At 36.1% G+C, this 144,179-nt stretch overlaps 1 protein-coding gene and 1 pseudogene across 1 annotated transcript; both read left to right on the top strand.

The window, feature by feature from the left end:
- The first annotated feature begins 38,874 nt into the window (after positions 1-38,874).
- On the top strand, positions 38,875-108,225 carry LOC149807434 (uncharacterized). The gene is made up of 15 exons (XM_089955461.1): positions 38,875-38,948; positions 46,917-47,183; positions 49,962-50,486; positions 51,508-51,614; positions 54,501-54,749; positions 59,472-59,593; positions 60,710-60,870; positions 77,467-77,594; positions 84,689-85,258; positions 86,199-86,301; positions 87,462-87,497; positions 90,455-90,543; positions 97,210-97,867; positions 98,531-98,730; positions 101,594-108,225. The coding sequence occupies exons 1-14, from the start codon at positions 38,900-38,902 to the stop codon at positions 98,578-98,580; spliced, it is 3,114 nt and encodes a 1,037-aa protein (XP_089811587.1). The 5' UTR covers positions 38,875-38,899; the 3' UTR covers positions 98,581-98,730; positions 101,594-108,225.
- A 9,078-nt stretch (positions 108,226-117,303) lies between these two features.
- On the top strand, positions 117,304-123,341 carry LOC149807433 (uncharacterized; annotated as a pseudogene).
- The last annotated feature ends 20,838 nt before the right edge of the window (positions 123,342-144,179 follow it).

The raw sequence follows: 144,179 nt of genomic DNA, 5'->3' as shown, positions 1-144,179 counted from the left end.
CATCCAGGTTTCATCTATACTGATAAATATAGGTTTGATCATGAGCACTCAAAATTTATAAGTTATTGAATTTTTAATATCATAGTGTTTGCATAGGTTTACTATGGGAAGTGAATTAGTACCGTGAGTCCTTTAATGGAAAATGTATACATCTCGTGGTATGTCAGTAATAAAGCGTACACACACAATATATCTCTGTCTCGGTCTGTCTGTCTGTCTGTTTGTCTATGTATGTATGTATGTATGTATGTATGTATGTATGTATGTATGTAAACTGTTATCTTTGATGTACAACGTGATGTATACATTGATCAATGAATGGAAACGAGGCTTGCTTTACTTACTATTGTTAATCACTGTCAGACTACTTTTATCCTCTCTCTCTCTCTGTGTCTGCTGGTGTTTTGTTGGTCAGTTTCATCATCAGAGGTCCACATACATCGTAGCATGCCACGAGCAAAAATCTGCTACGTTCCATTTTATGGATTTTTATTTCTGTGTTTTGCAACTCTCCTCGATCAACCGACCGATCGATCGATCGATCGATCCATCGATCGAGAGAGAACTACTGAATGTAAACGAATGTGTGTATAGACAAATCAAGGGTGGTAGGGTGGTTGGGAACTGACTGTAAGATTGGTTCGTTGTCCATCTCGGTTTCTTTATTGGTGGAATATTTATTTTTACCACCAGAGAGAGAGAGAACAGTACACTAGTATGTGTGTCACAGAACGATAGACTGATTTAAGAGATTGTGTTTGCCTGAAATGAGTGAATACAGGATATATTTCGTCGAGCACAGGTGCTCGACGCCAGCTTGATGTTGAGAAAGAAAACAATAATCTAAAGGAAAAAATCATACAGAGTGACACAAATACCTTAGATTACCCCCATGACCCGTTCTGACATATGACCCTCCCTATCATAATATATAAGAGAAGGAAAAAGGAAATAGCAGAAGGAAATCGAAGGTCATAGGTGAAACGAAGTATTTGGAAGTTCCATACCTTCTCTCTTGGACATTTTTATTTTTATTTGCAATTTAACTTGTTTAAGTTGAAGTTTTGCATTATGTACCCTGAAATATATTGCAAAACTTGACAGTTATACCAATACAGATTGTAATTTGCTGTAACAGTAGTTTGCTCATTTATAAAACTTACCTAGAATGAACAATTCCAGCATAAAGTTTCTTAATCACAGTGTGTGTAGTTTTATGGAATTATTGTCAAACGTTGTGATTTAACTTGAAACAGGGCCATAACCCGTGCGATGAGTATAATAGCGTCTCAATCGGATGATTATGTCTACATGAAATACTGTGTAATATCCACCTGGAATTTCAAAACCCTTATAAATGTCGTTCATAATACTTACGAATTAATATTTATTGTTCTCGCATCTTAAATACGGATATAAATGTTGACGCTTTTTTAAGAGGACGTTTAAAAATGTATACAGTGTAACGTTACTGGAGAACAATCCACTGGGAAAGGGTATTTTGCAACAATCAGGGGTATCTCAAAATTTTCTCTCTCTCTCTCTCTCTCTCTCTCTCTCTCTCTCTCTCTCTCTCTCTCCAAAGAAACTTGCAGACACTGTTCATTTTACTTTTCAAAGAGCTACGGAAAAATATGAAGAAAATGAAGAAAACGAATATAATTGTTGGTAATAAAGTACCCGTCATCAAATACGAACGTTGTTTTGTGAAGAAGAAATAACGTCCTGAAAATTTGTCGCGATGTTTAAATTTAAAAAAACAAAACAATTAATGATAGTTCATTTACTTTCTCTGGCGGCAATCTCTCACATGGACAATTAGGTGATGTCGCATGACTGGACTAAATGTAATAATGATCACATTGCTACACATTTGACATGTAACGGACATTTGTTTATCACTGCTGAGTTTCAAATCGGTTATTAGGATAACTGTAAATTCTTGGCAAAGTATTTTTGTTATTTTTTGCTTAATCGACATCGCTAATTTCATCAGCGTTAGTAATTTTCAGTTTCTGTTTTGAAAAACGATTGGTACGTGACAATGCATCACACTTTGATACAATCTTATTAACGAGAAAGTCTCTTTACAGACGAAAAGTGCAGTTTTCGTGTGGAATTACCTTATTTCACGAAAAAGAGCCCGTAAACGTGGAAGAAAATGTTAATCTGCTTGAACAAGTTGAATTTTCATTCATTCTCATTTCTGCACGAAAAGGTATTAATCTTCTTTACGACCAGTGATTTATTGTCGTGAACATGGCAGACTCATCATAACAAGTTATTCATGAAAATCTTTTATTTTGTACATATACGGCCAGGATGCACACGTTTAAAGTGAACGAAAGGCGATTACTTTCGTCCCAAGATACTCACTTTCTTCGCGAAAAGTTGTCTTCGTGAAGACTCACTACGGCAATAACATGCACGACATTTGCTTAGTTGATTCTTTACTTTTCACTGACATGATAAAATGGTGCTAGACTTTCCTTTATAGAGAAATAAAACTCGACACATATCAATAATTATATATTCAGAGCTCTGATCTTCAAGCTTGCGAAATAGTTTTCATGGAAAAGAATATAAATTGACATAAGACCCACTACATAGAAGGTGATAATCCCAGAGTCATTCAAGGTGTCAAGGTTTACATGTCTTTGCAAATTATTAGTTCGATCGTTTCAAATGTTTACCAGGAGTTTGCACATAACAACGATACAATTTGGTTAAAAGCTGACGATGTATTCATGTTTTATATTCCGAGAGAGTGATGTAGTTGGGGGAGTTTGTGTTATGCAGTTGAAGACGCGCGCTCCTTCAAACCTCGACACAAACTCTGTCAGAATAAATCGCTACCGCTGTTTTGACCCCTGTGTCATGTAAACTTTAATACATCGGGCTTCGCGGATTTGTAAATATGTACGTTTCTCCATGTTGCATCTTTCCGCCAGCGTTCTTGTCAGTGCATTCATCAAAATCCAAGGCAGCTCAATGTGAGAAAATGCAGCAGACAAGTAAATGAATGAAGACATTTACACGGACTTTCATTGAAATACTCAGGGTAGCATATACATATAGGGTAACTACTAAATGTTGGGTATGACAGGGAAATGTTAGATGAATGATTTATTATTATTATTATTATTATTATTATTATTTTCTAAATTTAGTTCACCTGTCCCTCCTCCCCGTTTGCATGACCAACACTAATAATATCGTTAAACAACTTTTCAAAGAATGGGAGAAATTTCATTCATCAGGCTAAATGCTTTATATTTTCGTGAATTTTTCCCCGGTCTTTATTGGAATTTGAATCAAAATTGAAATTTTTAAGTGATACTGTTTTAGTTTTAAATTAGCGAAGTGTTTTTCTAATTTTGTTATGGTTTTGCTAAGAAATATAAGTTAAGTATATCGTGTTTGATTTAGTGTGCGATCATGCTTTATTTATAGTTGTACTCGTTAAAATCGATAGCCATTATTCTGTTTGCAAAGCCGGTAGTCTATCCACCATTTACTAGGTTCGACTAAAATCATGTTTTTTTTTTTTTGTATAAAAATAAATGTATTCCCCCTCATTTTGTTGTATGCCCGTTTTGTTTACAGTTGTTACGCGGTTGTATGATGAAGACATTTACTCTATAGCTTTCAAGAAATGACCCAGAGACTGAGTTACTTAATGTAAGGATGGACCCCATGTCTTAATTTGTCTTGTCCATTTTGGAGGAGTATACGAGTAATACACACGCACGATTGCACGTACGTAACATGATTAAAAAATGAGGGACAATAGCAGTTTCCACACAGAACCTGTTAACACTCTATTGTTGGTATCTTCAGTTTACAAAAATACCGTACAGAACTATAATAGTGTGATTACTGGGTCTATGTGATGTCTGCTGTAAATCTCTCTTGTAATAATAATAAAATGATGACGCCATTACGACGATTGTAATGGTCAGTTATTTAGTGTTTAAATTATCCATGTATAGTAATTTTGTGTAGATGTGTGTCTACGTTTATATTATGCATTATTTTAATGTTTATATCACCTAAATGTACAAGTTATTTTAGTATTTTAATAAGAATATATCTTTGCAAATTTAGTAATATACGAGGACGACAACCGCTACGACCAATGCAAATTTGTGACAGTTAAATTTAGAACAATAGAATAAGTATCATAAATTTAACAGGAATTAATTTTTTAAGTCATAAATATAATTAATTAAATCATTATTAATGTAATAATACCTTCACACTGCAAATATACAAGTTATGTCATATGTTAATACAATTATAGATGTTTAATATTTTTGTGTAGATGTGTATTAATGTTTATATCACTTTATTTCCACAGCCGACAAGACCCCCTGGTACAGCTTTATTGTTGTCTGCCAAGACAAGATAGTCGTCCTAGACAGGAATGCGGATAAAGTCCGGATCCATCGTCTCCAAGACGGAAAATTCCTGGCCATTTCAGGCAGACTGGAGTCAAGACCACGTGACATGTGTATAATGGACGCCATGAGAATTTGTGTCCTTCATGAAGACGGTCTGATAAAAATGATGTCCATTGATTTTACAGACATGTCACCTGTTATTAAAACGACCAGGAGTTTGCGTCTACAGGGAGTATTGGATGTATATCATGGTGTTGTCAGATTCAAGGATAATCTTGTTGTCACTGGTGACAAACATGGCAGGATGTACTGGTGTATCGTGTCACTTGATGACGGACATGTTGATACGATTCATCAAATCTGTAAAGGGGACGAATGGAGTAGAGTGACAACAAAAGACAACATGATTTACATCTCATGTAATGCTGGTGTAAAATCCCCTGATAATACTGGTGTCTATGGATTCGACATTTTAAATCCCAGTCAATGTAAATATACATACAAACATCAACGTCTACAAATCCCGACATCAATCATTATAAATGAAGACTGGAATATTTTCGTATGTAACTTTGGATTCCCTGGATTCCCTGATGATTCCTGTATTCATCAACTTACAGCTTCATGTCAACTTGTCGCCATTTTCACACAGGGAATTCCACGGTATCTCCATGCCATATTCTGGGACAATGGACGTCTGTATGCCACATGCAGATGGAGTAGTGACATTACTGTATTCCCGCCCGTGCATCAAGGTAATTCATATTTCTTACATTTTATTGACATAAATTTTTTAATGGGGTCATAAATATAATTAAAAACTTCATTTATTGACAGTTCTCAAAGATTTCATTTTAAATTTAGAAAACAAAATATCAACATGACAGATTCGTCATGGATAGTTGTCATGCTGGCATGAAGTTAGACATAAATAAATAGTATTTGTTGTTACAAAATTTATGTTAAGTTCACTTTAATATTCTTAAGTGATATACATTTATTTATACTATTTATTTATAATATATTCATTTCTATGTAAATAAAAATAATACAACTTTGATAGACAAAATTTATCAACTGCTGAAGGACGACGAGATTTTTACCGAGTTTATCCACCAGGTGTCGCTTTTATTCCAAGCGCGTGCCATTCATCTAGATTACAAAGATGGCCGTTGTATGTCTTCACTTGTTCTATACACCGTTCTTGTTCTTGGCACGCTTTTAGAATCATTTACCAAGAATATACATATATATTGTTTAACCATGTCTACATGTTTAACAATGTCTACAAACGCTTCCTTATTTTAAAAATGAATTTATTTATATTTTCTATTTATCAAATTTTGTAATTGGAAATTTATAGCACAACAACTGTCAGTGAAAAATACCGTTTTTAAATCCAAGCGGAAAATGTTGCCAACAATCAGACCAATATTCACTCTTCTTTCCGGGTTTCCTTTTTGCAAGAAAAACTTCCAAAATTATGAATTCTTAGTTTTAACATTTGTAACAAGAATTGAGCAAAGAGGAAAAAAGTGTATTTGTATAAACGCTTACTAAAATGATAAAATTCCCAAAGTTACGAAAATAACATTATTTGTCTAAGATGGCTAACAATATCTCATTTGTCTGGTAAAACATGGACTCGCCCATGTACGTATTAGACCTTATTAGTAAGGAAGATCCTGTGTAGTACTATGATGATGTCAGTCAAGTTATAAATTTGAATTTAATAATGAAATGAGCAAATTTTGTACATTTGTTTCTAAGACTATGACGTTTATTCTGCCCTCCTCCCCGTTTTTCTTTAATTAACTGTGTAGTTGGATATAGAGGGAAATCATTTATACTTTTTAAACTTTTTCGTCTTGTTACATTTTTGTCTAAAATAATTTGTTTCTGTGCGCATAGGAAATTGTGAAATAATAATTGACACTGCACACTTGTCACATTACATAAGGAAAATGTAAGCTTCTAATTTACCAAACAAAATGCAATATTTGTTTTTGAGGCAGTTTAGCTTAATGATGCAAAACATAGATTGTTTAATTTTCAAAAAGAACAAGAATAATTGTTTTCAAGCTAGATGACAGCTTTTTTGTTACCCGCCCCCCCCCCCCCCCCAACTGGACAATTATCATAATATTGCAGAGTGGTGGCAAAAAAAAAAAATGTTTGAAAATGTGGGGAATAACTTTATGTAAATAAAACAAACCTAAACAAAATACTGCAAAATCAAGTCTGATTTTCATTAAGGTGATTTTTATGAATTAATTGGGATTGCGTCAAGTAATCTCAAGTCATGTTGAGGAAGACACTAAAGCAATTTGAAAACACACACAGACACACACACTCATTAGGTTGACTGTTTGGTCGTATTATTAAGGAAAATTATGTATATTTGGAATGTACACATGATAACAGTGCTAGAGCCAACTAATGTGCGTCAGGTTAAAAAATTGGAATTGATGCATGAAATGAGCAATTTTTTTGCAGTTTTTATATGATGTTTTTCTGGCTCTTTTTGTGTGTAAAGTTAAGTATGACTGATATTAAGTTGATTTTTGTATTACATGTAATTGGGGTCGAGCCCAGTAGCCTCAAATTTCTTTGAACAAGACATTCAAGATATTCCAAAACACCCCCACCCCACCCCCATGGTCATTCTGAGATGCTTTCAGTACTTGGCAGGATGAACAAGAAAGAACAGTCTTATCTGGAGTTTCTCGAAATACTTTAGGCCAGTAGAGCCCCTGATGTCTTATGAAAATTGAATTGTTCCCAGACATATTTTGCTGTATTCTTTATTTTGTATAGATTTTAATAAATACCTCATTCTTGTTGTATTTCTAATTAGTTGGGAACAAATTTTATTTTGCTGTAGGAAGTCGTAAAGATTCACAAGTCCTAGTGAGTGATGAAAGAAAACAACCTGTCATTGAGGAGACAGCAGTACGGATAGGACAGGGAAATGTAGTAGTAGGTACCTCATACATTCATTTTATATAGTTTACCACACTGTACTGGTGGCTCACTTCCAGTATGAATCTATCACAATACAGAATTTCTGAAGTGTGATATGCATTGATGATACAACTTCAATACTATTCAATCACTTTTACTTTTAAATTAGGGTCTATTGTAAAGTAGAACGAAAGGTTTGGGGGAGAGGTAATTTCCCTCAATATTTGAAAGTCAGGAAAACATTTAATAAATATCACAGGTTGTAAATGAAGACATAAAGATGGAGCTGGAAAATAATGACCTTGCTTGCATTCAGGGCCGTAGAGAGCGATCACAGGCCCTGGGGTGAGAAACATCTAGGCCTCTCATAGTTCTTGTTCAAAAAAAAGTTTCTTTTATAAAATTAAAAAGTGTTGTTTGGCCCGGGCCCCCCTTAAGGGCCCCTGGGATATATCCCCAGTTGTCCCCTTTGTCGGCCTTGCTTGTATTTTATTTGGTCATTTTTTTTTGCATGACTTTTTTATAGCATTCTACTGGTATATTTATAAACCAGACTTTATGGGATGGCCCATTTTCGATCAGTTGATGCTACTCCTAAACTTCATAGAGAATTGCCATGAAAGTTTACTGACACATTCATATATCAGACCGCTCTGGTGGCCTAGTGGTTAGAGCATCCGCCTCAGAAATAGGAGATCGTGGGTTCGAACCCTGGTCAAGTCATACCAGATACTTACAAAAATGGTACTACCAACTGCCTCTCTAGGCGCTCAGCATTAAGAGGTTAGTGTTTGGGCTGGTCGGCCCGGTGTCAGGATAATGTGACTGGGTGGAACATCATGCTACATGTCTGTGGCATGATGCCCCAGTGCTAGACATCACTATAAACTGCCACACTGCAGACATCGTAGTGATATGACTGAAAAATTGTTACAGCTACATTAAAAATCATAATCACACACACACACACAGACACACGCACATGCCAAGATATAACTGTTCGTAGTGATATGAATCGGTCAGAACTTCATAATCGATAATCGGTTCCACTTAACCAACTGGTAATCGATTATAATTGGTTATTAAAAGCAAAATTTACGTTTTGTTTGTTATACAGTTATATCTTTGATCATGGGTTCTAGATGTTAACAAAGGTACAGGAGTAATCTCTTTTAATGACATGTATACTTTAACCTGATAATAATATTACATTTTTTTTTCTATTGTGTTGTGTTTTGTTTTTGTTCTACAACTTTATTAAATGAACGCAACCTTTTATGGTTGATCATTTATATGTAACTTAAATACTGTATCAACTCCCCAAAATCCTTTCATTCATATGAGATGTGATTATAATTTAAAATATAGAAGGACATGGGTTTCTTGTTTGTCATTGTTTACAAATACTACAAGGGATTCTACATTTAAACTGAAACAAATCATCAAAATGTGTTTAAATTTAATAGCTCAACAATTTAACAGCTTGATCATGTAATCATGACTTGATATTCCTAATTATGAAATTTTGCACTTATGGAAGGAATATCCTATGGTTTTAAATTTGTAGTTGTAAAAGGAATTAATAATTCAGATCAACTTTACTGGCTGGGAGTTTTACTAGCCTTAGTACTTTGCATACAACTTAAAAGTAGCCTCCCTTCACACACAATCGATTATGGAGTGTCACGATTATCTTACTGGTTTTCTCAACCAACTGATGATTGAATATAATTGACAATCAGAACAAAACTAGTTGATCTTAAATGAAAATGTTGCCACTTGGACATCGAACGTTGCCATCAGAATTGCCATCTTGAAATTCGGAATGGAAGATCATATTGGCATGAGATTTTCACTAAAACACTTGCTGTGTCAATTTGGTCAGAGATCAAAATGACATCCAATAAACATGTTGCCATTTTGCCAGCCACCATCTAAATCGTTTTGATACTCCTTCTAAACAGAAAGTTAAATTAACTAGTCAGAGTTTCCTCTGATCGCTCCCACCACAAAAATATATATGTTAAGGTATGGGTCAGAATGCATTGTCCATCAAAAAGTTGGAATTAACATACACCACATTGCGGGTAGGTGCATATTAATAAGCCTGGCAAAATTAAATGGCATGACATTCATCCTTATTAGACGGAATCAATTGGAATATAATTCACCTTCTCAAAAGTTACAAATAAAACATTGATCATGTCTTTAATTTATTGACAGAAGAGATGAAACTAGTGTTGACAAAATTTGACCTAGTATACTCTCAAGTTTTCATTGTTGGTTCAGTTGAATCAAGCGGCCTATACATCCATGACAAACAGAGGTCCAATTTTCATGCGACACCAACAGAAGCCTCCTTCCCAATGGTGTTGTACAAAATATCAAAAATATTCAATAAAAGTCATGTTTGTGAAAAACAATAAGATGACACATAATTTTCAGTATTTATTCCAGGAACAACCACAAACCTTCTGCTGTCATATAAAGGTACAAAAGCTAGATTCGACACACAGAGGGAACATTCCAACATGTAGTCACTTAATACTAACTAGAAAAGATATCAAGCATGGCCATCTTGGTAGAATCTTGTCAATCTTCTCGTTACTTCATTTGATGTATTGTTGGTCCTGTTGAAAATGGTTCTAATTTATTATCCAGTCTTCTCGTTACTTATTCTGAGTGATAACTGACACATACATGTGGTTTTATAGCAGAAGACTCATTATGATCTCTAGTTGCTCCTACAAAAATGGTGCTGATCTGACTCTGAATAAGTTGGCCATCTTGAAAATTGTCATCGCTACTGTATCTCTAATAGAAAGTAAATCAAAATGCGGTTTTCCACAAAATACTTTGATATATTGTTGATCCTAATGAAAGTGGTGCTAATCCATTATGATCTCATTGTAGCTACTGTAAAATATTGTTCTTGCTGCTGATGCTAAATAGAAAGTTGTATTGACATAGGGTTTTCAAGAGAAGACATGATGTGTAGTTGGTCCAGATTTGTGTTCTTTTGTGATCCAGATTGGCCCAGATGAAGCTATTATGAAATATTGTTCTTGCTACTCATCCTAACATAAGGTTTTATCGATGTAGGGCTTTGAAGAAAAGACTTATCGTATGTAGCTAGTGCAACATGAAAACTAGGTCAATATGACATCCAATATGGCCACCATGGGTGACATTTGAAATCTATTGCCATTGAAAGGTAAGTCGACTTCAATGATTTAGAAGATTTTTAATGTTTTGTATGTCCCAAATAAATAGACATTAATATAAGCATGAGAATATTTTGGAAAAATTTGTTTGAATTATTTAAAGTTTAAAGCTGTTGAGTAGCATCAGTTAGCAAACAATGTAATGTTATGGGTTTATTTCATATATATATTCTTTATTGATCATATAAATTGAAGTGCTCTATACTGTATTTTACTTGGTTTTGAGAAATGAATGAAGTATATTCATGCTGAGACTTGAAGTGTGCTGCTGAGGTGCTAATGTTTGTAAAATTACTAATAATATTGTTGTTATTCAAAAATATCTTTTTTAAAACTATAAATGGTTATTTTAAATTACTACATGATTATTAGTTCTCAAACATAATGACTTTAAATGTTGAATTTGTCTTTTGAATTTTAAGAGCAGTGCAGGCTTGGAAATATTGCAACAGACATACATTTGTTTTGCCAACAATCTTAACAATGAGTATGTATTCTACTCGAGTTTTGATCATCTCTAATTTTGAAATGACAACAAAAATACTACGAATTATCAAGTTTTGAAAGCAATTGTCCATGAATGTGGTGGTCATAAAAGTAATACAAAAAATCTAGAGGTAGAAACATCTGAGTCGAGTAAATGAATACATACATACTGTGTGGTTATACATATAAATTTTGTGATTTATTAACCTATTTTGGTTTATGGATATGGCCTTTTCTTATTTAGTAACCACATATATGATTTGACTTCATGATATATGACTTGAAATATATTCATTCCATTGCAATTTGACCATTATCACAAGGATTTTATACTGCATATCCATTTGCGGACCAATTTCATTGGACTTGAAATTCATATCTCCTTGTTTGTTATTTCTTGAAGCTGTTTAAATGCTGTAAAGAACATAAGTATCATAAGACATAATCTTTACTCAGTCTAATTGCTATAGAAATATAACTTTCATAAAAAGTGCTCAACAAATTGAAAACTGACATGGCATGGTTGGGACAAACATTTTGGAAAGAAATACTGCGAAATATTTTTGTATATACTTTTCTAAAGAGTGTGACTTGAATTTTGCCTACCAGTATGATTCACTTGTTGATACATAAAAATGTATTATTTTCCCTTTATTGAAAAGTAAATGCATGTTTTATGTTGAATATGTCATTGTTTGTAGTTAGGGAATCACATAATGTATACTGTAGATTGGGTTTGGTTTGCAACAGATTCATTTTTAACCATTTATGCATCAAAATAAAAACCATGCTAATTATATTCAATTTACAGCATGCTTGCTTTTTGCTTTCTTATGCACCCTTTGGCTTTCAATCACCCTCTGTTTCATGCTAACCTGCTTTGTAAAATAGCTGCATGTTGAGTGGTATCTCTTCCATTATCCGTACAACCGATTAGCCAGGAAACCTAGTACAGGACCTGGGGGTTCGGGTTAGAGGAAGACATGATTGGTTTGGTTTGTGGGTTTTAACACTATTTATCAGCAATGAAAGCATATACAGCATATACATGCTGGTCAGTATATTTGGTGGAGGAATAACCTGTGAAGCTACCAGCAAGCTTTTTCACATACCTAAATTGGCTGAGCCGAGACTAATTCATGCAGAGGTGAAATGTGCGAGTGATCTGTAACGGTGAGAGCATTACACCTGACTCAGCTGCCCGTGGCTTCAGGAGAGATGGTAAATTATGCTATACAGAAAATTAAATCAAGATTGATAGCCACAGTTATCTTACTATCACTGTGCATCTTTTGTTTATCATCATGCTTATCATACTGATATCCAAGAAATATCCATTAGCCCAGTCTCTATATCATACTTTTACACCAGGTATACATGCATGTGACAGATATTAACAAGAATAGGGGAACCAGTCATACATGTGTAGCAGACTTGGGTTAAATTACAACGTAATTGGTGTAATCGAGTAATTAATTACAATTACACTGTACATGTATTTGCAACTGTAATCGAAAATCATCGATATTGTGATGTCCCTCGGTAGCATGTGTACAAGTGATATTAGCACTGTAAATGTATGTAGTTATTTGTAATTGTATTGCAGTCAGATGAATTCATGCATGCATACATATCTTAAAATTAATTGAATAACCAAACTCTGATTTTAGGTTCCTCAGTTTTGTTGCAAAAAGAATTTAATCAAACTCAACAATAGCAGATGTAAATATGTAATTAAGCAATATGTTTAAGAATTAAAAATAAATTAAACTATCATCTTATTTGATTCTACTGGCACAAGGTTGAATGTCACAGTAAAACAGAAAAAATATAAGTTGGGTTTACAACTAAAATCTCAATTACACCAGTTGAAAAAATAAATAATGAAAATTTAAAATCACTAAACATTCAAATGGACAGGTAATCTTTGCTATATAAAAATTAAAGCTGTATGCTTATAATGAAGAACAACGTAATTTTTATAGTAATTTAATGAATATTCATTGAACAATAATAACCTCACACGGAACATAATTTCTTTGTGGAAAAATATAAAAACAAAGCCTTCTGCACAACATAAGGAATTTTAGAAAAACGAATCAAAAACTAGATATGACCCGGAAGTGAACCATAGCAAGGTCACTGCATGAGGTCACACACTGCATTAGACTAATCAGTAACAGCAGGAAAACAATTGGCAACTGCAGGCTTAAAACAACAGTAAGAAAAGTATATAACTGATAAAGGTATTTATAATATTAGAGTTGGTTGCATTCACTGCCAAAGAATTTCATTGCTGATCACTCTAAAACATGCTCATCACAAGCAGCAGAGAGGGCAATAGCAGATGCAAATATGTAATTAAGCAATATGTTTAAGAATTAAAAGTAATTTAAACTATCATCTTATTTGATTCTACTGGCACCTCTAAATGGTTCACCCTCAGATTCGCAAAATACGCCTTCCTGAAAAATCGCAAAACATCGCGATATTTTCTAAGTATCCGACATGAGTCGACGTTGTTCAACGAACTTAATAGAATCCAACCCCACTTACTGGTTATCGCGATTACCGGCGAAAAAAATGTAAGGAAAATCAGCGATTGTGTCGGTGACAAGTTGAGAGCCCGCCCTCTCTGCTGCTACAAATGTATCCAAAAATTGTATCAAGTCCGACTCAGTATCGTGTTCGAGGATCATGTAAATTTATTATTATAAATCCGTGTGGAGTAGCTTGCGCTCGTGGGAAGAAGTTTCTAAACTTATTTATATCCATATCACCGCTACACCAGGTCTGATGAATATTTAGTAACGTGTGAGAATTAACTCCGTTAAACACAGTAAGAATAATACAGTTATCCTTGATCACTTTAGGAATTTGTGTATACCGCTGGGTTACATAAATCACATCTGTGTTTTTGTGTCTTCCTCGGGAAAATATCCTAGCTGGATTTGATTGTTTGTCCAGCATTGCATCGTCGTAAACAACTAAATTATTAATAAATCCATCAATATCATCAATACTTGGTGCTTCATTAATTCAGTGATAAATTCAGCAACATCGTCTTCGCGCTCATCCAACGAATTTGCACTTTTATTAAAATCCTTTAGTACATCGTAGCATCGTTGATCATCAGCTGATGGTGCTACCAAATACAACTTATCCCACCTCATCCACTTCATTATTAAATTAAGTAACAACTGCGTCTTACCACTTCCAGATGGACCTATAATAATCATACAAACATAATTTGGTAGCGCTGCATGATGCTTAACTGGTTCTCGTTTCCTTGTTGCAGAAAAGTCAGTGATTTCCATATAGAAAATATATAAAATAATATGGATATATATTGTGTGAAATGCAGGGAGCGTACCCCAACAGGTGATCTAACAACTATTATAACAAAGAATAACAGGTCTGCGGTTACAGGTAAGTGTGAACGATGCGGTACAAAAAAATTAAAATTTATTCCCTCGTGCGATAAGCCAAAGTCAAGTAAAAGAAAGCAATACGGAGGTGATATTGCAGCAAAGTTAGGAAAATTACCTGGAACTCCGTGGGCTAAATATCCAGAAGAAAAACATCTTCCAGGATATAATTACTGCGGGCCTGGAACCCCACTTGATATCAGACTTGACAACCAAGACCAACCAAAGCCAGGCGAGTAACCAATAAAAGCTATTGATAAAGCGTGTCATGCTCATGATGTAGCTTATAAAAGTAAGGATCTGCAGCAGCGACATCTCGCGATGTAAAATTAATTCATGCGCTAAATTCCATCACTGATAAATCTTTCAAGGAAAGGTTAGCTAGTTGGTTAATAAAATCCGCAATGAAAGGTAAATTAGCGCTAGGTGCTGGCAATTAATTATAATGGAATCGATTTATTATTCTCCAAGAGGATATTGGAAAGGTAGAGCAGCGATTAGTTACACGTGCCACTGCTAAAAAAATGGTTATCCCGACAGGCAATATGGCAAATTTATCAACCACCACCTAAACAAAAAATTCACTTTGTACATTTTGATCTTGGAATTCCTAATGAAGTTCATCAGGCTGATATTTTATTTTTACCTCATGATACCGTTAAAATCCAAAAACGTCAAATAACATACAAGTATGCGCTAACTGTAGTTGATGTTGCAAGTAGATACAAAGATGCAGAACCGTTGTCAACAAAGACAGCTGCTGAGGTTGCTTCTGCGTTTAAACGAATTTATCAACGTGGTGGTCAACGATGGCCAAAGCAGTTACAGGTTGATCCTGGCAAGGAATTTGAGGGTGCAGTATCATCGTTGATGAAGCAACATAACGTCACCATCAGACGAGGACATACGGCACTTCATCGTGATCAGGGAATTGTTGAACGATTTAATCGAACACTTGCTGAGCGGTTATTTGGATATCAATACGCGAAAGAATTCATTCAAGACAAGATATGTCGCGAATGGGTTGCAAGATTACCAGGTGTGATAGCTGCGTTAAATAATCAAATAACTCGAACAACCAACATGAAACCTATTAACGCAATTGCCAAAAAAATATACCCGTACAACGACGTGATTTTTCAGCACAGCCAATACTGGGTAATGTCACTGTATGATATTTATATAAACCAGGTGAACTTAAAGGTTGTTAAAAAAAAAGAGCATCTGATCCTATCTGGACCATCACTACACACAAGATATCTAGTATAACTAGATCTACTGGTAGACCCGCAATCTACAAACTGGTTTTAACTGCTCCTCAACGTGGATTTACACGTGAGCAATTACAAGTAATTCCCAAAGAGACACAATTACCGCCCCGATCACTTAACTAGCACCCCAACGTCGATTACATTCAAGACAGGTAAGCATCACATTTTCTCATGTATGACCAAGACGGTTATCTTTTCTGTCTACGGTACATTGTCTTGGGTGTTTACTCGAATACTGCCATAACATTATACAATTTTACAGCTCGCACGGTGATTATTCTGCCGTTGTTTCAGCGTGTAAATAAATTCAACGTCAAGACCAAAATCGCGTTTACTTTTTTTTGTCACTTTGTTTATAACCAGCTAATTTTTTTATTATTATATCGTTGTTAATATCAGCATCGCTGATCACTGATTCGTCCAAGACAACCCTTCGCAGTTGAGATATTCTTCTGACTCTGGACACTGCAAGATAAACTAAGTTTGACCATTCGATACGATCATCAACAATCCAAATGACTGTATCAGTAATAGTCCTTGTGATCAGTGAGTTGTCATTGCGTACCCTAGCGTCCACGGAGATTTATCCAACGATAACGCATCTTCGACAACATTGACATCAACTGCGACAACATCATTTAATACGAGATTCTGTTTCTCGGTCTGTCCTGGTATATCAACGTCAATATTCTGTAACCGCGAATCAGCTGGTCTATAAGACAAAGTACACGTAACGCTGGAAATTTCTTTTTGTGTAACTAAAATAACTGCTGTTGAAATGTGTCTCTAACTATTTTTCTACTTGCCACTATCAAATCGTTTGGTTTCCACGTTTCCCAAAAGTCGTTCAAGGAAGTTTCTGAAATCACCTCGCGCATTATTTCACATTGAATTTTATTAGGTTGTAACCTGATTAATTCTTTTAAGTCCTTTAATTCTGCATCAAAAGATCTGTGCTGATCAGTTATCTCCGAGTAATAATCAACACAATTCTTCAACCAATCGTGTGGAGATAGTCCGACAAAGGGAGGTGGTAGGCCGTGATCGCCGCACATAATCACCAAAATATTTTTTGTTAATAACCAATCGAGAAATGTTTTTAATGTTTCTAACGGTACTGTGCATACCTCATCCCAAATAATAACTTTTGGAATATATTTCTCTCCCATTCGGTCAGGAGTCCACACACCGCCGCTGAATTTGAAAAAGCTGTGATAAGTACAAGAATTGACTCCTCGTTGTTTCATCTCCCTGGTGAGTCTGTGTGTTGGTGTTAGCACAATCATATCTGAATTCTGTCGAAATAATTAGATCACTCGGGTTGTCTTACCAGAACCTCCCGGCCCGTTCAAATAAACGGTTTTGTATCTCGATACTGGATCATACACAGACGGCGCCAACGACAATTCTGATAATTCTGATTTGCAATAACTATCTTTAATCGCAACATCAGCGGATTCACAATAATAATGTAACATTTCTTGTTTTAGTCTCCACGAGCCCATGATTCATTAGTGTTTGTAAAACGAGACAATAATTCTGAATATCTTTTATCGTTATAAAATGAATTCGTAGCAACTCTAACTGCAGTGTCAGGAAATATATTTATCATCGATAGCAAATTTATAGAAAAATAAGCAAGCATCGAAATATTAAATGAGTATTTTATTAGGAGATTCTCCAGTAGTGTAACTAACAATTGTGCCTAACCTTTTTCCGTCGGATAAGTAAACATCTTGTTGATCACAAAATATATCTTTCTCTGCTGCATCAGCAACCACAGATTTATACTCGGCGGGATCCATAGTCAATCTTGCACAATGCCGTTTATGATCATATGCTCCACCTTGAGTAAATTTACCGATTATTCTTCTACCGAGATCCTTTGCGGTTTTTTCACTGTTGCTGAGTTTAAACTTAAGAATATTAGGAGCATCATTAACAAATACTTCAACAGGAGCATTTGGACATTCCTGCTTGTATTCTTCAATGACCGCATCAAGACTAATACGCTCCGGTGTTGGTAACCAAACCGAAGTTTGCGGCCGATATGATATAATTGCTTCACTGACAACCAACGATATCAATATTTTATTGTCGGTCATATATCGTAATAACACTATTGGTGCCCAACATTTTTCTAAAAAAGTGTTTACCAAACCAAATATAACAACACGGATGAAAATTTTTAGCGAATTCAAACGACACTACACGAGCGAATCCTATCAGATCATTAATCACTACTCGTGTCATCTCGTTTGTAGGATGTCCGAATCTTTTAAAATATCCAGCACACTCACCCATCCCGAGAAAACTTCCCGGATAACACGCGAAAATATCCACCGAAATAACATCCTTGTGGTTATATTCGGTATTGCACAAACCGCCATGTCCATATTCAATATAACTTAACTGTACATCTCAAGGAACTCAACGCGTGTTGGTCTCCACGAATTTCTCCCTCTCGCTGCGTGGGCATCAACTGACGGAACTGTAAAACAATTAGTTAATAATTGTTCAGTATTTTCTGAATCTCTCTGTGCGAGTTTTCTTATTTCTTCGTGTAGAGATTCTTGACGGTACAAATCGCCGTTGGGTCTTACAAATTGATCATATTCGCCATCTTCGGAACTTTTAAACAACCACATTGACACGGGATCGTTTTTACTTTTCTGGTTGATATCATCGAACATTCCACCGGTGTAAAATCTGACAACACGATCTCGTGGAAATATTGGTACAGAGCTGGTCCAGGCTGAGCGTTATGAACAGTAATTTCAATTGGTGTTCCTTTTCCTTTATTCGCTGATTCATATAAAACCTCTCCCGCTAATGTTTTTACAGTTATTGAAAATTTTAACTTACTTGATAACTCAGCGACATCATTTATTGACGCTCCTGTATCTTTCACCTAGTCAGCCCACTTTGCTATTTTTTCACGTCGCAGATCACTTAATCCATTTCCACGCTTCGCATTTTTAAAATGTTCTGGTGTTCGCTCGACTATACAATTCAGCTTTGACGAAGTCTAGCAAGAAAATCTTATCGTGGCAAAATCATTAATGTTAGGTTTATCATTTAATTGATAAATTCCATAAATGACCACGGTCACAGGATACGCTCGAGGGTAATATGGTCTGTCAATCCCAGTAAACATTCCTGGTTTTTTTATTGGCAAGGACAGGATCACTTTTGTCACGGATAATCCACGTTTCAAAATCTGCTTGCATAATAAACGTTATTCTGAAAAGATATTTCTGACCGGGGTAATCGATAATCGCTTTCGCTCGAGTATCGTTCATTGTCGCATCAATGACAGAGTCGTCGCGTATAATTTTGAATGTAGACCACACGTGAGATGCTCCATCATCACGAAATTCTTTTTTGGCATCTCTGATAATATCAATCAGATCAGTCAGAGCTCGCCTCAGGGAGTCAATGGCTAGACTGTCAAGAACGAATCTAGAAGCTTTCCATGGCTTGATTGCAGATAATCTCTCAAACTCATCCATATGTAATTAAGACAAACATTTAAATAAAAAATATAATATATACAATGCATCAAACAAGAAATCAGTGTAAATGGCTTATGGTGGGTTCATTAACTACGTGTAATAAATCCTGCGTAAACGAATTCTGCGGCCAACAGTCACAATGTGTTCGTAATGGTAGTTTAGGACCAATGCCTTGTCTGCCATGTGGTGTCAGAGTCCGGAGAAAGACATAGCTATGTGCTCGTTGTGGTGGTAATCGATACACGGAACTTAAAAGATATTATGATAAAGAAAAAATGACCCTGACTCGGTCAGGGCCAGGGGCAGAATGATAAAGTGTGTAGAGGATTATCTAATTAAGTTTTCAGACAAATTATAAATTAGACAAATACATTATTATATAAATGAACCAAGAATTTGTCAGACACCCCACCATCAAAAATTATGAAGCGGCACGTGATGGCGTCGTTAGACGCTACAGGTTGAAAAAAACAGTTAGTGCTGTTAGTAATGCTGGTTATCTTTACTATTGGAAAAAAGAAGTATCTCTGTGATCGATTCGTATTTGAGGTTTATCACGGAGAGATCAAAGACGGTCTTGTGATCGATCATATTGACGGAAATCTTCGGAACAATTCTCTTCAAGATTTACAAGCTATCACACCATGTAAGAACTCTGCACGAGGGAGTACTGGTCGGTTTAAAAGCATTGGGAAGAGAGCGACTAAATCTTTCAATGTAGATACCGGTGAATAGAGAATTTTACAGTCAATGTACGCGGCTGTCAAGTATTTCGGTATTCACCCGCCTTCAATACAAAGAGTCGCAGATACAATAATCAAATCTTCATTTTCATACCCGTTTGGAAGCTGGATTTCGTTTTGCTATGTGGATGCAGATAACGGAGATAAATCTGCAGCGATTGTTTAAAAATCAATTATGGAATTCCCTCCCTTAAGATTGCGCAACCAACGTCATTACCTTTTACAGATAATATATTATCCAGAAAAAGTAGAACTAAATTCAGGTTCTATTATTTTTTTGCACTCTGTTCTGTGTAGCGAACCATCTATTGTATATACACTACAGGTAAACAATTCTCCGTCCTACCTGTATGAATTATAACACGGAAGTAAAACATCTCCAATAACTTCTCGTAGATTTTAGCACGGGCAGGCGTAATCGTTTATTTACAATAAATAATTTTTTTCACAGACAATATACTTGTTTTATTAAATTTGTTTGGTTTCTTGGTTCATCTGTATTTTTTCTGCGATTATATTTAAGAAAAAGAGAAATACAAAACGGCAAATAAACCACGCCCATCGCGTGAGCTATTTTTGAATTCCCAAGTATCAGTCAGTTTATATACTATAGCGTCCGAATCATATACTGGGGTTTCGAAACCCAACAAAGCTGCACACCTTTCCGCCATATCACCATGTGGCGGTGATATTTTTCACCTCACGGGATTGATTTGGGGGAGGGTGTGCAACTTCGTTGAGCGTAGAATATAACCCCTTATCTGTCTGTGATGTCCTTAGTATAAGTTATAGTTAAAAAAGACATGTTGTACTGTCCTTAGTATAAGTTATATGTTGTACTGTCCTTAGTATAAGATTATATGTTGTGCTGTCCTTATATGTGCCTGCTGGTCATGCTAGAATCTTATAAGACAATCTAGGGGACCACATCAGGTTGTACTGTCCTTAGGATAAGATTATATGTTGTGCTGTCCTTATAAGTGCCTGCTGATCCTCCTAGAATGTTTTAAGACAATCTTGGGGACCACATCAGGTTGTACTGTCCTTAGGATAAGATTATATGTTGTGCTGTCCTTATATGTGCCTGCTGATCCTGCTAGAATGTTATAAGACAATCTAGGGACCACATCAGGTTGTGCCGTCCTTATATGTGCCTGCTGATCCTGCTAGAATGTTATAAGGCAATCTAGGGAACCACATCAGGTTGTACTGTCCTTATATGTATTCCTCTGAACCTGCTAGCATATCATTTGGTAAGCTAGGAGTTCAATATGGGGAATGTCTCGTCTTCGAAAACAATCCCTCCTGTACCTTCTAGACCGTTGTTTGACGTGTTAGGGGTTCACACGGGGGTTGTGTTTCCGTGCTCCTGAACCTGCTAGCATATCATATGGTAAGCTAGTAGGTTCATGGAGTTGTGTCGTCCAACTGCTGTTAATATGCTTCAAAACAAAAACGGGTCAGCAATGACCCATTTTTTTTTCTTTTAAATATATAATATTTGTATAATGAATTAGGAAAATATCAATGATGTAATTTCTGCTATTAAAAAATTAGAACATGATGGCATAAATTTATCTGATGAATTAAATCCTGAAAAAATTATTTCTGATTTTGAAACATTGCAGGAAAAAAAAGAATACGGAGCATGCACGCTGCAGGCTCAGTACAGATTTATAAAGAAAATTCAGACGGAGTTGTATCAATCACTGGCTGCAGTAGAAGAAACGCGAATAAAGGAATTTGTTTCGCTGTCTCGTGCAATCGAAAAAATTAGGTCCGAATTATCTCATGAATATGAAACAAAAAAAAAATGATTAATACTCGCGTGAGGCACCTAAGAAAAATTAGGTCAGATCCGATCGAAAACGAAAGTTAGACTCATTGATTTAAGTACGTGGAAATGAAATCAAGTACATGGAAATGAAATCGAAAGTATAAAAACAAATTCTGATACTTACAGATTATTTTTTTTTTGTTTTTCACTGACAGATCTCAGTAAAAAAAAAATTTGTTTTTCACTGAAATGTTGCACGATGTTTACTAGTAAACACACTATCAGAATTAGCAAATCGGACGACTTTCATGATTTTACTAGTAAACACACCTATGAAATTACGAAATCAGTTGATGCGCATGATTTTGACTATCTTTTACTCTAACAAAGTTGAGAAATTCGACATGTTTGAATTATTCAGTAGAGTTAGATAATATTTTCTTAAGTCGATCAAATTTAATGCAAGAGTGTGCATAATTTAGAATCTGATCTTTGTTACATGTGATCATAGAAATATGTTCTCGCTGTAGTTTATCCGACTGCGATTGTATCAATAAAAAATCTTCGTTACCGTATACATCAATAACCAAATCAAATGTGCCGACTAGAGACTGTGTAAACACTTTTTTGATGTAGTTTTCAAGTACTTGCTTTTCGTGTATGAAAACCTTCACGTGTCGGTACATTATATAATACTCGCTTGATTAATTTAAGTTAGAAATCAAGGTCGTGGAAATAAAAGCGAAAGTAGTATGTCAGTAATAAAATAAATTTCTGACAGATTTCAGAAATTATTTTTTTTGCTTGTTACTGAAATGTTAGATTTCCATGAATTTAACTAGTAATTACCCTATCAAAATTAACAAATCAGGCGATTTGCACGATTTTAACTACCTAAATACCCTTCAACGTTGAGAAATCCGTCGAATTGCATGATTGTAACTACCTAAATACCCTTCAGAATTAACAAATCAGTCTGATTTTCAGTGAAAAATAAAAAAAATATAATATTTTACTGAAATCTGTCAGAAATTTATTTTTTTACTGAAATCTGAAGGGTATTTGTCAATCCACCTCGTTGATTTTAGAATTATTATTTTTTTGTGATTTTTTTTTTGAAAATCGATTGTAAATCTTTGAAAATCGTAGATTTTTACGGTGAGATCTTTACGATGGAAATCCTTAGGATTTCACAAGTAAATTAACATTAACTACCGCATTCCTCAAGTCCAACAAGTGGCCAGACTGGTCAGTTAGTTTGAAATTTATTCTTGATAACAACTAATTTTGACTTCGTAGATAGACCGGATTGGTCGGCTCGTGCACAATCAGAAATCCTGGTGGTTCTTTTGATGGGAACGAGTAAAGAACAAATCCTTGCTGGGCTTGATTTGATACTGTCGTGTTCGTGCTTTAGATGTTATCGATTACATCACACACAAGATTGACCGCGACCAACTGGGTTATATTTACAATTTCCGGAGATACATGTCGCCTTGCCCTTGTGGGTCATTGCTGTGTCGGAGAATAGTTGCCGGTGGTAGTGTTTTTCTCCACTCGTCGTATATTTTAGGAAAAAATCATCAATGATATCGTTTAGTGATTTTCTTAACTCGGTTGGGTTATACCCGGGAAATTTCATATTCGGTAGATCAGCTTTGTTATCTTGTATTTGTAAAGAAATTGTTGCTTAAGCTTATCTTCTGAGTCAATTACCGCCTGTATACACATTTGATTTATGTATTTAACATCGGCCATAATTTGATTTAACGTCTCAATCTGCTCAATAATATCTTTTTTGTCTGCGATATCAATAACATATTCTGTAAAATACTGACGTAATTTTCCTAATTCTGTTTTATATGTATTTTCAGGAATATGCTCGATGATATCACTGATCCTCCATTTATCAATTTCTGTGCCTTTAGGGCCCTTCCAAATAAACTTATTATTGGAAATACTAAATGCTGTAATATTTAAATATTTTCCCATAAAGGCGAGTATTCCGCCATGACCAAACCATCTTGACTAGTCTTTAGGAAAATCTATTTTCCCCTCATGATATGAAGCATTATCCGTCGTGAAATCAGACTTTTCGGTTCAGGTGGCAATGGTGGTGCTTCAGGTGGAATTTCAGGCCAACCTAACACTGTTCAGATCGAACTCTGATATATGTCCACGGTGTGGTCAGGAGAGTTTATCTCGACCGTGGAAAACAGTGTTGGTTTATGAACGGTAATTGCTATTTTGGATACTTCCCCGGTAACATTTTTTATTCGACGTTGCAATTCCTTATTGATTTCTTCGATTTGACAAGACCCGGTTGGTAACCCAATGAGGTTCCAGTCGGGAGTACCATCTGGCTTATTTTTATTTGCAAACACAAGCGAATTATTTGCTGGTAATCCACCAAAATATTTTGATTTGATATTTGGTAAGCTGTGGTGTACTCATAATTGTGCAAGCGCAATTTCGCTTACTGGAATCGCAGTTGGAAAATTAATACTAAATTCTGGTTTGGTTGAGCTTACTGTTATCATTGAAGTTTTTACCTGAGTTGTATTTGCGGCTATCTGCTCAAGTAATTCCGTCATTATTTATTTTCGTTGCTTTCAAATTGTGGGACTCGAACTGCTTGCAGTCTGCGTATATCTTAACCATCAGTTCGAATTCGGAATCTGATATTTTTTCATCGTTGAGGCTTGATGATATCATCGACGATAATTTAGAATATGCTGCTGCTGCTGTGTTTAATCTTGTAACCGCGTCATGGTATTTTGTGTTCGTGCACGTGGATATCTTTTTCGCGATAATATTAAAAACACCTGCAACAGCCGCTGATGATGAAACGCATATTGTTACCGCGATTACAGTTGTTACTGGGGTCAGCGCTGATAATTTTACTCCGGTGGATGCAACTAACGCGAATACTGAATAAACTAACGCATCCAAAGTAACTAAACGCCGCTTGTATTTTTTACTTTTGTTGTATAATCGTTGATTATATTTTTTTGATTGACATTCACGAACTTGATCGTATCTATATTGTTGCGCATCTGTTGACTCCGTTTTCGTCAGAGCCATTTACTATTTTACGCAGTAACCGATTGAGGAGTTCAGCTACAAATTCCAAACACCACGAGTAAGATGCTGTGGTTAATTTCTTGTCGGCGGCTTCCAGTATAAATGTTTCTTCGGTTCCGCTATTTGATATGATAGTCACAGCCCCCGAAAACTTGTCAGTGGAATGCCTCCAAGGATATGTTGTAAATATCTCAAATTTTGCAGCACTGAACACAGACAGTCTATATACACCAGTGACTGTTGCGGTGTATCTGATAGTATTATTTTGTTTTGACCATGTTGCGAATCCGGATGATACGGTGTATGCTATGTTGGTAATATGTCCCGGAGTAACTCCGGTTGGAATTTTAATTAGATTAATTTTGTTAACGATCTCAGGAATTCCACTTACGATGTCTTCTTGTGTTTTCTTAATCGTATCAATGTTAGTTTTAATATTAGAAAGTTTTACGTCAACGGTGAGCGGAGTGCCAACAAATTCCTCCGCGGTTTCATTAATTTTTCTAAAGTTTCTGCGGAGATTTGTAAACGCGTTTACGTGAACGTCATACTCGGCTCGCAACGTGGATAATTTATTGTCTACGGTGTCAACATATTGTTTTGATGCGGCATCCTCCGGGGATGTTGGATCCCTCAAAACCACTATTTTGTTTCCGTTCATGTTGAATTCTCCTGTCATTGTGTCATCGGTGGTTTTTAAACGAAACGCTACAGTTTTTTTCATCTCGTCTCTGATGGTTATAAACGATATATTTGAATCTCTGATTCTACCGCCGTCAGTAAACTCGGGAATGTTACTCGAGGTAGCTCCAAGAACCCTGCGAACTATTTCATTCCATCTGATATTGCTGGTTTTCATCTTACCATGCCGGTCCTCAAAAATAACAACCTCATCTGGGTCTACTCCAGATAAGTTTATAAGATTGTCGACGTCATCTTTAGTTGCGTATTTTGATAAATCTATATCACCGCGTTCACTTCTCATCACTTCGAAGAGACATCTTCCGTATATGTCAACCATTATTCTTTAGGAATTGTTTAAACTGGTGGTATACTCATGCACAACTTTGTGAGGTGGTTTGGTTGATCTCGATATCGCGTCAAGAACATTTAATGCTTTACAGCCACGTATCGGAGGATCGGAAAGTGTTTGTGTTGGTAGCGTTGAGTACCAAACTGGAATATGAAATCCATCAACATATTTTAGAAATTCAACTCGAGGTGCTAACCCATAAGAATCGAAACAAATCATTCCAGGTGGATCAATCGCATAAGCAACCCTATGAGTTCCATGACCGTTTTTGTTATCGAGATAAATAATTCCTGTTTCCGGATTATTCGGTTGGCTCGGTAACTGATCTCGCATAAAAACACCTCTGAAATGTTTTATATTTAATTGTTTAGCAGCATTGAGCAAATCAAAATTTGACATCAGCGTGACTAAAACCGTTTTGGGTACCATGAAGGAAGGATTCCTGGAAATCTTAGACCGTATCCGTACCATGAGGGAGTGGTTCCTGGAAGCCTAAGACCCGCTTCCTTTTTTGTATCCGTGTCCAGTTGCTTTCTTTAATGCCATTCCAGCAGCGGTTCCAACAGCACCTAACGCAGCTGCCTTCGCGACAGCTGGGCCGCAGCGGCTATCAGCGCTGGTATTGCTGCGAGAAGTGGAAACATACCACCGGTTTTAATCATGTCTTTAATGGCACTTGGAGAAAGATCAAGTTGAACTCCGGTTTTTTGCTTGCTGCGCTTTATTGAAATGTTTTAGATGAGTTTTAGTTAACGATAACTTGTTTGGGCCACCACTAGCAATTTGATCATCTTTCAATGTTATTTTTGTCCGATATTCGCTTACGTTTCTCGATTGTAATTTTGTCATCTGACCGGGAGTCAGAGTGACATTAACGTAATTGTATGACATTTTTATAATTAATGAGATTGATCTAATTGTCTACATGTTTTCCACTGGCGAATCAATAACTCTTATTCGTCCACCAACACCTTTAAGTAACATTGCGTTATCGCTGAGTATAACACCCAATGCTCTGTAATTATCCATAGCTCCTCTTGCTTCTTAAGATCTGAAGTGTATATCAACGACAGATTGTCTAACTAAATCAAGATGTTCCAGTGAAAAGTAATAAAACGGATAATATGTTGTAAAATCGAATTATGATATTTGCAAACCAGTATCAACATTTAGATCACGTCCTAGATATTTTGTCAAACGATGATATACACGTGCAACATGATTAGTAGTAATATCTAACAGTATATTCTCAGATGGTTCTTGATGTCCGTTTATTCTTAAGGAAACGTCATTAACACCGAGTTTATCAAATATAATATGACTATGTGTATGCGAGTTTAATCGTGCAGTATTTTGAAGAGCAATACTATGATGTGCCTATGCTGGTCCATGTAGTGATGATGTGCCTATGCTGGTCCTTGTAGTGATGATGTGTCTATGCTGGTCCTTTTATTGATGATGTGCCTATGCTGGTCCATGTAGTGATAATGTGCCTATGCTGGTCCATGTAGTGATGATGTGCCTATGCTGTTCCATCTAGTGATGATGTGCCTATGCTGGTCCATGTAGTGATAATGTGCCCATGCTGGTCCATGTAGTGATAATGTATCTATGCTGGTCCATGTAGTGATGATGTGCCTATGCTTTTCCATGTAGTGATGATGTGGCTATGCTGATCAATGTAGTGATGATGTGCCTATGCTGGTCCTTGTAGTGATGATGTGCCTATGCTGGTCCATGTAGTGATAATGTGCCCATGCTGGTCCATGTAGTGATAATGTATCTATGCTGGTCCATGTAGTGATGATGTGCCTATGCTTTTCCATGTAGTGATGATGTGGCTATGCTGATCAATGTAGTGATGATGTGCCTATGCTGGTCCATGTGATGATGTGCCTATGCTGGTCCATGTAGTGATGATATGCCTATGCTGGTCCATGTGATGATGTGTCTATGCTGGTTCATGTAGTGATGATGTGCCTATGCTGGTCCATGTGATGATGTGCCTATGCTGGTCCATGTGATGATGTGCCTATGCTGGTCCATGTAGTGATGATGTTCCTATGCTGGTCCCTGTAGTGATGATGTGCCTATGCTGGTCCACGTACTGATGATGTGCCTATGCTGGTCCATGTAGTGATAATGTGCCTATGCTGGTCCATGTGATGATGTGCCTATGCTGGTCCATGTGATGATGTGCCTATGCTGGTCCACGCACTGATGATGTGCCTATGCTGGTCCATGTAGTGATAATGTGCCCATGCTGGTCCATGTAGTGATGATGTGCCTATGCTTTTCCATGTAGTGATGATGTGGCTATGCTGATCAATGTAGTGATGATGTGCCTACCCTGGTCCATGTAGTGATGATGTGCCTATGCTGGTCCATGTAGTGATAATGTGCCTATGCTGGTCCATGCAGTGATGATGTGCCTATGCTGGTCCATGTAGCGATGATGTGCCTATGCTGGTCCTTGTAGTGATGATGTGCCTATGCTGGTCCATGTAGTGATAATGTGCCCATGCTGGTCCATGTAGTGATGATGTGCCCATGCTGGTCCATGTAGTGATGATGTGTCTATGCTGGTCCATGTGATGATGTGCCTATGATGGTCCATGTAGTGATGATATGCCTATGCTGGTCCATGTGATGATGTGTCTATGCTGGTTCATGTAGTGATGATGTGCCTATGCTGGTCCATGTGATGATGTGCCTATGATGGTCCATGTAGTGATGATGTTCCCATGCTGGTCCTTGCAGTGATGATGTGCCTATGCTGGTCCACGTACTGATGATGTGCCTATGCTGGTCCATGTAGTGATAATGTGCCTATGCTGGTCCATGTGATGATGTGCCTATGCTGGTCCATGTGATGATGTGCCTATGCTGGTCCACGTACTGATGATGTGCCTATGCTGGTCCATGTAGTGATAATGTGCCCATGCTGGTCCATGTAGTGATGATGTGCCTATGCTTTTCCATGGAGTGATGATGTGGCTATGCTGATCAATGTAGTGATGATGTGCCTACCCTGGTCCATGTAGTGATGATGTGCCTATGCTGGTCCATGTAGTGATGATGTGCCTATGCTGGTCCATGTAGTGATGATGTGCCTATGCTGGTCCATGTAGTGATGATGTGTCTATGCTGGTCCTTGTAGTGATGATGTGCCTATGCTGGTCCATGTAGTGATAATGTGCCCATGCTGGTCCATGTAGTGATGATGTGCCCATGCTGGTCCATGTAGTGATGATGTGCCTATGCTGGTCCATGTGATGATGTGCCTATGCTGGTCCATGTAGTGATGATGTGCCTATGCTGGTCCATGTGATGATGTGCCTATGCTGGTTCATGTAGTGATGATGTGCCTATGCTGGTCCATGTGATGATGTGCCTATGCTGGTCCATGTAGTGATGATGTTCCTATGCTGGTCCTTGTAGTGATGATGTGCCTATGCTGGTCCACTTACTGATGATGTGCCTATGCTGGTCCATGTAGTGATAATGTGCCTATGCTGGTCCATGTGATGATGTGCCTATGCTGGTCCACGTACTGATGATGTGCCTATGCTGGTCCATGTAGTGATAACGTGCCCATGCTGGTCCATGTAGTGATGATGTGTCTATGCTGGTCCTTGTAGTGATGATTTGCCTATGCTGGTCCATGTAGTGATAATGTGCCCATGCTGGTCCATGTAGTGATGATGTGCCCATGCTGGTCCATGTAGTGATGATGTGCCTATGCTGGTCCATGTGATGATGTGCCTATGCTGGTCCATGTAGTGATGATGTGCCTATGCTGGTCCATGTGATGATGTGCCTATGCTGGTTCATGTAGTGATGATGTGCCTATGCTGGTCCATGTGATGATGTGCCTATGCTGGTCCATGTAGTGATGATGTTCCTATGCTGGTCCATGTAGTGATGATGTGCCTATGCTGGTCCTTGTAGTGATGATGTGCCTATGCTGGTCCATGTAGTGATAACGTGCCCATGCTGGTCCATGTAGTGATGATGTGCCTATGCTTTTCCATGTAGTGATGATGTGGCTATGCTGATCAATGTAGTGATGATGTGCCTACCCTGCTCCATGTAGTGATGATGTGCCTATGCTGGTCCATGTAGTGATGATGTGCCTACCCTGGTCCATGTAGTGATGATGTGCCTATGCTGGTCCATGTAGTGATGATGTGCCTATGCTGGTCCTTGTAGTGATAATGTGCCTATGCTGGTCCATGTAGTGATGAAGGTGCCTATGCTGGTCCATGTAGTGATGATGTGCCTGTGCTGGTCCATGTAGTGATGATGTGCCTATGCTGGTCCATGTAGTGATAATGTGCCTATGCTGGTCCATGTAGTGATGATGTGCCTATGCTGGTCCATGTAGTGATGATGTGCCTATGCTGGTCCATGTAGTGATAATGTGCCTATGCTGGTCCATGTAGTGATGATGTGCCTATGCTGGTCCATGTAGTGATGATGTGCCTATGCTGGTCCATGTAGTGATAATGTGCCTATGCTGGTCCATGTAGTGATGAAGGTGCCTATGCTGGTCCATGTAGTGATGATGTGCCTGTGCTGGTCCATATAGTGATATTGTGTTTATGCTGGTCCATGTAGTGATGATGTGCCTATGCTGGTCCATGTAGTGATGATGTGCCTATGCTGGTCCATGTAGTGATAATGTGCCTATGCTGGTCCATGTAGTGATGATGTGCCTATGCTGGTCCATGTAGTGATAATGTGCCTATTCTGGTTAATGTAGTGATGACGGTGCCTATGCTGGTCCATGTAGTGATGATGTGCCTGTGCTGATCCATATAGTGATATTGTGTTTATGTTGGTCCATGTAGTGATGCTGTGCCTATGCTGGTCCATGTAGTGATGATGTGCCTATGCTGGTCCTTGTAGTGATAATGTGCCTATGCTGGTCCATGTAGTGATGAAGGTGCCTATGCTGGTCCATGTAGTGATGATGTGCCTGTGCTGGTCCATGTAGTGATGATGTGCCTATGCTGGTCCATGTAGTGATAATGTGCCTATGCTGGTCCATGTAGTGATGATGTGCCTATGCTGGTCCATGTAGTGATGATGTGCCTATGCTGGTCCATGTAGTGATAATGTGCCTATGCTGGTCCATGTAGTGATGATGTGCCTATGCTGGTCCATGTAGTGATGATGTGCCTATGCTGGTCCATGTAGTGATAATGTGCCTATGCTGGTCCATGTAGTGATGAAGGTGCCTATGCTGGTCCATGTAGTGATGATGTGCCTGTGCTGGTCCATATAGTGATATTGTGTTTATGCTGGTCCATGTAGTGATGATGTGCCTATGCTGGTCCATGTAGTGATGATGTGCCTATGCTGGTCCATGTAGTGATAATGTGCCTATGCTGGTCCATGTAGTGATGATGTGCCTATGCTGGTCCATGTAGTGATAATGTGCCTATTCTGGTTAATGTAGTGATGACGGTGCCTATGCTGGTCCATGTAGTGATGATGTGCCTGTGCTGATCCATATAGTGATATTGTGTTTATGTTGGTCCATGTAGTGATGATGTGCCTATGCTGGTCCATGTAGTGATGATGTGCCTATGCTGGTCCTTGTAGTGATGATGTGCCTGTGCTCGTCCATATAGTGATGATGGTCCATATAGTGATGATATGCCAACAGTCTTTTGTTTGATCACAATAATACTTTCCAAGACATTCACTAAAAATTCAAGTCTCTATTTCCAAGAATGTTATATCTGAAGAGCAGTTAGTACTTCCACAGAAGAATCACATGAGTTAAGTAATTTGCGTAAACAAATTCCCCCAAAATGAATTACAGGATACAACATAATACAACTGATTCTGCTAAGATCTAACAGCACAAATGAATAATTTCTAGAAAGCTAAGATAATATAGTCACCTACTTGACCTCGGGTCACAATTAGCATTTTCTAAGATTATTACCTGATGAAAATTAACCCTCTAGAAGCTTCTTAATGTTTACAAAATAAAATCTTAATTATAATTAGAAGGTCTGTTATTAACATTATAATGTGAAATATATCAGGTAGGCCAGGTACATGTATATATAGGGAAATTCCAATAACCTAGACCCAAACTCAAATAAATATGTTTACTTCTGTTAATAATGATCCTAATATTAAACCCATACACATTGAGTATTTTAGGTACGTATTATTTATAAAATTTAAACAAAATCAATAATTCAGGTGAAATAGAAAATGAACTTGATTTTGGACAAGGTCAAGTCAACACACAATGTTACATTATAAATAGCATATATTGAAATAATAAAAAAACCTAACAAACAAACAATGCAAACTAAATATACATAACATCAATATCATATAGTTGATAATTATCAAAATTTTTGAGTTATTTCATTGTAACTTCGCCCTTTAATAAAGAGGGGTGGTTAGTTGGGTTTGGTTGCGTTATCCAGATTATGACCTCTCTCGATATTATAGCCTGGCGGGAGTGAAAGAAGAATGGAATTTCAACAGAGAACTGAGTGAGAATACTGGGAAGAAATAAAACAATACGAGCCCCCTTTGACAAGAAAATAACAAATTTAATCAGAACAAATTAACGGTAATTCAAATTCAAGTTAGATTATATACGTAGTTGTAGTTGTAGTTGTTGTGGGGTTTAACGCCATTTTTCAGCACACGATAGGCTATGCATGGCGGCCAGTATTAATGGTGAAGGAAGAACCCGGGAAAACCCCGGGAAGAACCACCGACCCACGAGAAGCTACTGGCGAGCTTTCTCACATACCCACGTAAGCCGAATCCTAGACTCGAACCCACGAAGACGGAGGTGAGATGGCAGTGATCCGTAACGGAAATCGCTTTAGAATAGGTAGAATTTAACAGGTGTGTCCATTTTGGATTTATCACATCATCATAACGAGCGGTGAAAGAGAGCAATAGCCATGATTGATTGCATCACCTTCATTCACTTTGACAATATATCAACGTCTCCTAGTTCATCCTAACAACTCTAGGTTCTGACCCTTCATAGACTTCCTGGTCCTTTTTCTCTGACCTCGTCCTTCTTTCTTTCTTTTCGCATACTCCGGTCTTCGGACTGTCTTGTCCTTGTCTCCGAAAGCTGTTCCTCGTCGCTGCTTTTCTTTCAGGACTTCCACGTCCTAGCATTAAACATGTCTTTCCTTTTATACAACAACCACTGGTCCCTTTCTTGCTTCACGAGGAAAGCGCTAATCTTTAGGCTTCCACGGAGTCGAGACAAAGTTTCCTCTTGTAGAAAATTTCCAGACTCAAGAATTTACATTAGGGTCATCACTTTAAAGTCAGATTGCTCTAAAGTGCACGCCCTAATTTATCCTACGCAATCGTAGGCAAGGGTCCCTAATCGTTCCCAAAGAAATAATTGCTTTCATCAGATTTAGACAGCTCAGAATCTGTGCACGACAGTGCGTGACAATTTTCCCTTTGAAAATATGATAAGTGGACATAGGTTCCTACCAAGCGGTTAGGATCGGTAGCTCAAATGTTCACTTCTAATGACTATTTAAAATACCCCGGTCAATTTCACTGGTTCGGAAATATTGTTCCTTTGAAGTTTACTCTGACATGGCGAGAGGTGAACGACGAAAGTTCAGAGTGACCCTTCACAAAGACTTTCCTGGCTTAACTGTGATAAGACTTTAATTTCTAAATGCATTCAACTTTATATTTTATGTATTTCAAAATTCGACAGCTCACAATGATATTTAGTCATATAAATACATATTTGTATCCTAAGAGGTTTAAATACCCTTTTTTCCATTTGTGTGTTTTCGAAATTTGAGTACAGTTTTGTAAATTCATTTGTGTGTTTTTGTTATTCCTAATGCTTTTACCTGTTGTTTTTAAAAGTTCTGGTGGGAGTCCAAGGTAAATTCCCTATTTATTTTCCTTGTTGAAAATATTTCTGTCTTAGAATGGTTTATTTGTGATGCTTTAACATTTTCACAGTATTTTTTCATTGTTTCTGAATATGACGATGTGTCTTGTATAAAATTAGTGCAGCAATCTGAATGTTGGATTATTTTATTTTCACATAATGTCAGAGATTTTGATTCCTGTTGTACTAATTTCTTGTTATAAGGTTTATTCATAGTCCCTATCACATACATGAATGCAGGGTGCACACAACCCTCAGCTACTTAACTCATTTTTCTGAAATTTAGGATTTCTCTCTCTACAACCGCTGCTTAGTTCACCCAATTTAAGGTTTGTGCAGCCTCACTGCTGCTGAGTGTTACCATATCAACTGCTAAGAATACTGAGGCTGGTTGCTCAGCTGACTATTAGTGCATCATCATGGTTCAGTACAGAAAAACATGTTTTATATATATATATATATATATATATATATATATATATATATATATATATATATATATATATATATATATATATAATGTTTTGTATTTATTTTATATTTATTTCTATATAAACTTTAGAAAAAATCATTCTCGTTGCTTAGTAGGTCTGAATCAACATTATATTCAAAATAGTGGATCTCTAACAAGGCAATGTCATCCCTCCATTGTGTAATTAACCCTATGTCATCCTCGTTGTCTCATTTAAAATCACTTGTATCTGATGTTGAAACTTGACTAACATCAATAACTGATCCATTTTCTAAGATTGATACATTCCATTCTTCTTTATCGCTAGCATTACCCCCTTCAAACTTGCTCACATCTGAATGGGAATCCATATTTGTTTATCTTAATTTCACACACACACAGTTCAGAAGTTTAAGATTATGAATAGGCAATATAAAAACGCACGTGTTTAAACAGTTCAGAAGTTTAAGATTATGAATAGGCAATGTACAAACACACGTGTTTAAATAGTTCAGTAGTTTAAGGGTATGAATAGGCAATATACAAACACACATGTGTTTAAATAGTTCAGTAGTTTAAGGGTATGAATAGGCAATATACAAACACACACGTGTTTAAACAGTTCAGTAGTTTAAGGGTATGAATAGGCAATATAAAAACACATTGTTTAAATAGTTCAGTAGTTTAAGGGTATGAATAGGCAATATAAAAACACACGTGTTTAAACAGTTCAGTTGTTTAAGAGTATGAATAGGCAATGTACAAACACACATGTGTTTAAATAGTTCAGTAGTTTAAGGGTATGAATAGGCAATATACAAACACACATGTGTTTAAATAGTTCAGTAGTTTAAGGGTATGAATAGGCAATATACAAACACACACGTGTTTAAACAGTTCAGTAGCTTAAGGGTATGAATAGGCAATATACAAACACACATGTGTTTAAACAGTAGTAGTTTAAGGGCATGAATAGGCAATGTAAAATAACATATGCATACAGACAGTTCAAATGATAAGAGTATGAACTGGTGTAAAATGCAAAGAATCACACATACAAACAGTTGCATTCATTCCCACACAGAAATAGAAATGATTCTCACTTACTTTACACTAAACTACAAACGTCATGAGAGGGATGTCTTTTCCAAAAGCTTGATTAGCTTCCAATATTCATTAGCAATATTTGTTTCTCTCTTTAAATATTGGGCAGTAAATATAAACAAGGAATAACAAATAGATTGCAGGACATATAGAAAAGGCATGTCTGCTTTATTTAGTAATATTGTGGTACAATCTAGAATCTGGGTTTGCATAATGTCCCCTTTAGCCACGTGGCCTTGATGCAATGAGCCCTAAATGGTCGATGCGAGAGATGAAGTATAGAAGGAGTGCAAGACTTGGCATTGGTTTTGTATTGCTTATTGATGAGAAATGTTTCTTAGGATGTTGTTAATTTTAGTTTCCGGCCTAGTGGTTAGAGCATCTGCCTCGGATGTGGGAGTTCACTGGTCTGAACCCTGGCCGAGTCATACCAAAGACTAATAAACAATTGTACTAACAGCTGCCTCGCCAGGCGCCCAGTATTAAGAGGTTAGTGTTAGAACTGGATAGTCTGGTGTCAGGATAATGTGACTGGGTGGGACATGATGCTACATGTCTGCGGCATGATGCCCCAGTCCAAGAAATCACTATAAAATGTCACACGGCAGACATCATAGCAATATGACTGAAAATTTTTAAAGCTACTTTAAAAATCCAAATCACACACACACACATACATACACACAATTTAGTTTATCTGGCATCAAAGTAGAAAACTCATTCGTTGTTTATAATTAAACTTTATATAAATGGTTTCTACAACATGCTCTACCAAGATCATGTTTTTAATGATTGTCCAAGTAACTTTATAGCTTCCATAGAAACAAGGATTAAAATGTACTTTTGACCACTCCAAAAGCTAATATGCCCTTTGTGATACAGCCTTATTAGAATATTTCTTAAGAACATGTTTTACCAAGTTCCTTTTTTGTTGTTGGCGTCTTCCTTAACAACCACATACTTCCAGGCAACAAAATGAACATATGCTTATTATGTCTTATCCAAATCAGCTGGTTCAGGTTTTACCAAATTTTATAGGATTCATGTTTCTTAGACCACAAGTCATCAAAATTGCATTTGGTGACCTAATTTAGAATTTTGTTTTGTCAAAATATGCAGATGGAAATACTGGTAGTTGCCTTTTTAACCTTCATCTCAAAGGTGTTAGAAAACTTTTTGAAAACATTTTTACAGCATGTTTTATGACCGTTGTATCAAGGTTGATTTTCTAGACCTCTCAAGCATAGATTTGTTTTATTGCTTGGCAACTAGGTGAGAAATAACACAATTACAGGACCACTTAGTTTTACAAATAATATTGGCTTGTACAAGCCTACACTTGGTTATATAAATAATAATAGCTTGTACAAGCCAACCCTTGGTTATATAAATAATAATGGCTTGTACAAGCCTACACTTGGTTATATAAATAATGTTAGCTTGTACAAGCCTACACTTGGTTATATAAATAATATTGGCTTGCACAAGCCTACACTTGGTTACATAAATAATATTGGCTTGTACAAGCCTACACTTGGTTATAAAAATAATATTGGTTTTAACAAGCCTACACTTGGTTATATAAATAATATTGGCTTGTACAAGCCTACACTTGGTTATAAAAATAATATTGGCTTGTACAAGCCTACACTTGGTTATATAAATAATATTGGCTTGTACAAGCCTACACTTGGTTATATAAATAATATTGGCTTGTACAAGCCTACGCTTGGTTATATAAATAATATTGGCTTGCACAAACCTACGCTTGGTTACATAAATAATATTGGCTTGTACAAGCCTACACTTGGTTATAAAAATAATATTGGTTTTAACAAGCCTACACTTGGTTATATAAATAATATTGGCTTGGCTTTTACAAGCCTACGCTTGGTTATATAAATAATATTGGCTTGTACAAGCCTACACCTGGTTATATAAATAATATTAGCTTTTACAAGCCTACACTTGGTTATATAAATTATATTGGCTTGTACAAGCCTACACTTGGTTATATAAATAATATTGGCTTGCACAAGCCTACACTTGGTTACATAAATAATATTGGCTTGTACAAGCCTACACTTGGTTATGTAAATAATATTGGCTTGTACAAGCCTACACTTGGTTATGTAAATAATATTGGCTTGCACAAGCCTACGCTTGGTTACATAAATAATATTGGCTTGTACAAGCCTACACTTGGTTATAAAAATAATATTGGTTTTAACAAGCCTACACTTGGTTATATAAATAATATTGGCTTGTACAAGCCTACACTTGGTTATATAAATAATATTGGCTTGTACAAGCCTACACTTGGTTATATAAATAATATTGGCTTGTACAAGCCTACACTTGGTTATGTAAATAATATTGGCTTGTATAAGCCTACACTTGGTTATATAAATAATATTGGCTTGCACAAGCCTACGCTTGGTTACATAAATAATATTGGCTTGTACAAGCCTACACTTGGTTATAAAAATAATATTGGTTTTAACAAGCCTACACTTGGTTATATAAATAATATTGGCTTGTACAAGCCTACACTTGGTTATATAAATAATATTGGCTTGTACAAGCCTACACTGGTTATATAAATAATATTGGCTTGTACAAGCCTACACTTGGTTATATAAATAATATTGGCTTGTATAAGCTTACATGTTCCTTATAGTTAATATTTTGTGTGATAAAACGTCAAGCTCTCAGCTTGGCACTACTTAAAACCAAAGTTGAAATGGCACAATCTATCAATTCCTGACTATCAAAGTGTAGGCAGGTAAGTGCAATCCATTCATCATGTATTTGCACAGTGTTATGCTAGTACTGCATTTGAGCTATTGCATCGGAATATCTGGTGAATTGGTATAAATTTGTATTGAACATAAGCAGACATGCAAATATTGTGTATCGCTAATATATATATATATATATATATATATATATATATATATATATATATATATATATATATATATATATATATATATATAATTTGTCTCCACGCAAAAACATAAAACTAACCTGTCTCCTCTAAGTATTTGTCATATGACACTAAATCGCAAATTAAAATATAAGTGACTTTGTAGCATCATTTGTTGGTGATGTGTGGATGGTTGAGGGATAGAAAGGTTCGTGCATACAGGAAAGGCAATGGGTGAACTGATTTGCAATTACAGAACTATGTCAGTTTTCACTGCAAATGAGCCAGTTTAATTTACCGGTAATCCAGTCTTGAAATATGCAGAGAAAAATGTCATGGAATGATTTTGTCAGTTATAAAAGAGTAATGTTGCTTGTGTTCCTCATAAATGTCTGTACCTCAAGTCAGTTATATGAGCAAAATTGAAATTTTTGATGCCGACTGCAGGATTGTATCACAGACCATTGTTCTTTTGTACATTATGTTTTGCCATGGTTTACCAATGATTTCTTCCCTTTGTCTTCTAGTCTGACCAAACACAGTCAAGTGTAGACGTAGAAATGCCTCCATCTGTACCAGTCCCTGAGGACTCTGAAGATGACAAACAAGGTAATGGTAACTATACAGCGTTATTACAGGCACACATACAGGACTCAATGGATTTAGGCTGTAATGAATTATACAGGTTTGCTTATATTAGGTACATTCCTGTGACATTACTGCTGTACAAAAATATTGTTTGTTGCATATGACAGTCATATGAAATTTAACCTGGGAATTCAGCAATTTGTAATATTGACATCCATCATTTCAGTATTTGATATTCTAGTTTGATTAAAAAAACACAGTAATTATCTAAAGCAGATTGTTAATATTGAAAATTTGCATGTTCTCTCACTCCTGCATCCATCCTGTACAATTCCTACATATAGATACTTAAACTGAACTTTCATTATTTGAACATATATGGTAACAAAACTTGTTTATTCTAATGAACAGAATTCTCTCAGAGTTGCTAGCAATCTACGATATGTACTCGTGTATAAGCCCATTGCATAAAAGCATACCCCCCAACAGAATAGATATAAACAGTAAAAGCTGACCCATAATTACAAGACAGCATCACAAGATGCATCCTCTAATTTCTAAATGCATTTAATTAGGCAAACTTATATTACGTTAGCAAAAATTACACATATACCTCTCTCACAGTTGGCATGTATGCTTATTACATGGAAATGGAATAAATTTGTTTAAGAAGTAAAAAAACAATGTTTAATTTTGTGTTTTCTTATTCTTTTTACCTTATTCGGGTTTGTATGTAACTTGATTGGATAACATTAATTTAAGGGTTGCTGTAATACTACCTCTCCCTTTTGACTCCATTATTGTTTGTTTATGCATTATAGTTTTCGCAGTATAATTTTTATCACAGTACACAAGTAATCACATTTTTATTTTGCCTTGAAATTGTAAAAACTGATGAAGTACGTGGTTGCGGTGGGGTGCTCCTAATATTTTATTTAAACTATTATAGAAGTCCTACAAAGGCACTATTTTGGTGGAAGTTAAATTTAGTGAAAGATAGATGTAAAACTCCGAGCCTTCAGTCAGTAATGCTGATGGTTAGATGGTTAAATATACAAGAAAGGTTGAAATTGAATGAATAAAAATTTTATAACAATTCAATAATCGAATGACTAAAATTTCCAATTGCACTACTAATCACTTGATTAGCAGTGTGAGATTGATTTCCACCTGTCCTTGTATTTCTACTCATCTGTTGTATCCTTTCACTCTTATTTCTCACAATTCCTTCTCCTCTTCCTCTCTGACCTTTCTCCAAATTCCATCTCCTCCTGCTCCTCGACTTTCTTTTGACTCCTTCTCTTCCTCCTCCACTTTCTCCAGACTCCTTCTCCTCTTCCTCCACTTTCTTTCCCACGACTACTCTTATGTTAACTTTGACTGTCTCTGCTACATTCTCAATTCTGTCTCCAACTCTTGAAGACCTGGGACCCAATGAAACCAGAAGTTCTCTTTCCCCTAAAATGGTTCCTATTTGAACGTTTTTCTTTCCTTACAATCTACCTCTAAGTTATGCCACCAAACTATGAGTGGCTTCCTTCTCAGAGTAAACTCTATTGATCTGCAGTCCTTCCAGGTGAATATTAATTTTATATTTTGAGTTCGGATTATGTCATTCGGGTCTGCATTGTAATTATGTTCTCTATCTCAATTCCGATTGGATATCACTGTGAACCGATCCAATCAAACTTAGCGGACAATGTCCATCTCACTGTCTGTCAAGGTGGGGATGGATAAGAATATGCCCCATTCACCCTGTGGACTTCCTTTGATCCTGGAACTAACCTTTAACATATAGGTGTTATAAAAGCAAAACTATGTTAAGTGGATAAATCAGTTGCCTTTGTCAGCTTAAGTTTCCGGTCCTTGGCTGGTCATGGTAACCTTGCATAAGAGTTCAACACTAACCCCGCAGCAATCTTTAGACATCAAACACATGGCCGTGGTAATATTCACAAGACAGGTAGATTATAGCTTATACATGACTTTATAGCTGGGGCTTAGCAGACGTGACAAATGCCTAACTCATTTAAATTTGATCCCAGTATGACAACAAGGAACAAAAATAGGGTTTGATTCAACGCTTACAATTAGGCTAGTGAGTGAATTTATATAATGGCGCCACCGCATGTACATTGTAGGTTTGAATAAGTGCTGAATGAAGTACATTTTGCTGAATGAAGTACATCCCTTGGATTTGAACCATGGGCAAATCTGCACTAACTTTAATGATATCTCCAAAATACAATGATGAAGTTTCAGCTGTCAGGGGATAGTTTTGTAAATTGGCTCAGGGTGGCAAATTTCTTAACTTATGGTTGCGGTGTGACTTTCTGAGTTATTATTGTGTAATAATTAAAGATACTAATATATTTGTGAACTGGTCTTTCTGGCTTGTGTTCATTTTGAAATTGATGTGAGGCATGTTCACCTCATGTATTCGCTGTACAGTATGTAGCCAGTGAAATATGAATAGTATGCTAGGAAGCAGAGCTAGCCATTGATAGCAGTGGACACGTTGGTTCAAGGCAAGTAGAATATCTCAAAGTTTGTGTGGATGAAAACTATTTTGAATTCCATCAAGCTATTAAGTATGCAAATGTTGTTCAAGATTATCACACGGGGATAGGGCTTGTGTTTGCACTGTGGGCATCATGTGTTCTCAGAAATGGCCTTCAGCCATGAAAAATGCATATATAAATGTGGGGGTGGGTGGATCAACTTTGTATTATATGAATTTCCACTGACTTGTCAGGTGAAGTGAAAGATACTATTATGTTTTACTTTGTTATACCTATCCAAAAATAGGGACCTCTTTGACCTCACTCATGTATTTTAATTTTTATGAATTTTTATATTAGGCAGGTATGTAGAACATTAAATTTGTGCATAAAAACTTTCCCTTGTACCCTAAATAATGCATTCAACAATTATGTTAACACCGTACAAGCTGAATTGTAGTTTGCTTTTAATGTAAGCAACTTTACACCTGATTTTACAAAACTACGGTATCGCTCCAGTGATCTAGTGGTTAGAGCGTCCACCTCGGATGTGGGAGGTTGCAGATTCGATCCCCGGCCGAGTCATACCAAAAACGTACAAAAAGGGTACTAACAGCGGCTTCGCTTGGCATTCAGCATTAAGAGGTTAGTGTTAGAACTGGACGGCCTGGTGTCAGGATAATGTGACTGGGTGGGACATCGTGCTACATGTCTGCGGCATGATGCCCCAGTGCTAGACATCACTACAAACTGTCACACTGCAGACATCGTAGCGATATGACTGAAGTTTTTTTAAAGCTACATTAAAAATCTAAATCATGCACACACACACACACACACACACACACACACACACACACACACACAAAACTACAGTAAGCGTGCATATATTATGGAGTGAGAGGCATTTGCATAACAAAGTACTGGTATAGTAGCCTGTCAAAATTCCTTCTTAACCCACGCCATTTTTAGGGTTTTACAGATTAATTGGCCTGTTTTGTTTTCAGAAAATAAAAGACAAATCCAAATTATAAACAAAGGATACGCCAAAACATCTAGCTTTTTGTTGTGTGGAAAATTATGATATTGTTCGAAACACAAAAGTAAAATATATTGATGATGATCTCACTTGATTTATATTCGGAATTTCAGCCTTATTATTACCATTCTTTCATGAACACGTAACAGTTATGCTGATTATGTGCCTTGCACCATTGAACATGTGAGCCTTTTCATAAAGATTTCCTCAGTTTGTTGCATTGCTTATATCATTGAAACTCGTGAGCACATGAATCAACATAAATAAAACAGCCATTAAACTAGCTGAAGTGTTACCTGGAAGAATGCGATTTAGTCTAACAATGAATAAAACAAAATCTGCATATATTTTTTTGGGAATAAACAAGGATTAAAGTCACACACGATTTGTACTGTGTAAGTACTGAACATTATAATACTACATCCTTGTCTCCCAGGTAAACTCAAACCGGCCAGTGAATTATGAAGTCTTTATTTACGTTTTATTTAATTTTGTGTTGGAGAAATCAGAAAGTATGCACATGCAAAATAATAAGAAAGTCAATTATAGTAGCTTATAACAGTCTATTAAGTGTTGCGACTTCCAGAATGTATTTTTTTGCTTGTAATGCATATACATCTTAGGACATGGAAAATAATATTTTTTTAGTCCCAAGGTTTACAGCCATTACGGTAGTCACCACCCCACCCTCAAATCTTAAAAACTTTCATGGTTAGACCTTGGCCCGTGGATAAGCTGACCTCCTCACTTTCAGCTAGGCATTATTGGTTTTCCTAAATTATTGGCCTATACATGTGTTATACGGTATTTAGCCCCGATTCAAGTTTGCATTTTTACAGAAATTTTATGTACATAATGAATAATCAAACATGCTTAATTAACTATGTCATTATGGATTTCATATCAAACATGCTCTAAATTATGATAAAATAATTTCTTTCATTTTCATACGGATGACAATGGCAGAAATGTTTTCTTTAGACTGTTTGCACAAAAGGACAATATCTAACATCACTTGGTATAACAGGTTTTAAGTAATGCCCAGTTTTAGTTCACAGAGAATGAGCACAGATTCTAAACTGGGTCAGTTGTCGCAGCTGCTTCTATACTAATCCTCTTTTAATGTGCTTTCTGGTTAGACCTAAAATAGTGCCAAACTGATATTCAGTATGGTTACCATGGTTGCTATTTTGCAGATTGTATTACTGCTTCACCTCGATGGTGGCTTCTTTGAAGATCTTGTTATTGCTTCTTCTAATAGATGGTCATATTAAAATGGGCTTTTCACCACAAGGCTTTAAAATGCTAGTCCCAAATGAAAATGGAGCTTATTTGACAACCAGTATAACCATCATGGCAGCCATTTTTAAAATCTTGTTATCAACACAACTCCTGAACAGCTGTTCACATGCGCATTGAGTTTTCCAGCTGATCATGATGTCAACTTGATCTTAAATGAAAATTTTGCAAATCTTATGCCCAGTTAGTTTGCCACAGTGGCTGATTTTAAAGTCTTGTTATTGCAAGAAATCTAGAGAGATGATTTCAATGCTCCTGAGTTAACCCTTTACCTCATAGTATATATTACTGTATAGATTGTTGATATACATATGCCAGAGTCATGTAATGCAGTGTGATGTCAGTAGAACACCCACTACCTAATGACTCAGTGTAGTGCATGCTAATTTCAATATAACGGGTAAAACTTGTTATAATGCAATGCTTGGGGTCCAAATAATAACATTGTTATATAAGCGGGAATGCATTAACATTTTTTTCGGAAAAACTTCCCATAGAAAATGTGTATTGAAATTTCAATGTCATCAGTTTTAACAAACCTCTTGATCATATATCGAAATATGTTTTAGAAAATTATTTCTCACAGAAGAATGTTTTGAATATGCTTTGAAATCATGGGAGAACTCACTTCAAGTCACTAAAACCTTGTGATCAACCATAGCAGACATTTCTCAGCTTCTTAATATATGGATATCATTTTTACTACTGACACAAAATTGTCAAAGTTATTTAAATTTTAAAACAGTATTGCCTATATTGACATCAGAGCCTAATATTTAACTTATGCAGTCATAATTCTGATCATCCAAACTCATGAAAATGCTGAATGAAATCCACAGCCTCCATTTTGGAGAGTGGAGAATCCAACCCTGTTACTTTCAGTAGCAGATTATGGCAGTATATCAAATATCAACCACCTGATGGGATTAAATTTCATTTGCCTTCAAGCATGTACTGTGCTTTGGGTTGAGGAGTGTTTGCCTTTACAGATCACTGACTTCTATGAACTGTGTGGGTTCGAGTCTCAGCTTGGCCAATGCGAGCATGTAAAAAAGCTTGCCAATTAAGCTTTATGCGGGTCTGTGGTTCTTAATTTCTGTACTAGATATATTGTGAAAAATGGCATTAAAGTCATAGAAGTACAAAACCACAATCAGGCCTGTAGTTTCAAAAAGGGGTTTCCCTCAAATGTGCTGGTACAAAAACACTTAGCTAAAACTTGTTGATATTTACTGTAGGCACATAAACATTGTTCATGGGCTGCAGTTAAGTAGTACTGAAAAATCCTAACTTAGAACTACTTTAAAGTATCACTTAGATATTTTAATATTAAATTGCAAGAGATGTAAAATAAGGCTGCAAAGATTGAACCAATTGCAGACAGTATGTCAGAAAATGAGCACTTGTGAAACTCTACAGTGTAGTATAACTTCAGCATCACAATAGTGGGAGACATAATGCATCTTCTAAGTGAAAAGATTCCAACATAAAGAAAAGGGAGCTAACTCATGGTATGTAAATTTACATGATGGGGACATTGTTTGGGACAATATCAGTGTTAGCTTTATCCTCCTGAAATTTACCCACATATTATTGTAATGCAAACTAGATGTACACTGTATACAGTTTGAATCTATGGCCTAACTTGCCTCCAAGTTAGTGCATACTGTTAAGACCTGCATAAAAGAAGAAATCATCATTTATCATTACAAAAGAATGATAATAACCTTCATTCTCACCAAATATGGGCATCTGATTTTTATTTTATTTTTTTATTTTGTAAATTTTGCCAAGTGATAAGCCTTCACATGTATGATAATTTCCTGTTTAAATACAGTGGTCCCCCTCTTATACGGCCACCCCTTCTGTACCTGAAAAGTGGCCTTATAAAATGGGTTAGTATCTTCATTTAACAGTAGCATTAATTATTAAAATGTTTTTCTTGTCTTAAAAACAGAGTTATTTCAAGATAACATAATAGTTCTGTTCTCCCACTGCTACAGAATATACTCCTTATCTTTTATGATTTTGATCATTTGAATCTTGCCGAGATAAAATCTTTTGGCAAGTGAACTCACCCTATTGTCATCAAGTCAAATAAGTTTTACTTTTCCTTCTATAGTATTGTTTCTTCATTTATGTGATGACATGTTAAAGTTTTGTAATCATATATTCCTATGTTGCTAATTGTACAGTATTGCAGTTTAATTTTGCAGATGAAACTTTCGTAAATGAAAAACCTTGTTATAAAGGAAGTGATACATGTACTGCCACATGATTTTTCGGTCTTTGTCTGGTACCCTGTTTTGTTCCAGGTTAATTGTTTCTCTGTGTTTATCTGTGTTAATTCACAAAATCTATTTTTAGCCTATCAGACCATGTTATGATCTTGACAGTTACGTCGGTTGTAATCATCAATTTAAACCACAAAGAATCCGCTGTGTGAAGCCCAAAGCTCTACTCCATTTCTATCTGACCATGTTATGATCTTGACAATTATGTCCAGTCATAATCGTCAATTAAAAACAACAATAGAAAAACCGCTGTGTGAAACCCAAAGCTCTATCAAAACATTGCTGACCCCATTTCTATCTTTCTCTCTAACCATGTTATGGTCTTGACAATTATGTCTGGTTGTAATTGGCAATTAAGGAAACAAAAACAAAACTGCTATGTGAAGGCCAAGGCTGTATCAAAACATAGCTGACCCCATTTCCTGCAAATGACAGCGTTAATGATATACTAATAATAATCTTAGCAGTACATGTACTTTAGCCAACACTTCTTTCAGTAACAAAAACCTACCATCCGGAAACAGACATAGGAAAAGATAATTGGATTACTTATCTTACTGTATTCAAATATTGGTTCTGGATGCATAATAATTACAAAATGTATCTGCTTGTGAGGTGTAAATTTTACATTTGTGCATCCATATGTTGGCCACTGGTCGCGTTAGACGGGGTGCCCTTTCTTGTGGGGTATTTTTGAACTCAAACTCATCAGTGCCAAGGATTCTGGCTGCAAAGAGTTGGTGGCTGCTGGTCAGGGAGGCTGTTCATGAGGGGGACCACTGTATTAGTGTTTTCCTTTGATGAATGCTGGTCATAAAATCTGTCTTGAATATATTTTTACATTGGCTGATTTCAGGCCCAGTCATTCCTGTAGAGATCCTTCGTATGGATGATAAATCCCTTCAGCTGTACAAAAAGGCTTTGCGCGATGGAATGGAGAAAATTTACAACATACGACTTATGGTTGTTGGTCAGTTTGGAGTTGGAAAGACAACATTAACCAAGCGTCTCCTTGAAAAGCCAGTTTGTATATCTGAGAGTAAAAGCACAGAGGGAATCGATGTATATAAACATTGTTGCAAAATCTCTCTGGAAACTGGGGAATGGATAGTACAGCATGAAGGTAATCCATCATTATCCTTGATATATAAGTTGTTTGATTCTCCCAGCCTGAATGTGCATGAATAATGATGAATAATTCCCTTTCTAGTGTACAAATATAACTTTTTAAACTTGGGACACGATTGAGGTCATTTTGAGTAATGATGCACGATTTCACCTCTAGTGTGCAAATAGGATACCTCAGTATATGACTGAGGTCCTTTTGAGACAATTCCTCCACTGACCCTATGGTGAGTGGATGTGACTGTATTGTCCCCAGAGCCTATAGTTAGGGAATATTAGAATTGCTCCAGACTTTATAATGAGGGGATGTGAATGTATTGTCCCCTGACCCTATGACAATTTCCTACAGGGTTACGCTTATCGATCAGCTTAGAATGCAGGATTTTCTCACTCAGGTAGACCTGTCCCACCTTCCCGATGGCGGGCCTTTTCAGGTAGAACTGCCCCACCTTCGTAATGCAGGGCCTTCTCACCCAGGTAGACCTGTCCCAACTTCCTGATGCAGGATCTTCTCACTCAAGTAGACCTATTTGATTGAGGGAATCTCAGACTCGAGTTTCCTGAATAGAGACTCGCCCATCAGGTTGTTGTTATGTAAACACTGGCCACCGATCGTTCGCCTGGTATCATGCACCAAACAATGGGCACAGATTAATGAGTCACCAATGTGTCTATTACCAATCCTTTGGTATGCACTAGGTTATGGACACAGAGTAACGAGTCACTAATACATAAATTAAAGGTAACCTGGTATTCGCTAGGCAATGGGCAAAGAGTAATGAGTCGCTAATGCATCAGTTACAGGTCATCTGGTATCTTGCTTCCGGCAATGGACACAGAGTAATTAGTCACTAATGCATCAATTAAAAATCCTCTATTTTGTGCCGGGCAATGGGCACCAAGTAATCAGGAAAGAATGCGTCAATTACCAGTGATAGGGTGTTAGAAGAGAGAGCTGAAATGAAAACTTAGGCACATTTGATTTATATGTCTATATATATATATATATATATATATATATATATATATATATATATATATATATATATATATATATATATATAATCAAATAATAGACGAGCAGAGTCTTGTGCCTATCACAAACACAAACCTGCCTGTATGTTTTGACCTAATTCTAAGTTGTGAACAAAGGACAAGACAAAGCATGGTGCGAGATCGACTCCAGAAGTTATATCCTGGTAGAGTCATCCAAAGAGGTTTTGAAGGAAAGATCTTAAAATAATTGTATATCAGGATAGTTGACAAAACTATAATAATAATAATAATAATAATAATAATAATAATAATAGAGAAAATAATAATAATAATAATAATTATAATAATAATAATAATAATAAATAATAAAGACCATAAAATCATAAAAATGTAAATTACTTGGTTGATATCAGTGCAAATTTTGCATTAAAACTATTGACTATCTGTAATTTTGACACAGCTGCAACAGGAAGGTTAGATTTTTTCATTTTGGCTAAATTTCCCATAAGTTTGCAATTGTAGTATAAAGAGTCATTCCTTATAAATATGTGCAATCTGTGTCTGTCCATCCTCAGTTAGAGTCAGTCAGTAACATCTCGAGTGACTCGACAGAATGTCCATTCATGCTGTAGTGGTTGACGACTTTAGCATTGATTTTGTTGTGGCTTTTATGATTATTCATTTGCTTTCTGAAATCAATGATTTTGGCAACATATTGAATGACACAGATCTTGTATGTCAGAAGATAAATTGTATTATTGGCTTGACAGCCTAACTTCTGATTGGTCGTGTTGTTAACTCCTGTTGTCGAACTTCTGAAACATGTATCTCTCTCTCAAACACACACATACACACACATATATATATATAGACATACAAAACAGATTTACATTTCAAAGATTTGGTTTTAAACAAATACTATACATCAAACGTCATCATAATGCTTATTCTAATTACATTATCAATAGATTTTATCATGTGCATTATTCAGTCATAAACTGTTTGTATACAGTGTGTTTATTCTGTCCTAGATTTATTTCCTGGCAAGATTTCTGTGTCTGTTTACTTTAATCTATCCTCTGAAGTTTAAATTAAATCGTCACCAACTCTTAAAATAATCACTTATCTTCATGTATTTTGTGCACCTTGACAAAACACTAAATAACTACTGATTGACAGCTCAAAACGTTGATTTCACTACTGATTGATAGTTTTCAATAAAACAGATGACTCACCTCTCTCTTGGTGGGTTTGATTCGCAGGCTCAGCCAACTTGGGTATGTGAGAAAGCTGTCAGTATCTTCCAATGGGTCAGTGGTTCTCACAGGATTTTTGTGGGTTCTTCCTCCATCAGTTGTACTGGCTACCATATTTAGCCATAATCTTCTGCTGAGAATGGCATTAAGCACCCAACCAACCCCACTGACTGCCTAAATCAGTGGGAGACCATTATTTTTGGTTTGGAAAGTCTGGTCACTGACTACAGAAAGCATGTGGACATTATATAAACTACATTTATAAATTAAATTTTCATGGGTGGCAGTGGGGGTAGGGTAAATTAAAACATCAGCTGAGGCAAATTGATATATAAAGATGAATGTTTGGACATTTATATATGATCAACTTACTAAAGTACCTTATGTGTCCAAATATATTAGATATAGTATTTAGTATACAGACCCATATAAATGACATGATTGACATGGGAATTCTGTTTATTTATAGCCATTAATACACACACATACACACACACACATATAAGTATTTTTTCCTTTTCAAGATTCTGATCAGCTGTCCAGACTTCAACGGTTGATGAAGCTATTATCTGGACCAGATGAAAGGGAGACAACTCCTGAAGCAGATAACACTCACATGAGTGAAGCAGCATCTTGTTCAAGGTCAGACCAAGAAGATCAAATGACCTACTCGCAGCCAGCCAAAGTGTCTGCTATCAAGATGGATGGTGGACATGGTATGGCACATTCAGACCAAGAAACGAGCACTGTTATTGTTACAAAGAGTGAAGTAGAGTCCAGCAAAAAAGAAAAGAAGGATGCAGTGATAGAAATCATCCAATTGATCAATGAAAATGCTGAAAAACTAGAGAAAGATACAATAAAATATGCGGCATTTTCAATATGGGATTTTGCAGGGCAGTATGCCTTCTATACTACTCATCAAACATTTCTGTCGAGGCGTGCATTGTACCTCCTGGTCATTGATCTCAATAGACAGATCACAGATCTTATAGTAAATGACAAGTGTTTCCTTGATATGGAGGGGATGAAACAGTGTAAAGTTCATGGTAAATATAACACTTTTAGCCATGAGTGAGAAAGAGAGGGAATGGGGATTTTGAATCATAAAGTTAGATAGTTTTTCTTGAAGTCGGTACTTATCAAATCCACACAACAGTAGCTCTAAGGAGCTGTTCTGCAAATTTAGAACTTGCATGTTGGCACAAGTTTTAAAAAGGCATAAGAATCCTTTCAGGTGTTATACAAGTACAAAACAACTCCAAATTTGAAATATTTAATTATAATAATGCTAAGTAGAGTTTGATTAAAGTCTACACTTTGCACATTCAAAAAGTATTATGATTATTTTAAACAATAATAATTTACAGCTGGAGTAACATTACTGTATGTAATCATTATTTGATATATTTTACTCACGCTCTTTATGTCCCTCTTCTCATATGCACCATAGAGCTTTCTATGGGATTTAGGAGGTCCAATCTTCTCGGATGACGGAAGGGATTTTTTCTTAAATTTGACAGCCTCTGGGAAACTTGTAGGCACTGCTGTCTCTAACAAATTCAATTTCATTTCTACACTTATGGATTTAATCACCGAAGGAGTGTGTAAAAACAACTGTCCTAAAAATGCCTCACCATATTCGATCCCACAGCTTCAGTCCACTTTTTTCTGATAAACAGGGTCTTTCAGAAAGAAAAAAAAACCTTTTGTCCCATCATCGCTCTTTTGGTTACATCCATATGCACCACAATACACCATATTTGCAGTACAAAAGCACAATCATAAGATATATCACAAAGACATTTACATGGGGAAATTAAACGCTTGAATGGCTAGGTTGAATAGAAGGAATAAATGGATGTCTTATATGTTTTTTTGCATTCTGAAACTACCGATTGTTAACAGAGATTGCCAAATACATTTTTCATTTAAAAATGCGGATTTTGAAGTATAATTAAACATTGCTATGGTGTGCATACAAATGCGTTCTTTATGACTATAATAATATCACACATTTGTACAATATATATTGCCAGTGACCTTTAAGTATTTTTGTTCTCTCTTCAGACCTGGTTGAGATTTGGATGAACTCCATACACACATGTGCACCATCACCTGAAGCCAGCATTCCCCATGTGGTTCTGGTTGGCACACATGTCGATAAGCTTTCAGAGGTATATTAGGTTTTACTTAAAGACTGACTTGAAGTTGGTGTACAGACTCTGTCTATTGTATAGTTTATTCCATATTTGATACAGAAATGAAGAATGACTTGAAGTTGGTATACAAATTTTGTCTGTTGCGTATTTGTCTCTTTATTCCATATTTGATACGGAAATGAAGATTGACTTGAAGATGGTATAAAAACTCTGCCTATTGTACATATAATCCTTTATTCCATATTTGATACGGAAATAAAGAGTATAACTAAATTTATTGAAAGTTAATTTATTTAATTGACTGCAACCAAGACCAGTATTATATATGTTCTGACCAGAGTTTTGAAGCAGGTTTTTCATCTTGTCGAGTCTGTTTAAGGTCTTATTGTTATATGCATCTCATTGGACAATGTTAACATCCATGAAGAATTTTCAGGTTCATGGTCCCAGACTCTTTAAACATTGCCACAGGACTTGCCTGTTTTCTAAGAATGAATGTTCTAGACGTGTGCCATAGAAATTGCTTGTTTTCAAGGAATGATTGTGATAGACTTGTGTGTAAGTAGTACAAACGGTTTCTCATCGCTGGGTACTCGAGACACAAATCCATCATTATTGTTTCAGCCATTTTAGAAGAGAAATAGCTAATCAAAATGAAACTGAGCATAAATGTATGTATTACTTGTAGAAATACATCACTTAGCATTATTATTGTTGTTATTGTTGTTCAAGCATTTAATACCATTTTTTAGCATAAGATAGGCTATACATGGTGGCCAGTACAAATGGTGGCGAAGAACCTGGGAAAATGCCGGAAAGAACCACTGACCCAGAAGAAGCTACTGGCATGTTTTCTCACATACCCACATTGGCCAAACCTGAGACTCGAACCCAGGCATGCAGAGGTGAGATGGCAATGATCCGTAACAGTGAGTGCTTTAGACCACTCGGCCACACGTAGCCCCCATTTAGCATTATTAATTTTTAAAATGAAAATAATTAAGAGAAAGTGCGAATAATGAAATATTGCAGTGATTGATATGTGATGTTTTTTTTATAGAAAGGTGGTTTTAATATTGGAGTGATAAATATAGTGTTGATAGACTGAAAAAGAGATAAGAGCAAGTACTTGAAAATATGTATGTGGTACAGGTAAATAAATGCATGTAGTCTGACAGAGGTATAAGATAGAATCGTTGATGAATATGATGCCAGGTTACAAGGAAGTAAACAACTGGTTAGTAATTATTGATACACAGAATGCCAAGTCAAATGGAAGTAAGCAACATTGGAAGGTAATGACTGATATACAGAATGCCAAGTTGAATGGAAGTAAACAACAGTGGTTATTAATGACTGATACACAGAATGCCATGTCAGATGGAAGTAAGCAACACTGGATGGTAATGACTGATACACAGAATGGCAAGTCATATGGAAGTAAGCAACATTGGCTAGTAATTATTGATACACAGAATGCCAAGTCGACTGGAAGTAAATAGCACTGGATGGCAATGATTAACACACATAATGCCAAGCTACAATCAAACAGCAGTGTATGGTAATGACTAGTAAACATAATGCCAGGTTAAAATGAAGTAAGCAGCAGTGGATGGTAATGATTGATAAACAGAATGCCAGGTTAAAAGGAAGTAAACAGCAGTGGTTATTAGTAATGATTGATAAACAGAATGCCAGGTTTAAAGGAAGTAAACAGCAGTGGTTAGTAGTAGTGATTGATAAACAGAATGCTAAATTACAAAAAAGTAAACAGCAGTGTATGATAATGATTGATGAACATAATGCCAGGTTACAATGAACTAAACAGCAGTGGTTAGTAGTAATGATTGATAAACAGAATGCCAAGTTACAATGAAGTAAACAAAATGATTGATATATATAATCCCAGGTTCCAAGGAAGTAGTTAGTAGTAATGATAAACATAATGCCAGGTTGTAATGAAGTACACAACAGTGGTTAGTAATGGTTGATATAGAGAATGCCAGGGTACAAGGACGTAAACAGCAGAGATTGGTAATGATTGATAATAACTAAAATTACAGAAATACTGTTAATATGGTGAAATCTGGAAACTTGGTTGTCTGTGTTTGTAATCAACAGAGTTGGTCATGGAACCAGACTAACTTTAAAAGAGTATATAAATCGCTTTCTACTGCAAACAATTTTGCATGTAAAATGTCTGCATGATGAAGCTGTTTCTTATATTATTTTCTAAACACTGCACCCTAGAAATGATACATGTTCAAAACAACAGGGACAAAAGGTCTCTTAAAGAGTTTAAATTGCACAGAATACAATGAAATATTCTGAATTATTGGGAAAATGCTGGAAGGATTATAGTTATTTTACCTGAAAATTATGTGTTGATCAAATTATGTATTTTGATATGGGAAATGTCACCATGTGTAAGTTAAAAAGAAGCTAAGGATTACAGTAAGTTGAGAGATAGCAAGACATCATTGAGCTACATAGGGTTTTGGAACCCCCCGTTTTTGAAACAGTACTGGAGGCAGTGAGGGTGTATGTAGTTGACAAGCTTTTTAGTTGAATATAATGTGTATTATCACTGCCTCAATCTCTGATTACACTTCTGACCTTTCTAAATGTCCAACTGGACAATATCACTGGACAGATTAGCACTCTACTGGTATATGGTCTGACTTAAGGAAGAATATCGACTGCCTCTCTGAGAAAGCCTTGTTAGATTTGGCAGGCTGCTACTGATTTTAATGTATTGATGTATTCCAGCAAATCAAAATATGATTCCCATATTAGACATTGTTTTTGGTTTTGATATGCTGGATTTAGAATGTCATGTTGTTTACAAAACCAACAAAACTGCACGTAAAACCACTACAGTCTAATTAATTTTATTTGCAGAAATCTAAAAGAGAAATCATAGATAAGTACTTTAAGGAACTCCGCTACATTTTGAAAGACAAGCCAACCATACGCCACCTGATGGATGATTTTGCCATTGATAACACCCATACTGATCCGATGCTAGAAGAGTTGAAACGAAGAATTTTTGAACTGGCATCACAACAGCCCCATTGGGGAGAGGAAAAACCTGCCCGATGGCTTCCCTTGGAACAGTCAATCATGACACTAAAAGCTTCTGGTGCCAAGGTAATGCTAACAGGAAAATTCTTCTCACATTTGAATACTTTCAAAAGGCAAAACTTTTAATTTTACGTTGTTATCCATTCTTCTATCTTTTGCCATTTTTGTTCCTGTAATATAACATTGCTTCGATTGTACCTACATTGATGACCCTTTAACAGGAGACAGGTTTATAACATGATGTTCATAGTACTGTTGTTAATCTATATATTGCTGTCTGTCCATCCATCCACAGTAGCTTAATTTTTCCGCCATCTATAGCTAGAAAACTTTGTATATGGCTTGCACATGGGATGAGGAAAGATCAGATAGTCAGTGGTCATGGTCAATGCCTGAAAAAAGAAAAAAATGGCTTATGCACAATTAATCAGGATTTCCACCAACTCCAGTTACCAAACATTTTGGATGGCTTGCCCTTGGGATGAGAAAGGCCCCTGTCAATTGTGGGATCAAATTGCCAAAGGTCAAGGTCACTGTGATTGAGTGTGTTGTGTGTGATTTTGATTTTTAACGTAGCTTTAACAATTTTTCAGTCATATCGCTACGATGTCTGCAGTGTGGCAGTTTATAGTAATGTCTAGCACTGGGGCATCATGCTGCAGGCATGTAGCATGATGTCCCACCCAGTCACATTATCCTGACACCAGGCCGACCAGTCCTAACACTAACCGGTTCATGCTGACCACCAGGCGAGGCAGCTGTTAGTACCATTTTTGTAAGTCTTTGGTATGACTCGGTCAGGAATCGAACCTACGATCTCCCGCATCCGTGGCGGACGCTCTTACTACTAGGCCACCAGAGTGGTCTCACTGTTATTGAAATAAAAACGTATTACTGCATGGTAAAATTAGTTCTATGTTATAAAGCTGGAGTGAACTTTGATATAACACTTTGAATTAAATAGAAGCCTATCGAGTTTGTTGTTGACAGTTGAAAGGTCAAGGTTATTATGGCTGAAAGAAGTGTTTTCAGCACAAACATTTAAGTTTTCTTTAGAGAGGAGTGTTAAACATGCGCCTGGTGTTTAATCTGCCAATGTACTTGTACATTTAAGTTTTCTAAGTAATCTATACAAAGGAGTGTTAAACATGGGACTGGTGTGTACTATGCCAATGAACTCGTACATTTAAGTTTTCTAAGTTCTCTATATAAATTACTGGTAAACATGGGCCTGGTGTTTAATATGGCAGTGTACTCTTACTTGCCCAAATCACCTAGAAATAAAATAAATAGATTTTAAAGTATACATGTAAAATAGCAATAATTGGTCTTAATGAGATTAGTGAAATGGTTCTGTCTGATGTATGTGAATGTTTCTATTCATGTTTTGAAAATAAAGAATAACAGCATAGCTTTTTGCAATTATGTATCATTGAAAGAAGTACATCATTTTGAAAAATCTGTTCCTTATAAAAATCAACATGCATCTGGTGAAGAATGCTGATGTACATGGACAGTATTTCCAAAGGCAGCATTTGCATAGACAGTTTTAATAGACATTATTAACTTAGTATTTACATAGACAGTATTTACATAGTAATATTTAGATAGATAGTGGGACCCCTCCGGTGGCCTAGTGTTTAGAGTGTCCACCTCGGAAGTGGAAGGGCATGGGTTCGATCCCCAGCCGAGTCATACCAAAGATTTACAAAAATGGTACTAACAGCTGCCTTGCTTGGCGTTCAGCATTAAGAAGAGCCTAGTGTTAGGACTGGTCGGCCTAGTGTCAGGATAATGTGACTGGGTAGGACATCATGCTACATGTCTGTGGCATGATGCCCCAGTGCTAGACATCACTATAAACTGTCACACTGCAGACATCGTAGCAACATGACTGAAAAATTTTTAAAGCTACGTTAAAAATTCAAATCACACACACACATAGATAGTGGCAGTATTTACATGGTGTTTACACAGACAGTGGGCATGTTTTACATAAACAATATTGAAATAGGCAGTATTTACATAGTGTACTACAAAGATAGTATTTTCATAGGCAATATTTACATATACAGTGACAGTAACTACATAGAGTGTACGTAGACAATATTTTCATAGGCGGTATTTTAATAGTCTTTACATAGTATTACTTGCACAGCATTTACACAGTATTTTTATGGGCAGTGGCACTATTTACATAGTATTTAAATAGTTTTTCATACGCAATATTTTATAGACAGTGTTTACACAGAGAGAATTTACATAGGCAGTATTTACACAATATTTTATAGGCAGTATGTACATATACAGTATTTACATATGCAGTATTTTTCTACACTATTTATGTAGACAGTATTTTCCTTGGAAGTATTTACGTAGACAGTATTTTCCTTGGAAGTATTTACGTAGAATTATTTTCCTAGGAAGTATTTACATAGTATTTATGTAGACAGTATTTACATAGGCAGAGGCAATATTTATATATAGACAGTATTTATATAATCACTATTTACATAGACAGTATTTTCATAGGTAGTATTTGCACCGACATTATTTACATAGTATTGTCATAGGCTGTATTTTCATGAGACTTGTGCTTAAGTATTTGTAATTCATTTCCTTATTTATTGGCTTCGTTGGCCCCTTTATAATTTCGTATTGGAATCATTGCAGAACAAAACACACTGCTGATTTTAACTAATTAATAAAGTTGACCTGTTTGGAATATTTAGGATGTTTCAGTCTAGTATAGCATTATGATTTTCTTGTGGATGTTGCAACACTTTGTCACATTATATCATCTTATTACATGAAACAACCTGTCCAAGGCAATGCTGTGGATGATTATGTAATTGACTAAGCTGTCACATAAAACAACCCATCCAAGGCAGTGAAAATGATGATTGTGTAATTGACTAAACATCCCATACAAGGAAATGTAGTGGATGATTATGTAATTGACTAAGCTTTTTACATAAAACAACCCATCCAAGGCAGTGATATGGATGATTATGTAATTGACTAAACAGTCCATCCAAGGCAATGCAATTGATGATAGTGTAATTGACTGAACCCATCCAAGGAAATGCAGTCACTTATCATGTAATTGACTAAACAACCCATCCAAGGAAATGCAGTTGATGATTATGTAATTGACTAAACAACCCATCCAAGGCAATGCAGTCACTGATTATGTAATTCACTAAACAACCCATCCAAGGAAATGCAGTCACTGATTATATAATTGACTAAACAGCCCATCCAAGGAAATGCAGTTGATCATTATGTAATTGACTAAACATCCCATCCAAGGCAATGTAATGGATGATAGTGTAATTGACTAAACAACCCATCCAAGGAAATGCAGTCACTGAGTATGTAATTGACTAAACAACCCATCCAAGGAAATGCAGTTGATGATTATGTAATTGACTAAACAACCCATCCAAGGCAATGCAGTCACTGATTATGTAATTCACTAAACAACCCATCCAAGGAAATGCAGTCACTGATTATATAATTGACTAAACAGCCCATCCAAGGAAATGCAGTTGATCATTATGTGATTGACTAAACATCCCATACAAGGCAATGTAATGGATGATAGTGTAATTGACTAAACAACCCATCCAAGGAAATGCAGTCACTGAGTATGTAATTGACTAAACAACCCATCCAAGGAAATGCAGTTGATGATTATGTAATTGACTAAACAACGCATCCAAGGAAATGCAGTGGATGATTGCAATTGACTAAACAACCCATCCAATGCAATGTAGTGGATGATTATATAATTGACTAAACAACGCATCCAATGCAATGCAGTGGATGATTATGTAATGGTTAAAGCTGCTAGAATTGCTTCATTGGCACAATTTTAAATAGTATCACTAGAGATAACTGATAAGATGGTCTCTTTGTGTCACATGGGTCCCAACTATGAATGCGTTGTGATTCATATTAAGGGATGTTGAATCAAGTATTAAAATATATTTAAAGAGATTTAAACAATGAATGTGATTTAGTGGATATTACGGACTTGTACATATTTTGAACTATGAATGTGATGTAATGTCAAATATAGTTAATGTGATTTGAACTAGGAATGTGACATGATGATATTAGGACCCAAGGGGATACGGACTTGAAATATAGTTAAAAGTGATTTCAACTGCAAATGTGATGTAATGCATAAAAGGAAATGTCAACTTTGTCATTAAAAATATAGTTACAGAGATTCTGAAAAATGGATCTCTGACAAGTGTCAAATTAATAGAGAGTAATATAGAGACTGTGACTCTAAGCCTTGTTTCATGTGAGGTTGTCTCCAAATGAAAGGGGAAATTGCTTATAGGCATTACATAGATGATCCCTCAAATTTGATAGAGAATATTTTATAGTTGAGGGAGATGGTTTGAAATTGTCCCATTTTCAATACTTCATCAGAATGTTTACTATGTGAACTTTAAGTGTGTGAAATATTAATTAGGATGCATCAAACTTGAAGGTAATTTGATAGGGAGTAATTTATTGTTATTCTGTATATTTGATTCTTGAGTGTGACAAGTCACTAACTTGAAGTTGTCCCATTTTTCAACATATGGTCCTGAAGTTCACTATGAGAACTTTGTGTGTGCAAAATATTAATTAGTTCAGTCAATTCATCGCACGTTGCAACTGTCTTCACGTTAGTGTGATCTATCAACTTAATTATTAGACTATAGCTATTTTTATTTCTTTCCATGAGGCTGTTGGATTGTAATAACTTGTTACATTTCTTTCCATCAGGTTGTAGCACGCAGTCTCGTTGAAGAGATAAATGCGTCGGGATCTGTTAGGATTGAAGACAGTGATGAACTGGATCTGTTCCTTAGATTCCATCATGAGATGGGCACAATCCTCTACTTCAGGTGAGACAATCTCTATTTTCCATGTTGGATTGGAAATGTCTGTTAGTCACTCTTCATATGAGAGAAAGGTTATGTGTCTGTTAGAATGGAAATGTCTATTAAGTCTCTCTTCAGGTGTGAGAAAGGCTATTCGTCACTGGTGGAATATAAAAGTCTATTTATTCACTTTCCAATAAGCTAAGGGTGCATTAAATTGTATGTTTAAATTACTCCATTTTATACTGAGTAATATAATGACAGTTTATGATAAATTTTAAGTTTGTTTTGTACAAGTTTATATAGTACTGGAAACATTGTATGACAAGATGCTGAGTAAAATCATGTCGAAACCCTGACAAGATGGTGAATAAAATCGTGTTGAAAACCCTGTACGACAAGATTCTGAGTAAAATCGTGTTGAAAACCCTATCTAACAAGATGCTGAGCAAAGTCGTGCTAAAAACCCTTTACAAATAGATGCTGAATAAAATCGTGTTGAAAACCCTGTATAAATAGATGCTTGAATAAAATTGTGTTGAAAACCCTGTATAAATAGATGCTGAATAAAATTGTGTTGAAAACCCTGTATAAATAGATGCTGAATAAAATCATGTTGAAAACCCTATATAACAAGATGCTGAATAAAATCGTGTTGAAAACCCTGTATAACAAGATACTGAGTAAAATTGTGTTGAAAATCCTGTATAACAAGAAGCTGAATAAACTCATGCTGAAAACCCTGTATAACAAGATGCTGAATAAAATCATGTTGAAAAACCTGTATAACAGTATGCTGAGTAAAATTGCCATAGGCGAAATAAAATCTGAAGTAGAGACATTGCATATACATGTCCATAGTCAAGATAAATTTGTCAAGGAAATAGACATCAACATAAACTTTCTCTATGTAAGTTTAATGATAATTGATTCAAATGACTTGTATACTTGTTACTGTTGCACATCTTATAGATGTATGTTTGTACAAAGTTAAACAAAGGCAATCCACCCTGTATGCTTGTTACTGTTATACAACTTATAGACGATAGAAAAACACATTATTACTTGTTGACTAATTTTGAAAAATGGAACAAATGTATGAAGTCTTAACTAAGCTTTATTTTTGTATGAGGTTTTCAGTGTTGAAGGATTGAGGGAGAAGATTGTGTTGGATCCACAGTGGCTGATTGATGCCCTGAAGTCTCTAATCACAGCTGAGACATTCATCAAGAAATACTCTGCCATCACTAGCAAGTGGTATGAATTCAAAGAAACAGGAAAACTCATGCATGAATTTATAGGTCTGTACTTTAATAATGCTTCTAGTCTTTTTGTAACCTTACTTCTGCATCAAAATCATAGGACAATGTGTGTTTACAAATCCATGTATAGTCCAAGTTCATGCCATCACTCTACTGGTGATGTGCTTTTTTACTATGGAAACATTTTATTTTTCTGCGCCACACAGAAGGCGACATTTGCAGGATACATCTTTGTGACCTTAGTCCAGTTTAAAGTGTGATTCGAACATGTGATTTGACAACATGATAGTGAATGTTATGCTGTGTCAGTATTACAGGTAATTTTGCCTTTGTTTTAGACCATTATGTCTTTGATGTCGAAATAATGATGGCGTTACAAACAATAGTTGCCTGAAGAAAAAAGGTTTCATGTAATAATGACTTGGCATAAAGATAAATAATCATTCTACTGGCATGTACCTTTTTCATAGAGTCTTAGTTGGTTTACATACCATAGATGAACAAACAATTCCTAAATTAAGAAGGGGGTTCATTTAAACATACATTGTGCACAGGGAAAGCACTTTTTACAAAAAATATTTGCTGGGGTGCTCTGATTGCTAAAATAGTTATATGAAAATGACTCATTTGAAATTGCATATAAGGGTGACTGCACCAAATTAAAAGTGCCTTATGGGTCCCAAGTACATTTTACTGGAACAGTCAATAAACAGTTTATAAGTAATGATGATTGTCTGCCCCTTGATAGCCACTGTTATTATCATTGATGTCACCAGTTCGATTCCATAAACTAACACTGCTGGGTAATGGGTAAATGCTGAAAGAGTCACTACAGATATATCTTTTTAGATTATCTATACTAACACTGCTGGTTGGAGGTATATTCGGAAATAGACACTACCAACATTTATTTTAGATTACCTCTGCTAACACAGCTGTAAGTAGTGTATAGAGTCATTACCACCACCTCTTTTAGATTCGCTCTACTAACATGGCTAAGTTAGAGATGTATACTTTTAGAGAGACTACCAACATCTTGTATAGATCCCCTCTGCTAACACAGCTAGGTGAGGGGTGTATTTGGATGGAGGTACTACCAGCATTTCTTTTAGATGCATTTTACACCACAGCTAGGCCAGGGGTGTATAGCAAAAGAGAGGCACTAGCAACAATGAAAATTCAAGATATGTCATTGGGACACACCTGTCTAGTAACATATACATGTATGATGGAGGTCAGTAAAATCAGGTTAGTTTGTAATTTCCTTACTAAGGCAATACGCTGAACTCCGAATGGGTAAAGTAATTATATTGCAACAAACATGTATATGAATAAGAATACAGGCAGCAAAAATGGGTACATGGACATGGAAGAGCTAAGTAAAACAGTAAAACAACCATTTTTTTTAAATCAGTGATGGAAGTGGATATATAACTATGCAAATTCAATATTTATACTGTAGGAAAAACTCTTTGAATTTTGTTAGAAAATAGCAAACTGTTAGCACAGTTTTCCATTAAATAGTTATGATCTGGGTTCCCACACTACCGGGAAAAAGTTGGGAGAAATGATATTTATTTTCCCCGACCATGAAAAGTCCTTGAATTTCGCAAATATTTATGAAAGTCGGGGAAAACACCTGGAATTTTCCGCCACCACTTGACGGCCGAAACAATCACGTAATTGAGTCATAACTAAACTGATCATGAGTTAAATGTATCGAATTCTAACCAGAATAGTCTGAAGGTGCTGTATGGATCATTTGGTTGCTTGCAATAAGCATATATGTTGAGTCAATCCAAATGCCAAGTGGATTAGATTCGTCTAGTACACTTTTATTTTTCAATGTCAGCTCGATATCCGTATATTTCCTTACATGGAAGGTATGAAAACCAGTCCAGCATCACAAGAGGCCAACATCGTGGTGTCAAGGCATGGCCGCTTACCGGACGGCCTAATAAACTTCACAGTTAAATTGATTGATACATGCATGAAATCGATATGAAAAATTACTTATTTTCTCAGAATGTGTGAGTATTAAAATCGTTATGTCTTTAATCTGCTGAAAAACTAGATAAAACTGAATGAAATGTGACCTGGTACTATCAACTTGCATTGCTAGGCGCATGAGTACACAAATCTAACAACCCTCATTTTCAAATGTTGTAGAGAAATTAATCAAAAAAATATTATTTGAAAGTCGTATACTGGTTGCAATAAAAATGCAAAAACGAAAGAACACAAAATTCTCGATATTTATATACTCCGAGAACAACTTATGGAGTTTTGTTTTGTCACATGACTACCACGTTGACATGTAAACTCTGCTTGAAAAATCAGACTGGCCATATTGCTGGTTTTTACAAAAAATTATCTAACTTTCATTTAATATAATTGAATTTCTGTACAGCAACATGCTAAATGAGTTTGTTGTTGATATCACGTGACTATTGGACTTCCAATGTCGTCATTTGAGATTTGTTAAGTCATGTGACTAGCAAAACAAATGGCGAGTACTGGGTCAGGTTTCATCTACTCCATAGTTTAGTCTTGTCTGTCAACGGATTAATGTTATAACGATAATAATACTTGCTATTTCTGACAAAATAGATCATTTTCCTATCAATTTCATGCAGGTAACAGTTGATATAACATAAGTTTAAATTTTCGAGGCCCACAGAAAAGCGATTACCATATGTCACTAAGACACGTAGGCGGTAAATTTCAAATTTTTTATATAGTTTCAATGACCTAACACCCCAACCTAAATGTCCAAATATGAAAAATGGGGTGTGAATATTCGGAGAAAACTCGGATTAGAAAACTGACTGCTATTCGTTTTGAGCCAAATTTGTAGTCCAAATTATTGAATCTCAGAGCTGAAATAAGAAATTGTCGTCCCTTATATTATACAATGCTGTCGGGCATTTTTGCGCATCTAAGGTTTCCATCTCCAATATTGATGCAAAACGCATAACGAATTCGACGGATCGACGAAAATAAAATACTGGAATGCTTACCATTTGAAAAAAGGCAGTTGGCACCATAATATTCTGTTCAAAATAATATTAATTTTTGAACACACGGGATACCATCCCCTAGTTTTCGTGACTTGCGATATATCGGCCAATTCTGCGCACAGCTTTGAAAAGATGTAATGTTTATCCATAGGGCTATATAAATGAAATACATTACTTTTTATTGTTTCTGTCAGCAGTTCAGTCAAGTAATTTGGTCAGGTTTATAGTTAGTTTTAACAAATTCAACGTAACAATGCCAATAAATGGCAAGCAATATTAAGCCAACTAAACCGATATTGTACAATTTTTTAGTAAAGTTCAACATTTTATTAATAAATAACCTATTATGTGGAATAGAAACAACAGTGAATAGGGTGTAGTGTGTTTAGAAACAGACTAAACACCGAAAATCACGGTCAAGCGGCAAGCTGATGTGTTGGGTAGCAGACGATTTTGTACTTGTGGACAACTTCTTGCAAAATTAGAAATTTGGATTAATATACAGATTTTTTTTAACGTATACATTTCCATAGTTTGTATAATGTATTTATTTGTATGATTCTAATAGATACATATTAAATAGGATTTTCTGGATTATAGATTCAAGAAGGTCTTGGAGTGGGTCTTCATTTTCACATTTAGAAATCAATTTTTATTTGCATTTCGAGTCGAAATGTGGGATATATTTGTAAACTTTATGAATATCACTTTTTTATTTAAAGTACGAGCATTCTTTCTTGATACAGAATGGATTTTTGACAAAATATAACACGTGATCAAATGTTGACAGAAATGACGTATCGTTGCGCAGAATTGCATGACAAGCAGAATTGGACTGTTTTAACGAATTAAAAGAAGACAAGTTGATTTGACAGAAAAGTCTGTTCTTGTTTATACAACAGTATATAATGTTGAAGGTCTTTTGTCAAAATTTAAATCAAACCTTTTGAAAATGATTTTTAAATGTTGGATTTTTGAACAGATTGTCTTAAGGAGATTAGGTTGTTTGAAAAATCTTGTCTGGACTTTTAATGGCACAGAAATTCAGGGTTAAACTCTTTTTGTTACAAGACAAGATTCTAATTATTTGCGTTTATTGTTTTTTTATATACTGTAATAGGACATGTTACTTTCTGTAAGATGCATATATATATATATATATATATATATATATATATATATATATATATATATATATATATATATATATATATATATATATATATATATATATATATATTGCTATATAATTCTTTAGAATTAAAGGTTTGAAAGGAAAGAAAACATAATTAATGTTCATTATGTTGTTCCCACTTAGCAACATAATGCAGCAAAGTAAAGTTCGAATTGTTATTCTGTGCATTGAAATGACTTTACATGTCAATTTATAGGAATATAATCAAACTTGTTTCATGTGATACATTTTGTGGTTTTGTACATGATCTTCTTTTCTGACTTCGATGTTTTTGGAAAGTCTGTGAAAGAAACATCTTTAGATTTAGAAAATGCAGGTTTTATAATTTAAAATTTTCTTTAATTCCATTCAGTAATGGTCATATGTGAACCTTGAAAAAAGTAATTTCATCCTGGAAAAAACCCTGGAAATGATCTGGAAATTTATCTTTAGAAACACGTGGGAGCCATGTATGATACATCTGTTTTGTCTGTGCATGTCATTGCTCCAGATCCCTTACAAACTGTCCCAGATTGTTTGGGATTCATTTTCATGTCATCAAAGATTTATTTGTAGTGGCTTCTCTGGCATGTTTAATAATTTTTCTTACCTCATTTCTGCTGAGTTTGTATTTATTTACATTGCCCACAAATTTCAATTGATCACGTGTTTTCATAATATCTGAAAATATCTGACAGCCAGGTTCATAATCAGAATTCATTATAATTGTCCTCAAAGGTGCTTGCTTATTAACAACTTCCAAAAACAGATGAGAACAATTGCTTAAAACATCATCAGTATCATTAAAAAGTTCTATAGTATCCCAGAGGATTTTCTCAAAATCCTTTAATTAATAAAAACTGTTAAAAGTTTTAAAATATAATATATGCATGTGTAGGATTTACACATACGAACTCCAAAAACATCAACAAAATCCAGACAATGTTTATTTATTCATATGAGAGGTTCCAGCTTATGTTATCTAATGGGTAATATTTTTTACTTCATTTATAGTTTTCTCTATTTGAAATTCTGAATATTCATTTGAATCTCCGGTTGATGATGGATGCCGATATAGGAAACGACAAAAGACCGGGTGGCTTTTTCTAGGGTGATTGGAATCCATATTGATTCAACTCTGTCAGATTCAGGATTGATCCTTCTGTTGTAAACTGTACCATTTTTGATACACACTAGGATTCCCCCATCTCTGGATCTCCTGTCTCTGTGAACATGTTTATCACATCCATCAATGTAAAGAAAATCATCCGTCTGAATTTCGATCAGTTTTGATTCTGAGATGCCAAACAGCTATCTGTCTGGATTCATGCAAAAGCTGACAGACTACCATATACTCCAAGCATAAACACCTTTCAGAGTCATGCAAAAGATAACACTGCACCAGCTAGTGCTAGCATGAACGTGTTTAATATTCATGCAGGAGATGCCACTGTACCATCCTGTGCTAGCATGAACTCCTTTTGCACTCATGCAGAAGATGACACTGCACCATATAGTGCTAGCATGAACTCATTTCACATTCATGTAAAGAGATGACACTGTACCATCTAGTGCTAGCATGAACTCCTTTCAAATTCATGTAAAGAGATGACACTGTACCATATAGTGCTAGCATGAACTCCTTTCACATTCATGTAAAGAGATGACACTGTACCATATAGTGCTAACATGAACTCATTTCACATTCATGCAAGAGATGACACTGTACCATCTAGTGCTAGCATGAATTCCTTTCACATTAATGTAAGAGATGACACTGTACCATATAGTGCTAACATGAACTCATTTCACATTCATGCAAGAGATGACACTGTACCATCTAGTGCTAGCATGAACTCCTTTCACATTAATGTAAGAGATGACACTGTACCATATAGTGCTAGCATGAACTCCTTTTAACATTCATGTAAAGAGATGACACTGTACCATATAGTGCTAACATGAACTCATTTCGCATTCATGCAAGAGATGTCACTGTACTATCTAGTGCTAGCATGAATTCCTTTCACATTATGTAAGAGATGACACTGTACCATATAGTGCTAGCATGAACTCCTTTCACATTCATGTAAAGAGATGACACTGTACCATATAGTGCTAGCATGAACTCATTTCACATTCATGCAAGAGATGCCACTGTACCATATAGTGCTAGCATGAACTCCTTTCACATTCATGTAAAAGATGATACTGTGCTATATAGTGCTAGCATGAACTACATTCACATTCATGCAAGAGGTGACACTGTACCATCTAGTGCTAGCATGAACTCCTTTCACATTCATACAAGAGATGACACTGTACCATCCTGTGCTTACATGAACTCCTTTTGTACTCATGCAGAAGATGACATTGTACCATCTAGTGCTAGCATGAACTCTTTCGCATTCGTGCAGAAGATGACACTGTACCATCTAGTGCTAGCATGAACTCATTATGCATTCACGAAATGTGAACATATTTTCTTTCTGATCTGTTTAGCTGAGTACCGCCATTTACACATGCATGATTTTAGATTCCTGTGTGCACTATTAAGCAAGCAGGTAGACCTTACGTGGTCATGAATATTTTGTAAAATTATGACAATTAGAAATTACAAGGAATATTGTAAGCAATTTTGTCTTGTTTGGTCACATTATCCTTCATCTGTCATATCTGTGTCCATACACCATACCTTCATATTTTGTAAAATGTCTGAATTCTCAGATTACTACTATATAACCATCCATTTCTTCCTATTTGGCCATCCTACCATGACTTTTGCAAAAATGAACACTCTTCCCCGCAATGTCTGAGCAATCTTTAATTAATACTTATAACCTTTAATTATGTGTAATACTGTTAGTTCCATTTTCCATTCTTTGGGATAAAAATTATTTCAAGTTCAGCTAATTCAGTTAGTGGAAAGGAGTACAAGGTCAAAGGCATGACTCTCAATTATTCCATATTTTTAATATTTTTTATTTGATTGTTTTACTATCTCATACATGTAACTAGGTGGTACTTCATTCTTAAACTCAATGATGTGATTTGCCTTCTTGGTTTCTCCCTCTTTGAAGATGTTTATATGTATGAGATAAGGGGATAAATCCTTCTCCAAGTAGATTTTCCATACATATTTAACCCGGTACCACTTTATGTCTCTACTAGGTTTACAACACAAAATCTTGTCTACAGTTTGCCAGAGTGTCTGATTATCTGACCCGCTTGTAGATTCAGTTCCACATTGCCATCAACTTGTGGAAGTGTAACAGAGTTTGTCTCCATATCTTTAGGAGGGATCAGCTCTGAATTAAATTCCCTTTCTCTGTTTATCCATTGTTATGGTGGATTGGTTGGTCTTATATCAAGAGAAATGTTTTCCTTAAACCTGTTGTTTCAGTTCCAGCTGAGCTGAAAAGTCAGTTACCAGCAATATTCTCCACGACTTCTGACCTGTTTTGTTTTGGTCGTCTAATCGGAAATCTCTTATTGTCCATATAACAATATGGTTTCAGGCTGAGGAGACCTCAGTGGTATAATGTTTACAACACTAAGTTATATTTTGCAAACTACTGTTTATAGCTAAACATACACATACTAAAGTTTTGTCCTCCCGTTCAAGTTATACTCAACAGTTTAATTACATGGTTGTTTGATATGGTTGTCTGACATAATAATATGTATCTGTCCATTATATATAACTATTATGTGTGTCTCTCTTTTCTGTCTCTATCATCATATAATAAATTCCTTTATTAAATATTGTGATTAAGTTACTATCTCATATATGTCTATTCTCTCTCTGTGTATCTATCTGACTATATATCATACCCACATTCACGTCCCTTAAATATGGAATATGATTGGCTAAACCTTACTAAATGAAGGGCATACCTTTCCACCATAGACCACATTATATCTAAATGGTACTAAAATAGCATTAACAAATATGACATAGTTACCCAGATTTGTTATGATGCTGACATAGAAGAACATGACCCAGTTACCCAGATGTATCAGAGCTTTCCTGAACCCCACAAACTTTCATTATTAGCTGTCCCCGATATTGATATGTTTTCAGAATTGTCACCCACACTTTTTGATAAATGGAAATCTGATACTGGTACCTGCTGTCTGTGTCACTTCCTGTCTGTTCTGCTTTATTCATTGTAATTTGTTTTCACACTACAGTCCTTTTGGCCATAGGATTCTTAAGCACAATCTCAATGAATATTTAATAGCCCATTGACTCAGATACAATAAATTTATGCATTAACATTTATCAGGATGATTGCATTGATCTTGTCATTGGAATTTTTTTTATGACCAAGCATTATTTGTAAACCTAACATTATGACTTGATGAAGCTTTCATTATTCCTTTCCACAATAAATCTCTCAACACAAATTATCATATCTAACACAGTGCACATTTATTAGTCTTTTAAGCAGTAAACATTATGTTTTCTGAGTGGTTTTCCTCACCCCCAGACGTGACACCGAGTTCAAGAATTGATTAACAGGTTTTATATTTTGTCATAATTCAATGTGATTTGTACTGAAACAAGACATTGTGAATTCCATCATAACACTGAGATTTTTTTTTTTAAATATGACATTGCAAATTTTGTCATAACACGATGTGATTTTTATTGAAACATGACATTGTGAATTCCGTCATAACACGATGTGATTTTTATTGAAACATGACATTGCAGATTCTGTCATAGCATGATGATTAGCATCAGTGGATGTCACCTGCAATTGTCAGAATCACTTAATCAAATTAAAGTCAATATAATGATAATCTAAAACCATTTTACTCATCTGTTAATGAAATGATAACTTTTGAAATATAAGCAGGTTGGTTTAAATCTTGGACTGGGATTTCCTGTAGTCCCAACAGATTATTGTCCAGCAAACGACATAAACTCAGTTCTCTTATGTTATTATTATTCAGTTCTCATAAGTCGTAATTAAACTTAGAAGGAAGATGACCTTGTTAAATGAAATTAGTTGTTTGCAACACCCAATGATTATTAAGTGAAGCAAATTAGAAATTGAATACCTTGAACAATGAATCATAATAAAAACACAATGAGCAAATAATAACAATTTGGGTGTTGTTACTGTTGTATCTGTATTAGTAGCATACTTTTAAAATGCAGCTCAGATGGCCAAAAGGGACACAAACTTATTTTCATCTCATCTTATTTTAAGGCCACTTGATCACATGGCGTATCATTGTGTTGGTTATGTGCCACCCATCCATGTACACTTAATGATTACTTTATGTTGGTTGTGTGCCATTTATCCATGTACACTCAAGGATTACTTTGTGAATATAAATGAAAACTTGTGGATTTCACAACTCCTAAAAGATTTTCCAGTGATGAATTAAATGAACATATTTCTTCAAAAACTTAGCAAGGAAGAGTGCTTCAAAATCCCAAAATAATTTAATTAGACCACTTTGATGTCACAACAGCAATCGGTCGAAATATTAAGTGTTAAATTCCTAAAACTCTCATCTCAAGTGATTGCATCTTCACTTACTTCATATCTTCAATTTAAGTATTTCCACGTGTGTTTTTCCAAACAGGGAAAAAACTGGAAAAAGTAACTCCAATACATAAGAAGGGAGATCTTTCTGATACGAATAACTATTGACCTATATTAGTTCCATCATCACTTTCAAAGATATTAGAAAGACATGGTTGTAAGGAATTTAGACACTACCCGGATTCATTTAATTTGCTACATTTACAGCAATCAGGCTTGCTTGAAAGACATTCATGGCAGCCTACACTAACTCGGATGGTAGTTAACAGCAATAGGCACAATGTTTCTTGACCTTTCAAAATATTTTGACCTTGTAAATCACAAAATCCTGCTGGAAAAGCTCAGCATGTATCAAGTTAACCATGAACACTTAGCTTGGTTTCGATCCTATCTTGAAGGCAGACAACAACATGTTTCTATTTTAAATACACTTTGAAATAAGAAACAGATACGGTCAGGTATTCACCTTCAGTTTTTAGACTACTACTCTTTTTGCTGTACATCAGTGATTTACTAGATCACATTGAACTATCCACCACCACCATGTTCACAGATGATACGACATTATATAACATTGGATTGACAAGCCATGTGATTAGCACAGAATGAAATAAAGATTTGGTACAAAATAAATAACTGTTGTGAACACAATAGTGTGAAGATAAATGCAGTCAAATCAAAAGTAATGATCATAGATAGTCAAGCAAGAGTGAAAGCTGAGAAAAAAATTATTTTAAAGTAATGATAAAAGAAATGAGTATAGAACATCCTGAAAACTACTTGGCATTATGATAGACCCGATCTTGTGCTGGAAAATACAAGTTGATAAGGCCATTCAAAAAGTTAATTCACTGCTTTATCTCTTGAACATAATAAAATCGTATCTCCCCCAAGAATAGAGAAATATATTCTACAATGCATATATGATGACATACGTAGACTATTGTTGTTCATTCTGGGATAATCATGGTAACGAAAAACAGGAAAGAGTATTGAAATTTCAAAAAAGAGCAGCTAGAGTTATTGTTGATGCCGATTTAGAAACACCATCAACAAATCTTTTTAAAACCCTAAAGTAGCTTCCATTTCAGCAGAGAACTCAATTTCAGAAGGGTTTACTACTCTATAAATCCTTACATGGTTTGGCTCCTGGTTATCTTAAATGTAAGTTTAAATTGGTTTAAAATGTACATATGTATGAACTAAGATCCATCTCAAGCAAATTATATTTACCTGAACCAATTTCAGAGTTTTATAAGAAGAGTTTTGCATTTTCAGGAGCCTAACTATGGAATTCCTGGCACATGCCAAGCGTTTAAGAAGCTTCTTAGTCAACATCTACAGAAACACTAATTTGTACGATTTTGTTTAATTCAGTACTACTACGTTTTACAGCATTGTTATCATGTACTCACCTATAACGTTTCACACATTTTCACTACAAGTATTTGTATGAATTCTGTATGTACTCATCCTTGAAGCCTTGTACATATTTTATTGTAGCAGGAGATCAGTTGTCGAGTTTCCGCCCGCATTTGTTTTCTAAAGACACCTTATCTTGCAAACAATGTGCATTATGTATGTATGTATGTATATATATATATATATATATATATATATATATATATATATATATATATATATATATATATATATATATATATATATATATATATATATATATTAAATAAGGCCTCATGGAAGATTGGTCAGTTGATCAAATGAGCTTCTCCTTTAAAAAAAGTCATTATTATTATTATTATTATTATTATTATTACACTGACATCTTACCAAACAGAGTTGAAATTTTGAATATGGGTTAGTATGATCACGGTCTCAGTAGTCCAAATTTCAATCGCACGTATAATATAGGTTTGTGTCATCAAGGTCTCAGTAGTCCAAATTTCAATCACACTTATAATATCATAGGCTTGTGGCATCAAGGTCGCAGAAATCCTTATTTTTAATTTGGATCAAACATTGGAAATAAGCTTAAATGATAAGGTCTTGGATGACTGTAGTTATGTACAAGATACATGTACATCAGTGATTTTACATCCAATTACCAGACTGCATTACTAAGAGATTTTATTTCGGATCATAGTTATATCAAACTTGGTAAATGGTCTTCTGTCTTCAAGATATATAATATAATTTATCATGAGCAAGAACCCCACATGCAATGATCTTGTATATGACTCGCTAATCTTCCTGTCACTTGAAAGACAAAATATTTTACATGGTTTTATTCAGACTTGATACACAGACTAATGTCATCAAGATATTAGAATATTTTAATATTGTGAGGGAGACTATTCATATTTGTAGAGTATGGCTCACACAATGTTTAGGAACATGCTCATCATGGCGGGAGACATTTTCATTCTGTTTTGGAGCGGTAAATACCCGCAAATCAGCATCATGCCCTTCTTTGCACGCTGATGTCATCTACATTGTTGAAGGGTTGGTCAGATTTGCTGATTGATGTCTGAACAGCCGATGAATGAAGGCCACCCATGGAAAGACTGAGATGTTATGTGTGATTTACAATCCGATACCATTTCAAGAATCAAGTGATTTTAATTTATATCGACCGGGACAATAAAGTAAAACCAAATAAAAAGGTATTGTATAGTATGTAAATTTAGAGAAGGTCCATTACCTTCTTTTGCATTAGGTTTATGATTTTACTTTATTCAAAGAAATCTGAACAAACTTGCACACTGACGTTATGAGAGGCACACCGTATCTATCTCCCTTTGAACAGTTTAATTATCGTGCTGTTTAAACATGAAGCGTAATCATCTAAGTTGTGGACAATTCAGTTCCACTTGATAACTACATTTCCTTAAAAATAAGAAACGCAACTGGAAATAATACATTTATACTTAAATGCGAACTATTTAATGACCCAGTCACGAGATTGAATACACATGTACACAATGTTGAACTTAATCAGTTTTGAACACACATGTACCATACGGTATTGGCCATTTGATTTATAGAGCAAGGTTGTTCTTTCTGAACAAAATATTTTTAAATATTTCATTCATGAAGATAGATGTGTTGCAAGTAAGAAAATAAATGGTATGGTGTATTTTTATAAGTCAGATCAGATCAAGGGAAATGTTTTCAAACAAGTATTCCACCATGAAATATTATATACATATATTTTAAATTAGATTTGGTTTTATATCTAGTACAGTATCTTCGTTAGAACCAGGACATATATAATCATCTGATAACTTTATTTGTAGACCTCTCTTCGCTATGACATCAATGTTAAGCCGGAGACATTTTGAGTGGACGCTAATAATGACTTCTATAAATCAGCATCTCTCTATCCTTCCATAAGCATCAAACAAGCTTTGCTTGCAGGTTTGATACACAGTAAGCTGTGCCAATTTGATAGAGACTATACCCACTCCACAGTGGTTATCTGTGACTCTGCAAGAAATCTTGATGTGCAGAGAAGTTCTCCATTAGCTGATCCATTTAGTTCTTAGAAATTATGTGAGCTGTACTGTAGGTAATCTTGCATCTATCTGGCTGGGTTATACTACTCTTGCGACTGTTTTTGTTTTCATAACACACATAACTTAGTAAATAGGCCAGTGTCATCTGAAACATTTTTTTGTATGATTGATATTTATGTATGATAATGTTGTGACCTTCCATACAAGTGGTATAAATTGTCGTCAATCCTGCCACTTACATCTGATCCAACTGTGATGAAACTTGTATAATAATCTTGTATTATCAATAGTTGTATGGTTTGCATTATGAGAAAGATCTATGCAAGGCTGATTGGGTAATCTTGTATCCAGATGGGTCCAGCGTTTTATATACGCTAATAACATAAGTGTCATAGACACATTTTAACATTCTAAGTGAAAATGAGCATAATATTGAAATGCATTGTATCTGGTTGGCTGCCCTTCTTACCAGTAGATCTAAACCAGGGACGTGCAACACATGGGCCATGGGCTCGGTCCTGCCAATGATCTTTTCTTCCACCTGTTTATATCATATGGCGTGGCTTTAAAATTACTCATGCTTGATATTTTTAAAAATTGAAAATGAATTTGAATCATTAAATTCTTGAATGATTTCGAAAATGAGACTATTAGTTATTAAGTTATTCTTTTGATTTCAACAAGATACTTTCTAACCAAGAATGCTTTGTTGATCATGTATACAATAAAATAGTTTAATGGTAATTATATACTTATCAGATAAACACAGATTTTCTTCAATTGCATACATGCTTCGATTTAATTACGAATAATTCATTTTAAAACCAGACTCTTTTTGTTGTGTGAATACTTCAGATTAGCCGATTCTCAGCCCTAATCTAACGTTAGCACAAATGTCAATTATTGTTTTAGCCTCATGTGACCTTGGATTATTTTCTGTGACTTTGTCTCCCAGATAAGCTTGCGACAATACTTGCAAATTATCTTTAATCTGTTTCAGCTGTTGCCAGGAGTGTAGCAGTTGTACTACGTTCCATTCAGGAAGTGAGGTTTAGTTAAAACTTAAAATTGGGCTAGAAATGTTTTCCGGTGTTCAGTTTTGAGAGGTTTGGGTTTACTGTAATGATACTAAAAAAGAAAATTGTGGGTGACTACCCAAAACAATGTTGGTTACAATTAGAGGTGTGCATTATTTATGGTTTACTATGGTATTTTTGTACAGTGGTACATACCAAGGCACTATTTTGCTGTAGTGGTAATTCAGTTGTTTCCATCAGAAGGAAATGTACAAAAATTCTCGAGTAATATTGTTATGAATTCGTCGAGTTTTTGATGTTTTAATTATGTTTGACACTTGTCACTTATGCTAATGTGATGCAAACTATAAAATATTATTAACTAAAGGCATTTGACCCAAATCCAATGTTTGGAAAATCTTGGACTAAACATATCAAGTTTCTGTTATTTACTTGCACATGCTTATGCATTAACTGTCTATTCCTTTGAAAGACTGAATCATCCTAAGATTTTCAGGATGGCAGTTGTGTTCTGTTTGAATTTTATGTCATTTGTGTAGTTAACACAATATATTTTTAGTTTGTTGCATACATTATATACGACTATATTATGGTGTTCTTTTATTTTTGTTGTGTTTGAGTTTTATGTCATTTACATAGTCAACACAATAGTTTTCTAGTTTGCTGCATACATGAATTCTATCTTAACTAGATCTCTGATGAATGTTTTGACTGGGTGTTTGGCATCCCATTCAAAGTTTCCCTTTCCAATATGTCAGTAGTGTATCGATACTCATCATTTCTTTTTGGGTAGAGGGGCAGGAGGAGGAGGAGGTGATTTTCTTTGAGTTCAAATAATTTATTTTAGTTTATTTTATGTCTTTAAATTATATTTGACTATATTATGGTGTTCTTTTATTTATGTCTTCAAATTATATATGATTTTATTATGATGTTTTAATATAAATGTACATTCAAATTATACATGACTATATTATGGTGTTGTTTTACTATACATGTACATTCAAATTATATGACTGTATTATGGTGTTGTTTTACTATACATGTACATTCAAATCATACATGACTATTATGGTGTTGTTTTACTATACATGTACATTCAAATTATACATGACTATATTATGGTGTTGTTTTACTATACATGTACATTCAAATTATACATGACTATATTATGGTGTTGTTTTACTATACATGTACATTCAAATCATACATGACTATTATGGTGTTGTTTTACTATACATGTACATTCAAATTATACATGACTATATTATGGTGTTGTTTTACTATACATGTACATTCAAATTATACATGACTATATTATGGTGCTGTTTAACTATACATGTACATTCAAATTATACATGACTATATTATGGTGTTGTTTTACTATACATGTACATTTAAAGTATATGTCATTGTATTATGGTGTTGTTTTGCCATACATCAGAGCAAGATATTTTTCAAGCAATTGACATATGGAGATATTTTTGTTAAAGTAAATGTGTCAGGTCCCTTCTCCACATTATTAAATTGTTGGTCTATAAACATAATTGCAGTATTCAGTGGTATATTATGAAGTATGTTCAGAAATACTACAGTATACTGTGGTACATATTGAAGTATGTTCAGAAATACTACAGTATACTGTCATACAAACTTTATCTTGGTACCCAGCTCTAGTCTCAATGATCTTTTGCATACTGAGGTTTCGGGAGTTTGAGAAATTTCACTGTATAAGTAAAAATGTATTACATGAGAAAGGACAGATGTAAAGCTGTATATTGTAACTGGACAGATGGAAAGCTGTATATTGTAACAGGACAGATGGAAAGCTGTATAGTGTAACTGGACAGATGGAAAGCTGTATATTGTAACAGGACTGATGGAAAGCTGTATGCTGTAACTGGACAGATGAAACGCTGTATAGTAACAGGACATATGGAAAACTGTGTATTGTAACTAGACAGATGGAATGCTGTATATTGTAACTGGACAGATGGAAAGCTGTATATTGTAACATGACAGATGAAAAGCTGTATATTGTAACAGGACAGATGGAAAGATGTATATTGTAACAGGACAGATGGAAAGCTGTATATTGTAACAGGACAAATGGAAAGCTGTATATTGTAACTGGACAGATGGAAAGCTGTATATTGTAAAAGGCGAGCTCAGTCCTACATCAGAGTCAGACAACAAGATGAACATATAGTGTAACTTCACGAACTGTAATTAAGTTTATAAGCTTGGTTTATATTTCATATACAGTCAGATAAACATACGAATGGTAAAGTTAAAGGATAGATGACTTTTACATTACTGCCTCTTAAAATAATAACATTATTATTTAATGCTCCTTTTTTATAGATGCCATCTGGAAGGAGAAGAATAACCAGCTATTCAGAGAGAACAAGGACCATATCCTGCTCCTAATGGAGAAGTTAAATATCATTGCAAAGCCAAGGGCATTCACCGAGGATGGAAAGACTGTCAAGGTCTGTGTATATAAATGATGTCAGATTTATGCAAATGATGCCTGTCTGCCATCAATTATGGCTGATATTACTAAAATTGGAAAACTTGAAACAACTTCTAAAACACCCAGCATTATTTAATGAATTTGACAGAAAGCTTCTTGGCATAAGGGGCTCTTAAGTTTATACAAATGATATGCAGACATGGCTGTAGATTGATAAAAATAAATGAAAAGCTTTTAATGACCTCTTGTCTAATAACAAACCCCTTAACATACTCGGATCAAATTTGATGAATCATCCAAGATTAAATGTATTTCAGATTAATACAAATGATGCCATTTTTCATTTCTTTCATTTCTCCCGTAATATTTCAGGTCATTAGGATATCGCTGCTGACAATCCATTGCTTTTTGAGACTTTGCAAAGTGTATGCCAGTCATCCCTTTGATGTTATCATCTGTTTGATATTATCGTCCCATCTCTTCTGTCTGCTTTATTTTCTCTTTCCTCTCCTTGTGCCCTGCAGGATTGTCTCTGACAGGTCAGATGAGCTTGAGACATGTTCATACCATTTTAGTTTGCATTTCTTTACGCTGGTGAGAAGATCTTTATATGGTCAAATTATGTACCTTCTGATGATGATGCCATTCCACATTGAAATATACTTTTAATTAAATAAATAGAAAATCATTCATACAATTTTTATGTAAAAGTCACCACTGACATAATATGATATGTACTGAAATAAAATATCCATGCACAGAGGCCTTTCAATATCTGACATGTGATGCGGACATGGCATCAAATATGGATAAAGGTACAAAAACTGGACAAACCATGAAACGATTGTTTTAGTAATGTGTGTGATCAAACAGCATTGAAATACATTGCAACATAATTTTTTTGTTGATGCAGAGTTTTTTTGGTAACTACTCATTCATTTAGCTTTTAAGCAAATGTCAGCCAATGTAGCAATTTGACACCCACTTGGGCTGAAATCATTACATGTCAAAACTAGCAAACCCATGTGCATTTAGCTTTTAAAAACATGTCAGCCAGTATAGCAATTTCACACCCACATGGGCTGAAATCGTTACATGTCAAACCTAACAAACCCTTGTGCATTAGTTATTATAAAAGCTGAATGCAGAATAAAGAATATCTGATGAAAATATCTCATTTAGTATCTATGATGATGACTGTGTTATTTAAATGCCAGGGAGATAATGCTGTGCATGGTCACCAGAAATCTGTGGGAACAGATGAGAAGGAGGAACAACTTGTCAGTCAGTGTTAAATTACTTAATTGCCTGTCTGGCTGGGACACGTTGGGCAAGTGATTATTCCCATGTTCACACCGGACTGAGCAAACAATGTTCTATCACGAATACATCAGGATGATATTCCTTTAAAATGTTATCAGTTTTGAACTGCAAACTCTTTGATTAGTAAAACAATATGTGACATGCATCAGAAACCATGATTCTTAAACCAGTTAATCCAGCCACATGTTCTTATTTATCCTTTAATTAATTATTCACTGCAGTGATGGTTTTTCAGCAATTGTCATTCAAGAGCTCAGTTCGATTCTTTCATTTTTTGTTTATTCGTGCATTCAGGTGTGGGGTGGAGCCGATTACGAAAACGTCCCACCACCACTTCGCTGCACACTTTGGCAAGGTTGTCGCTGCTTTTCAGTGCAAAATTTCAGGAGTTCATGCTTTCTGATGAGTAAAATCTGATCACTCGATCAGACTGGATGTTGTGTCAATAAAGTGAACAGGATTTAATTTTTGTGACCATGCAGTCATGCGCTAAAAGCAGCTCAGGGAGAGAGAGAATGACGGAGAGAGAAGGAGAAAGAGAGAACATGTTGAGACATTGAATTATCTACATTGTTACATTTTTGAATATGTAAGACTCTTTTTTTAAATTATCTTGTTATGTCAAATGCATAATATGAGATGATTAATTACTTAGATGGCATGTGATTGCAAATCGCTCAATAATGTCGACCAGACTCATGTGCAGTGGAGAAACACTAGACATGCCTGCCAAGTCATAGTGGTGATTTGTAGGTATTGACTTAATATCCATCATAAGTTGTACTGTGTGTGTTTGACAAGTTATGTCTAAGGCTATATTTCCCACACTTTGTATCACAGAACTGCTGGCACTTCTTTTTTCAAGTGAGTGTTGCAGTTTAGTAATATTTATTTTTAATTTCATGTTCAGTTAGTGGAAATCAATCTATCTCAATATGTGCAGTTCTGACCAATTTAATGGAATAGTAGGTAAATTTGAAAGATCCAATTCAGATACAATTACTTGATTTAAAATAATGAAACAGTGTTAAATTTGCAAAAGCCCCGTTTCTTAGTTTTTCTTTGGGTTTAATCATGGTTCTCTTCATTTAATATTTTGATTGAATGGAGTTATAAAACAAAACCTTGTTTGATATTGCCCTTTGTATGTCATGCATAATTCGTGACAGGTCCAGCAAGAGTTGTTTGTTACCACTCAGAACACTCTGAAGTTTATACTTCAGTCAAACTAGGAATGTCAACATAATTTTGGACAAATTCAGTAATGAGTGAAACGAGTGCATATCATTGAGATTGACTAATCATGTTACCACTCTGGGGACCATTTTTATAATCTGATTTATGATGAAACTTTGGAGCATATGCTTATATCATTACAATTTTAGATAATTTTGATAATAAGCATCGACTTTATGTGCTTATATCATTAAGATCTCTGACAAATTTGATAAGTGAGATCTGTACATCCTAATAATGGATCTTGTGTCTAAATAGCTTAGATTGTTACCATTTTGGAGGTAATATTTCTGATCTGATGTTTATCAAACTTTAAATATATGCTAACATTGTTGATGATTAGCAAGATGCATGCATATTAACAAGTGATATCACATGTTGCTGGCTCAGCTTGTTACCCATAGTTAGCAATATTTATGATTCAATTTAGTAATCTGCATATGTCATCACAGTTTAAAGGGTTTATTAATGTGCAATCCACAAATTAACGAGGTCATCTTGCACCTGCTTGACTGACTTCGTTGCTATGGCTATATGTTATGATCCGACTTGGAAGATATGTCATATTATCAACATCTTGGATGAGTTTGATAGTAAATTTGGTCTCTGTGCTAATCAGCTGGTCATGCATCTGGATGAGTTTGATACTAAACTTGGTCCATGTGTGCAAATGAGCTGATCATGTATCCGGATGAGTTTGATACTAAACTTGGTCTCTGTGCTAATGAGCTGGTCATGCATTTGGATTAGTTTAATACTAAACTTGGTCTCTGTGCTAATGAGCTGGTCATGCATTTGGATTAGTTTAATACTAAACTTGGTCCATACGTCCTAATGAGCTGGTCATGCATCTGGATGAGTTTGATACTAAACTTGGTCCCTGTGCTAATGAGCTGGTCATGCATTTGGATTAGTTTAATACTAAACTTGGTCCATGCTTACTAATGAGCTGGTCATGTATCTAGATGAGTTTGGTACTAAACTTGGTTTCTGTGCTAATGAGCTGGTCCTGCATCTGGATGAGTTTGATACTAAACTTGGTCTCTGTGCTAATGAATTGGTCATGCATCTGGATGAGTTTGGTACTAAACTTGGTCTCTGTGCAAAGGAGCTGGTCATGCATCTGGATGAATTTGATACTAAACTTGGTCCATGTGTGCTAATGAACTGGTCATGCATCTGGATGAGTTTGATACTAAACTTGGTCCATGTGTGCAAATGAGCTGGTCATGCATCTGGATGAGTTTGATACTAAACTTGGTCCCTGTGCTAATGAACTGGTCATGCATCTGGATAAGTTTGATACTAAACTCGGTCCCTGTGCTAATGAACTGGTCATGCATCTGGATAAGTTTGATACTAAACTCGGTCCCTGTGCTAATGAACTGGTCATGCATCTGGATGAGTTTGCTACTAAACTTGGTCTCTGTGCTAATGAGCTGGTCATGCATCTGGATGAGTTTGATACTAAACTTGGTCCATGTATGCAAATGAGCTGGTCATGCATCTGAATGACTTAGTTTGTTATCAGTCTAGAGGCCATTTGTTGATCAAATTTGGAACATGTGCTTATGTTTTCAAGATCGGTGAAAGTTCATCTTTGATAAGAAGTGAGACCCATGCATGTTAATAAAATGATATTGCATCTGATTGGTTGAATTTTTTACAAGTTTTAAAAGCATAATTTTGATCTGAACTTGATTAAAATTGGAATATGGGCCTGTACCGTGAAGATCTTTGACAATTTCGAAGTGAGTAGGAACAATGAATATTATTGAGGTGATCTTTCATTTGTTTGACTGAGCTTGTTACCACTCATAAAGACATACTTTTTGTCTAATTGTGGTTAGAGTTCACATGCATGCATATTTGTGCAAAATACTGCATGCGATTTTGAGATTGTACAGGATGTATCTTAATATGATGATCCTTCAAGTGATTGGTGGGTTTTTTTCCACTCCTTTGACTAGAATTCGGATCCAAAGTTTGTAAATCGTGGTCAGTTTGCTGAAACCGCTAAGAGCTTGGATGATTGAGACTATGAGCAAGATCTATAATGAGCGAGACTATTGACAAGACTGATTAAGATCTTGGATGAGTAAGACTATGAGCAACATATTAGATTTCTGATCGAATTCGTTGAGACTATGAGCAAAATCTATAATTATCAAGGCTATTGACAAAACTGAGCAAGATCTATAATGAGTAAGGCTATTAACCAGACTGAGCAAGATTTATAATGAACAAGGCTTTCAACACAACTGAGCAAGATCTTGGAAGTTGGATGAGTAAGACTATGAGTAAGATCTTAGTTGAGACAAAAATATGAGAAAGGTGTTGGATGAGTAAGGCAATGAGAAATTTGTCGGATGAGTAAGGCGGTGAGAATGGTGTTAGATGAGCAAGACTGAGCAAGATCCTGGATGAGTAAGACCATAAGTAATATTTTGGATAAGGTGGCGCTCTACAGTTTCGTATTTTGCATAGGGTTAGGATTTTAAAGAAAAATAATTTCCTCGGCTTTCCTCACTGGTTATACTGGCTATTTAAAAAAGGCCTTGTATATCTTAGGTATAATTCAAAGAATCTTTAATTCCCTTTATTTTGGTGTATGATTGATGGGTGCAGTATGGGTTATAGAGTATACATCTTGGCCTTACTTCAGACGTGCACCTTTCAAAAAAGAGCTAGCTCTACTTTGTCATTTTCACTTCCTGAACTTCAGAGGTAAATTGTATAAAAAAGAGCCGATAACTTTTTTCACATTTGATATATTTGGCAATTCATTCATTGCACTTTCAGAAGTTGGTATTGTCTAGTCTGGCAAAATTCAATTTCCCTATCTTATTAGCTGCTATGTATAGTGTACTTTAAGCTAATTCAGGCTGATTTTTTTAACACAAGGGAGCAGTCATTTTAGTTAGCAGTGAGTTTAAATCATGTAAAATTTCCCAAAGTACAATATATCCAAAGAAATTTGATTCACATTACATTAATGTAGCATAGAGGTACGCCAACATTCTCTCCACTGTGCATGTTTTAAATGCGAACTACTTCACCTTACATACGTCACTCTCACAAAAGTACATATTAACTGGTGAGCGCCCCCTAAGTAAGATTATAAGATCATGGATGAGTAAGACTGAGTAAGATTTTGGATGAGTATTGTTGACCAAGATCTTGGTTAAGAAAGAGCATGGGCAAAATCATAAGCAAGAAATAGGATGAGTAAGATAGAGAAAAATCTTGCATGAATAAGTGCATGAGCAATACCTTGGACGAGTAAGACTGAATAATATCTTTGATGAGTAACACTATGAGGAATATCTTGAATGAGTAAGACTATAAGCAAGATTTTAAACGTGTTAGACTGAGCAAACTGTTCCTGATGAGAAGATGAGCACGATTTTGGGTGAATAAGACTGAGCAAGATCTTGGACGAGTAAGGTTGAACAAGGGCTTGGATGAATAATGTTATGAGCAAAGCCTGGAGCAAGTAAGACTGAGCAAGATATTGAATGAGTAAGACAGCAATAACATTATGAGCATGATACTGAATGGGTAAGACAGCAATAACATTATGAGCATGATATTGAATGAGTAAGACAGCAATAACATTATGAGCATGATATTGAATGAGTAGATAGCAATACCATTATGAGCATGATATTGAATGAGTAAGACAGCAATAACATTATGAAAGACTAAATGCTAGGCTATGTTGGTTACTCTGTAGTTTTCAAGTGACAATTCCAGCTGTCTTAAGCCAGTTAGTTGCATATCATGGCCAATCGTATAAACTGCTGACATCTGAATAATGCAACTGTTTGTATTCCATTGCAGCTGTTTAATGCAGCTGTTTGTTTCCCATTGACAACTGTTTAACGCAGATGTTTGTATCCCAATGACAACTGTACAATTCCAGTGTTTACATCCCATTAACAACTGTGTAATGTATTTGCATCCCATTGACAGTTGTATAATGTGTTTGCATTCCATTGACATCTGTGTAATGTAAGTGTTTGCATCCCATTGACAGCTGTGTAATGTGTTTGCATCCCGTTGACAGCTGTGTAAGCCAAGTATTTCCATCCCATTGACATCTGTGTAATGTAAGTGTTTGCATCCCATTCACAGCTGTGTAATGTGTTTGCATCCGGTTGACAGCTGTGTAAGCCAAGTATTTGCATCCCATTGACACGATCCTTGTTATTTGTTATGTGATTGCCTATCTTTCATCCTGTTGACACAATCCTTGCTATGTGGATGCATATTTAGCATCCCATTGACACAGTCCTTGCTATTTGCTATGTGGACGCCTATCTTGCATCCTGTTGACACAACCCTTGCTATGTGGATTGCCTGTCTTGAATCCTGTTGACATAATCCTTGCTATGTGGAAGTCTATCTTGCATCCTGTTGACACAATCCTTGCTATGTTGATGCCTATGTGAATGCCTGTCTTAATTCATTTTAATTCAGCTGATTCATCATACCGAATTTACCTGAGTTTCAATGTACTGTACCTTTGCCACTCTTCTTGTATTTTAGGTAGAGGATTATTACCTTGCCCCCTGTATGCTCCATCAGGCAACACCTACAGCAATTATCTCCCCTATATCAAATCCTGAAATGGAAAGTACATCCGTCATGTGCTTCGTGAGTACAGGAAAGTTTCTACCGCCACCTGTGTTCCATAGGCTTCTAGGTGCTTGTTTGGCTCAATGGCCCATCGCCAAACAGAACTCTAAGAATCTGATCTACTGTGGCTGTTGCGTTTTTAACCTTGACCCACTTCATAGATTAACCCTGTACTTCAAGGACTATGCAATTTTTTTTCAAGTTATAAGAATGAAAATTGTAGACATGAGATTGTCTTCAAATCTTTGCTCTGGGGCCAGAAATTTCATCTCTGAGAATCTGTCAAAGATAATTGGAAACCTGGGTCAGAGCTGCCAGTTTGAGCCACATGTACGGTGCCCTGAGTCTGATGTAGAGAGTCTGGAAGGCCTGATTGCTGTGTCACTGCTCCAAACGTATGAAAAAGTACCTTGCCATTCCCATGACAGGAGTCATACACTTGCATCACGAGAGCTGTTAAAGTTTTGGTATAAGGATGAGGTGAGTGTGAATATATTAGACTTCTTACAATATGCTAAAATACCAAATTATCTTTGACTCTTGCAGATATTCTGTTTTTTACATCAGTCATGGTACATATTAATTAATTATCTATTACACACTAATATATATATTTTGTCCCTACATCGGGTATCATATACACTTTATAATGTGTGATGTATTAGTCATCAGTATATACTTCTTGTTCATACATCATGTATAACAAATGCTTTATGTGTGATTTCATAAATAATAGAAGATATCTTATAGCTACACCAGGAAGTAGATATACTGTATAATGCATGATCTATTAGACACTGGTATATATATTGTTCTTCACACAAGATTTTATGCATTCACTTGCTTGACTTCTGGAACAGTGAATATTGTCATAGCCATAATGGAAATGCTGTAGTGAATATTTTAGAAATATGCCTCATAAACTCCTCAATGGGCTGACGCCCTTGATTTCAGAATGATGTGTATAATCTAAGATTTGTCACTGTTGAGTTTTTATCCAATGCCAGTGTTATCCTCAACTACTCTTTGATATGGCAGTGTAATCCTCAACTACTCTGTAATATGCCAATGTTATCCTCAACTACTCCATGATATGGCAGTGTAATCCTCAACTACTTTGTAATATGCCAGTGTAATCCTTAACGACTCTATGATTCATAATCTCTAGATTAGGAAATTCATTCTGCAAGGATTGTATCACCTCCACACAGACATCATGGGTTGGTAATTCCAGCTCCAACATAAATGCGTAACAGTTGTACATATATATGATGATAATACACAGTAATAATTAGTATGAATAATAAACTTTAAAATATTATTTTCTTTATTTTTTAGGAACATTCTGTTGCAGGATGTAAGTATATATTTATCTTATATGTTTTAACTAAGTATGTAAATTTATGAGACTCCCTTTAAGAATCAGATTTATTTTGTTGGCAATAACACTGGAATCAAGGCCATCAAAGCTTACACAAAGGATGCTCAGCTGGCACACAGTGTCGTTACTATTGTAAAAACAGGTAAGGCCTTCTGGAAGATTTTAAAAATTTGTTAAACAGAATTTGATAACATTTGCAGGATGGCATATCTTACTGTAAAGATGGGCATCATTTTTTCCAAGTCTTGCTGACAACATCCGTGGCTATTACTCACCGTACAAGTTACATTTCATTATCATTTATAGTTATCATTCATTATACATGTTAGGCTGCTTTATTATTATTCATGACTATTATTCATTGAACAAGTTATAATGATTCATTATCATACACAGTTATTCAAACATATATAGAGGAAAGCAACTTCAATGATTTTTACACGTAAATTCCGCAACAGAGTTCATCTAAATATAAATGCATGCTGGCAATCCGATTCTTGGCAGAACAGTACATTTTTTGTTCTGAAATTGATATGGATTTTTTTTTCATTCTTTTTGGACTTGCAAAGAACTTTATCAGCATTATTTTCAATTCACTTCACCTTGCTTTCAAGTTTGACATATTGACTTTTGAGTTAAATTGACTAGGCGACCGGAATTCTCTGGAAACAAAGCAGAAAGGAAATATTTCCATACCGAATCATGAATTATTCCTTGATCTAAAAAATGCTTTGCTTATCAAAGAAATTAATTGTATAGAGTGGTCATAGTGATGACCTTTCTCACATTGTATTCTATGACATGTAAGGATGGCATTTTGTAAACTATTAAAATTTGTTCATACCTAAATTGCACTACAGAAGACAGATTTCATGTCAGTTATTCCTTAAATAAAAATGGTGTCATGCTGATAACAAGCATGGCCACAACATCAGCTATTCCTTAAATAAAAATGGTGCCATGCTGATAACAAACATGGCCACAACATCAGTTACGTTGGGAAGTTAATTAATGCTGAAGAATATTAAAGATGGTTTTTGAAACTCGACGATTTAAAGGAAAAAGATGGCTGCTCTTGATTTCCTAGAAATTCTTACTGGTCAGTGAAGCATTGGTCTATTCAAGAACTCGTGTTTCAAATTACATCATAAATCTTTTTTTTGTAATGCGTAAGTCCAATATCAAAGAGGTGTGAATTTTTTCTGCATAAATTATTCTATAGTCAAACCAGTACCTTGTTAAATCGCTTATTGTATTGACAATGACACAATAAAACTTAGAAGACTTTCTATATGATTTCAGACCAGAAACAACGAACAGTAAAATCTACAGAGGAAGGTAAGTACTTTTTCCTAACTAAAAATATATATTTCAGGTAGCTGCAGACAGCTAAAAGGTAGGATATGAGACTATTTACAAGTAAAACATGGTAAATTAATTTTGGACTATGTGGGTGTCAGCATGAGTTTAAAAGGTAGAACATAGACAACGTACCTTACCTCATTTCCTTAGACAAGGATAGAAAGTTCTTTGCTATTTTAGCCTCCATCTATTTCTTCAGTTTTCCATCCATTCCGCCTTCATTTTGTTTATTACACTACCTTCTGCTATAATTAGGCATAGACAGAGCTATCACCATCCCTGTATCCAAGGTTAGATAACTCCTGTATGACTCCCACCTATGTGGGTGGACAAACATTAAATCTGCTAAAGCCCAAAATTTAGCATGGAAGTCCTGGATTTGTGAGGTAGTGTTTGTATTCCTAAAATAGTATGTTTGGGTCATGTATTTGAAAAAGAAACCTGGTTTCTGCACAATAATTTGAGTTCTCCATCATCACCAGAGTTTGTTGATGACTTGCAGTTGAGCTATTAAAGAAACCTATAAATTATTTGCATTCAAAAAACGTAGATGGCTGAAGGAACTGTCATTGGTTGTGGCATGCTTTAAAGAACTACACCCGTCATCCATGTCTTAATAAAAAGCCATCACATATAAAAAAAATACTTTTTATTACTTATTGTTGGCATGATGTAATTAACTACTTTGAATCACATGCAAAAATTAAGCATCTTTTCTCATTCATTGTGGCATGAGATAAAGAAATACTTTCTGTCAGCCCTATCTTGATAATGACCATCACCTGCAAACAGCATCAGCCATTGTGGCATGATATAAAGAACTACGTCTAGATAACCACTCGGAAACACCTTAATTGTATCATTCCACATGTTTGTAATTAGAGTTAGGCCGTGATTGAAAGAAGACAAAAGGGATTTCTGCACAGAAATGAAAGTTATGTAGATAGGAATATTAAACACAGCAGGGACATATTGTATACCATTTATTGTACTCATTTTGCATATTTTAATTAATATCCTATTTCATTTTCAGTGTGTTCGTGGAATTGCTAAACATGCTACAGTAAAACCTGTTATGAGAGATCGCCCCTTCTACCAACAAAAAACGGTCTCTCAAGACAGGTGGTCTCTCATAGCAGATTTGTACAAAAAAAATCAGTTTCCAAGGTCCAGTTTTAGAAAAATTCAAGAACAATAACCACAATCACTGTACATATATTCTGTTCTGTATTAATAGTTCTTGCTAAAATACTGTATGCATTCATCTAAAAAAAATTATATAGCAATATGATATACTTCTAATATCAAACATGAAATCACATTTACATTGGAAGATCACATATTTTAGCATCTGAATTACTCATTTTCCTTTATAACAACCTAAATTTGTTTTACCGACGTTTAAACCTCTTTTTTGCGAGTGGTCTGCTCCTTTTCACTTCTTTCAGTTACAATAATTATTTTCTCGAGCTTAAATTTTGTATCTATTTAATTGGAGGTTCATCCATTGTTATTAAGGTTCTACGTGTTAAAAGTTTTAGTGCTCAATTGTAATATCGAATGTAAAGACGGTTTTGACTGGGCTTTGGGAAAATATGAAAAATCTATACATGTGCATTGCATATCTTACAATTAATGAAATAAAAAGAAACAGTTATCTCATCCAGAAACAGAACCATTGACTCAGAGACAAAAGTCAACGGTTACAGGGATTAACTCTGTAAGCAAGGTGTGCAACCTGGTCACACCAACTTGAATAGACGACAGCTTTGTGACTGGGATGTATTCACTTAACATGGGGGGGGGGATACATCAAACAGCACAAGACTTGAACACTATCAATCGAATGCCGTAAATGATTATATCTTGCTGGTGTAATAGACAATGACCTTGTTTACCCCACCCCATATGGATTAACTCAATATACAAACAATATACGCGAACACTACGTCAACTTTGGCACTACAATGGCAATTCGTGACATGTATAATAGTCTGGTTCCCTGCTTTTTATGCTCCATGCGTTGCTCACCCCATTACGAATATTTGAGAACAACGTCGGGAGCAGACGAAGCAGGGAACCAGACTAGGAAATAATCTTCATATACTTTAGTCTGTTTTACGATAGAAACTATACAATACTATAAGCATATCTAAAAATATTCAGACATCGGTAACCAGCCTATTTTTAGAAATGTTTTAAATATAATTTAGAATGGTATGAGTGGTCGTTTTTACCATAGGTGCTCTACGCGAGCTTGATGTTGAGAATAATCTGACGGAACAAAATCATACAGAGTGACACAATTACCTCAGATTACCCCCATGACCCGTTCTGACATAGGACCCTCTCTATCATAATATATAAGAGAGAAGGTACGTAACTTCTAAATACGTCGTTCCACCCATGACCCTCGATTTCCTTCTGCTATTTCCGTCTTTAAAGGCACACGACCATACTATATAGCTTGTTTTACTCCTGTGATATTTTTCTATTCATCAAGCCATCATTGATATTTCTGCGTTGTGCCAAACGGAAGTTACGGGCTCCGAAACGTGCGATGCGGTTGTTCATAGCAGTGTCAGAATGCATATTTTGCCAAGACATTGCTGTCGCTGGTCACGTTCAACAAGTGGTCACTGATAACAGAGCGTTTATATAATAAAATTGATCTGCGCATTTCGATTGTGGTCAGAAATGACAGGTGGTCACTCCACAGGAGTCTGATGTTTTATCAATAAAGTACTTCAAAATTTCTGACATCATGAAATCACCATAGAGGTAATATAAATAAACATGATATTACCGATAAGGTGATTTCATGTTATCAGAGATTTCGCCATACTTTATTGATAAAACGTTAGATTCCTGTGGTCGCTCATAGCAGAGGTCGCTCGTGGCAGTTTTTACTGTATTATTTTATTTATATGCAGAAAATCAAAAAGTTCCAGAAGTCTTGGGGAATGATGGAAGAAAACTGCCTGTCACTGCGGAGACATTTACACAGACAGAACAGGGAATTGTAAGTAATCATTTTATGATAAATGCAACACATTAATAATTATTTATACATGGAGGAGAGTTTTGTTCTATGTTAATACTGGATATATTTGTGTGTTACGAAAACATGATTTTTGTAACAAGTATATAGGTTTTGGTATCACAAAATGAAATATATTTGGTATTAACATAGGAAATGAAAATGTTCTTTTCATTATATATATTTAGAAGTTTAAACTCAGTCAGCGGCACAACATGCTCACCCCACCCCCTTTTCATAAATTTACCTCACTTTTCCTAGCCTGATCATATAATTGTACATGACATAAGAAAGCGATATAATTGGGTTGACCTAATCTGTAAATTACATTTTTGCCATTTTCTAAACTATTTGACCCTATCTGAAAACAATGCAAGCCTGATTCAGCAATGCATCACAGCTGGTTTATCATTGTTGTCAAGGAATTAAGGGGAAATAACTTCAGAGAGATGTGAATTACATCTGGTTCAATTTCGTTATCAAGGAATAATATCTCTGTGTGAAGTGTGTTGGTGTGATTTTGATTTTTAACGTAGTTTTAAAAATTTTAGTCATATCGCTACAATGTCTGCAGTGTTATAGTTTATAGTGATGTTATTCATGAGCACTGTGCATCATTCTGCAGACATGTAACATTTTGTCCCACCCAGTCACATTATCCTCACACCATTACGACAAGTCCTACCACTAGACTCTTAATTCTGAGCACCAAGCAAGGCAGCTGCTAATACGTTTTTATAAGTCTCTAGTATGATTTGGCCTTGGTTTGAACCTGTGACCTCCCACATCTGAGGTGGACGTTATAACCACTTATGCCACTGGAGTGGTCTGTCTGAAATTTAAGGCTGTCCCTAATTGTTCTAGCACACAAAACGCTTGTTTTTGCTGTTGCTAGTACAACTTTTGTTGGTACACACAATCATATGTCACATGACATGATGGGAAATCTTATATTTTGACATATGAATATATGAGGATATATTTATTTTTCATATTTGAAAATGTAAGGATGTAGTTTTCATATGTCAAAATATAAGGATATCTTTTTCCACATGGAAAAAATATAGGATTGAGAAAAATATGAAAATTATTTTGCCAATATGTATCTATATTTCACACTTAAGTATATAATATATTATATTACTTATTATGATATTTGTTATTTTCATTACTGTTAAAATATAAGAATTATAAAAATAAACTATATATAAACTGACATATAATTGATTACTTTATTTCTGAGAATTAGTCTTAAAGCGATAAGACATTATTTATATGTATGTAATATTATTTATTGCTTAAACTTTACAATTATTATTATTATCATTATTATTATTATTTAACAAGAGATTAATCTACTGCATGAATTTTTGTTATAATCTTGTGTGTGTTTATGTGTTTGTAATGAAATTGCAGTAATTGTTGATATTTCTTCAGTAAAGTTGAGTTCATTTCGATCATTTCTGGCCCTTACATGGACTGTTTAATTATAGTCTTTACCAATCTTGTTGATTATGTCATTCTTGAAATACAGAGTTGACTCTTTCAATTAATGAGTCTCAGTGTTGGGGTCCTAGGTGGCCTAATGGTCTGAGACGATGTCGTTTACTGATGACTCGCATCTCACATCCGTCTGCATGGGTTCTCATTTTGGCTCGACCAACATGAGTATGTGAGAAAGGGTTTTCTTGCCTTCTTCCTTTACCAAATATATTGGGAACCATGTATCGACTATCATGTGCTGAAAAATTGCATTAAACCCAACAACACAACACCTGTTGCAATACAGGTTTCTTTGTTGGTCTTAGTGATTCTTTAGTTAGGGGAAAATATGCTGTTTTTTACCTCTTCTTTAAATCTTCCCATGCAAGTAGTGATGAATTGAAAAGGTTATCCCTGAGCACCAACTCTCCCATGAACTCCTTCTGAACACTTTTCTTCATTGAAGGTCTCGCAGCAGTGGTGCTGCTTGCATAGCAACTATACGAGAAACCTATTTTCAACTTTACCAGTTAGCAAAGTTTTATTAAATTTGCTACACATGTTCCTTATGACTTTCTACATTAAAGGACCCATGGTGGCTGTGTGATCTACAGTGCATGCCTTTACCAATAACTGCCATCTCACGTCTGTCCATATGGGTTTGAACCTTGAGTTTGGCCAATGATGGTATTTGAGAAAGCTTGCTAGTAGCTTCCCCATGGTTCACTCTTTCTTATCAGGATTTTCCAGGGTCTTCTTCAGCCATTTATACTAGCCACATGAATAGACCATTATCTGCTGAATATTGGTAGTAAAACCCCAAAATAACATTCTCCAGTCAATAAAATTGTGACCAGAGTATCCGCCAGACAACAGTATAGGCTGCTTAGCAACAATATTGAACAAATCTACCTTTGTATTCTTTACAAGAGCAGCCAAGTCAGTATCAATCAAATTTCATAGGAATATTTCATACGACATGCTTTGTCAAACATTGTTTTGGGTGACACCTCTAGATACAGTGTGGCTTACTCAGAAACCAAATGGAAAACTTAATGTCTAGTTGTTCTATAGAACAGTTGAGCCAGTTCCAATCAAACATAGCAGGAATGTTTCATAGGAAATGTGCCTTCAAGTTGTGTTTACTGTGGCTCCATTGGAATTTGTTTGGTTTCCATTGTGACTATATGGTGTTATGACACTATGGTCTTAAACTAAGGAACAGTAAAGAGGGATAACCAACAAGTTTTGTAAAATTCAACAAATAATTTAGTTCACTTCAAAACAAAGTGAAAATAAAAGACGAACTTAAAGTATTATGAATTAAATCCAAAATAGTTTAAAAGGTTACATTACCAGTCATAATGAATAAAGTTCTAATTCAATTCCAGTGGTGTTAGAAACAAAAAGCTTCCACTGTTGATGTGCCTGTAGTAGCCTGTGATATGGGGATATATCAATAATCATTTAACGAATGACAATCATATAACCAAAGATGACATTGTCTGAATTCACTATAATTCCAAGTCAGTGTCTCTATCCAAGAATATTATTGAGCACTTTGTAATTCCAGTGAATAATAATATGATGTGGCGACATACCAATAAAGAATGACAGTCATATAACCAAAGATGTCCTTGTCTGAATTCACTATAATTCCAAGTCCAATTATTGAGCACTTTGCAATTCCTGTGAATTATACTTTGAATAAATCAAATCAACATATTCAGAGTTTAGACAATATCAGTTACAGATTGCAATTGTACTTAACACATAATGATACAAATCTAACAAATAATACAAATTTAATATATATATATATATATATATATATATATATATATATATATATATATATATATATATATATATATATATAACAATTGGAATTTTCAGTCTTCTCTACAAAGCTGCGCCAATTTTATCAGACTTAGACTGAATGTTTCTAAGAAGGTGTTCCACCAGACATTTATGAAATGGTGCACCACTAGCAATAGTGTGGATTCCTTACCAACCAAGTTCAAAGCCTATTGTAATCTTCTTCCCCAAATTGTATAATTTATGATGATGTCGTTTTGGTCCAAAATTAAAATAGTACCAGCATAGCATCCAATATGGCCATTAAGGTGTCCATCTTAAAAATCTTTTTGTGCTAGGAATATCAGAAATGGATTCAACACTGAATAGATAAATAGAAGAAACGGTCATATCTTGGATTCGTGGAAATTCATTCCAGCTAATATGGTATCAATCCATTCAAGGACTTCTTATTTTAATACTCAATTACAAGAATATTCATTCTTAAAATGAATTACATAACCTACCTTTCTTAATATCCTATACCAAATTTATGAACAAAAATCCTCTCCAAAATATTGAATTAAATATGTGGAGTGCATTTTCATTTTGTACCTATATACCAGGTATATTTCATCATATGGTACATAAAACAATATTCTAATGCATGGCAAAGCTGCATACGAGGTATATTTCATCATATGGTATATACAACACAATATTCTGATGCATGGCAAAGCCATCTGTTCACACGAAAGGAAATCAAGTAATGTGCTAAGTTCACTTGGCATCAGAATCCGATCAACATGACAACAACCAAATTCCAGTCTTAATTATAGCAGTTGGATTATCTTTGTTCTCTCTTTATGCTTTGTTTTTTAATTCAGACCACTGTATTTAGTGATGAATAAATTGTTAATCAATATAATGACAGTAGGAGGGCTTAATCATGTTTGATCAGAAAAGGATTGAAATAAATGACTGCATAATCTTTTATAAATATATATGTATCATCACATGGCGGTTTCTTTTCTCTCTTGCTCTACTAATATGGGATGGTCAGTCCTTAATCACAAGTTTGGTATCACTGCTCCTCCCAAGCTACTTACAGGTTGCCATGAAACTTTGTACGCACATGAATCACATGGTCTGGTTGGTTCAAACTGAAAATGGTGCCAATCTTGCATCCAATATAGCTGTCACAGTAGACATTATATACATCGCTTTATTGCTACTCATCTTGAGTGGCTATTCACATCAACATGCAGTTTCCACTAAAAGACTTCCTATTTGTGTCTAGTTGGACCGAAATGAGAATGGTGTCCAGCAATGCTGACACAGTAGCCATATTTAACTTTTTTATTGCTACTCCAGCTGAATCTATGGTGGCATAAAAATGAAGTCTCCCCTATAAAGCTTCCTATGCTGTATAGCTGTAAATGGTGCCAATTTAGTATCCAATATGACAGCCATATTAGACACCACTAAACAATTATTTTGCAAGTCCTCCAGAATGAAAAATCGTATCAAAATGGGGTTTTCACTAGATGACGTATTCTAATGTTGCGTTATAATGGCGCTGCTCAGACATCCAATGTGGCCAAGACAGTGGCCATCTTGAAAAGATTGTTATCGTATCTTCTTCTGGATGGCTGGTCATATTGTCAGTGTGCTTTAGTGACAAAAAACTTTGATGATAAGTTAGTCTTATGTCAATAGGTGCCAGTCTCATAACACATATGCCCACGTGGCAGCCATCTTGGAAATCTTATCCCCTCTCCTTCAAACTGAAAACCGTAAAAGTCTTATCAGCATAGGGTTTTATCCAGAAGACTTCTGATGTTGAGCCTAAATAAAATGGTACTAATGTGATGTCCAATATGGCTACCATAGCGGCCATCTTGAAAATCTTGTTAATGTTACTATTAAATGAAAAGTCTTTTTGGCATGGGTTTTTCATCGGAAGTGTTTCTAATATTGTCTATTTGGTCAGAAATAAAAATGATGCAAGTGGATGCTCAATATGGCCACCATTGTGACAGTCTTGCCAATAGTGTAACCCCTACTCCGTCTGAGTGTATGATCATATCAACATGACGTTTTGAGCAGTAGGCTTCTTATGCCTTGTTGGTCATAAGTGAAGATGGTTACCATCTACATTCAATGTGACTGCCATGATGGACAGATTGAAAATTGTGTTGTCACCATTCCTCCTGAATAGATGGCCATATTGGCATGGGGTTGTAACCAACAGACTACTAATCATTAATGATGTCTGCGTGGTCCAAAATTAAATGGCACCAGACTGACATCAAGTATGTCCACAACTGTGGCTAATTTGAAAATATTTTCATTGCTGAAGAATATCAGATGGTTACAAGTCTCTGCAGTTTAAGGGAAGATGTGGTTTTATCTTTAATCCCTGGAAATTCATTTTTTGTCCTGTAAAAAAAAAGCATCAGTTCCTTGGAGAGACTGTTGTTAAATTTAAAATCCATGGAATTGCGTGCCCATGAATATGAACTTTTCAACCAGACAGGGAAATGTGACACCTGCAAATTTAAAGTGGTTGACAATAAGTTGCATTTTCTTTAAATGACCAGAACTATTCATGCAAGGGCTGGAATCGGCCAAATCACACCTATTTTCCCTGTCACCCAGTGCAACAACCAAGAGGCTGAACTGAATCAGTTGCATTTGGCTACTAGGGAAATTTTAGACAGGAGAGAGATTTTGAATCCTTTTGGGTACTTTGTTTCAGTGCAAATTGACAATATTACTCTGACACTGAAGGTATGAAAAATGTTTTGTTATTTTTGCAAATTGACACAATTCAGTTTGAGTCCTTTATTTCAAATACTGTGCTCAGTTTTACAATAGGCATGTGTATCAGGCACCATGAGCATAATTTTTTTGGGAGGGTGTATTTCAGTTCCTGACCTCAGGTGTACAATAGGCTTGTATTTCCGAAACTGCATGCTCGGTTTTACAATAGGCATGCATTTCAGACACTGCATGCTCTGTTTTACAATAGGCATGTATTTCAGACACAGCATGCTCAGTTGTAAAATAGGCATGCATTTTAGGCACTGTGTGCTTAGTTTTACAATAAACATGTATTCCTTACACTGTGCTCAGCTTTATAGTAGTGTTTGGAGAAGGGTGAAATTGAAGTAATATGTACACAACTAGTACATGAAGCCAGTGCCTTATGAGTGACTATCAAAAATACTTCAGCAAGTATGAACAAATGGCCTACAAAGCATGTCTTAAAGTTTATTTTTATTGTGTAATGTAATTGATTTTGTCTGAATTGGAAATGGTCATTTAACTTCAGTATGTATATATGGGTATAAATCTTTCCAACAGCTGCAACAAGAATTAGACCAAAGAGTGTTGTCTGCCTCTGAGGCGTACCAAGAAGAGGAAGGTCAAGATGATGCACCTATTACCCAGGAGCACATCAATCATGCTCGCCTTTGCAATGCACTGACAACGGTTTGTGCTGATGCATTGAGGGAGATTCTTGTCAACCAAATACCAATTCCGTATGCCAATATCTATCAAGCAATCCTTGCCAATGAAGTCAACCTGACCAGGAAACTGAGCAATGACCAATGTGATGTGGTTTTCCCAGATACTCCGGGTACTACGGGAACAGTGGACCAGTTTGACATTTCATTGCTCTGTGCTATAATACGAAATGTAAGATCGGTTCCTGCTCCAACAACTGGGTGGGGAAACCCTCCAGTAGATCAACCAAGAGACACAAGTCTAGGCGCCAGTGTGGAACGAATCCGGTTCTGTAGGAACAAAGTTAGTGGCCATTCTGTCGATGGTAAGATCGGTATAAAAGAGTTTAAGGATTACTGGCAGATGATTGATGATGTGATTCGTGATATTGAAAGTGTTATTGGAGTCCGGGGCTACCGAGTACAGTTGGAGAAACGTAAAAATCAGCCCATCACCCCATATGAAGCCTGTCGACTTCAGCGTCAGTTCCAGGAGTATAAGAAACAAGTTGAAGGTAAATTTCAGTTAATAATGTTATGGTATCATTTTCTCTTATATTTAGCCATATGCCTCCTCTATCTTGCTACCCGATTGTGCTACATATAGCTGGCTATGTGCCCGCTTTCTATCCATGAAAATAAGTCATGGCTTATTGATGGGCTTAGGAGTTAGATTGAAGGCAACTAGTCTACTTGTCCTTTTTGATGGACTTTGTAGCATTGATTGAAATCAGTGTTTTCTTGTTATTTTTTTGGCTTTGTGGCTCTGATTGAAAGCAATGTCTACTTGTCCTTATTGATAGATTGAAAGCATCTGGCAACTTGTTCTTATTTATGGGCTTAGTAGTACTGATTTATTTCCATCGGTTCCTTTAGAGTGGGGTGAAAAAAAGAAGGGCCACAATTATGAGATTTTTTTCACTGATTATATTCGATAAGTTCAACAAATTTCGTTTATGTTGATACTAATGGTTGCAAGATACCTATGGGGGGGGGGTACGCACTTGCAGATAAGTTAGAGGGTGATACCTCAGTTATCATGTTACAGATTGGACAGAACACAAATCTTGTGTAAATGGTTTTCCATTCTTTTTACACTGTACTACTCAAAATGATATCTGTAGTACCTAATCAAACTTGGAGCCAAAATGAAACATTTCTTCTTACTTTTCTTCTAGATGCAAAAGAAAAGGTTCGGATTGCCATGGAGGCTGTTCAGAACCTGTAGACATGGAGACAGACGTCCATTGTACATTCATGAGAAGAATGTGGTCAACATTCGTATGCATGCAGGTGGCAGTGAAAGTCTGCACACATAATCATGACCACTCTCACCACAGAGAAGGTATCCAATGTATAGTAATTACTTCCTTTTGAGGTATGTATGTATTTGGTTCCAACATGGTTTTCATGAATGATTTTATTTCTGGGTAACTATGTATATTTTGATATTGGTTCTGACATGATTTCCACTGTCAACTTCTTTCTGAGGATGGATACTATTGGATACAACATGGCTTTTATTGTTGAATTCCTTTCTGGGTATGTATACTACAGGTAACAACCTGGTTTTGTGCTGTTTATGTTCTTTCTAGGTATGCATACTACTAGTTCCAACATGTTTTTTACTGTTTGGCTTCCTTTGTCAGAATGTATGCAGTTTGTCACAACATGGTTTTCACTCTTGACTTCCATTATGTACATCTATACTACTGGTGCCAATCTGGTTTTTGCTGTTTACATCCCTTTCGGGTATGCATATTGTATTGCAGCTTGGTTTTCACTGTTGAGTTCCATTTTGGGAATGTACTATGTTTGTTTGAACATTGTTTTCACTGCTCACGTCATTTCTTGGTAATTATACTATACATTCCAAAATGGTTTTCACCATGACTTCCTTTCAGAGTAAGTATGTATTGATATTGCTTCCAAATGGTATTCACTGTTGACATCCATTCTGGGTATGTATAATGTATATTCTAGGTGCCAGCATCGTTTTTGCCATTTACCTTTTTTCTGGCTATGTATAATATTGGTTTTATCAACGTTTTCACAGTTAAATCCCCTTCTTTGTATGTATACTCTTGGTTCCTGCATAGTTTCGCTGTTGACTTCCTTTCCGATTATGTATACTTTGATATTGGTTCCTTCACGGTTTTCATATTGACTTCCTTTCAGGTTATGTATTCTTTGTTACTGGTTCCTTCATGGTTTTCACTGGTAACTTCCTTTCTTGTTATGTAAACTCTGATATTGGTTCCTTCATGGTTGTCAGTTCTGACCTCCATTCTGGGTATGTATACATTGATATTGGTAACCACACGGTTTCCACTGTTGACATCATTTCAAGGTATATTTACTATTGGTTCCAATATATTGTTCACTGTTGACTTCCTTTCTGGGTATGTATACATTTACATTAGTCCATCTTCAAGGTCACGTTCATTTGTTACGTTACCCTTTAAAGATAGTAGCCTTCTCTTTTGTTACTATTAATAATTTCTTTGCCACATGACAAAATATCATTCAATTCGTTATTCTCTTTCTTCTCTTTTGTTAATATTGTGCCACATGACAATAATAGTAAATATTTGTGTCTGTCCATCCATCAAACGTCCGTTAAGCTTTGCAGTTAGGTCAGTTTTATTATATCTAAAGGATAAATGCATGACACTACTTAAATTCAAATGTCATTTGACTCTACCAGTAATATCAGGTATCGGAACCGGTTTTCAAGACAATTAGACACACAGATGACCAATCATGTGGCTTCTGAGGGTCTTTTCTTATCCAGAGTCAGGTAGAGATGACACGGATGAGTTAATCCTCCTTTATTGAAGGATATTAGATTACACATACCTAGAAGGATATTGGATCTTTATTTAAAATATTTATAGATAAAACTACATGGATTAAAAGGATATTGGATTTCATGCATTTAGAACGATATGTACTTGAGGATGTTGGATTACATGTATTAGAGGATGTTGGATTACATGTGTTAGAGGATGTTGGATTACATGTATTAGAGGATGTTGGATTACATGTATTAGAGGATGTTGGATTACATGTATTAGATGATGTTGGATTACATGTGTTAGAGGATGTTGGATTACATGTATTAGAGGGTGTTGGATTACATGCATTTAGAAGAATATTGGTATTTCTTCATGATATGAAAAAGACATGAGTATCAATATTTTCCAAATTATGTCCCTTTAATTCATTTTGATCATGTACTACTTTAACCATCAAAGTTGTCAATATTTTCAGTTCATTTGTTGTCTGCTTCATAATTCGAAATCACATCATTCTCTACAGGTTAAACCTCTGAACACCTATGTTTCAATTTGATGGCATGACATATACCATAGTCAAGGTCATATCTTCAAGGTCAAGATTACTTATAAATATTCACACGTACGTTGTGACATAATTACTTTATCCTATGAGCATTTCTGCCCATAATAAATATAGCACTTTCACTAAGGCCACACCGAGTTCATCATGCAGAATTTAAGATAACTTCATGGTGATGTCACTATAAGTGTTACAAGATGAACTCTGGTAGGCACAGTATAGAAATTCATCGAATTTACTTGTGTCAGTGAATACAGGAACACCTCTCCACCTTTTCTTTTACTCATATCTACCCAAACACCATCCCTTGTAGTCTTACACCTACAGTATTGTACTATATCATACGTTGAGTGAACATAGGAACCTACTGGAGGCAAAAGAAAGATGGTATGATGGTAAAATTGCAATTTCCCACTTTATCCTACCTTCTTTGCAAGAAGAAGCTAATAGAGTAAATATCGTAACATGTGCCATGTCAGTCTAATATATTAATATTTACCATATCAGTCTAATATTGTCGCATGCACCACATCAGTCTAATATCATAACATGTATCATGTCAGTCTAATAACGTAATATGTACCATATCAAATCCAATATTGTAACATGTACCATATCAGTCTGATAGCCTAACATGTACCATATCAGTCAAACATTGTAACATGTACCATAACAGTTTAGTATCATAAATATCATATCATTTACCATATCAAATATCATAACATGTACCATATCAGTCTAATATCATAACATGTACCATATCAGTCTAACATTATAACATGTACCATAACAGTGTAGTAACATAAGTATCATAGCATTTACCATATCAAATATCATAACATGTGCAATATCAGACTTAAACTATTATTTTTGTGCAACAGAAACACTTTACCACCTGAAACAAACCAAATCCTCTGATGAAGAGTTCACCAATCCTCCATGTGCTACGTCTTCAGTGGATGTTTTTGAGGTCTTCCTTGGTCTTCTTGAAGTCTCTTTGGCCCACCAGCCGAATGCTAATCGGTACTGGACAAATCTTGTGTGTGTATTATGAACCTTTTTGAAGTTGAACATTGTGAAAAGCTACTGAATACATCAGTAACTATTTTTGTTAGAATTACAAAACTGTGTAACATAAGAAGAAACAACATGGAACTTCGGACCAAATTTTTATATCCATGTAAGGCAGTTTGTAAATAATTTGTAAATAATTTTAACTTGAACGGTGGTTTTAATGCTCCTTATCAAAATCAGATGATCCGAAAAGAATATTCCCCCGTATGGGAGCTACAAAATCACAAGATTAGTATTATGTTATTCCCATGAGATGACCATTTTGAGTCATATAACATGCCGATATTCTTGTTGAAGATTCAGGTAGATATTAAAATATTATTAATATTAGACTGAATGAATGGAGCGGTTGCTTCTTTAAAACGTGCATATTAATCTTAGAATAAAGGAAGGGGATGAATGTGTGTATTTAAAACGTGTATATGAATGTTAGAATGAAATAAGGGAATGGCTGTCTTTAAAACATTCATAGTAATCTGAGAATGAAGGAATCGAATTCCTGTTTTTCTTCATTAAATACATTGGTCAAACACAGTACCTTAGGAGGGCTATTACTGCACTAAACATTATTTGCCCACCTATGTGTTGGTTGGGTAGATTCATCTCCCCTTTTCATGGGGATTAGCACCATGTCACTTGAATAACTCAGCTACTACTTCTGTTTGTACCAAGCAACACTCTCTCCTCATGAGCGACCTCGCAAACACCTCTACCATATTTCTGGAGTTCTCCATTGACATACTTGAGGACTCTTCGCTTCAAAAGGAAATTATTTTCCATTTTTATTTACAACTTTTCTTTCTTTTTATGACGTCAAAGTTCTGCCTTTGCAATTACCAATTTGCCATCACTTAATACTATTTATGTACTTGCATGGATAGCCTATGCAATTTCACGAGAGTTATGGCTATAGCTTTAATTTATATATGCATACAAGTCTGTAGTGGGTTTTAGAAAACTCATATGTATGATTTTCGCAAGGACTTGATACAAAGAGGTAAGTTTTCTATGCCAATGCAATACTAATTTATGTGCACCAAGTTTTACTGAATTTACCTGTATAACTGAGAATTTATATTACATATTGACTCGTCATTGCCTTGATTAGGCCATCTGCTATCACACATTCATAGTTGTATATATGACATGCTCTTGATTTTGCCTGAACATAACGCCATTGGTCAATTCCTTACAGGGACAAATTGTTTCACAATGGATATTGTACCACATTTGTTTCTTGAGTATCAATACGGTGATTCAGTGTCTTAATTTCTTTGCAGGTTTTTGTGTGTAATATAGAAACTCTGTTTATATTACTATATAGCTTCCGACTTGGTCGGATAAGTACAGGTAAGTTTATTATACATGGTTTACTCATTGGTGTCCAGTTCATGCATGTTACTGCCTGCGACGCTTAACTGATTTTATTTGCATACACAATAGAGCAACTGGCCTTTCTAAGTTTAAGTTGTTTCTAGAACTCTTGTTTGTACATACACGACGCTTCTATGATTCTGCCTTACAGGCAGTCATTTTAACATGCCTACATGTTATTTGTGACCTATAATTGATTATTTAGTGACCATTTTCTTAATATTAATACTGAGGCTATAATTATCGACTGTACAGGTCATGTGTGCCTCCTGCAGATATTTATCATAGTGAATAACCCTGCACGGATTCTTGCAACATCAAAAAGCAGGACACTCCCTACACTGAATGTATATAGGGACAGCTGTTTTGTTTTGCAGATTTAGACCATGGGAGAGACCAGTCCGATAACCACACAACATATTTAATTTTCACCGCTTATCATTCGGGGAATACATATAAGTGTTCATGCCTTATCATTTATGGGCAGCGAGAAGGAGACCAGCAACAAGCATCAGTTGATAGTCTCGATTTATCAGTGTATGGACCTGGTACGTGGATCAATATCTCGCACCCCTTCCCACCCTCAAGAACTGGACATCATCATGCCAGCCATGATGGCCAATTTCCTTCACGACCGGACATGACCATATAACTCTGATTACAATGGACCATGACTAAACATTAGCACAGAGTATCAGCCACCAGAAACGAACTGGTCCAGTTCCACAACTTTCATAATGCTGAAGGTTCATCCTGCATATGACGCCCATCTTAGTTCTATAATACCAAAGAACCCACTTCATGAAACCAGTTACACAAAGACCATTCTAACTTGCATAGTGCTACTAAGCACATACCGCGGACGACAAAGAGTATATACAGACACTCTCATGGATCAGTATAATTGCATAGTACCTTTGGGCACTCCTGTGAAAGGAGTACTGTTTAAATAGGCACTTATGGAATAATTTTACCCACATAGAACTTCAAAACTTCCGGCATACGATGTCCATCTTGGGACCTCGGTTTTTGAGAGATGTCTCTTTACTCGCCCTAAAACTGCTGCCACCCGAGAGACTCTACTTAGCGACACATTAGACGTAATGTGATCAGGCTCAACCGGACATTTCAGTTTTCTTGTCATTATTAGATTGTACTTTGATGAGCGAAACTCGGCCTTGGAGGCTTGGACTAAGTTTCCTGACCAATCCCATAGGAGTTCTGTCCTCCTTTTTCTACGTCATCTGCTTGTTCTACAGTTCTAGCATCAGGTGAAATTGTCTACAGAAGTTTCTACTTTTAGTTGCTTCCACAATCTGAGCAGTTACTGACACTGTAGGACTGATAACATCATCAAATATGTGTTTCAGGCGTCTGCGGGTGTGTTATATAATAAATGCCTTATATGTGTTCCAATTAAATACTCATGAGATGAATCGCAACATTGAGACTTGTGAGGTCAACCTTGCATCTGATATTATGACGATCCTCAATATACATGCCACATGCTAACATCCTTCCACCTCAGATCCCACCAGTATTAGCGAGAGCATATTCATAGATATGTCCAATTCATAACACAGAGGCACAACAAATTATATCCATAATATCAACTACGAACTTGCAACATGAGGAAACGATACATTGCTCGCTATCTCCACCTTTCTGACCAATCATGGCCCAAGATACGGTCTTAACCTTCATCATCTATTCTCTTCGTTTTATGATCAGGTTGACAGAATGTGCATTAAGTCACCATCCCTCTCAGTCGCAGATATAACGGCGGGATTTCCAAGACAACCAGCACGTTCGCACGGACATTCCTAGAGCAAATGCCATTGGGACACAGTGCAATAACTCCAGAACTAAGCGAAGAGTCAGAGGGAGGTCATTTTCATCAGTGTTCCACAAGACCATCCCTATCTCCATGACAGACATACAGACATACAGGCTACCCATCCCACCCTTATCTCAGATCCAGGTAGGGAGAAGGCTCCAATATTTTGTGGCTGAATGGGTAAGATTTACCATGACGACGTGGAACTCGGCAATATTTTCATGGTAACTCTGTATCACGTTAAGTGCACCTACTCAACCTTTGAACATTCCTTTACTTAATCCTCAAAATAAGCACATTCAATCAACACGGTTACACTTTTGGGTTTGTATAGAAATACAACAAATGGTCCTAATGCCGCCCATTGTGGAGACTATGGAATCGGTGTGAACTTGAAGGAGACATTATTTCATGCCCTAACTTAAATGGCTTCTAGAAGTTATGTGAGTCACCTACAACAACTTACAAGCAGCAAACAAGTTACATTTTGGAGCAGCACACGACTTCACGTGTTACCATCCTTTCATTCTCAAGCTCGTTTCAAGGAGAACACATCCGAACTCATATGATTTAAAGATTTGGTCAGCTAAGTCCCGAATCAACATTAAAATAAGAGACAATGTGTCCCCCGGGAAAGAGACTTGAATTCATGCAAAGGTAAGTTCCGTGCCTTTTTGGAGCCATTAGTCCTTGGTCATTTTATTTGGTTCCCATAACTATGATTACATGGTCCAGGTGGAGACTGAACTCTTGACCATTGGACCGTCTCTCACAATTGGCAACCATATGATGTTGCATCTCAAAGGCACTCTGACAATCACTATCGCTGCAGATGAGAATGCAGAGGGCTGGGGAGCTAGTCCCCTACCATTTTAGACTCACATAGGAGCATATCCCCCCCCCCAGGATCATAAGTTACATGTCAACATCATCGAAATAGAAACTGTTGTATAAAGCCTGTACTATGTTAGCTGATGAACATACATGGGAATGGAGTATTCATTTTGTCGGATAACTTCACCGTCGTGACTTATCTCAAAAGCAAAGTTGAACAAGCACTCCGACCCTTGTGTTCTTGAGTGGGACTTTCTAAAGTGGTGCCCCAATGACAATTTGGGTTTAAGTTTGACATATCCTAGGTTCTGCATGAAACAACTAATAAAACAGACTGGTCTCTTCATCCCTCAGTCTCATAAGATAGATTCTCGATGGGATCATGTATGATGTATATTGGTGAGAAGGTGGAATGCTAAAATACAACCTTTGTCTCAAAAGTCCTAGACCCAACGACCTGGATAATTGATGCTTTATATAGACTGGAATGGCTGAATGTATACACTTCTCTAACACCATAGGTCCAGAACCTGATATGGGAAACAAACTTTACTGCTTCCTCATCTTGATTACTAAACTCAAATGAGGAATATTGGATGAAAATGGTCAATCTAGCAACATAATCACCAGTAATCGCAGTATCCTGTCATCTACGTTAAGCAACCACAATGGCAGGCGATTCGCCCCAACCCAGAGTTACTGAATCAACACGTTAGAATCTTCTGAAACGCTCTTAAGAACAGTTTTCACAACCAGAGGTAGAGAATCTCTCAGGTGAAATGGCCATCCACCTTAGAAGCCAACGACGGCAATCGAATATATTCTCAGTGGAGTACTTTATTCCAAATGAGGTATCCACACTACAATAGCTAAGTTTATATGGCTCCTCGATCAGAAACAGTTAACACAGATTACGGTTAGATCTACTGTTCCCCGATCACTGGCATACCATATTTTATCATGGAAGAGAGTGTATTGGACAAATTAAAGACCTATCTGATCTTCTATTTATTTAGAGTTTACCTGGTCAATGACACTGGACATCTGCCCAAGTGGAATTTATTATGGGATAAGACCCTTATGAACTGCTCTCAAGAGCTTAGTTAGCGCACTTATCATATAAGTCCTGCCTCCTCAAATAGTTTGGCATTTAGCAAGCAAATCTGCATTACAATTCTTTTTGGTTGACCCATCTATTTGCATTTCCAACATAATGGAACAATATTGCACACGAGGCCCGCTGCTTTCATTACCAAGAACAGGCTCCCGATCATAAGGAATCCGATATTAATAGTAATTTCCATCTATCCTGGTCACTTCATCTCAAGGTATTTCAGAAATATCGAGCGGTTGCATTGAGGGAGATCACGCCTGCATTTACCTTCAAGAGGTGGAGGATGATATATCAATCTAGTCATTTTCATCCTGAATAAAGTGGGCTATATGTCCCGCATATCAGACGTAACCCACAATGATGAGTTTGTGTCGCATATTGGCTCATGATGTTAGAACTAGTCACCAAAGTTTTTGCATATGAATTAACTCTTCACAACCATTACCAATGCCATGCGATGGGGATCTTGACACACTTATCCAGTTCCTATCAGAGAGCTTTCATCCTAACAGGCTCAACTCGATCTGGAGGAACCATTAACTGTGTAACAAAAGGTTACACTTCCAGAGTGTTTGACATCTTCAAACAGAAGTGGCTTTATGACGTCTACTGGATTTGCGACCTATATTTTTTCCCTTTTGTCGACAGAGTCTTTTCAAATCAGGTTATCTATAAACTGTGTCACATAGCTTATGACACCAGAGATGGCATCTTCTGGGTAAAGTGGCGTATCTCCCTCCACCTCGTACCTATTCACCTACAATATTATCATTAAGTAATGTATTTAAAGAAGAAACCGAGTTTCTTCAAGAATATTTATCCAATCATAATACACCTACAACTTTATAGTTGTTTAGCCTGTGACGGCTGGACTTAAAAGGTTGTAGCAGTTCTCCTAAATTATTCTGATTGGGTACGTATTCTCGACATGTGCGTTTTAATCTTAGCATGAAGGAATGGAATGAGTGTATGTCTCTAACATCTGTATTTTATTCTTAGAATGAAGGAATGGAATGAGTATGTGTCTCTAACATCTGTATATTAATCTTAGAATGAAGGAATGGAATGAGTATGTGTTTCTAACATCTGTATATTAACCTTAGAATGAAGGAATGGAATGAGTATGTGTCTCTAACATCTGTATATTAATCTTAGAATGAAGGAATGGAATGAGTATGTGTCTCTAACATCTGTATATTAATCTTAGAATGAAGGAATGGAATGAGTATGTGTCTCTAACATCTGTATATTAATCTTAGAATGAAGGAATGGAATGAGTATGTGTCTCTAACATCTGTATATTAATCTTAGAATGAAGGAATGGAATGAGTGTGTGTCTCTAACATCTGTATATTAATCTTAGAATGAAGGAATGGAATGAGTGTGTGTCTCTAACATCTGTATATTAATCTTAGAATGAAGGAATGGAATGAGTGTGTCTCTAACATCTGTATATTAATCTTAGAATGAAGGAATGGAATGAGTGTGTGTCTCTAACATCTGTATATTAATCTTAGAATGAAGGAATGGAATGAGTGTGTGTCTCTAACATCTGTATATTAATCTTAGAATGAAGGAATGGAATGACTGTGTCTCTAACATCTGTATATTAACCTTAGAATGAAGGAATGGAATGAGTGTGTGTCTCTAACATTTGTATATTAATCTTAGAATGAAGGAATGGAATGAGTGTGTGTCTCTAACATTTGTATATTAATCTTAGAATGAAGGAATGGAATGAGTATGTGTCTCTAACATCTGTATATTAATCTTAGAATGAAGGAATGGAATGAGTATGTGTCTCTAACATCTGTATATTAATCTTAGAATGAAGGAATGGAATGAGTATGTGTCTCTAACATCTGTATATTAATCTTAGAATGAAGGAATGGAATGAGTATGTGTCTCTAACATCTGTATATTAATCTTAGAATGAAGGAATGGAATGAGTATGTGTCTCTAACATCGGTATATTAATCTTAGAATGAAGGAATGGAATGAGTATGTGTCTCTAACATCTGTATATTAATCTTAGAATGAAGGAATGGAATGAGTATGTGTCTCTAACATCTGTATATTAATCTTAGAATGAAGGAATGGAATGAGTGTGTGTCTCTAACATCTGTATATTAATCTTAGAATGAAGGAATGGAATGAGTGTGTGTCTCTAACATCTGTATATTAATCTTAGAATGAAGGAATGGAATGAGTGTGTGTCTCTAACATCTGTATATTAATCTTAGAATGAAGGAATGGAATGAGTATGTGTCTCTAACATCTGTATATTAATCTTAGAATGAAGGAATGGAATGAGTATGTGTCTCTAACATCTGTATATTAATCTTAGAATGAAGGAATGGAATGAGTGTGTGTCTCTAACATCTGTATATTAATCTTAGAATGAAGGAATGGAATGAGTATGTGTCTCTAACATCTGTATATTAATCTTAGAATGAAGGAATGGAATGAGTATGTGTCTCTAACATCTGTATATTAATCTTAGAATGAAGGAATGGAATGAGTATGTGTCTCTAACATCTGTATATTAATCTTAGAATGAAGGAATGGAATGAGTGTGTGTCTCTAACATCTGTATATTAATCTTAGAATGAAGGAATGGAATGAGTGTGTCTCTAACATCTGTATATTAATCTTAGAATGAAGGAATGGAATGAGTATGTGTCTCTAACATCTGTATATTAATCTTAGAATGAAGGAATGGAATGAGTGTGTCTCTAACATCTGTATATTAACCTTAGAATGAAGGAATGGAATGAGTATGTGTCTCTAACATTTGTATATTAATCTTAGAATGAAGGAATGGAATGAGTATATGTCTCTAACATCTGTATATTAATCTTAGAATGAAGGAATGGAATGAGTATGTGTCTTTAAAAATGTATGAGAAGTGATACATTATGTTTTCATACAAATCCAATTATAATGCCTGAATTTGGACTATAATGAAAGATAAACGAATTATTATACCGTGTGGCCAAATCAGTTATTATACAGTGCAGCTTAGTTGGTTATTATGAAGTGTAGCAAACTTAGTTTGAATAGAGTGTAACTCAGTTACTTATAATAAAGTGCAGCCCAATGTAGACCAATGTAGACATATAGTACACATATATATTATTCAAACAAACACACTGTAATTCATATTAGTCTCATGATACAGTTGAAACATCTTACACGTATATCTCATTAAAGCAAATATACATTGCAAATCATAGTAGTGGCATGATAAACCAAATATTCACATATACATCATTTATTGAAATAATGTAAACCATAGAAGTGTCATGATAAATTTTATTTCCAGAGAATTCTGTACAGAGTTCAGAAAATGCGTGTGTTTGAGCATACCATAAGTGTTAATTCTGTCACTAACACGTAACTCAAGTAGATGGCATGGAATATGTGAAACATGGATTTTACTTTTAACACTTTACCAGCTTAGAAGCAATATTCCAACATGTAGCCGAATGATGTAGTATCATTGACATTGACATTTACATGAAACATTTGCTGGCAGAGAATTATAATTTTGACTCTAAATTAATACAGTTATTGCTCAAGTAGAAGAATGCATATGTTTTGTGTACATATGCAACATGCTTTATGGACCAATACGGCGGCGTGAGTGGTAGTAATGAGCGTTCGCCCCGGGTGTGGGACATCAACAAGTTCCAACCCCGGTCCTACCAAAGTCTTATAAAAAAATGGTACTACCAGCTCCCATGCTTAGCGCTCGGCAATAAAAGGTTAGTGTTATCAATGGTTGGCCTGGTGTCAGGATAAGATGACAGGGTGGAACATGATGCTACATGTATGTGCCCAGTCTTTGACGTTACTGTAAACTGCCTCACTGCGGACATCGTAGTGGCCGAGTGGTCTAAAGCGCTTTCCGTTACGGATCACTGCCATCTCACCTCTGTCTGCGTGGGTCCGAGTCTCAGATTCAGCCAATGTGGGTATGTGAGAAAGCTTGCCAGTAGCTTCTCGTGGGTCGTTGGTTCTTTCTGGGATTTTTCTCGGGTTCTTCCTCCACCATTAATACTGGACGCCATGTATAGCCTATTGTGTGCTGAAAAATGGCGTTAAACCCTACAATAACAATAACAACAACAACATCGTAGTGATATAACTGAAAAATTGTTAAAGCTACGTTAATTTTCCAAAGCATAACATGCTTTATACACGTAATATGTCCCATGTAATTTAAAGGATGCAAGTGTGCATTTCTTGTTCATGCAACTTAACTGGTTATTTTCCTTAATATGTGATATAATTGTATATGCAATATTTTTGTTTATTCCTTAGTATATATCATAAGTATATACAGTAAATTCTTACATATTATTTTTTCTTCGCTCTTGTAACTTGATGTATGTATATTTCTTAGCATCTATAGTATGTAAATGCAAATGCAGGATTTATTACTATGTTCATGAATATATTTGAAAAATATAATCGTATTATATGAAAGCATAATCATGCAGTTTTGTATTCATTTTCTGCAGCTATATTCCAGGAGTATCAGACAGTAATCTATCTTTTGTGGTACAGTACCATATCAGATCTTTTTCATGTATGTATATCTTATTCATGACATATGAATATCTTACTCATATCATATTTATATCTTATTCATATCGTGGGGGCCCCGAGTGGCCAAGTGGACTAATGCGCTGTCCGTTACGGATCACTGCCATCTCACCTCTGTCTGCTTGGGTTCGAGTATCGGATTCAGCCAATGTGGGTATGTGAGAAAGCTTGCCAGTAGCTTCTCGTGCTTCTTTCCAGGGTTTTCCCGGGTTCTTCCTCCACCATTCCACCAGTGTCACTGAGTGAGACACCCAATGGCTAACTCTGTGTCACAGAGTGAGATACCCAATGGCTAACTCAGTGTCACTGTGTAGGGTAACCAATGGATCACTCAATGATTACATCTAAAGACTCACGCAATGCGATTACTCAGTGTTTCCAACTAAAGAATCACTCATTGCAAGCAGTCAGTGATTCCAACTTAAGACACACGCATTGCGATTAGCCAGTATTTCTAACTAAAGAATCACACATTGCAAGCAGACAGTGTTTACATCTACGGATTCGTTCATTGCAATTAGTCAGTGATTACATCTAAAGAATCACACACTGCCAGCAGTCAGTGTTTCCATCTAAGGACTCGTACATAGCCAGCAGCAACGTTGTTTATTTCCTTAAATTGCTGAGCTGTTTGTAAAGTAAGACTTGGACAGTTGTCGTTAGCCTTTTCTTTAAATACTTTTTCATATTTTATGAAAGCAAGTACATCAAACATATTGAGAATGTATATTCAATAAGGCATGTTAGTGTGACACAAAAGGCATAGCTGTGTTAGGTAGGTGTAAATACAATACGGCAGGGTGGTGTCGGGTAAGTCTGAAATACAGTAAGGCAGAGATGTGTGGGGTAAGTGTAAATACAATAAGGCTGAGATGTATGGGGTAAGTCTGAATACAGTAAGGCAAAGGTGTGGTGTGGTGAGTGTAAATACATTACAGCAGAGTGGTGTGGGGTAAGTCTGAATACAATAAAACAGAAACGTGTGTGGTAAGTCTGAATACAATAAGGTAGAGATGTGTGGGGTAAGTGTAAAAAGAATGAGGCAGAGTGGTGTGGGATACGTCAGAATACAATAAGGCAAAGATGTGTGGGGTAAATCTGAATACAATAAGGCAGATGTGTGTGGGGTAAGTGTAAATAAAATACGGCAGAGTGGTGTGGGGTAAGTCTGAATACAATAAGGCAGAAATGTATGGGGTAAGTCTGAATACAACAAGGTAGAGATGTGTGTGGTAAGTGGTATCAAAGCATCCTTGTAGTGTATTATGTGCAGTCTTAGAGACTGACTTTTATGGTACAGCAGTAATGTTCTATCTTCCTATTCAATATCCCCCTCCACCATAGGAAAACAAAATCTTTGATCGGATAGGAACTAAACAGTTTCGTTTGCATCGTCTTAATTAATTGGACAACATGTCTTAGTGAGGAGAAGGAGGAGGCCGAAATTATGGACAACTGTATCTTCCCTCATATCTTTGCGATCAGTCTTGGTCCAATAAGTCAACCATGTGACCCAGCCCCTACAGGCTGTTACATAGAACTCAAATTATTACCTTAATGTTACAATTGCAAACAGGGGACCCCGAGTGGCCGAGTGGTCTAATGCGCTCACCATTACGGATCACTGCCATCTCACTTCTGTCTGCGTGGGTTCGAGTCCCGGGTTTGGCCAATATGGGTATGTGAGAAAGCTTGCCAGTAGCTTCTCGAGGGTCGGTGGTTCTATCCGGAGTTTTCCCAGGTTCTTCCTCCAAGATGCATAGCATATATTCTGCTGAAAAATGGCGTTAAATCCTACAACAACAACAACTCCAACAATTACAAACATTCAGACACGCACATTCAACAGCACAATTACGTGCATACATACATTGCACACATAAATTCATATACAAGCAGTACAAGTTCACACGCGCACACATACACAAATATATGTGTGTGTGTGTGTAATTCTTTATTTCAGTCTACTTTGTTCATACATCTAAATTAGTAAGCAAACGTATTTTAACACAAAGGATCATAGATATCTTATGAACAAGTATACAAAAACATCAACAACAATGGACTGTGTCCTGTACTGTTAAAAATGAAATCGTTTGGCACATTTAAAGAGGAATGTGTTCCATCTACAAAAAATACGAGCATTTGAATGAATGTCATCGTTACAATGAGATTTCAATTTACAGTTCTTACTATTAGAAGTTATTGTCATCATTGAGAACACATAATTCCTCATTTCTTCATCAAAACTAAATCTGTTATAATTAATAATCATGTTGTAGGCACTGTTCCATCTTGACAGGCTTAATATAAAACGAAGATTATCTTTATAACCAATAACTACTTATGTGTTCATATATTCGCTTAAGTTGGTCCACAGACGAGCACAATACATTGTGCAGCAATACGATTTGAATAATCTAATTTTGATATTCAATTAACAGTTCTTAAATTTAAGTAAAGGCATATTTTTTCGAGTTCACAAATTGTTTTAATGTCTCAACATATCTTCATTATCTGACAGGTTATATTTTAAGATATGACAAAAATGACGATAACTATTAACATGCATAAGATAATGGCCGTCGAGTTGTACAGGGGGAGGAGACGAGATTTTTTGAAGAAGTTGACTGAAAGACTATGCATACCGATTTTTGTGTAGTATAGGTTATATCATTAGTGGATATTGTTCACATATCTGTAATAAGTTCCTTAAACCTGCGATAGAATGACTTATCAATGACATAGCATTAGCAAAATTAAAGTTGTAAAATTATTATACATTTGGTGGAAGATGTAACCCTACATCCCCAGCGCCACGTATATTAATTTCGTAGGTGCCACTTTATACTTCCTGTGAATTTGTTTCTTGAATAAAGTCATCTCTGATTATTTTCCGAAGATTTTCATTGTTTCTTTTCCAAACACTACAATATTCATTAGCTTAAAGCAGTCCTCTTCAAACTATCGGCAAGACGATCTCACGTTTTGATAACCACTTGCTGGGAACAGTGAATATTTAAATTACCAAATGATAGTCTTCATACGAATCATGACGCGAATCTGGGAATTCCAAGATGACTTCTTTAAAGTAACCAATAACACTACATTTGCTGCTTGATTAAATTTTCCTCAATAAATCTTGGTCAATCGGTCTCAAAATTGGTCGTGACCAGCCATTGAAATTCAGGTAATGGCATTTCCTACATCGTGTAGCTGTATACGGTTAGCGCGTGCACAACAATGGCTCATCATGGATATCCTGCCACCAATTCCACGGTTAATTAGTAAATGCTTGTAAATAATGGTATGCAGGTACTCCAGCCTGATCCTGGTCTTGTAATGAGGCACATATCAGGCCATTACATGTGATGGAAATTAATGAGCTGGATCCAACCAGCAAACACTCGTTGCAGTTCTTTCAAAAGCTTCAAAAGCATCTGCAATTAATAACACCTACCCACAAGAATACAAGTCGCGATAAACACGTAAATATTGGCTGCTCAGTTTGGCCGTGAGGAAGAAAAGTTTATTAAATAATGTCAACACGGGACTTGTTTGTCAACCAAACAATCTAACAAGTTTTTGTTTTCGATAGTGATAAGTCCGTGTAAATAATGGATTGCACTGACATTTTTCGATGAAACCTTGTAAATTTATTTATTATTCGTGCCGATTTTGAAGAAATTTAAAGATAACACCTGTCTTGCGAAGTGATTGCATATTTGTTTTACGAAGTGATTGCACAGTTTTCTTACGAAATGATTTCACAGTTGTCTTATGAAGTGATTACACATTTGTCCATGGTGAATCCGGATGAACACCAAAGTTCATAACTATTCGTTGTTTTTTAGACTGCCAATGTATCATAACCTTACGATGAAATCTGTCCTGCTCACGGCACTCTTTTATGACTAGCTTACATCAAGTGCGTTTGAGTCGACACGGACACACACACGCACACACATATATATATATATATATATATATATATATATATATATATATATATATATATATATATATATATATATATATATATGTATATATATATATATATATATATAAAAATATATAAATATATATATATATATATATATATATATATATATATATATATATATATATATATATATATATATATATATATATATATATATATATAAGTAATAAACTGACTACGAACAGTGTAAAACTAGAATCTAGCTAGCCTATGCACTTTCGACTCTTAATGAGCTTTTTTCAAAGGCAAATGCAAAACATGGACAAGACAAACAAATAAAACAGACAATCCGAAGACTAGAAAAAGAAAGCCATTCACAAATAAAATTACCTTTTTGAAGCCGGCATATTCTCTTTTCAATAATTCTCTAAATTTGCTTATTAGTCACCCAATAACTTATAATTATAACTACAACAATTAAATATCTCTGATATAATTTTCACGAACATAAATTTACATAAAATAAAAGATGGCGCTATGGCTCATCGATTTCTAGGTCAATATAAAATATCTTTCAGCATCCGCAACAAGTCAAAGTCATGTAAAGTTTTATAAAGACAACGGATTGTCTGCTGTATTAGTTTGTCTTGTCTACGTTTTGTATTTGCCTTTGAAAAAGACTCATTAAGAGTCGAAAGCGCTTAGACTAGCTAGATAATATTTTTGCACTGTTCGTAGTCAGCTTATTACTTTTATCTTAATCAATCCCTGACGTGATCCCTTGCTGGATCCAGTGCACTTGAAAGGACTGTTATTCGCCACGTGATTTGTATTCTTATATATATATATATATATATATATATATATATATATATATATATATATATATATATATATATATAAACACACATACATACACACGAGAGAGAGAGAGAGAGAGAGAGAGAGAGAGAGAGAGAGAATAAATCTCTAGTTCAAAGTTTATTCAATTCTTACAAACCTGGCAAGTTCGTTAAAATCTATCTTTGAATGGTAACAATCTTGTATGTATTTATTCCATGATCCTCAATCAAATTGTACTTGTGTATGCGATTTCATAACAACACCACATTTAAAAAAGGTTTAATTATTGTATTACCTGCACTTGATGTAGCGTCATATGCTTTACAATAATTATAAGTACATTTTCGTCCACATATTTCCTTGGTCCCCATATCAAGCCAAGTAAATATATTACGTCAGAATCTTATTGGTCTGTAAAATTCTATTTTTCTAATTACTCATATTCAGCGTATTCTAAGTCTCAACATAGGCACCATATACATGGCAGTAATAAATATGGCGGATTCTACAGATTTGTTTCATACAGAATACTCTATATTACCTTAATCGCTATGATCTAAGTCAAATCTGAAACCCTTATTTGCCTACTACTACTTGCCTTAATTCCTATTAGTAGAATATACAATTTTAAAGCTCCTAACTTCTAACCGAATGACATTGAGCCAAAATGATCATAGCAATAGAAATTAGGAATGATATAGTTCAAGTTAAAAATATCTAACTATAGGATATTTGAATGGCATAGTTCAGTTACAAGCTGAATACCAATATGAATTAGGAATGACATAGTTCAGTTACAACTCCGCCATTGCCGGTCCCACGCCCGGGTGTAAAAGGAGGAGGGATGGGCGTGGGGCTAGCAACCCGACGCTGTAAATCCCAACTTGCTACAAAAACGCCAACAGAAGAAGAAACATAAACTGAAAGCCTGAATGAGAAAGAGTCTTGTTCTGGAAAAATTATGATACTATGTGGTGAAAACCGCGCGCCCGCGGAAGCCATAAAGTGGACCATCCTTCTATCAAACAGGAGAATTAACATCGCAATATGGAATGTGAGGACAATGTATGGGGCAGGGAAAACAGCAGAGGTGGCAGCAGAGATGAAGAACTACGACCTATCCTTACTGGGCATTAGTGAGACAAGATGGACTCAATCTGGACAAAGAAGACTAATGACAGGAGAGATGATATTGTATTCATGACATGAGGAAGATAATGCGCCTCATACATATGGGTGGGGCTCTTGCTGTCAAAGCAAAGATATAGTGCACTGATAGGATGGGAACCACATGGGCCCAGAATCTTCACGGCAACGTTTAGGACCAAGAAGGAGAAAATAAAGATGAACGTCATACGGTGCTACACTCCAACACATGACGGTGAAGAAAAAGATAAAAACCAGTTTTACAACAGACTTCAGAATATAATAGAGAACTTCCCAGACAAAGACATCAACATCCTCATGGGTGACTTCAATGCCAATGTTGGGTCAGACAACACAGGGTATGACCAAGCCATGGGGATACACGGACTGGGCAAGATGAACGAAAATGGAGAGAGATTTGCAGACCTGTGTGCCCTGAACAACCTGGTCATTGGGGGTACCATCTTTACCCACAAGAGAATACACAATAACACATGGATATCACCAGACCGTATGACAGAAAATCAGATTGACCACATCTGCATATACAAGAAGTTCAGAAGATCCCTGCAAGATGTGAGAGTGAAGAGGGGAGCAGATGTGGCATCTGACCACCACTTAGTTGTCGCAAGGCTGAAACTTAAGCTGAAGAAGACATGGATGGGCACAAAAGAGAAGAAAACAAAGTATAACATCAGCCTGTTGAAAGATGCAAAAACAAAAGAAGAATACAGACTGACGCTTAACAACAAGTACCAAGTGCTACAAGAGTTTCTTGAAGATGACGAGCACAATGCAAACAACAGAGGGCATAAAGTTAAAGAGGCAATACAATCAATATGCCAAAAAGTACTAGGTCCCATGAAGCACCAGCAGAAAGAATGGATTTCAGCCAAAACATTGCGCAAAATCCAGGAGCATACACAGAGATGAGCAGCAGTAAATATCAGTAGGACAAGAACTAAAAAATAAAGGTACAAAAAGAGTACACTGACGCCCACGGAGAAGAGAAAAGAAGCATCAAGATAGACAAGATAAACTATGTTGAAGGAATGGCAGCAGAGGCAGAAAAAGCGACAAGAAGTGGAAATATGAAGCTCTATGACATCACCAAGAAGCTGTACGGCAAGTACAGCAAAACAGAGAGACCCGTAAAGGACAAGCAGGGAAAGGCCATAGCAAGTACAGAACACCACATTAAGAGATGGGCAGAACATTTTGAAGAACTGTTCAACAGTCCAGCCCCACTAAATCCACCAGAAATCCACCCAGCCAACGCAGATCTCCCCATAAGCTGTGACAATCCCACCAGAGACGAGATCAGGAAAGTCATCACCCAGCTGAAGAACGGCAAGGCAGCTAGACCTGATGGCATCCCAGCAGAAGCCCTCACAGCACACTTGGATGCTTCAATGGAAATGCTATACCACCTCTTTGAGAAGATCTGGGAGGAAGAAGAAATACCGACTGACTGGAAGGAGGGACACCTCATCAAGATCCCAAAGAAAGGCGACCTCAGCAACCGCTCCAACTACAGAGGAATCACACTCTTATCAGTACCAGGGAAAGTTTGCAACCGGGTCCTCTTGGAGAGGATGAAGGAGGCCGTTGACCCACAATTACGAGATGAGCAAGCGGGCGTCCGGCAGAACAGATCGTTTACGGACCAAATACCTACTCTTCGCATGATAGTCGAGCAATCGTTGGAGTGGAATTCTTCACTCTACATCAATTTTGTCGATCATGAGAAGGCATTCGACAGCGTGGACCGAGTGACACTCTGGAAACGTCTTCGCCACTACGGCATCAAAAACCAAGCTGGTGAACCTGATCAAGAATACTTACAACGGAATGTCCTGCAGGGTTATTCACAGACAGCTTCCTAATTCAGACTGGTGTGAGGCAAGGCTGCTTGCTGCCGCCGTTTCTCTGCCTTCTCGCCATCGACTGGACTATGAAGACGTCCATCAATGGGCGGAGAAATGGGATCCAGTGGACATTGTGGAGTCAACTTGAGGACCTGGACTTTGCCGATGACAAGGCACTCTTGTCCCATAGTCAGCAGCAAATGCAGGACAAGACCGACGTACTGGCAGCCACATCAGCACAGGTTGGCCTCAACAGCCACAAAGACAAGACCAAGATCGTCAAGATCAATTATGCCAGTAACAACCCAGTCACACTGCAGGGAAGTCCCCTGAAAGAGGTGGAGTCCTTCACGTACCTGGGCAGCATTATCAACCAGCAGGGTGGCACAGACGCAGATGTCAAGGCAAGGATCGGAAAGGCAAGAGCAGTTTTCATACAGCTCAGGAACACCTGGAGCTCCAGAGAAATTTCCTTAACTACCAAGATCAGACTGTTCAACTCCAACGTGAAGTCAGTCCTACCGTATGGAGCAGAGACCTGGAGAACCACCAAGAGGACCGTAAAGAGAGTTCAGACCTTCATCAACAGCTGCCTATGAAGAATTCTCCAGATCTGCTGGCCGGACACCATCAGCAACACCAACCTGTGGCAGAGAACCTCCCAGCTTCCGGTTGAGGACAAGATCAAGAGGAGAAGGTGGGGTTGGATAGGACACACCCTACGTAAGCCGCCAACCAAACTTACCAGACAGTCATTGAAATGGAACCCTCAAGGCAGGCGGGGAAGGGGACGACCAAGAAACACCTGACGACGCGACCTTGAGGCGGACATCACTAAGAAGGGTCACACTTGGAGTCAGCTTGAAGGAATGACACAGTACAGAAGCTTCTGGCGATCTTTTGTGGGCGGCCTATACCCCGGCAGGGGTGACGGGCAAAACTAACTAATAATTCAGTTGCAAGCTGCATACAAATATCAATTAAGAATGGCATGGTTCAGTTACAAGCTGCATACCAATATGAATTAGGAATGGCCTAATACAGTTACAGTCTGCATACCAATATGACTTAGGAATGGCATAATACAGCTACAGGCTGTATACCAATATGAATTAGGAATGGCATAATTCAGTTACAAGCTGCATACCAATATGATTTAGGAATGGCATAGTTGAAGTACAAACCACATACCAACAGACATAAGAATGGCATAGATCAGGTACAAACTACATATCAACTGGACATCGAAGCTAAATCTTTAGATTTATATCGAAGCTGAGTATGGTGTAATCATCCAGTTGATTGAAAATAAACAGCGTCGACATCAAGGAGCGGTAACAATTTCAGCCACGACGGCGAGTAAAACACTTGAGTATTGTATTTTGTACTTGAACAATGCCATCCGCAATTCTTTCTGTACGCAGCTTGTGCTGGAACTATGCCATCCCTAATTCCTTTGGCAAGCATGTTGTATATAAACTAAATTGTTTAATAAGAGAAATAAAAATAAAAAAGAAAGAACAATAGTATAGTAGTAGTTCAGAACATAAATATGGCATACATAATTCAAAATCAATACAGGAGAATATTAAGACAGATATCATATAAAACTATCATCCATTAAAACATCATATAAATCTATCATCCAATAAAACATCATATAAATCTATCATCCAGTAAAACATCATATACATATCTCATGCAGTAAAACATCCTATAAATCTATCATCCATTAAAACAACATATAAATCTGGCATGCATGAAAACGTACGCAATACAAGACAGGCATCACGTTCTACACAGACTATTGGAATGGTTATGCAGCAATATTGGATGTTATGATGACTCTAACGGTACATGGTATCTCCATTACGTATGTATGTATGTATGTATGTATGTATGCTGCATGCATTATTGGATTGATGAATGTATGCATGCATGCATGCAAGCACGCACGCACACATGTACGTATGTAGATATGCATATGATTTAACTGTTCGAAAATTTAGGGCACACACACACGCATATATATAAATGTATGTAGCCAAAACAAAGGTAACAAATGTATAATCCATTCAGTAAATGTGTACGTGATAATATGACATCAAAAATTTAGTGTTTACACGTTACTATCACCTTAAATCCTTTGGAGTGAGTTTTTGATAATGTGACCTGAAATCCTTCGGAAGGCTTTCCTGATAATATATTGTCATCATTATCCTTTGTAACATGAACTCCGTTGGAAGGCTTTCCTGATATCATAATGTCGTCATTATCCATTCTGACTCGAAATCCTCTGGACGACTTTCCTGATAACATACTGTCATCATTATCCATTGTAACATAAACTCCGTTGGAAGGCTTTCCTGATAGTATATTGTCATTATTATCCATTGTGACGTGGAATCCTTTGCAGTGTGATCCACACCAGCATGAAAGATCTTTACATACTTACTTCGATGTAAAATTACTATTAATAATGGAAAATAATTTTCTCGGTATAAAAAAGTCATCATACAAATTTTACAAAACGTTATGTGTATATAGTATCGGTATTAAAATAAATCAGTCCGTACCAAATCGGTGCTTGTTGTTGATGGATTTATTTTAACACAGTACAACTGACATTAGTATTTCACATTTTTAAATGAGAAATTATAGTTTTTCCAAACATCTTTGTTCCTTGTTGATGGTATGGAAACGACATATATCGGAAAATAGAGCCGAGAGCGTTGGCTACATAAGCTATTTTAAACGTCTGGAATAATTGTATGCTGCAAGAAGTCCAGGGGAAGCACATCAAACATTTATTAAAACCTATGTCATTATGTCCAATTAGCCGTGAGAAGTGCAGATACCATTAACTCAAAATTGTGATTTGTGTGTGTGATTTGGATTTTTTTAACGTAGCTTTAACAATTTTTCAGTCATATCGCTATGATGTCTGCAGTGTGGCAGTTTACAGTGATGCCTAGCACTGGGACATAATGCCGCAGACATGTAGTTTGATGTTCCACACAGTTACATAATCCTGACACCAGGCCAACAAGTCCTACACTAACCTCTTAATGCTGAGCGTCAAGCGAGGCAGCTGTTAGTGCCATTTTTGTAAGTCTTTGGTTTGACTCGGCCGGGGATCGAACCCACGAACTCCCTCATCCGAGGCAGACACGCTCTAACCACTAGGCCACCGGAGCGGTCAACTCAAAATTGTACCAGTGTATCCAGTTGCAGCATATATATATATATATATATATATATATATATATATATATATATATATATATATATATATATATATATATATATATATATATATATATATATATGTGTGTGTGTGTGTGTGTGTGTGTGTGTGTGTGTGTGTGTATGTGTGTGTGTGTGTGTGTGTGTGTGTATGTGTGGGAGGGAGAGTGCCTTTTAATTTTACCATTTCCAAAACAATTAAAGTTTGGATTTCTCTGGAGACAGACATTGGCTTTCTCTGCAAAAGGGGGTGGAACTGGTATTTTTGAAAATAAACTGCGGCCCTTACCAAATAACTTGAAAAGATTTCTTAATTTGACTTTAAGAAACAAAGAACTTATTATATCCATTATGATAAGTGATTGGCAGAGTAAAACAATTAGACAAACAAAAATATTCTGCTTCAATAGAAAATTCCATTCTCCTTTGCCAATCAACCAGATTACCGAAAATATAATTGATCGGTCCTTCTATGACATCAGTGAGAAAAGTGATTATTTCAACATGGGGTATGAGGTACATCATAGGGTTCAACTATTATAGTTGTATCAACATATTTGTGATACAGTTTTGAAGGATTATTCGTCCGCTTGGATTCTGTTTTTCCACCCACTTACGTCTAGGATTTCATCTAAACCACGATTCTTAATATGTTACTAGAATATAATTGTTATCTGCCAGGGCTTGCATCTTGTATGTTCTGGCACCAGCTAGCCAGACACAGATGACGTTAAAGTGATGATAACCCAGACAGTACTTTTATCATCTTTATATTCAGAGATTGCTCCTCGTACGTCTTAGTGCCAACTACCTCGATTAATAGACGATAAACTCATGATGACCCCGAAAGTAGATATCTCAAGTACATCGATAGCGTCTCCTTGTCCTACATTTTGTGGACTTTCACGTGTTCACTGCGTGATTTGTTCATGCGGCTGCTAAGAGAGAAGATACCTTCTTCAATCACGTTATCATCAAACTAGACGAGAACCTGTTCTTACCTGCCTGCCTTGTTTATATCATTTTATTTATATGCACAGTAATAATATGCTGGACAAATAATTATGAGGGGACCCATTCTTTCTAGTCGGCCCTGTTTATTTTATACATTCAATTACTGTGTAATTCGTTGTACAAATAAGTAATATGGGGTGACAGTCGCAATAGCTCCGCGTATAGAGCGTCGGATTCGTAATCCAAGGATCCTGGGTTCGTTACCTGCCCATGTCGTCCGGCTAGGATGCCATGGTGTATCATTGGGAAAGGCACTCAGCTCCTATTTCCTCGCCGTGATACAGACATTAATGTGTTAAAGAGCCGTTACAAGCAACGTAAATGGGTAAGGCATGTCGCTTCCCTTTCCACGCCATGATGAAAATAATGTGTTAAAAACAAAATTTAAAGCACCCCCCCCACACACACACAAAAACACCCCGCACACACAAAATGAAAGAAAGCACAACGCAAGGAACTCATTATTGATATCATAATATAATGCATAAATGTCCATTAGTTATACAGTACTAATGTATCAAATAGTCAATAATTGTTCAACAATACTACAGTAGAACTATTACTATTTGTTACTTTATTATTGTATAGCTAATGGATATTTATACAATGCTACAGTGACAGCTCCGGTGGCCTAGTGGTTAGAGAGTCCGCCTCGGATGCGGAGGTCGCGGGTTTGATCCCCGGCAGAGTCATACCAAAGATTTACAAAAATGGTACTAACAGCTGCTTCGCTTGTTCTCAGCATTAAAAGGTTAGTGTTAGGACTGGTCGGCCTGTTGTCAGGATAATGTGACTGGATCGGACATCATGATACATGTCTACGGCATGATGCCCCACTGCTAGACATCTCTATAAACTGCCACATTGCAGACATCGTAGAGATATGACTGAAAAATTGTTAAAGCTACGTTAAAAATCCAAATCACACACACACACACACACACACACACACACACACACACACACTGCTACTCCAGTAACATATAGTCAATAATAGTTATACGACACTAAAGTAACAAATCGGCAGTAATAATTGTACAACACTGAAGTAACGGATAGTCAGTACTAATTACAAAATGCTAAAGTAACAAATAGTCAATGATAGTTATACAACATTTAAGTAACAGATCGGCAGTATTAGTTGTTCAACACTGAAGTAACGGATAGTCAGTACTTATTACAAAATGCTATGGTAACAAATAGTCAATGATAGTTATACAACATTTAAGTAACAAATCGGCAGTAATAGTTGTACAACACTGAAGTAATGGATATCAGTACTAATTACAAAATGCTAAAGTAACAAATAGTCAGTGATAGTTATACAACATTTAAGTAACAAATAGGCAATAATAGTTGAACAACACTGAAGTAACGGATAGTTAGTACTAATTATAAAATGATATGGTGACAAATAGTAAATGATAGTTATAAAATGTGAAAGTAACAAGTTGTCAGTAATAGTTATACAACACAAACGTAAGAAATAGTCAGTAATAGTTCTTGAATTTGGAAAATACTGACAGCATTTACACCAGGGCCGGTACGTGTATATAATCAAAGGGTTGACGTGAATACATGTACCCCAATCTGATTACAATTACTCTGTGTGTGTGTGTGTGTGTGTGTGTGTGTGTGTGTCTGATTTAGAGTTTTAACGTAGATTGAACAATTGTCCATCCATATCAGTGTGGTAGCTTAAAGTGATGACTAGCACTTGGGCATCATGCCGCAGACATGTAGCGTGATGTCCCACCCAGTCACATTATCCTGACACCAGGCCGACCAGTCCTAACACTAACCTTTTAATGCTGACACCAGGCCGGCCAGTCCTAACATTAAGCTATTAATACTGAGCGCCTAGCTAGGCACCTGTTAGTACCATTTTGATAAGTGTTTGGTATGACTCGACAGGGGTTCGAACCCACGACCTCCCGCGTCCTGGGCGGTATTAAAATCGGATTGCCAGTGTTATACATGAAGATCTGACAGCGACCGCTTAGGGCTTTTAGTCTGGTAACCTATGATATTACCATAATCTCTAATTGTATCAACCAATCAAATGAAGTCTTATATCTTCGCGTTTGGAGACTTTGCAGTGTGGATCAAGAGAATGCATGTGTGCCGAACGATTAGATTCACTATCGGATTTTTGAAAGCTGCAATTTCATTAGCTAATTCAAAGGTCACAAATACAGATTCATAAGCAGTTTTCAGTTTTCGTTAGATCTTTACTTAGAACGGTGGAGTTCTGATTTTAATCAGATTGACATGCATCCCACCCGCCACTCTACGTTCTACAATCTCAACTCTGTACACAGGACCATCAACGATAAGCGATTCCCACTCCACGTCCAACAGTCTGAACTCTGTACATATAACCTATCCAGCCTTATTGACGATAACCAATTTAGATAAGGATCCGACTTGTCGTGCATCAGATGACATAGCTGAATCAGTTTATATCGGCCGTGTAAGCTCATTTGTTTCTTCAAAAGAAAATTTAAAGAAAGTGAATACTTGAAGCCTACTCTTGTCGTTGGAAGTTGGCTTTCAGGAATGTTGGTGCTGTCTCATATGGATCTCCTACTATATAAGATGGTCTGCAAGATTTGAGACATTTTATTATCTCATCATCCTGAGTGGGAGAGAAAGGGTCAGTGAGAGAGAGAGATTGAGGGAAGATGAAGAAGAGGAAAAGGTAAAAGGACTAAATTTGGAATTACAATTTTGAATAACATACTTTAGGTCATATATATTACTTAAAAAAGAAAAGGGAATAGTTCTCAAAGTGGTAATAAACGTTGTATCTCCATTTTTCTCCTACTCTCCACTGAGGAGTATCATTTTTATCCCACTCTCCATTGAGGCGTATCATTTTTCTCCCACTCTTTCATTGTTTAAATATGAAATGTATAATAAAGATACTTAGTTGTTGTCACATTGATCAATTTCAATAACTCAATGTTAAATGTATCACAAAAATACTTGCTTGTTGTCACATTGATCAATTTCAATAACTCAATGTTAAATGTATCATAAAAATACTTGCTTGTTGTCACATTGATCAGTTTAAATATCTCAATGTTAAATGTATCACAAAAATACTTGCTTGTTGCCTAACTGATCTATTTCACTATCTCAATATGAAATATTTAATAAAAACACTAGTTTGTGTATTATCAACGATTGAAAGGCCTTTCAACATTAGAGTTGTTTTACAGGTTATATACATCATCTACATTTGGAGCAACCGTAGGTGGAATTCACTAAGATCATTGGGTGTGATACGATGAACTGATGTTTGTTTATTTTTATTTGTATTTTACCAAGGTAATTATTGCAATAATTTTCCTAATTAGTTTTGAAGGTTGTCAAATACTTTGTCTAACACACCAGGATTTATCATTTACTTTAAAGTTATTCTAGTACACGGAATATCTGCTAAAGCCATGTCTAGCAAAATTGCTTTAAAAGGCTGACTTGAGTTCTCTATACATGATTTACTGTCAAAAATTCTTCCCAAGGAAATTGTATACTATTTCCTCATTACAGTATACAGATCGGCTTTGAAATAAAGCCAAATGAAACAACTGTGCGATTTTTACTTTTAGGAATTATTTTCGAAAAGGCCCTGTATGTAACGAAATGGTCCGAAATCAAGGGATTAAGCTAGATATCGCCACTAGCCTTTGCTACAATGAAGTCAGATATCAGTATCGGATCTACCAAAGATGACCTAGTTGAGCTACGTGGGTGACCACATAAATTATTTATTCCCGAGCGCGAGTTCTTATTTCGCGTGCGTTACCATATTATTGGCTTGATTCAATTAATTACACAGTTTTGCGTATGTGTGAACTATTTAGTTACGTGCACAATATTGTGTATATTTGACTTATTCCATTTCAATCACTTAAGCAAGATTGATATTTTTCAAACTGTACAAACTATTCGGGTCTTTATAATAATATTTGCAAAGTCTGTCTTCAGAGACAAGTAAGACCGGCGGGGGGAGGGGGATAAATAATATTGATACTGAAAATATTTCCAATTTATTTTAGCAGAATATATGCTATAGTAAGAAATGAACAAATTGTAACCAGTGGAAAAGCAGTTATTCAAGTTGTTCAGATACTTTATCAAAAGGGTGATATTTTCAAACTGCACATCAAATTCAGGTCTATATAATAATACCAGTTGTTCAGATACTTTATCAAAAGGGTGATATTTTCAAACTGCACATCAAATTCAGGTCTATGTAATAATACCAAAGTCCGTGTTCAAAAACAAAATATTACGGTCTTGAAACAAATACGAAAGTCCGCATTCAGATCTGTGTAATAATATCAATGTTTGTGTCTGACACTAAATATTCGTGTCTTTATAACAATACCATACAAGTCCGCGTTCAGATCTGTGTGATAATATCAATGTTTGTGTCTGACGCTAAATATTCGTGTCTTTATAACAATACCATACAAGTCCGCGTTCAGATCTGTGTGATAATATCAATGTTTGTGTCTGACGCTAAATATTCGTGTCTTTATAACAATACCATACAAGTCCGCGTTCAGATCTGTGTGATAATATCAATGTTTGTGTCTGACGCTAAATATTCGTGTCTTTATAACAATAACATACAAGTCCGCGTTCAGATCTGTGTGATAATATCAATGTTTGTGTCTGACACTAAATATTCGTGTCTTTATAACAATACTATAAAAGTCCGTTTTCAGACATAACCAGTAGTGAGGGGAAGGCTATGTAGTACTGACACTAAATATTCGTGTCTTTATAACAATACTATAAAAGTCCGTGTTCAGACATAACCAGTAGTGAGGGGGAAGACTATGTAGTACTGATACTGAAGATTTATTATTCAGTTTAGCAGACTATTTGCTCATGCAATAAATGAATAGACTGTATCCAATTTTTTTTTTTGTTGTTGTTCTTAAGAAGAAATATCAATTAAAATCAGAAAAGAGAGGAGGCGCAATCATTGGGCGAAGTAATATAATATTGACCCTTCCTGGAGAAGTGTGGGGCGGCTAGGGTGTCTCACTTGGGATCAATAGGCCATCACCATATAAAATTCACAGTGTAGGGAGGTGTGGGACATCTAGGATGTCCAATTTGGGATCAATAGGCTATCACCATATATAATTCACTCTGAAGGGAGGTGTGGGGAAGGTAGTATGTCCCATTTGGGATCAATAGGCTATCACCATATATAATTCACTGTGTAGGGATGTGTGGGGCAGGTAGGATGTCCCATTTGGGATCCATTGGCTATCACCATATATAATTCACTGTGTAGAAGGTGTGGGGCAGGTAGTCTGTCCCATTTGGGATCAATAGGCTATCACCATATATAATTCATTGTATAGTTAGGTGTGGGGCAGGTAGGATGTCCCATTTGGGATCCATTGGATAGCACCATATATAATTGACTGTGCAGGGAGGTGTGGAGCAGGTAGGATGTCCCATTTGGGATCCATTGGCTATCGTCACATACAATTCACTGTGTACGGAGGTGTGGGTCAGGTAGGATGTCCCATTTAGGATCAGTAGTCTATAAACATATATAATTGACTGTGTAGGGAGGTGAAGGGCAGGTAGGATGTCCCATTTGAGATCCATTGGCTATCGCCATATATAATTCACTGTGTAGGGAGGTGTGGGGCGGGGAGTATGTCCCATTTGGGATCAATATGCTATCACCATATATAATTCACTGTTTAGAGAGGTGTGGGGCAGGTAGGATGTCCCATTTGGGATCAATAGGCTATCCCCATATATAATTCACTGTGTAGGGCGGTGTGGGGCAGGTAGGATGACCCGTTTGGGATCAATATGCTATCAACATATATAATTGACACTGTAGGGAGGTGTAGGGCAGGTATTGTGTCCCATTTGGGATCCACTGGCTATCGCCAGATATAATTCACTGTGTTGGGAGGTGTGGGTCAGGTAGAATGTCCCGTTTTGGATCAGTAGGCTATCACCATATGTTATTCATTGTGTAGGCAGGTGTGGGTCAGGTAGGATATCCCATTTGGGATCAATAGGCTATCACCATATATAATTCACCGTGTAGGGAGGCGTGGATCAGGTAGGCTGTCCCGTTTGGGATTAATAGGCTATCAACATATATAAGTCACTGTGTAGGGAGGTGTGCGGTAGGTACAATGTCCCATTTGTGATCAGAAGTCTATCACCATATATAATTCAATGTGTAGGCAGGTGTGGGTAAGGTAGGTTGTCCCATTTGGGATCAATACTCTATCAACATATATAATTCACTGTGTAGGGAGGTGTGGGTCTGGTAGGATGTCCCGTTTGGGATCAATAGGCTATGAACATATCTAATTTATTGTGTAGGGAGGTGTGGGGCAGGTAGGATGTCCCATTTGGGATCCATTGGCTATCCCCATATATAATTCACTGTGTAGGGAGGTGTGGGTCAGGTAGGGTGTACCATTTGGGATCAATAAGCTATCACCATATATAATTATCTCTATAGGCAGGTGAGTGGCAGGTAGTCTGTCCCATTTGGGATCAATAGGCTATCACCATATATAATTGACTGTGTAGGGAGGTGTGGGTCAGGTAGGATGTCCCATTTGGGATCAATATGCTATCAACATATATAATTAGCTGTGTAGGAAGGTGTGGGGCAGGTATGTCCCATTTGGGATCAATAGGCTATCAACATATATAATTCACTGTGTAGGGAGGTGTGGGGCAGGTGGGATGTCCCATTTGGGATCCATATAAATTTCACTCGGTGGAAAAACTAGTATTGTGTTAGCAGTCAATATACGAGTATTTATGAGCTCTTTTCCATGTATTCAATGAAAACATTCGCTGTGATGGATGCTTTCACCACATCTCACGTGTTCACTGGTTCTGTTGGATGCTTTCAACATGTCTACACGTGTTAAGTCTATGGGATGGACGCTTTCAACATGTCAACACATATACTGTATTTTAGAGGGTCAGACATTCTTAAATTCAATACAATATTCTTGAAATGATGTCTTATCATGCCTGCAAATATTCATCCTGGACTATTGATTATATTGCTGGAAGAGAGAGAAAAATAAAGACAAAGAAGGGAAAAGGAAATTAAACAATAAAATAGAAATGGGCATATCACACAACACAAAAGTATGACACAACATAGTTCTATGAAATCTGAGTTCATGCTATGAATAGTTACAACTCTAATCATGTCCTTTTATTTGTATTGGTCTTAACCTTTAGTGTGTCTAATTCTTGGGTCAATTCTAGAATGCATTTTCTACCTCACTTGACTGGTATCTCATTTCTAAGAATACACGAATAATTTGTATACTGTAATTGTAACATAGAATTCCTGTCCCTCATCTGCAAGGTCAAGGCCAATCACATGCTCAATGTCATGAGAGTAGTACCTTTACAAATACTCATCCAGTTGAACCGTTCTCGTAACTGCTAAAATGAATTATTGTCTCGTTGATTACTGTTGTTTAGGTGGGACAATGATAACAATGAGTTATAATGGTAAATAATTACTAGAATCATTAACACCTAGCAAACACTTTAGTCCTAAATTATCAAGTTTTATTTGTGACATAGCGTAAACTACGGTCCTAAGTTATCGAATTTCATTGAAACACAGCGTACACTACAGTTCTAAATTATCAAGTATCATTGACACCTAGCGTACACTACAGATCTAAATTTTAAACTATCATTGACACATAGCTCGCATCAGTCCTAAATTATTAAATATCATTGACACATAACGTAAAATAGTTCTGAATTATCAATTATCATTGACAGCTAGCGTAGACTACACTTCTAAAGTATCAATTATCATTGACACCTAGCGTACACTACAGTCCTGTCTTATCAAGTAACAGTCGTTTATATTGTTTTCCTACACAAATTTTCACAGGAGAGTTTAAGTGTATATACAGATTTATATAATAGTTGCCAATCAATCAGAAAAATGTGTGTCGATTGTATCCAAACATACAACCATGTATATTGTTACATGATCATACCCGTTAAAACGAGTTTCCATACAGATAACACCTTCGTGATGGTCAGGTATAGGTCCCATCTTGTACCAGATATTGAACTATACAAGCATGGAGACCGTGACACACATCCGGTTAAAGATTCTCACCCATGTGATTTGGCATATGACTTACCCAGGCATCGGAATAGAGATAACACATTTAGTTAAAAAATCAGGTACCAACGAACACGCCGACAGACGTATCTCGATACACGCGACTCTCATCATCTTTCCATCTAAAGACTAACAAATTGCAAGCAGCAAGTACTTTGTTTCCTTCAATTGCTGAGCTGTTTACAATGTAAGATTTTAAAATGTATTCAATTACCTTTTTCTTTAAATATGCAATAGAAAAAACTCCAGAAATTACATAATTTATATATTTGGACAACAATACACTAAATATACAATATTGAAAATACGAATACAATTAGTTCTGAGGAGTGTAAGTAAGTGTGAATATCGTATTTAGGAGTCGTATGGGTATTAGGTAAGTGTGAATACGGTATTTCGGATTCGTGTAGGTAAATGTATATATAATAGGGCGGAGTCGTGTGGGTAAGTGTGAGTTCAACAATACAGAGTCGTGTAAGGTAAGTGTAAATACAATAAGACAGAGTTATGTGGTGTAAGTGTGAATTCAGTAAGGCAGAGTCGTGTGGGTAAGTGTGAGTTCAACAAGACAGAGTTGTGTGGGGTAAGTGTGAATACAATAAGACAGAGCTGTGTGGGTAAGTGTGAATTCAACAATAGAGTCGTGTAAGGTAAGTGTAAATACAATAAGACAGAGTTATGTGGTGTAAGTGTGAATTCAACAAGGCAGAATTGTATGGGGTAAGTTGTCTCACAGCGTCGTCATAGAATTTACATGTAGTATAGTAGAGACATACTTGCATGGTGTAGCAGTACTCGTATATCGTCCCCACCTCTTGACCCTCCCCCACCCACCTTGAAAAAGAAGCATGTATTTTTATCAAGGTACGACCTAACGTTTCTTTTACATCGTCTTCACTAAATGGACGCCATGGTTTAATGACGATGATGATGATGATAATGATATCGAATTTCCTGACAGAGGTATCTTCTCCGTATTTCTTTGCTGTCGTTCGCCGTCCAGGAATGCCACCCCGTGACCCCGCCCCAAAAGATTATTAAAACCCCAGGCCTGTTGGTGTGACATAGGACTCAAAATATTACTTTAATATTACAACTCCAAACAGTCATACACACCCATTCAGCAGTGTAATTGCATGAGTACAGTCATACACGCCCATTCAGCAGTGCAATTACATGAGTACATTTATACACGCCAATCCAGAAATGAAATACTTTCATACACACCCATTCAGCAGTGTAATTGCATGGAAGCATGCATTCACACACATTCACCAGTGCAATTACATGAATACATTCACACACACTCATCCAGCAGTGCAATTACATGAATACATGCACACACTCATTCAGCAGTGCAATTACATGAGTACATCCACACACCCATTATCACGTGACACTTATTGAGAACAGCTCCAGTGGCCTACGTAGTTAAAGTGTCCGCCTAGGATTGGATAGATCGCGCGTTTGAAACCTGGCCCAGTCATGCCGAAAACAAGAAAATGGTACTAACAGCTACCTCGCTGGGTGCTCAGCATTAAGAGGTTAGTGTTAGGACTGGCCGGCCTGGTGTCAGGATAATGTGACTTGGTGGAGCATGATACCACATATCCACTACATGGTGTCTTGATGTTAGACATCACTAGAAGCTGCCACACTGTAGAAGCCACTGAATTTTTTTAAAGCTACGTTAAAGATCCAACTCACACACACACACACACACACACACACACACACACACACATGCAGATAAATACATGCATATATGTCAGTGATAACGGACACAGGAGTATTTAGAAATGAATAATGTAATTAAGTGTAATTACGAGCATAGCAGATGCATATGCATATGTATGTATATATATATATATATATATATATATATATATATATAGAGAGAGAGAGAGAGAGAGAGAGAGAGAGAGAGAGAGAGAGATGTCATACATATTAGTTTTCTAGCTGGCTGGGCTGCAAGTGATTCATTTTGGAGTTCAAATTGTATAATTAGGTGCTGGATTTCTCATAGCCCGCGTGTTGCACAGAAATTCTTGTCTTGTATGTTAGATTGGTAGGAAATAGTCATAATTATCACGGTTGGCTTTCTAAAATCATCAGGCTCCTTGAGTAAGTAGCTCTTCGAGAAAGTAGAATCCGTGTAAGGATAGGACAGGCCCCTTGGGTAGATAGGACTTTGAGAAATTGGAACATGAGTAAGACTGGGGTACGCGTCTTGGGTATGTAGTTCTTGAGAAAGTAGAACCTGTGTAAGACTGGGACAGGCTTCATGGTAAATAGCTCTTTGAGAAAGTAGAACCTGTGTAAGACTGGGACAGGCTTCATGGGGAAATAACTCTTTGACAAAGTAGAACCTATGTAAGAAAAAGTAGAACCTATGTAAGACTGGGATAGGCTTTATGGGTAAACAACTCTTTGACAAAGTAGAACCTATGTAAGACAAAGGAGAACCTATGTAAGACTGACACAGACCCTTTGGCTAAGTAGCTCTTTTGAGAAAGTAGAACCTGATTGGGAGAGGCCACTTGTATAAGTAACTCGCTGAGAAAGTAGAGCTTGTATACGACTGGGATAATCCTTGGGCGTAGGATTCTCCTTGCTTTGGAGTAATGAAGACTACGACTCGCTTTAAGCAGCGTTCTACAACTTCCTAAAGGATCATGGAGCAAACATAAGTTACTAATTTACTTGCACGTGTGTGTCTTTGTATTCTCCATTGCAGACTGGTCTCACATAATCCTCACTACTCACTGCTGTGTATGTGTATCCGACATAGCAAGCTGGACGCACAGTCATGAGTAGCGCAGTTTTAAAGGTGTCCATCCTGGTCAATACTGTCTAAATCTTAATGAAAATGCGATCCTTTCCTCGAGTAAAAAGTGTCCATTCTAGAAGAATAAATCTGACTTACAAATCCATATGAAACTTTTTAGACATTGGAGACATTTCATTCTCTGCAGATACAGTGTAACTTTTACTGTACATTTGGAAGCCATCCTTTTCATGTGTTCTCATCGGAAACTCTGCGCAGTGCAGGCCGATGTCTTTCTATGTTAATACTGTTAAGACTGGAAGAAAGATCGAACGAAATTAATGTCTTCAATGTATTTTGTCTTTGGCCTTATGGAATCAATAATATCAAGCTGCATTTTCGGGTGTATGTGTATATGAAAATCAATAATAGCAAGCTGCATTTTAGGGTGCAAGTGTATATGAAAATCAATAAGAACAAGTAATGGTACTGATCTAAATGTATGAAAAAGAATTGTATTTACAGAAGCTTGAACTGAGACTCTCTCTGTGTGTGTGTGTGTGTGTGTGTTCCAGCAAGGGTATTATAAATAATACTGCAGAAGGTTTTGCATTAACGAATTTTTCGCCACCAGGCAGCGAAACCGACATCCTAAATATAGATCACAACTCAAGATTCAATATATACTGAACACACAGTCTTCAATTTTTACTCAGTAAAACGGACATAGTAATCGACATGGTTAATCTAATCCCCATTTAACACATTATTTCCTCATCCGAAATTGCATCATTTATTTGTGAGAGTCACTATTATCTGTTTTCCTCATTTTACTCATCCAATCTTTCTCCTCCTGCCTTCCCTCCTGTCTCCTTTTTCTCTCCATCTCTTCATCCTTTCTCCTGTCCTTTGTCCTTCCTTCTACTCTCGCCTTCGTCTTCCTTCTTTCTACTCGTGCGTGTACCCTGGAAACTCTTTCGAAGCTGTTTTATTCCAAATTCCAATTCCCTGGAAGCTTCATTTCGAAGCTCTTAAATTCCAAATTCCTATTCCCTTTTATCAGATAAGCCATCAGGAATCTCGGAATGACCTTTCTTTAGAATCCACTTCAGCCCTAAACGTTCTCTTTTCTATAACAATACGGTTTAACTCTAGACTCACACGTCTGTACTCTTCCAGAACTCTCAGCACACTGAAATCTTAGTGGCGTTTACCTTTACGAATGTTTCGTTTGCGTTCTGTTTAGTGTATGCGATTAAAAGCTATCCCCATGCCATCAGAGCAGGCCGCATAAAGTAAAAGCGGCCCAAATGCCGCCGTCCGTCTTCATCTGACAATACTGTGACCTTTCACTCAAGCAGCATAAATACATTAATGCCAGCTCTAAGTCTAGTTTCATTTTCGCTTACAGCAGCCGTATATTTTTGTGATCACAGTTTGGGAGTTTGGGTGCCGTGAGTTTGTAAATTAAATCAATCAGGGTCATTTCAGAATCACAAAAATTGTGTCAAAAGAGTGCTTTTTTGGGTCAGAATGATAGCCCTATCTATATCATATTGGTGTATGTGTTGGGAGGGGGCGGGGAGGGTACATGTGTTGGTGCTATACTGCATGCAGGTTATAGACGTACATGTTCTATTTGTGATATACTAGATCGATTCTTTCGTTTCTTTTGTGGTCGTGGGGACTGGAGATGAATATATAGGTTTGGGTGTTGGTGTTTCTTATGGGGGTGGCAATTTCTTTTCTCTAGGTTTGAGTTTTAGGTGTTTGTTTTAATTTCTTGGGGTGGCGATTTTTTCTGGGCTCATAATTTCCTTCAGAGTCTGCTTTGCTGCCCTTCTTTAATTCTGCATTTACACCGTCGGAACTTCTTTAATGTGTAGTAATTGTTTCTTCTCTTTTCTCGAATCTTCTTTACCTTTGCTACTTTACCCTTTTTCCCTGTCCTGTTGTGATGTTGCTTTCTTTGCCTGATCTTCTTTATTTCTGTCACATGTTTCACGTTGTCTTCAAAGTTCTGTGTTTTTGTTGTCTTTTGCTTGTGCTCTGATCTTCTTCATTGTTTTGTTTTTAACTCTACTCTTTCCCGATCGTAATATGGGCATGTGTTTAGTACATGGTCGAATGTTCCCGGAGTCGGCTAGTGGGGGCTGTTTATACTTGTGACCCCTTTTATATATTATCCTGCACATCCTGCCAATAAGGTTCTCTCAATTCTTATCCTATTTATTATAGTTACATCGTATGGATTTTCGAAGGCCGGGCACTTTATGATCCTTATTATTTTATGTCCTCTTCTGCTCATTTGTCTATATGTGATCGACTTGACCCATGGTTCATGCCATATTGAGTTTATATTGTTCCAGATGATGCTAATTTTTCAGTGACGTTGTAGGCAATATTTGAACCATGGATTCATTTAGATTGTTTCTCGCCATTGCGTCCGAATTTTCATTTCCCGGCATAAGTATTTCTGAGGAAATCCATACAATTTCTACTTTTTTATCGATTAACCCTATTTGTTTGAGTAGGATCCTTGTGCGGTTTATCATTTGTGTCTACTCTGATTGGTCGGATGCCAAGGATTGGAGGACACTGCAAGTCGCTCAGTATTCATGCTTCCGTTATTGACTTGGCTTTGATGATTGTAGTTTAACGCTGTTATTATCGCCATGAATTCTCTACAGGGTATATTGCTTTAAAATTGTACTGAAATATGAATATTTTCCTTATAAATGTAATCATGTGACAAATGCATTTACATTTCGATATACCTAATTTACAACAAAACTGTCACTGAGTATATTTTTTTCCATTGCTTGGTTGCTGTTGTAAATGGTATCATAAGCAATTGACACAGCGCAGTAGCAGCTTCTAGCTGACTCGAAAACATTTTTGGATTACAAGTTCTGTTAATAGAATACACATATACGATGTTACAGAACAGAGACAATGTCAGTCAGTTTTTGATTTTCGCTTTGTGGGTTCAACGTCGTTTTACTCATGTCTCACAGAAACGTTTGGTGCAAAATTAACCCGGAAAATCCAAAGGGAAACAATCCACCAGCCAACGGGAAGCTACTAGTAAACATTGTCACATACGCAAAATGGCCGAGAAGAGACGCGAACTCACGCAGAGATAGATGATATGTCAGTGATCTGTAAAGGCTAGCCCATTTGACATCTCTGCCACTAAGGAGCCTCTAACTTAGGCCGAACCAAATTAAGTATAGGTAATGTAACGCCTCATATAGTATCTTCCAGTACAAATCGTATGAGATTACTCATTTTTGAACAACATCTTCTGATTACATATCTCTATATTCCTGTTTACCTATACGTGAAAATACGTAAGTGTACGAGTTCCAAAGATTTGATCCAGCACGTGTGATTTGGATATAATTTTCATACATTCATAGAGTTCCTTTTCAATGTGAAGGTCTACCGTTAAATACTATCAACGAGTTCAGAGGTTAGAGTTTACTTTTAAACGCTCACAAGGTTCAATGGTCAAAGTGCGGATTTACTGGTAATCACTCACAGAGTTGTGAGGTCAAAGTGAGGGCTGACTGTTAAACAATGTCACAGTTAAAAAGTAAAAATGAGGACTCACCTAGTTTTGATTTTTGATCTGATTATTTTCACACTGCCCCAATGAGAAAAATTAAATAGACTCTGAACCAGATAGATTTAATTAAATGTACACTATTGGATGGCTTTAAAACTTTTAATACATACTTGCTCTTTGGCCTTTTGTACACACCTTTGTAATGAAATTAACCACTATTAATGTAAATGATTACACAAATATTAATTAAAATGTTAGAGCTTTCAATAATAATGTATACATCTGCATAATTACATTTACCGCATATGTACAGAAATATTGGCCTGAAAATATTGCATTTAAAATGCTTTTTATCGTGGCCTTTCAGGGATGCAACAGTTTAGAATTTGATATCAGGCTTCGATACCTACTCCTCGACAAGACATTATCACCTGTCCACTGTATATATCAGTTTTCAGTGCACACTCCTTGACTATGATATCATCACGTTTCCACTGTAGATATCAGACTTCAACACACACCTCGACGATTAAGACATCGTCACGTTTCCACTATAGATATCAAGCTTCAATATACACTCCTTGACCAAGACATCATCACGTTTCCACTGTAGATATCATACTTAAATACATACTCCTCGACTAAGACATTGTCACGCTTCCACTATATATATCAGGCTTCAATACACACTCCTCAATTAAGACTTCGTCACGTTTCCACTTTAGATATCAACCTTCAATACGCACTCCTCGACTAAAGACATCGTCACGTTTCCACTGTAGATATCAGTCTTCAAGGATTGGGTTCACTATTTTACAGTAAGATAGTACCATGGTTTAGAAGGATTTGGTTCACAATCTTATATTATTAAAAGGCAGTGTCATGGTTTAGAAGGATTGGGTTCACTATCTTCCAATAAGATATTACCATCGTTTTGAAGGATTGCGTTTACTATCTTACAATAAGATAGTACCATGGTTTAGAAGGCTTTGGTTCACAATCTTACATTAAAAGACAGTGTCATGGTTTAGAAGGATTAGATTCACTATCTTCCAATAAGATATTACCATCGTTTAGAAGGATTGTGTTTACTATCTTACAATAAGATAGTACCATGGTTTAGAAGGATTTGGTTCACAATCTTACAATAAGAAAATGTCATGACTTAGAAGGATTGGTTTCATTATCTTACAATGCATAAGATCACTGTTACGACCCTATGGTCACAAATGTAAGTAACAGACTTAAGTAACATAAAATAATTAAAACCAACAAGTTTTATAAAACTTTACAAACAATTTAAATATCAAAATTATAAATGAAAAATGTGAGAGGAACTTACAGTATTACGAAGTGAATTCAAACTAGCCCTTGTAAAGGGGTATGAAAGTCCTAAATGAAAGAAAAGTTCCTTATAAATTTCAATGCCGGAAATGTACAGGTCCTTCAAGAACTTTGACGTTGTCAAGATGGCGCTTTTCCGAATTCCTTCGAATAATTTATAACAGTTCCATAATAATAGTATAGTCCAAATAATTATCAACTTCTATTTCCACTGAATAGTCCAAACAAATGTTTTCCTCTCGAAAAATATCAAAATACAACATAAAACATGTCTGCAGACTTACAACAGGAACACAATAAATGTGAATGAATCCAAATATCGGAATGAATATGAGTGCTTGACCTTCTCCTTATATACAACGTATAGACTGTCACTGTACTTCACAATAGCCCCCACAGGACATCATGCACTAGTGATTTGCGTCAATTAAGAATAGTCACGTGACCTCGCACAACCAATGGCAAGCCTCATAACTCTTCTGGAAACTTCAATATCCCATCAGTCATTGAGAAACTTCGCCATAGGCGTCATTTTAAGTCTTATTAGTCAAATTATTATTACTAATTCTCAACACATGCGTAAAAATTAGGTAAAATCATGTACCAAGGATTACAAAAAGTATAGGTATACATAACAGTTACAACATGTGTAAATATTTTGAGAGAAAAAATGAACGAATGTGAAAGACTTAGTACCTGTTCTTTTCTGTGTAAGACTTTGCATATTTATATTATTTCAAATTCTCTATTCTCCTCTCTCATATGCATTCATGTGTATTTATACTACTTACATTTCCCTATTCCGTTATATCATGGTTTTGTATGTGTATGTTAATTAAAATTCCCTATTCGACTCTATCATGCTTTCTAAATTTCTATTATTTAAAATTTCCTATTCTTTGCTGTCATGGCTAACAAGGACACTTGAATATATGCCAGCTGTTGAGAATATATCATCTCGGAACTTATCCAACTGAAATATATGTAATAGAACATAATGGTATGTACGCTTTATCCATTAGGAATATGTAGAACAGGCCATAATGGTAAAGTCTGCTAAAAGCGTTTTTTGGGAACAAAATCTTCAAGACTCTTAAAAATAAAAACAAAAAATAAATAAATAAATAAAGGTTGAATACAAAGGAAAACGTGGCTTATACATACAATAGTCAAATCTATTTTGGGAAATAATGTTTCTTAAATGGAAAACTTCCTTAAGAACCATATAACAAATTGACTTTTGACATACAGATGTGTGGATAGCACATTTGTTTAACGTCTCTGCAGTGTCCGATTATTTCACTGGCTCCAGCATGGGAGAAGATAATGTGATATTCTATTGTTAGCGCTTTATTATGGCCATAAATAATGTTTACAGTTTAAATATGACCAAATCATTTGTGATTTAGCTACAATGGCCATGCTTTTACGTTTCCTCGACAAAAGAAAGGCATACAGCCATAATTAAATGGTTGTTATAAAATTAAAGTAATCCTAACAGAACCGTTAGACATCTACAACCAGACATAATTCAATGTTTGTTATAAAATTAAAGTAATCCTAACAGAACCGTTAGACATCTACAACCAGACATAATTAAATGTTTGTCATAAAATTAAAGTAATCCTAACAGAACCGTTTGACATGTACAACCAGATATAATTAAATGTTTGTTTTAAACTTAAAGTAATCCTAACAGAACCGTTAGACATGTACAACCAAACATAATTAAATGTTTGTTATACAATTAAAGTAATCCTAACAGAACCATTAGACATGTGCAACCAGATATAATAAAATGTTTGGTATACAATTAAAGTAATCCTAACAGAACCGTTAGACATGTTCATCATCCAAACTGTTTATTGCTTGTTATATAATGCGTATATAATTTTTTAGCCAATGAATCTGAATGTGTACAGTGCAGGGCCAGTTACGTCATCAATTTGCATGGAATCTGACTGTGTACAGTGCAGGGCCAGTTATGGCATAAATTTGCATCGGCAGAGGGAACCAGCTAGAAAGTTAATATTGTTCAAGAGCTGTTTTGAAGCTCTCAGCTGATCGCGCGCACAACACTGTCACTCGGATGATTCCAGTCCACAATTATTTTTTGCAAAGAGAGCATTTCTAAAGTGTTCTGCTCATTGTTATAATAGATTAGTAAATTGTTAGAAAGAACCAGTAAACAGTATGATTCGAGCAGTGGATGAAATCCTTTGGTACAAGAAGATCGTAAATAAGAAGAAAATTCGCTGTTAGAGGACGAATCCCAGTTCCTACAACTACTTCACTCATCAAACACGAACCTGACAGATGTTTTGTTCGCAAAGATTGTATATCTACAGCTTACTTTTCGCGTCCAAAAGTTATGGGGAAGGGATGGGGTGATAGGGTTGAGGTGATGTTGGTGGGATGATCAAGTAATCTAGATTTGAAGTGCCCACGTAAGTCAGTTTCGATGGTGGGAGTGGAACCAGCACCTTTCTCGTCCGGTAAGAATTGCTTTCTGCATGGGATGAACACTAACCTTTCAATGCCGAGTGCCAAGTGAGACAACTGTTATTACTATTTTTTTAATCTTGGGTATGATTCGGCTGGGGTTTGAACCCGCGACCTCTTGTATTCGAGGCGGACGCTCTAACCACTTAGGCTACTGAAGCGGTATAACTTAACAAGTGAGCAACCTCGCCATCAATTTAATGTTTAAAGAGTGGGTGGAGTTATGATTAATATTTTGCATAATATCAACCCTTTAATACAAACACGTGTAGAAATCCCTGACTTAACACCTATGTCATTAGATTTAAATAATCCCATTTTATATGAAAACGGTTACAATAAATTTTTGCTTCACGCTAATTTATTTTTCATCCCTCCCCTTTAATTGTGTTATATTGGTTCCATTTGCTGCTGTTGTGTTTGTGAGTCTGTATGTTTTGTTGTTGCTACTTTAATATGAGCTAAATATACAATAGAAATTTCCAATAATCAAAGGTAAGTTACGTTCGATTATTTTCTTTTTAGAGCCAATAGCAACAATATTTACTTATATGTGCATTACGATTGAGGGCAGTGACATTAGGATTGACTGCAGTGACATTAGGATTGACTGCAGTGACATTACGATTGAAAGCAGTTATATTTTTATTAAGTACAGTGACATTATGGTGACGTGCAATAACATTTTGATTCAGTGCAGTGACATGATTCAGTGCAGTGACATTATGACTTAGTGTATTGACATCACAATTAAGTGCAGTGACATTTTGAATGAGTGCAGTGGCAATATTATTGAGTGCAGTGGCAATATTATTGAGTGCAGTGGCAATATGATTGAGTGAAGTGACATTAGGATTGATTGCGGTGACATTAGGATTGAGTGCAATGACATTAGGATTGAGTGCAGTGACACTACGATTTATTGCCATGAATTTGTAAGATAGTGCTCTCCATTATAATACAATGAACTTTTCCTTGCAACCAAGCTGCATGCAATTCGGAATAGCTATATACGATAGGCAAATGAGAAGCCAAAGAGATTTAAACACAGAAACGATGACATATGTCGTGAGAAAGAATTCTAATGAACATAAAACTTGACCTGTTTCGTGACATAAATATCTAATGAACATAAACCGATGACATATTTCGTGAGACATATCTAATGAACATAAAACTATGACATATTTCATGAGACAAATGCGTAATGAACATAAATCAATGACATCATGCCGTATATAGAGATAGATAGATAGAGATAGATAACATCATGTCCCACCCAGTCACATTATCCTGACACCAGGCCGACCAGTCCTAAAACTATCGTTTAATGGTGACCGCCAAGCGAGGCAGCTGTTAGTACCAGTTTTATAGTCGTTAGGGTTCGAACTCGCGAATTCCCATATCCGAGGCGGACGCTCTAACCACTTATGTCCATAAAACGATGTCATATTTCGTGAGACAAAAGGCTAATGAAAGTTTCTCTTAACTTTGATTAATGGTCAACCAAGGCGAACAACCGTCTCAGATATCGGTACTCAACTGTAGGACAATCGTCGAGATATCGGTAGTCAAATGTAGGACAATCGTTTCAGATATCGGCAAGCAACTGTAGGACAATCGTCGAGATATCGGTACTCAGCTGTATGACAATCGTTTCAGATATCGGCACGCAACTGTAGGACAATCGTCGAGATGTCGGCGTTCAACTGTAAGAGACGGCATTCACTATTATAATGCGCCATTGTTTTTTTTTAACATACGCGTTGAAATATTCGCTTGACACGATTTATGCATCTTTTAGTCCCGCCTTGACTGAAATTCGACACAGCAATTCTTTTAGAATCATTGTGCATATCCATACGTCAGTCCACACCCTATAATTAAAATTAAGTGTGTGATATTTTATTTCCCATTTATTTTATTACCATTGTTTCATATTCTCTTTTGATTTTAAAGGGGGGGGGGGCTCTACATGCAGTCCGTCATCAGCAATCGATTATGACGCATCTGTAAGAAAGATAGAACGAATTCGTGATCAAGTTTAATGGTTTAGTAGTCCCTTACAACAAACAAATACTCCCTAACTGTAACTATTTAGAAAGCCATTAAAACGTTTAGCTATACATTATACCGATTTGCTAATTCGTTAGGAAACAAATAATTATTTTTCCGTACACCATCGTGCATATAA

Source organism: Sinohyriopsis cumingii, chromosome 1 (assembly GCF_028554795.1).
Source record: "Sinohyriopsis cumingii isolate HCF-2022 chromosome 1, ASM2855479v2, whole genome shotgun sequence".
NCBI classification, from domain to species: domain Eukaryota; kingdom Metazoa; phylum Mollusca; class Bivalvia; order Unionida; family Unionidae; genus Sinohyriopsis; species Sinohyriopsis cumingii.
Note: the sequence above shows the minus strand (reverse complement) of the source record. Positions and strands in the feature narration are given on the sequence as shown.

What these genes read in the sequence shown, in the direction of transcription:
- LOC149807434 (XM_089955461.1), top strand. Translation starts at nt 38,900, where the DNA reads ATGCCTCCATCTGTACCAGTCCCTGAGGACTCTGAAGATGACAAACAA. An exon ending in ATGTCGATAAGCTTTCAGAG is followed by an intron (nt 51,615 to 54,500) that starts GTATATTAGGTT and finishes TTTTATTTGCAG; the next exon opens with AAATCTAAAAGAGAAATCAT. An exon ending in GTATAAGAAACAAGTTGAAG is followed by an intron (nt 97,868 to 98,530) that starts GTAAATTTCAGT and finishes CTTTTCTTCTAG; the next exon opens with ATGCAAAAGAAAAGGTTCGG.